The sequence below is a fragment of the Lithobates pipiens genome, unplaced genomic scaffold (assembly GCF_037356315.1).
Source record: "Lithobates pipiens isolate NorthernLeopardFrog02 unplaced genomic scaffold, aLitPip1_a1.2 Scaffold_1, whole genome shotgun sequence".
NCBI classification, from domain to species: Eukaryota; Metazoa; Chordata; class Amphibia; order Anura; family Ranidae; genus Lithobates; species Lithobates pipiens.
This window is the reverse complement of record NW_027507685.1, coordinates 230073167-230217345: the sequence shown is the minus strand read 5'-3', so window position 1 is coordinate 230217345 and position 144179 is coordinate 230073167. Positions and strand designations below refer to the sequence as shown.

Below are 144179 nucleotides of genomic sequence, written 5' to 3'. Positions count from 1 at the left end.
GAAGGCCCATTTTTTTCTCCTGATCTAATAGTGCTGCTAGCGCCTCTTTTTTTATCTTTAGATCTTGCTTCTCTGGGATGTTTTGGGTCTCGTCTGTTGTTCTAGCGCCTGTACCTCCCTGAAAAGGGTGTTCATCCTCTCCCTCTTTTCTTTTTTCCTTTGTGCTCCAATACCTTTTAATATACCCCTTGTATGAGCCTTATACAATTCCCATAAGATAGGCTGTGAATTTTCAGGCGTTTCATTAATGGAGAAAAACCTTCAGCTTCTGCTCTCTTGATTAACCTAGGATCATGGATGAGAGAGTCATTTGATTAGTAGAGAACGGTTTTGGGGCGGGGAGATGATGTAGGGACGTTCTGCTAGGAGGGAGGGGTTCCGAGGAGGCTGTCGGAGAGGTTGTTCGGAAGTGAAAAGCGGGTCAGCCGGAAGGTGAGAGGCTTCGGCAAACCCGCTGAACTGCAGCATGTACTATTGAAATCACCGCTCGAGACCTCTCCGGCACCCATCTGCCAACCGGCCAAGTGAACAGGTATCGCCGGCGAAGGCTCTCTGTCCCTCGCTCTTCCCCCTCCGCTCTTCCCCCCTGCCGCTATACCTCCTCCGCACAGGATTCTCAGTGAATGCTGGAGAGATACCGTTACAAGCACGGAACACAGAGGCAGAAAAGAGACCAGCACGCAGAGGAACAATGCTCACACTCAGATAAGTCCAGCTGATATCTTGCATCCCGCTTTGGTTTACTTGCTTATGAACTTTGTTTGACTGTCAGACTGTGATTTACTAATTTAGTGCCGTTCAATAGTAAAGGAAGGAGACGGTTCGAAGCCATAATAACCTGGAACATCACCAAAAAGGCTATATAGATGGATTTTTAAATGCGATTGTTTATAAGTAGTCACCTGGCTGGTGAGATTAGTAATCGCAGAGGGATATCTCGCTTGGAAGTGGTTTTGTACTATCCTAACTGTCTGCAAAGTAGTACACGTTACTGATGGTTAATAATATCTAGTGGTTGCAGGCTAAGGAAAGTGGGTATGTGAAACTAGCTGTGAAACCCTCCTAGTTGCTGTGAAACTCTCCCTAGTTGCTTGTAAATAGATGACTATGGAGATGATTAAAAAGAGGCTACTAGGCTGAGGTTATTATGAAATACTGAGGAACAGTATGTGAAACAGACATGTGTGGTAGCGACCCTGCAGTCCTCATTAGCTGACATAAGAACTATTACTACATGAATTATAATTATACACAAATTATTTAATGGTCTGTTAACACTACAGTAACAGAAAAAGAACTATGTGAACGACAGAATAGCATGTAAATTTTACTAGCTGTTTCTCAGTAGTATGCAATAGATCATCTTCAGCGATCACTAGCACACATGCACCTGCCATCTGATTTCAGAAGAAGCATGACAAATTGCATAATAGTTATGATCGGCTGGAAACAATAGGTATGGTGCAACAGCTGGAAAAATTCCTATCGCTTATAATTTAGAGTATTATAAAATTTGTAAACGTAGTATATCTAACTGATTGACTAGACTGAGGAAGTAACTGGCTGTGAACATTACATTTGATATAATCGCCTAGAAACTCCTCCGAGCGACTTTGTTGCAGGTCATTACGATAGATCTATACAAGAGACCACCTGGCCGATTAGTTCCCCGGAACGAGAGGAACAACGCCTAGATTAGATAAATCTAACATAGCGGATGTTTATTGAAGTTAACAGGCTGGACAGTATCAGGAAACGCAGTGCGGTAACGCAGGAATAGCCGCGTCCGGTTTCTGCTTTGAATGCTCTATCTGTCTAGGCATGAACTATATTAAATCATTGGATGGTTAACATAACAGTAAAAGGCAGGGAACAGTACGAATAGTATAACAACCTGGGAAACTCCCTGGTAGTTGGTAATTGGACCTTCATAGTTGAAGCGCACAGGTGGTCATTAAATACTGGACCCCGCCTCATAAAATAAGTCGCGAAGATATAACAAGACAAAGGGGTTATAAGAAGACTATCAAACTGGGGAGACGACCACGGGTGATAAAAAAAAACATCATGAGTAGAACCTCAAAACAAACCGTTAAGGGAGGCGGCCCTAAGACCCCAAAAAATAAATCTACTGAAAGCACTATAAAACAATATATGACCCAAGGAGCTAGCCCGAAGGGCGGAGGGAAGGAAAAGCAGACCTCTAACCCTGAGAAGAGCAGGGGGATGGATAAAAAAACAGAGGGAACTTCAGATCAATCTAGAGATGAATTGACAACAGAGAGTGAACCAGAATTAAGTAAATGTGAAGATCAAAGACCGGATGATTACGGGTTAACAAAAGAGGTGATGAGGGAGATGCTCCTAAAATTGGAGAATGCCATAAAATCAGAGATAAGTATGCTAAGAAGCGACTTGGGACATCTATTAATAAGAGTCAAGGCAGTAGAAGAAAGAATCAATACACAAGCCCAGGCGCTTGATAAAGCGCAGGAACAAGTCAAAGTTACATGTCGGAATCAGAGGAGAATTCTCTACCGACTCGAAGATCAAGAGAATAGAAATAGAAGACAAAATCTGAGAGTAAGATCTGTCCCAGAAAATAAGAAAGAAGAGCTAAGGGAGATCATGGAAGACATATTCCGGCCAATAATAGACAGAGGAGAAGAGGCATTCCCCAAGATTGAGAGGGTGCACCGGGTTGGGAAGAAAAAGTCAGACGAGACAGGAAGGCCGCGGGACATTATTGTTAGATTTGAACACTATGAAGATAAGGCGGACATCTGGAGAAAATTAAGGGGGAAAACCCCATTAAAATATGCTGAAACAGAAATACAAATTTTCCCAGACCTAGCGCCTGAGACTTTGGCTAGGAAGCGCCTTTTAAAACCCCTGCTGGAACAGCTGAGAGCACAGAACATCAGATACAGCTGGGGGTTCCCGGCATGTCTGTTAGCATTTAAAGATGGAAGAACTACTAAGCTGAGTTTCCCGGAAGAGTTAGGGGATTTTTGCGAAAAATTAGAAATTCAAATTCCAACCCTGCCAGGTTGGCTGGATGGGATGGATGAAACACTATGAGAGTACCGTCGCAAAATATAAGGAGGGATGGTGGGGGCGTGGGGGAGTGGGGAGGTGGTGGGGGGAAGATCGTCTGAGTATAATGGCTGGATGGGAGATGGGCCCAATACCCCCCCTCTTTCCTTAGGGATACATCTAAAGAGGGCGGATATGGAGGCCAATGGTAGATCCCCACCTTAGAACACCAAAGACTTGGAAATGGCCAAAGAATGTAGGCCTATTGACAAGTCAAGGGCCGATCAGTGGCTAAAAGAAGGGGGGTGGGTGGGTTGGGGTGGGAGGGGGCGGGGAGGGGGGTAGGGAGGGATTAGGGGTGATGAGGGGGGGAAGGGGACATGTCAGTGGTAAAACCCTCCAGGAAAAAGAAAGCAAAGTGGTTAAAAAGATAAGATATGGATAACAAAAAAAATGATTTAAATTTTCTGTCCTATAATGTCAAGGGGCTCAGTACCACAAAAAAGAGGCACAAAATTCTGGCAGAATTGATACAGTATCAGGCAGATGTGATTTTCTTACAAGAGACGCACATCCCACATACGTCTAAGATTAGGCTCCATTCTAAAGACTATCCAAGCTGGTATTATGGGGATACAATCACTAATAGAGCAAGAGGAGTTGCAATAGGATTTGGGAAAAATACCCGTTTCATGGTAGAGGGAAGAGAAACAGACCCAGAAGGAAGATATCTATTTCTAAAAGGTAAACTAGGTAGTATAATGTATACACTAGTTAATATCTATTCCCCGAATAAAAACCCCATAACATTTTAGCTAAACAAGAATTTTAGCTAAACTACAGGAATTTAAATGTGGATATGTGGTTTTGATGGGAGATCTGAACTTCTGTTTGAATCCCGAATCGGATAGTAAGTCCAGTGCACGGGGAGGGAGCAAGGCCCAATTGAAAAAGATTATTCAAGATCTGAATAAGAATCAACTAGTCGATGTTTGGAGAGTACAACATCCTAAAAAACTGGATTACACGTTCTTTTCTCCTGTGCACGGGACATAATCCAGGATCGATTACATTCTGGTGGAACACAGAGCCCTTGAAACAGTATTGGAAACAAGCATAGAAATAATAACACAATCTGACCACGCTCCAATAAAAATTAAAATACAGATCCCTGGGTATAGCAAACCAGCCACTAAGTGGCGGTTAAATGATGAATTAATCCGAGATAAAGAGGGGGGTGATGTAGTAGGAAGAGAATTAGAAAAGTATTTCTCAATAAATGATACTGAGGGCATCTCTGGGCAAGCCCTCTGGGATGCCCATAAGGCATAAATCCGTGGGATCCTGATAGCTAGAGGTACACAAAAAAAAAAGAACAGGCCGAAAGGATTAACATACTCAGTGAGGAAATCCGTAAGATAGAACAACAACATAAATTGGGGATCACAGATAAGAAGATATACCAAAATTTACTAATTAAAAGGGAAGAACTACATGGGCTAAGAGAACAAGAAACAAAAAAATACCTTAATCAATTAAGGAAAATAAGTTACCAAGATGGGAATAAACCCACTAAATATCTGGCTAATAGATTTCAAAAGAAAAAAAGCTATCAACTACATAGAGAAAATACAAACAGAACACGGGGACTTGGTGTATACGTCAAAGGAGGTTGCAGAAACATTCAAAACATACTACGAGAGATTATATGCTATAAAAAATAAGAAGTTGGAAAAAGGGGGGGACATAAATGAAATAGATAGATACCTTAACAACGCGAGACTTCCTCAGATAGGGGAAATAGATTTAGAAAGCCCCATAACAGTAGCAGAAATAAACAAGGTATTGGCAGATTCAGCTTCGGGGAAGAGCCCAGGACCTGACGGATTAACAATCTACTATTATAAAAGGTTTAAGGAAATTCTGGCACCGGAACTCTGCAGGTACATGAACGGAATTGGAGAAAAATATGATATAAGTAAAGAGGCATTGTCTGCCTCTATTACTGTCATATTAAAGGAAGGGAAAGATGAAACCAAGTGTGCCAGTTTTAGACCAATTTCACTTTTAAATGTAGATACCAAACTATTTGCAAAGGTATTGGCGAATAGAATGAAGACAGTAATGAATTTCCTGGTACATCCGGACCAGGTGGGGTTTGTGCCTGGTCGAGAGGGAAAAGATAATGGGGTTAGAACCCTATTATTGCTATCTCAAAAAGAGGAGACGGAACCCCCAGGCTTTACTACTATCAACAGATGCCCAAAAAGCCTTTGATAGGGTTGATTGGGGATTTATGTTTCAGACAATAGAAAAAATGGGTATTGGCCCAAGGATGGTCAAGTGGATCAAAACATTGTATCAACATCCCACTGCGACTGTAAACATTAATGGGTTACCCTCCCCTCCCTTTGAGATGGAAAATGGGACTAGACAGGGCTGTCCACTCTCGCCCCTCCTCTTCGTGCTCTCATTGGAACCTTTACTCTCGACGATTAGAAATAACCCAGAAATAAAGGGAATTATGGCGGGACAGGAGGAGCACAAACTTGCTGCATATGCAGATGATGTGCTATTTTATATCAGCAACCCCAAAAGTTCATTATTAAAAGTAATAGAGGCCCTTGACGAATACGGGAAAATATCGAATTTTAAGATTAATCAAATAAAATCGGAAATCCTTAACATAAACGTTAGCAAACAGGAAGAACAATTAATTCAGGGAAAATGTAAATTTAAGTGGGCAAAAGAACTGAAATACTTGGGAATAAAATTAGCACGTACGTTGGATAAGATGTTCCACTTAAACTATATCCCATTATTAAATGAAATCAAAGCGGAACTTAGGAAGGTAGCTAACGGATCTATATCTTGGCTGGGCCGAATAAATGTATTTAAAATGTTCATCCTTCCCAAAATATTATATAAATTTCAGATGTTGCCGATTAATATACCCTCCAGCTATTTTTTAAAATTAAATTCATTAATGAGTAAATATATATGGAATAATAAAAAACCTAGGATCTCCCACAGGGTATTAAAACAGGAGAAAAGGAAAGGGGGGCTGGCAGTTCCTGATCTGTACTATTATTACCAAGCAGCCTTATTGTCTAGAATAGTCGAATGGGTAAGGGGAAAAAGGAATGAAAAAAGGTGGGTGAATCTTGAATGTATATATAGTAAGGTACAACTTATAACTAATACAGGGCACTGGATATAAACACAAATGAGTTGACACGGATGGCACTTAAGATGTGGGATGGGGTATATAAAAGATTAAATGGACACTATAACTCAACGATGATAGCTTTAATAGAGAATGAATACTTCCCCCCCGGTAAAAGAGAGATAGCGGGGAACTGGATTAAAAAAGAAGGGTCACAATTAAATGATATAATTAAAAACGGGAAACTTATTTCACTTGAAGAATTAGTACGCACTGGATTTATAGTGAATGATAGATGGCGATATCTCCAACTGGTACATTTTATACAAAGACTGCCTCAGCCACTTAGAGTTGAAAATTAATTCACGGGGCTAGAGCAACTCTGCAAGGCAGACCGAATTAAAGGTACAATATCAAGGCTATATGAACTGTTGATATTGGCCAACCAGAGGGAGATACCGCCATATATAAAAAAATGGGAACAGGAATTAGGGTCACAAAAAGATCAAGAGACGATAAATAAAATATTGAAAATAACACATAGCTCGGCAATAGATAATAAGACAGCCGAGATGAATTACAAACTCATCTCGCGGTGGTATAATACACCAGATAAAATGGTTAAATACCAAAAAGGAACAACGGCTGAGTGTTGGCGTGGGTGTAAAGCTACAGGAACAATGACACACCTATGGTGGGGATGTGCAAAAATTAAGATATATTGGGATGAGATCCTTCAAAGGATAAAGGAAATAACTCAAACAACCATAAAACCGGACCCCTGGATAGTCGTTTTTTTACGGGACTGAGGGGGGAGTTAAACAATACCAAGATACAATTATTCCACATCTTTTAAACGCCGCAAAAAAATTGATTCCCAGGAAGTGGCATGAGGCTGAATGCCCAACGATATGGGAATGGTTAGACGCGGTAGAGGGAATATTTAATTGCGAAAGTTTATGTATGAATGATGACGATGAAAGAGTAGCATTTGAAAAAAAATGGAAAGGATGGAAAGAGTTTAAACAGAATTGGAGCTATGTAGCACAGCTGAGACCAAAAAGATATGTATTAGAGGAAGATATTTAGAAGAGGAACACTACTGACATGGTGGGGTCGGGGGGGGGGGGGGGGGAGTTGGGCAGAGGGTAAATAATTACAATAGGATGGATGATGAAATAACGTTATACTTTTTATGATAAAGAAATAAAGTTATATACGAAATCTATTTTAAAAAGGAAAGGTAGAGTAGAGAACGGTTTTAATGCCTCTGCGTGGGCACAACCTTTTTGTATGTTATAATACCTTTTGTAATAAAAAAATATTTTTAGATTATCTATATGTTTTCATCCATATAAGTACCATTAAAGTCCATGCAGCCTCCAAATCCAGCTTTTCTATGTAATGTCTTTAGGACGAAGGTACGCATAGGATATTACCCGTTGGCACAGTATTAATGTATACTAGGCACTAATTCTATTGATAAATGCATAGAGAACAATGGTGGAACAGGTTGTATCTACTTAGAAAAGAAAGCCTTTTTCCTCTTGTAGTTTTTGTAATATTCCAATTAATATGGAGATTCAAACATGCTGGTTGTTGAAGGCATTAGCGTTGGCATCTGAAGCTGTAAAATAGTGAAGCTGTTAAATCTTTGTGAAGATCATTGTGGAATTATTACTATGCAATGATTTTAATATATACAGCACACAAGAAAACAGACTACACATACCCACACAGTGATTTTCCCCATAGAAATGTGTCTGTGCAGAGAGCAAATATTGGGGACACCTTGGGTATTTCTGTTGGTACAATATACAATAAAGGGTGATATAGATGTCTATCTTAAAGTGGAAGTCTAGGCTAATAATATCTAATGTTCTAAGTCCTATATTAACTAAGCAGTAGAGGAAAAAGGTTTATACTTACCAATTCTAAGCATGCTCTGGTCCAGTCACATGATCAGTTCCCAGCTCAGGGCAGAGCAGAGCCAGCAATGGCTGTCCCATAGTAAGCCTATGAGTGATGTCCCTGCTCAGGTATTGCAGCCATCTTTGGTGATCTCTCATCTCCCTTGAAGTTGGCAACTGGGGAGATCATGTGACCTGACCAGAGCACCCATAGCCCTTGTACACACGGTCGGAGAATCCGTCGGAATGCGTCTTATCGGACCGTGTCGTCGGATAATCCGACTGTGTGTGGTATGCATCCGACTGATTCCGTCCGACCCAATTTTCCAACATGTTGGAAATATTTCCCGACCAACTGGGCCGATGGGACATACTCCGATCATGTGTAGAGAATTTTGATCGGACCAAGTGCCACACATGCTTAGATCAAATTCCTACATCAAAGCTATTGGCTACTAGCCTGAATGTAGTCCCATCGAAATTACGTCATCACGTTCTGAAAGATCGGATTTTTCGCCAACTTTGTCTGACCGTGTGTATGCAACAGTTTCCGACAAGATCCGATGGACAAAATCCGACGGGCAAAATCCGACGGATTTGGTTGTGGAAATCTCCGACCGTGTGTACAGGGGCTAAGCCCTTGTACACACGGTCGGAGAATCCATCGGAATGTGTCCAATCGGACCGTGTTGTCGGATAATCCGACTGTGTGTGGTATGCATCGGACTGATTCCGTCGGAATATCCTTTGGACCCAATTTTCCAACTTGTTGGAAACATTTCCTGACCAACTGGTTCGATCGGACATACTCCGATCATATGTAGCGAATTTTGATCGGACCAAGTGCCATGCATACTCAGATCAAATTCCTACATCAAAGCTATTGGCTACTAGCCTGAATGTAGTCCCATCGTAACGAAATTACGTCATCATGTTCTGAAAGATCGGATTTTTCGACAACTTAGTCCGACCGTGTGTATGCAACAGTTTCGGACAAGATCCGACGGACAAAATCCGACGGACAAAATCTGACGGATTTGGTTGTCGAAATCTCCGACCGTGTGTACAGGGTCTTAGAAATGGGAAAGTATACACATCTTTCCCCTACAGAGTAGTTAGTATAGGACTTAGAATGGGGAGGTAGCAGGTTTAAGATTCCTTTTAGCCCGAACTTCCACTTTAAAAACCCTTTCATGCCTAAACTTATTTGTGACATTTGTTGCTTACAAATTAAAATCTGTAATCTTGTAATCTCCATAGGCAATATTTTAAAAAAATGTAACGGTTATCAGGTAAGAGTTACAGAGGAGATTTTTTGCTAGAATTATTGCTTTCGCTCTAACGATCTCGGCGATACCTCACAGGTGTGATTTGAACACCGTTTACATATGCAGGCGCGACTTACGCATGTATTTTCTTTTTTCTTTTTTTTTTTTACATTGTCACTTTAAAAAAAAAATTCTGATCACTTTTATTGCTGTCACAAGGAATGTAAACATCCCTTGTGACAGTAATAGGTGGTGATGGGTATTCTTTATGGAGGGATTGGGGGTCCAAAAGACCCCCAATCCCTCTTTTGCACTTAAAGTATTCAGAATCGCCGTTTCTGTCATTTTTTTAAATTGGTGCCATTGGCAGCTGAGTAAACCAGAAGTGACGTTATAACGTTGCTTCTGTGTTTTTACATAGGAGACTGGAAGACCCGGGAAGAGCGGTGGAAGGGGGAAACGTTCCCTACTGCTCCTTTAAGATAACAGCCGGTTGTTATCCCTAAAGAGCCGACCGCCGACTCTAAAAAACGGTACCGAGGTGATGCCTACAGACATCATCCCAGTATAACCCCTTCAAGCCAAGGCCACATATGTGCGTGCAGTTGGTGCTAAGGGGTTAAGATTGACATCTATATCACCCTCTATTGTATATTGCAGAAATAGGCCCCTTTCACACGGGGTGGATCAGTAATGATCCGCCCCATGATGATCCGCTTACTCAGCGGGGATCGCTCCGTTGTCCCCGATGAGCCGGCGGTGGACAGGGTGGTCTCCGCACACTGTGCAGGGACCGCCCTGTCAGCTCTCCGCTCTCCTCTATGGGGATCGGATGAGCACGGACCGTCTGTCCGTGTTCATCCGATCCGCTCTGCAGATAGATAGAAAAATAGGATTTTCCTCCGTCTGCAGAATCGGACAATTGCGGAGGCGGACAATAGCGGGTGTCTGCGGATGTCCGCTATCCCATAGGGATGTATGTATGTCCGTATTTCATCCGCAAACGGATGGATGAAATACGGACATACTGTCCGCATGTGTGAAAGGGGCCATAACCCAAGGTGTCCCCAGACTTTTATTTTGCATGAAAAAATATTTCCTTTGTTGAAATTCCATTTTCATTCAATCAAGGCCTTTGGGGTAACATATTGCAGGTTGAGGTTGATTTTCCAGCAAAGTTCAAACAAATCAATGACAAATAAAATAAGTATAATCAATGTGCCCTAATATAGCCACTTATGAGACTTGCAAAGTTAGCTTCACATATCAGAAATATACTTCAATTTTTAATTAAAAAACGCAAATTGCTCTGATTTTCTTGAAAAAAATATTAGCTTGGGTCAACTCTATTTTCTAAAGTTTTGTAAGGCCTGGTTCACACCTAAGCAGTTTGCTTTTGATTTGTTTTGGTGGGCGTTTTCCATTTTTGCACACACAATTTTACAGCGATTTTGCCATGATTTACGTTTTACATTTTGTATGCTTTTTTGAGGGGGATATTTTGTTGTTGGGCAGAATAAAAAGACGCAAAACACAAATTGCAGCAAAATTGTGCAGAAATCGCAGCACATCGCAACGCGTGATGCTGTCGCCCAAAAGAAGCTCCTGCTACTCTTTGGGCAACAAGCTTCGAGCTACAACCGCGGCAAAAACGCACCGCGATTGGGGTGCCATTAAGAAGTAATGGCATATCAAATGCGTCCAGCATTTTTCTACAATTCTGGAATTGTGGGCAGAATCAGAAAAATACTGAAAATATAAATATTAGCTGGGGATCCAAGTAACAAAATATTTTATCCTAATATTTAATCTAACACAAGTTTGCAGGTAATATAAAAAAATGGCAGATAGGAAATTGTTACTTCACAGTGGCAACATTTTTTAGGGTAATTCGTTTTTTTTTTACACCAGTCCATAAAAAAACTCCCTTTTTAAATTAACGTATATGTGAACTTTCACCTTATCCCTTTCATGCCTAAGCCTATTTCTGGCATTTGTTGCTTACAAGTTAAAATCTGTATTTTTAGCTAGAAAATTATTTAGAACCCCCAAACATCAATTATAATTTTTTAGCAGAGACCCTAGAGAATAAAATGGTGATCGTTGCAATATTTTATATCACGCAATTTTTGGGGAAAAAATAAATTTTCATGAATAAAAAAAATAACGTAAAGTTAGCCCAATTCTTTTGTATAATGTAAAAGATGATGTTACGCTGAGTAAATAGATGCATAACATGTCATGCTTTGAATTTGTGCACACCCATGGATTGGTGACAAACTTCAGTACCTAAAGATCTCTATAGGCGACACTTTAAAAAAAGTAACGGTTTAAAATATAAATCAAAACATTTGCGCATAGATACAAAAACTTTATAAATACCCTTTTTCCCCTTTTTCTTATCAGTGATCACATCCTCTGTCCTCAACAGCATAAGGATCTTAGAGAGCTGGGGGAGGAGAAACAGCAGCACCTTGGTTCTCCCAGTGAATGGCTGTGCATGTGTGCATGTCAGCACAAGTCTGATCATTAGAGGAAAACAGGCACTCAGCACAGCTAGAAAAACTGACCACTTTGTGCTCTTATGCCTAGTGTAATCAGTCTTTATAGGAAAGCAGAGGGACCGGCAGGATCCCCAGGTTTCACACAAAAGAAGCAATACAAAGAGAAAAGGATACTTTTTTCATGCACGTATATGGTACAGCAGGCACATATCAGGAATATGAAATTTTGGGTTGACATATTCTTTAATGAATACTATGACGAACATAATTAACAGCAAAAAAAAATGCCAGTATTAATGATAGTTGGCCAGTTGTATTAAATTTGCCATGGCTGCAATGCAAAGCATCATGTAAACTGCCTCCATTTGCTGAGTTCAGCAGCTGGGGGGCAGTAAGACAGTGGCAAGGCGACACGTTTTTTCCACCCCTTTGGCTGCCCAGTAAAAGAGGATTAAAGCCCCATACACACTATCAGATTTTCTGCCGATTTTTTTTCCTTCAGATTTACCAAAACCATATAATATGAGGTCAAACCTTAGGTGTTTCAATTTGTATGCAATCAGGCAGGCCCTTGCACTACAGGGTTTTGGTAAATCTGAAGGAAAAAATCAGCAGAAAATCTGATAGTGTGTATGGGGCTTTAGAGGCACTTTTCTTTTGTTCATTGTGAAATGTCTAAAATGGTAGTTCCCTACACTTTTCTAGAGATGTCCACTCACTTCCTGCTGCATCTCTAAGACAGGAAGTAAGGGGAAATCTTCCCAATAGGACATAAAGTGAAAAAAATAAAAAGACTGTTTAACTCTTCCTTACTCTACCCAAAACAAAAAAAAGTTTTGGCTATACATAGACTTTACACAATGTTGTAAGATTAGCACATAGTCAAGAAACACCCCATACTATTAAGATACAAAGGAAAAGGTCATAATGAAATACTTACCACTGGTTCTCCCTCAGCTACTTCTCTGCAACAAATAAAAGAGGATATTAGAGACAAAAAAACTAAATTCAAAATCTTAACATTTTTTTGAAAAGATCCAGACTTCTACAACATTCTGGCCGTGATCGTCGATAAAGATAATTAGAGGGGTTTTAAAAGAGCTGTATGGCCAAAGTTTTTTGAGCCATGCTTCTCTTCTGGGTCCACTTGTGCTCTCCTGTGACCCAGAATCAGCCAACAGTGGGTTAAAGTCCTCTGTCAGCTGATATCACTCCAGACTCTGGAAGGATACCGACCAAATTGTCGGAATCCACCCAGCTGCCTGACTGATAGCTGGCTCCACCTCTCAGTGGGAGGCTGAGAGTTGGAGCAGCTGTGCGTGCCCCCTTATCAGCCTGACACTCTATTGAGTGCTGGAGAAGCAGAGCGGAAAGTAGTGACTGACAGCCCCCAATCAGCGCCCTTTCTTGGGCTTAGAGCCAGCAGGGGAAAGCTGCTAGACATGTGCAATTTGTTTTTCGGTCCGAATGTTAATTTGAAAGAATTTAGGGTTATTCAGCGATTCAGATGTATCCAAATCTCCGAATTAAATAGTAACGAGTTTTGTTTCATAACATTTTGTTTCATTTATTTATTTCTAACAAATTCCACATTTTGAGGACAATTTGAATTTGGATCTATCGAACAATTATCGACCAATTTGAATTCTGTGTGAAGAATAGCTGGTTATTAAGGAGCAGGCAGGGAAGTCGGCCGCCACGTCCTTAGTAACTGATTACTCATCAGCCCTCAGCAGGCTTCCCCACTGAGAGCTGAAATGTAAACTAAAAAAATGTCAGCAATAGAAACGTAAAAAAAATGGCGTGGGGTCCCACTACAGGGGAATGCTGGGTCGATGACATCACAAGGGGGTGAGGTCGCTCGCTGATGTCATTGGGTGACTCCTACCCTTCGCTTTTTAAGAAAGGTCAGTTGGCAGAGCAGACAGTCGGCGGGAGCATTCAACGAGGCTGAAGGTTTTTTTTTCAGATCCAGCAGTGCAGCAGGTGTCGTGACTGATGATGGTTCTACACCAGGGGACATTAAAAAATAAAAAATAAATGTAATAAAGGAATTGTCAAAAACTCAAGTAGTGTCTTTATTCACTTTTTGCACTTTTTAGGTGAATGGATAAGGGTCATTCACGTGGGGGGGGGGGGGCTGGAATTTGGGGGCCTCCCCTTGTAAAAGGGACACTTCCAGATTCCGATAAGCCCCCTGCTTGCAGACACCCACAACCACTGGCCAGGGTACAGGGGGACAAGGTGCTTTGGGGCCCCCCCATGTTGGGGGGGATGTGGCCTGGTATGGTTCAGGAGGGGGGGCACCCTTTCCTGACCTGCCGGGCTGCATACTTGGATAAGGGTCTGGTATGGATTTTGGGGCGTTTTTAATTTTAATTCTGGTGTGGGGAACTCCACACTATTATTATTATTCAGGATTTATATAGCGCCAGCAATTTACGCAGCGCTTTACAATATAAAAAGGAGACAATACAGTTACAATACAGAAATGGTGTTGCGCTCCAGCTAAATAAATCTAATTAAACTAAAATAAACTAACATGTACTCAAGTACCAACCAAACAAAAATAAAATAAAGTAAAATGTGGAACTGTATATTTAACTAAGCTCAGACAATGTGCATAAATTCCAAAGTGCAATACTACAAGTCAGATTGTGCACTTAACATAAAAAACTTGACATAAAAAACTTGGTAAAAAAAAAAAAAAAAAAAAAAAAGAACTTGGTATAAAAGATCTTCTATTGATGATAGTGAGATAGTGTTGAGTGCACACATATATAAATGATATGGTACGGAAAACAAAACAGAAAAAAAAAAAAAAAAAAAAAAAAATGTGTCGTTATACAAGTGTAATACAAATCAAAAATTGCACAAAATGCTAATAGTCCATGTGCAGTGTACCATGTGTATGAACAAAATACTAATAGTCCATAAACAGTGAAATGTGTTTTTGAACAAAAGCTCCAAAAAAATATATAAGGTGAACGCAATGCGCAGTAGGGACTCAGCCATGAAGCCGAAAGGCTACACTTCCAGGTTCCTTTACAAGCAATGGCGGCTGCAGCACCTGACAGCTGATGAAAACATCAGCTGCGGTGCGGACATCGCTGGACTCCAGAACAAGTAAATGTCCTAATGTTAAAAGTCAGCAGCTACAGTATGTGTAGCTGCTGACTTCTAATGTTTAAAGGGGCGTGCGGACCTCCGTTTTAACAATCAGCTATTCTTCACGCAGAACTTTAATCGATCAATCATTTTTTGACCGATCCGAAATCAAATTGTTCCTGAAAATTTGGAATTTGTTAGAAAATAAATAAACAAAAGGAAATTTATTGAACATAGACTAAACAAATTCTGAAACAAATCAACAAATTTAAATTAGTAGCATAACGAATCTATCAGGAAAAAATAAAAATAAAATGAAAAATCATACCAAAGCTGCAACATAGAGGTGAGTGTAATATATGTTTGTTTTCATTTTTTTTAAACTCAAACTTCTTCAGATAATAGAATGTTTCTAAAACAGTCAATGTTCCAATATAACTGGTTCGGCATATAATGCTTTTGTTAGTGCAGCTATAGTCCTTATATTAGTCCTTATATTATTCAAAACTACTGTTTGCAGATGATACAATGTAAAAATGTTATACAACTTAAGCTGCGTACACACGAGCGGACTGTATGGCCAACTAAGTCCGTCAGACAATCTGACGGACAGTCCGTCCTACTTTCGAATGAACGGACTTGACCACACACGATGAACAGACAGTCCGTTGAAAGCTTGCGCGATGACGTGTACAGCACGTACGACGGGACTAGAAATAGGACGTCCAATACACAGCAATGCAACCTTTCGCCGTGTAAATCCTTTCTGAGCATGCGCCATACTTAGTCCGTCCAACTTGCCTACTCACGAGCGGACCGTCCGCTGAAACCAAAGTTGGACGGACAATATTACGGAAATTCCGAAAGACTTAGTCCGCCAGACTGTCCGCTGAAAAAGTCAGCTGAAGCCCACACACGAGCGGACTGTCCGCTGAAATGTGTTTCAGCAGACTAAGTTGGACAGACAGTCCGCCCGTGTCTTTGTACAGGCCATTGGATTTTAATTAGACTATTCCATAAAATAAAATCATGGACATGTGATACTTACTCTATTTTTATAAAAATAGACCACTGCCCCAATACAAACAGCAAGTCCGATGACAACACCAGGAATAACTCCATGGATTCGGTAGTGTTCTGAGAGAGAAACAAAAGATAAAACATAAAATAGTGCTTATATTTGAAATCCACACCAAAAAGCTTTATAGGTGTACAATTATTAAATAATATGTAAACTCAACATTTCATATGCTTGATCTGTGCCTGCTCTACCATGTACTTGTATGCAAACGTATTCGGTTCTTTTTATATTTTTCTGTGTGATATCCCTGTTCCCGCCAGTCCCTCTGCTTCAATACTGGGCCTATTCTGGCACTCCTCTCCTACATGCAAAAAACATAATTTTTTTTGCTAGAAAATTACTCAGAACCCCCAAACATCATATATGTTTTTTTAGCAGACACCCTAAGGGAATAAAATGGCGGTCATTGCAACTTTTTATCTCGCACAGTATTTGCGCAATAATTTTTCAAACTCCTTTCTTTGAAAAAAAAAAATGATTTATGAATAAAAAAATGACAAAACAGTAAAGTTAGCTAAATTTTTTGTATAATATGAAAGATAATGTTATGCCGAATAACTAGATACCAAACATGTTGCGCTTTAAAATTGCGCACACTCATGGAATGGCGCCAAACTTCAGTACTTAAAAATCTCCATAGGCGTGTCTTACATTTTTTCTACAGGTTACTAGTTTAGAGTTCTAGTGCTAGAATTGTTGCTCTTGCTCTTGTTGCTCTTGCTCTAACGCACACAGTGATACCTCACATGTGTGGTTTGAACGGCATTTACATATATGGGCGGGACTTACGTGTGTGTTCGTTTCTGCACGTGAACTACCGGAGACAGGCGCATTTAAAAATATATATTTTACTTTATTTTTTTATTTATACACTTTTTTTTTACATTTAATTTTTTTCTAACATTTTTATTCCTATTACAAGGAATATAAACATGCCTTGTAGTAGGAATCTATCGTGACAGGTCCTCTTTATGGAGAGATGCGGGGTCAATAAAATCTCTCCTCCAGGCTGCAAAGCATAAGATTGGAAGAAAAAATTGACAATCTCATACTGACAGCCACGACTGCGGCTTTGTTTACATGCGGTGTCTGGGTGTCACGTCATAACATCACGCCCGGGCCTCTAACGGTCATATTGATGACTGGTGACCATCTGGTCACCGGAAATCTCTATGGTCATCATCCGGCGGCATTCGATTCTTTCTCCGGGCCCCCGATGGCACGGGAGTGCCCGGAGAAGCACTGTATGGCGGCGGGAGGGGGGATGTCCCTTCCTGTCGCATATAAGAACGATCAAGCAGTGGAGCTGCCACTATGATCATTCTTATCGTATACAGAAGTGCCGCCTGCAAATAATGATATCTGAATGATGCCTGTAGCTGCAGGCATCATTCAGCTATCCCCCCGCACAAAGTCAAGGACGTCATATGACGGCATGCAGTATTGAAGTGGTTAAAAACTAACGACACTAGGAATGAGAGCGCAGTGTGGTCAGTTCTCTAGCTGTGCTGGGAACTAATAAAACAATCAGGCTTGTGCTGACATGCCCCATCCCCCCCCCTGGATTTTTTCCGACAGATTTTGATCGAAACTTGTGTTGCATACACACGGTCACACAAAGTTGTCGGGAAATCTGATCATTTGGAACGAGGTGACGTGCAAAACATACAACGGGGGGTCAATAGCCAATAGCTTTGGTCTCCAAATTTTTTCTGCGCATGCGTGGCACTTTGTGCATCGGAATTCTCTACACGCGATCGAAAAAAGTCCGATTGGATTTTGTTGTCGGAAAATTTTAGATCCAGCTCTCAAACTTTTTCCGTCGGAAATTAGATCGGATTTTCCAACAACATATTTTTTTTTTTTAAATCTTTATTTATGGATTGCAGGTAATACAGAAGCAAACTGTAAAAGAAACAATAGACACCCAGTCGTCTCATTATATCAAATAATACATTCAGCACATGGTAGGGAGCATTTGATAGTTTATCACAGTACAACTGTATCAGGCCTAGAGTAGCCAAGGCCCTAACCCTTACTGGGTTTATGAGTCTCCCGATCGGTACTCCCTATTATAGTAATGCGACACAGGGGGTGTTCCCTCCTAGGCCGACCCCGAGGGGTCTTTGTGAATGGCTTGGGGTCACTCTCTGAATGGGTAGCCCAGCCGGGGCCACTCCCACGGCCAGCAGTCATTAGAAAGAAAACTGGGTAAATAACTTGATAAAGCCCTCGCAATCACTAGTTATTTTTATCGGGATTGTGGGGAGTGTAAGAGTGAATGGAAAGGGGGGTGGGGGCTGGGAGGCTAGAGAACAGGAAGAAAAGAAGAGGGGTTAAGTTGGGTTAAAAGGTAAAAAGGGAATAAGGGGGGGGTGGTGCGGACCAGAACAGTCCTCAGGTGGAGATACAGACTGTGGCAATCCCGGTGGTGAGCCCATACCGGAACTGCCATTCTATTCTCATGCCAAGTATCACAAGTAAGTTCTGTATGCATCAGAATACCTAAACATGCTCCAAGGCATCCATCGAGCGGTGTGTTCCTCCTCTCTATCATGCAGGGACGCTGTAAGCTGTTCCATTCAATAGATGTCGCAAACTCTCGCAAACCATTGAGACACCGTCGGGGCGGCCTGCTGCTTCCACATACTAGGTATGCATGCCCTGGCTGCGTTCAGAAGGTGTTTTAAAAGTGACTTACGAAATCTCTTACCAGAAAGTGGAGTCAGGTTCAGAAAGATTGCCGCTGGATCATTCCTAAGATCAATAGCTGTGAGATCAAGTATAATCTTGAGAACTTGCCCCCAGAAATGGGACAGTTGCGGGCATTCCCAAAATATATGGAGCAGTGTACCTGCATGTGCACTGCATCTCCAACACCCAGGGCTATGTCCCGGGAACATGACTGCTAAGACTGTGGGAGTCCTGTACCAGCGGGTCAAGATCTTATATGTGATTTCCTGATATTTGCTGCACAAGGATGACTTGTGTGCAAACAGAAGCACTCGAGCCTTTTGTTCCGTCGAGAACCTGACATCAAGGTCCCTCTCCCACTTTCCTATAAACGTTGGGTCTCCCCGAGATAGAAGGTCCATTAAGATCCCATACGATTGGGAAAGAGACCCACGGATCGGCCCCTCACCCAAGCACAGGTCTTCGAACGGAGTTAACGGTCTACGAAAGTTTTCACTGTTGGGCAAAGACTTCAAAAAGTGGAAGAGTTGGGCCAGTTTCCACCTGCCCAGGCAACAACATATTTTGATCTGATTTTTTCCATCAGAATTTCCGACCGTTTGTATGGGGCATTGGGCAGCTTAGGGCAGAGGGTATGTGATCACCTATAAAAAGGTATTTATAATTTTTTATATGTATACACAAATATTTTACTTTTCACTTCTTTTTTATACTGAATATATTCTTTTATAAGATGAGGGTTTAAATATACTTTAAAGCTGAACTCTAGACAGATTTAAAAGACTGCACAGATGGTTACTGGAGCAATATATAAATAGTCTGAGGGGCAGAACAGCATTGTCTTCATGATAGGGATTCCACCTGTTCAGATAGGAGGTTGTGACCCCTCACCTCAAGCCATTGTTCATCAAGGTCCCAGCTAGTGGAGTTACTTAGATCTCTCCTCAGTCATCCCATTTTCTGTCAATGGAGCACAATTAGGCAGAGGACTCTTTCCTATCTCTGGATAGTAGCAATACATTCATTCACGCCTAGCTGAGGAACATGGACATTTCTGAGCACATAGGCTGAACTAGCCTAGATTCTTGCAGTTGGGGACCACAAGATAAACTAAGGCACCTAGAGGCGATTCATTTCGCATTGTGCGCTATACAAGTATTTCATTCATTCAAGATAAACTAAGGCACAGAAGGTCTTGACCTACTCACAGATCATGACAATAACTATTCCGGAGATGCAGCCTCCAGCAGAATAATCCAACATCTAATCCAAGAAGGGAGGATCCAGGGACCTTCACTTCAGCATGTAGATTAATCTCCAAAGAGGGAGTAAGGCCGCGTACACACGCGCGGACTGTTCGCCCAACTTTGTCCGTCCAACAGTTTCGGCAAACAGTCCGCTCAAACTTAGCATGGACGGACATGGCCACACACGACGGACGAACAGTTTGCTGAAACCGTGCGCGATGACGTGAACGGCACGTACGACGGGACGAAAAATACGACGTCCTATACACTGCAATGCAACCTTCCGACGTGGAAATCCTTTCTGAGCATGCGCGAGACTTAGTTGGCCGAACAAGCCTACACACGAGCGAACAGTCCGCTGAAACCTTGTTTCAGCGGACAGTTTTTCGGAATTTCCGTAAGACCTTGTTCGTCCAACTGTCCGCTGAAACTGTCCGCTGAAGCCCCACACACGAGCGGACTGTCCGCCCAAACACTGTTCAGCGGACAAGGTTGGGCGAACAGTCCGCGCGTGTGTACGCGGCCAAAGACAATCTATTCAGTGCTCCAGCCTATTTAACAGAAACCCAACAATTACCTGGGCACACCTCCCCAGAAACTGACAAGGCCTTGCTGAATATTCAAGCTAGATGCATAAATTCCCCTGCCCTAAACTCTAGAAGCTCCTCCCAGGGGCAAGGATAAGCAATCAAGCTCTCAGCCTGTGGAGCTCTGAACAGACCATACTAAGCAATAACTGCTCCTGTAATTACAGCAGGAGCCAAAAATAAAATGTATCCTAGCAGCATAATGAGGAATGTGCTATATCTGTTTTAGCAACAGAGTCAATTTAATGACAGGTGTAGATGGCCAGTTATGAGGGCACATGAGCCCCGCTTACATTGAGATAAACGCAATTTAGTTGAGTTTGTTGAACCCAATGAGCTATGATCTTACTGGAATGACTGAGTATATGTGAAAACATGCTTTGACAAAATTGTGGCCCTTTTAGTGTTCTCTGTTTCACTCACCCCATTTCACAATAAGAATTTCCTCTAGGCTGCTGTGGTTCACATGACAGGAATACGTTTCTCCTAATCTTATTGCCACTTTCACACTGACTCTGGTCCGATAGGTGCCATCAGGATGGGGGAGAATTTGTGTCCTTTCATCTGAAGGAAGTTGGTCCTTCCCATTCCTCACCCACTTCACATCCACAGGTCGGGGGTGAAACCCGTACACCAGGCACTGAAGTCTGGTCACATCATCCGACTGACGATGACCCCACACCTTCACCTCTGGACGCACTGTGGAATATATAGAAGCAGCAAGAGATTAAATTGCTAGTGGTAAAGATCTATAAGAGGGTCATGTGTGAGAAGCTTGTTAATTTTATATTATTATTTTTATTAAAGAATATTTTTTTCTTATACTATGTTCTTTAACTTATGATCTATTAGCTTGTAAGCTCTTCTGAGCAGGGCCTCTTAATCCTATTTTATTGTATTGTAACTGCATTGTCTCCCTTTATATTGTAAAGCATTGCGTAAATTGTTGGCGCTATATAAATCCTGTATAATAATAATAATTGCGATTAAGGGCCCATTTACACTGTGCATTTTGGTGCACTGCAGTGCATCGTGCTAGACTGTGCAATGTGTTGGGGATCCATTCACATTGAATAGTACCACATATTGAGCTGGTGTTTTGCCATCAGTCATGGAAATGCAAGTTAACTTGCTATTATGTGTGTTTAGTGTGCATTGCCTCAATGCACAATTGTGAATGGGCCCCACCTGATTGCTTTAGAGACTTGTCAGTTGATTGCAGTCGCAAATTATGTAGTGTCAGTTTAAAAAATGTTCATTGTTCTTCTATTTTGTATATTTCATGTAGGAGCTCATTGAATGTTACATGGCCAACAATACTCTGAACTGCCTGATGTTTGTTGATAATGAATTATATATAATATTCAGGGTCTTCAGAGAGGTGATACAATATAGTTGGATAACATTTAAAAAAAAATGATAATTGTTTCCTTTACTCTTTTAAAGTGGTTGTAAACCCTTACAACACACTTTGACCTACAGGTAAGCCTAGATTAAGGCTTACCTGTAGGTCCAAGAAATATCTCCTAAACCTACACGCATTAGGAGATATTTGCCGAAAGACAGGCACCACTGTCTATGGTGCATGCGCCGTAGACAGCGGCGAGCAGGCGCACTGAGCACGGCACCGTCAACAACGAAGATGCCGCGCGTGGCGGCTCCCCTGCGCATGCGTGGGAGTGACGTCATTGCGGCTTCGCCGAATGACAGCGGCGGAGCAGCAAGACCCACTGAGAAGATGGATGCGCCGGACTACAGGGGACAGCTGTGACTTCGCTGGCTCCTGTGTCAGGTAAGTGACACATAATGGACTACTATGTGATGCATAGTAGTCCATTATGCTTTGCCTTTGCAGGGAATTAAAGAGGAAGTAAACCCATCAGGGTTTACTTCCTCTTTAAGGACAATGGCATATTTTACAAAACAAGTGAAGCCCTATTCATTTTAATAAATAGCCAAAACACGTGTCAGGGGGATCAGAAGTTGGACACAGAAGGGGGGGAATACAAAATAAAATGTGCCTGAGACGTGTTCTATCTTAATTGGTGAAGTTGTTAATGGAGACTAATTAGCTTTTATCTTTCAATGTTTCCACACAGGTTAGGAAACAACAATTTAAAAGCTGATTGTCTGCTTTAGGCAACTGCTCCAGTTGAGACAAAGTTAAGATAAAGTTTGTCTAAAGCCTCATACACACGATCGGACTTTGTACAAACTTTCCCGTGGACTTTTGTACAAAGGCCGTTGGCCGTAAATTTGTATTGCATACACACGATCGGACTTTCTAGGCAACAAACGCGACTGTAGTGACGGTTTAACGTACTGACGACACTTCAAAAGAGGACGTTCAATTACTCCGGCGCCACCCTTTGGTCAACTTCTGTATTGTTGTCTGATCTTTTGCATTGGTTTTGAGCATGCGTGTTTGTATTCTGTACAAAACTCCGATGGTTTTGTGTACACACAATCTGACTTTGCTCCATCGGACTTATGTGGTCAAAAAATTTGTCCATTTGCACAGCCAACAAAAGTCAGATGAAAACCGAAAAAGTTATGGATAAAGGGGGGTAAGCACCATACAAAAATTGGAGAGTGTAGATAAAAGGGGGAAGGAACAGATAGAAGAAGCAGAACGGAAGGATTAATGGAAAGACTGGAACAAGTTTAAAAGAACATGGAGATATGTAGTAGAGATTACTCAATAAAATTCGAGAAGAGGATAGGGTGGAAAATGGATGAAAATGAATAGGATAGAAAAGGGAAAAATAAGAAAAAAAGGAAAAGGAAAAGAAAACTACCTTTAGAGAAAGGAGCAAGGTGGGGCGGGGGGGATTTGATCAATATAATGAATCAGTATATGTATGTATCTTTATTGCTCCTTTATAAAATAAAATAAAGAATGAAAAAAAAACGAAAAAGTTTGTCCAATGGAGCGTACACACATTTGGATGTTGCCTTAAAACAGCTAATTTGCATGTTTGTTGTCAAAAAGTCAGATTGTGTGTACAGGCCTCAAGAAAGTTTTTATAATTGCCCCACAAGTGTTCTCTGTAGTGCATTCTTTCTAAATCAAGGTTCTGTGGAACTCTAATGCCACGTCTTGCATATACACGGTCACACAAATGTTGGGCCAAAATTCAGAGCGTGAGAATGCGGTGATGTACAACACTTAAGACTTGCCAAGAAAAAGGAAGTTCAATAGCCAGTGTGGCTCCTTATACTTGATTCCGAGCATGTGTGAACTTTTGTGCAACGGACATGTGTAAACACGATCGGACTTTCCGACCACAAAGTAAAGTTGGCCGAAAATTTGAGAACCTGCTCTCAAACATTTGTGTGCAGAAATTCCGACAGCAAATGTTCGATGGAGCATACACATGGTCGGACTTTCCGACAGCAAGCTCACATCGAACATTTCCCAACGGAAAGTCCGACCATGTGTATGCGGCATAAGGTTCCTTCAGCGTATACCAGGGGTTCCATTAAGCAATGGGCAATGCCTGCCTCTCAGAATAGTTATCTGTAAGGGGGGTATTACAAATGGCCACAAATGTATAGAGCATTCTTCCCAGTGACCATCACACTAATGTACTGTGAGCTGTAGATATATATAAATTTTTGGTAGGGGTTCCCTGAGCCTGTAAAGTTATTTCAAGGGTTCCTCCATGTTATAAAGGTTGCGAAAGGTCACTGTACTGTCATGCACCACATTTCTGCCTATATTTTATAAATTACTCCAACAATCAGTGCATTGTGGATAGTGGTGTGAGCTATTCATTTAAAAAAAAAAATATCCAAAAAAGTGTGTACCACAGTGCCCCTTTACTTGTTATTCCCAGCAGTGGATGCAGGGCCATTTAACTCAATTACCTCCAATCCCTGGAGCTTCTACAATACCCTTGGCTCTCCTTATTCCTTGGATTCCTGGACATGCTCAGGGGATATTAATTGCAGCTTCTCCTGCTTTCCTATGCTCAGTAGGAATATGCCTTAAGGAGCAGCCACTAATGGCCTAGTGACCATTTACCTGCCCCCCTTTCTCAGAACCAGTGTGTGGACATTCATCAGTCGCAGTCGCGGCACGATCGACTTATGCCTCTGTCATAACACATTTTTCATTAATTTGACCGTCATATACCGTGCCCCGATTCGAGTCAGTCGCATCCGTGAGGCACCGATTTGTTCCGGTGTGCTCCAATTGTTTTGTTCCGAATTGGCTCGGTCGCATTCGTTACATGCTCCACAGTTCATCTCATCACTTTTCGTCTGAAACGTCGGTTATCGCAATCAGCCTATGTCACAGCAAACATTTCACTCATTCACTGCACACTCTTGTCACTTGAGTCTAATCCACTCATACCAACAATACATTGGTTCGCACCCGTCATGTCAGCATTACAGGTATCGTTCGCATGTTGCCTGTCATTCCTCCAAGTCCGACACTCACTATAGATCGATACTTCGTGCTTCGAATTTCAGCCAAGGGTCTCGATTCGTTCGTTAAAACCTTCACCTCACTACTACTCCCCCTGATAGTCACACAATCCAATGCATCTTGGTTTCCTTTCATACATCTTACGATCGGTTCCTATCAGGATTTGTTACATATAGTTACAAAGATTCGTGTCAGTTTCATTTTCATACACGCTACAACCCGTTTCAATTCCAGTCGCCCCAGCGGCAAATTGATTCGCACCGGGTTCATCCCGTACTCTCCACAGTCTCTTATATATTAGATTAAATTCATACACTCTAAAACGGGTTTTGTCAGATTACTTTCATGCGACCGGCTCATATAAGATTCGGTTTGTTCGACCGATTCATATCGGATTCATTCCATACACATCCAAGAAACAACTTTTTGCAAATCACTGCTAGCACGCACCCAAGCATACGCTCCCTGCAATCATTGCAAACATGTTTCCAGGCACAGACTTCTTGTAGTCGTTGCAAGCACGCGTTCAAGCATGGACGTCTTGCAATCGTTGCAAACACGCATCCAAGCATAGACTTCTTGCAATCGTTGCAAGTACGCATCCAAGCATAGACTTCTTGCAATCGTTGCAAGCACGCATCCAAGCATAGACTTCTTGCAATCGTTGCAAGCACGCATCCAAGCATAGACTTCTTGCAATCGTTGCAAGCATGCATCCAAGTATAGACTTCTTGCAATCATTGCAAGCACGCATCCAAGCATAGACTTCTTGCAATCGTTGCAAGCACGCATCCAAGCATAGACTTCTTGCAATCGTTGCAAGCACGCATACAAGCATAGACTTCTTGCAATCGTTGCAAACACGCATTCGAGCATAGACTTCTTGCAATCGTTGCAAGCACGCATTCGAGCATAGACCTCTTGCAATCATGGCAAACACGCATTCAAGCATGGACCTCTTGCAATCATTGTAAACACTCATTCAAGCATAGAACTCTTGCAATCATTGCAAGCAGATGTCCAGGCACAAGCTTATTGCAATCATTGCTAGCAGGCAGTTCTGGCTAGCTCAATAGATTGCTTTAGGAAAGCCTGGATACTTTCCTAAATGTACATTATGTAACGGGGTACTTATGTTCATAGGTAAAGTTGATCCAGGGAAAAATCCGATTGCCTCTCGAGGGATCAGGAAGGAATTTTTTCCCCTGCTGTAGCAAATTGGACTATGCTCTGCTGGGGTTTTTTGCCTTCCTCTGGATCAGCTGTGGGTGTAGAATTGGGTATGTTGGGTTGTGCGATACTTTGTTTATTTGATTTGTGGTTGGACTGGATGGACTTCTGTCTTTTTCGACCTGGCTACCCATGTATCCTACCATAACTCCTTGCTATCGTTGCAAGCACGCATCCTGGCATAACTTCTTACAATCGTTGCAGGCTCGCATCCTGGCATAACTCTTTGCAATCGTTGCAAGCACCTATCCTGGCATGACTCCTTACAACTATGGCAAGCACGCATCCTGGGGAACTCCTTGCAAATCGTTGCAGGCACGCATCCTAGCATAACATCTTGCAATCGTTGCAAGCACGCATCTTGGCATAACAGCTAAGCAATCATTGCAGGCACGCATCCTGGCATAACTTCTTACAATCATGGCAAGCACGTATCCTGGTGTAACTCCTTGCAATCGTGGCAGGCACGCGTCCTAGCATAACATCTTGCAATCCTTGCAAGCACGCATCTTGGCATTACATCTTGCAATCGTTGCAAGCACGCATCCAAACACACGTTCGAGCACAACTCCTGCAGTCTTCGCAAAGCACATGCGGTAACACGAATTTCTCAGAGTCACTACGAACACATCTCCAGTGACAAACTCCCGTGCCATTGTCGCAAGCACATGTTTAAACACAACTTTGGCAATCGTGCCAAGGCTCGCGACTTAGCATAACTTCTTGCAATCATTCTTCTGCTAGCACATTCTCAGTGGCCCACAAACTGGCTACACGTTGTTTTCAGCAGCACTTAATTGGCCACTTGTCTTCTGTGGCTTTTCTTACAAGCCATTCACCGTTCCCTGTCTGTCATCTCTCCCTTAAGACAGTTGAGTTCAACTTCCGTCCTGCACCGGGATCGTGTTGACACACGCAACTGGCTTCTTCTTGTTACACAGTCAGGCTATACCTAGCCAGCGTTCAGCATTTCTTATCCTTACAGGACCCGGAGAGCCATCTGTCTTTACGGCCCATACAGTAAGATCCCCACTACGAGGCATCTAGAGGCATCAGCCCATAGCCAACGGCATACACTCGCCCATCACATCTGCCATCTTTAGGGACACATAAAATCCTCGCACATTCCCCAGTCTAGTCATCCAAGCGGCCATCTACCGGGCCCTTTGTGGTTTTCACGGCCTACTCAGTTTATCGTTAGTAGCACTGGCAGCCAAGTTCTACACAGACACCACCTGACGAATGGTCAAAATCTACAATACGGGCCATCCCCCAGGGTCAATCTTTATGTCACGCCTCCTGGTCTCCCTCTCACGGACGCAGGACCCCTCTTAGATCCTTAATTTAGATGCCGTAGCATTAGCAGTCCTATCTATGTCGGAAGGTTTCTTACTGCGTGGATTGGTATAGCGATGTTTATACCATCTACGATGCCCCGTCACCCCTGGTAGTGACGGATGCCGCAGCCTCCACAGGCTTCGCTGCAATTTTTGGCCACTACTGGCTTACAGAACCATGGCATCAGGGATACTCCTAAACCCCGGGTTTACCTGGACTTCCTCCCTCTTCAAGCTATACCCGGTCATGACAGCCTCTCGACTCTGGGGTCATGTCAAGACAGGTCATGCCATGGCTTTCACCACCGACAACTGGGCCGAGGTTGATCTTGTTGATGAAGCTAGGTCAGGACCGCTCTCGGTTAGGTCCTTCTACGCAGCCTACACCTCGACCCCGGTCCATATCGTGGTCACTCTTTAGTATTTGAGCACCCTTGGCAGCATGTTGGCCTGGGTCCCAAGTCACGTCATTTAGAGACTAAGCAGTTGGAACCCTGCCTACCTCGCAAAGTACATCCCCAATCCTCGTGTGGAAATGGCACAAGCATTCACCAAACTCGCTCATCTAATTAAGCTAAAACGAATAAAACTACACCCCTACCTGAATGTTTTGCCCCCTTATTTTGGTATACCGACCATCAGACCAGGGCACACTTCAGGTCCATTTCATGTTGTTAATCTTATGGTAAAGTCTATTGGTTCATATCCGTATCGGCCATAGGGCTTCGACCATATATATATATATATATATATATATATATATATATATATATATATATATATATATATAAAATCGGCCTAACATATAGGCCCAAAAAAATCGGCATCATATATCGGCCGTCGGCCACCATGATTTCTAAATATCGGCATCGGCCAGAGAAAAACCCATATCAGTCGACCTATCTCATATATATATATATATATACACACACACACACACACACACACACACACACACACACACACACAGTGCAACAGTGCAGTTACCTCTTTTCTCCAGATCTTCTCTCCCATGCTTAAGAAACTTTTTCAACCAATGTATACAGTCATTGTCCAGATATCTGCTCTGTTTATTCGCCAATCTTTTCCCAGGACTGTTCCATTCCTGTGTGGTGAGCTCAGCTACATACATGGTGGGTATCCAGATCTCCCTTTGTTTGTCCAGATAGATGAAATCTCTCCCATCATATCGAATATACGTAGTCCCTGAAGTGCTGTTATCATCTCTCAGCTCGCATTTCGATATCCATTGGCAATAGTGAATCTCTGTACAATGAACAGAAAAATATTCCATGGGAACAGATGCCATGGGTGCGTCACAAGTAAAATACTGTTTATGTATAGTATGATAAGTGTAATGTAATATTGCCATGAGTATTGACACACCTGCCTTTACACGCACATAAACTTTGGCATCCCAGTCTTAGTCTGTCGGGTTCAATATTGAGTTGGCCCACCCTTTGCAGCTATAACAACTTCAACTCTTCTGGAAAGGCTGTCCACAAGGTTTAGGAGTGTGTCTATGGGGATGTTTGACCATTCTTCCAGAAGAATGGTTAGCACATTTATGAGGCCAGGCACTGTTCTATCGGGTTGAGGTAAAGACTCTGTGCAGGCCAGTGAAGTTCCTTCACCCTGAACTCCCCCATCCATGTCTTTATAGACCTTGCTTTGTGCACTGGTGTGCTGTCATGTTGGAATAGGAAGGGCCAACCCCAAACTGTTCCCACAATGTCTTGATGATTGCGAGCTAAGCCTTCTAGTCCCACATCAGTGCCTAAACTCACAAATGCGTTTCTAGACAAATGGTCAAACATTCCCATAGACACACTCCTAAGCCTTGTGGGCAGATTTCCCAGAAGAGTTGACGCTGTTATAGCTGCAAAGGGTGGGCCAACTCAATATTGAACCCTACGGACTAAGAATGGGATGCCATTAAAAATGATGTGCGTGGAAAGGCAGGCGTACTTTTGATAATATAGTGTAGAACAGATATTGAGTTTTCACTGCATATTTCTACAAGCATCTAAACTAGGTATGAGGCAGGTTCAAAGTACATGACCAAGGTTCAGGTGCTGAATATTAACCTCATTGCAGTCAATAGGATTACAAAAAATGTAATTTGGGGGAAACAGTGATTTTAATAATGCTTTAAAGGAAACATTAAAAATGCAAAAATGTTTTATATACTCTGACAAGATAGTAATTAATTGGCCCTTAATCTGCCTGTAAATTGGCGCATCCGTATGATGAGTACAACCTACTACAGCAAAAGTGACATTTACCACAAAAAATAAAAATACTGAAAGAGCCGCTGCTTCACTTTTATTTGTAAAAAAAAGGAAGCTGGAGATACCCTTCATCGATACCAGACTCTTATCGTAGGTAAGGATCTGGTAAAGATGTTAATGGGGAACTCTTCAAAAACTCAATTTGGATTGACCCTAAAAATACATGTCAGACCCTTATGTTTGATGAGGGTCTAGTGTGAATTTTAAGGGAGAACTCCATTCAAAAAAATCAGGGAAAAAATATGTGGGATCAATCCCAAAAATCAATACCAGGCCTTAATCGAAGCATGTAGCCTGGCAGGGCAAGAAGAGGGGATACAAGTATGCACTTTCCCCTCCTAAACCATACCAGGCCACATGTCCTTAACATGGGGGGTACCTTGCCTCATAACCCTGGCCCAGTGGTCATAGGAGTCTATGGATGGGGGCTTATCTGAATCTTGAACCCCCCTATACACTGTTAGAGTCTATAGGACACAAACATGAAAACTCAAAAGTGCTCATTTTAAAGGCTTGTATGCAAGTTATTGCCATAAAAAGTGTTTGGGGACCCGGGTCCTGCTCCAGGGGACATGTATCAATGCAAAAAAATTTTTTTAAAACGGCAGTTTTTCAGTAGCAGTGATTTTAATGATGCTAAGTGAAACAATAAAAATGAAATATTCCTTTAAATATCGTGCCTGGGGGTGTCCTTATGCCACGTACACATGAGTGGAATGTCCGACAGAAAAAGTCAGATGGAAGCTTTTCATCGTATATTCTGATCATGTGTATGCCTCATCGGACTTTTTTTATGAAAATTCTGACGAACCCAGAAATAGAACATGATTTAAATATTTCCGAAGGAACCAACTCCTATCGGGAAAACCACTCCTCTGTATGCTGTTCCGACAGACCAAAAACGACGTATGCTCTGAAGCAAGTACGAGACGGAGGCTATTGGCTACTGGCTATTGAACTTCCTTTTTCTAGTCCTGTCGTATGTGTTGTACGTCACCTCATTCTTAACGATCAGACTTTGGTGTGATCGTGTGTACGCAAGACAATTTCAGCAGAACTCCGTCGGAACTCCCTCGGAAAAACCTTCAGAGTTTATTTCGATGAGAAAACCAGTCATGTGTGCGTGGCATTAGTGTGCCTGTAAAGTAGCGCATCTTTCCTATGTTTAGAACAGTACCACAGCAAAATTACTTTTCTAAAGGAAAAAATCTCATTTAAAACTGCTAGCGGCTGTAATGAATTGTCAGATCCCGGCAGTATAGATAAAAATCATTGAAAAAAACGGCATGGGGACCCTGGGTCCTGCCCCAGGGAACATGTATCGATGCAAAAAAGTGATTTTAATAATGCTTAAAGTGAAGACAATAGAAATTAAATATTCCTTTAAATATTGTGCCTGGGGGTCTTCTTAGTATGCCTGTAAAGTAGCACATTTGTCTTGTGTTTATAAAAATATCACAGCAAAATGACATTTCTAAAAGGAAAAAAAGTAATTTAAAACTGCAGTAATGAATTGCCGGATCCCAGCAATATAGATAAAAATCTTTGAAAAAAATTGCAATTTTTTTTTTAAAAATGCGTGGGGGTCCCCCCAAAATCCATACCAGGCCTTTCAGGTGTGGTATGGATATTAAGGGGAACCCTGTGCCAATTTTTTTTCTTTAAAATTGGAGTAGGGGTCCCCCCAAAATCCATACCAACCCTTATCCGAGCATGCAAACTGGTAGGGAGCGAGAGAGCGCCCCCTTCTGCCATCAACATGGGGAGGGTGCCCCCAAAGCACCATGTCCCTATGTTGATGGGCACAAGGGCCTCATCTCACAACCCTTGCCTGGTGGTTGTGGGGGTCTTCAGGCAGGGGGCTTATCAGAATCTGGCAGCCCCCTATAACAAGGGGACACCCAGATCCCGCCCCCCCCCATGTGAATGGGTATCGGGTACATTGAACCCTTACACATTTACCAATGTCAAAATGGTACAAATAACAGTAGACTACTTGGGACAAGTCCTTTATTTAAAAAAAATAAAAAACTGTCCAGCAGTGTCCAATTATCCTCGATCACAACGTCCAATGACCCGAGGGAAAAAAAACACAACAACTCCACCTCCATGGGAGGCTCTCACTGACTGAATGGGGAGGACCCCAAAGCACCCTCCCCATCAGTAGTGTATTTTGTGCTGTAGTGTAGTGTATTTTGTATTTTGTGCTGGTCTAGGCCTGACTAAACTTGTGCACCCCCTAATTTAAATATGACCCACCCCTTCCTGTCAAGGCCCCACCCGTTGCTGTTTAAGACCCGCCCTGAAATTTTTGAGTGAGGACACTAGTTCTGAGGGCCTGGGGGGGACAATGGATTCCCTTAATTTGCATAGATTTCCTCTCACTTCCTGTTTGGCTATGGGGCAGGAAGTGAAGGGAAATCTCTGCAATGGGACAGGGATGGTAAAAAATAAACTGACAGGGGCTATAACCCTCCCTTACTCTTTCCAAAATGAAAAAAAAGTGTCTCCTATAGTTCTACTTTAAGCACAAATTTCTGATCATTTTATGGAGAGGACTAAGAAGATATAACCATGCCAATGGTGCAGCAGAAAACAGAGCACAGTGAGGAAGGTTTGTGGTCCAGGATGATAGGACAGTCAAAATTAGAAGTGGCACCTCCCTCCCCACAGTTGCAGAATGCCGGCTGCCCACATATCGGAAGCAGTGCGGCTGCTTTATGAGGGACGCTAGACTTATTCACCTCTCAGCCTAGTCCGCCCCATAGGACTGCCGCTAGACTAACAGTGCAAGCCGGCGGGGACTCTTTCCGTGATGCCCCCCTGCAAAGTGCTTCCCTAGGCCAGGAAACAGCTTTGCTCCCCATGTTGAGGGCATGTGGCCTGGTATGGTTCAGGAAGGGGGCGCTCTCTCGTCCCCCCTTTTCCTGCGACTTGACAGGTTGCATGCTCGGATAAGGGTCTGGTATGGATTTTGACGCCATTTTTTTTTTCATTTTGGTGCAGGGTTCCCCTTAATATTCATACCAGACCCAAAGGGCCTGGTAATGGACTGGGGGGACCCATGCTGTTTTTTTCAAAGATCTTTATATATATTGTTGGGATCTCACAATTCATTACAGCCGCAAACTGTTTTAAATTACCTTTTTTCCTTTAGAAATGTAATTTTGAGCTAATTTACAGGCATACTAAGGACAGCCCCCAGGCATGATATTCAAAGGAATATTTCATTTTTATTGTTTCACTTTAAGTATTATTTAAATCACTGCTCCTTTTTTTTGCATTGGTACATGTCCCTTGGGGAAGGATCCGGGTCCCTAAACACTTTTTATGACAATAACTTGCATATAAGCCTTTAAAATTATCACTTTTGGTTTTTCATAGTGTCCCAAAGACTTTAACTGTGTTCTGCAGATTTCGAATTTGCCTCAAACACCGAATAATGTTTGCTGTTCGGTGAACAGGCAAACACCCGATGTTTGACTCGAACATTGGGCTCATCCCTACTGCACTCCTGTGATCCCCAGAAGTATAGCCAAAGCAGCTTTGGCTATACTTCTTTAAGAGCTACTAGTCCTTCATCAGAATAAAAACACCCAAAATAGAATACATTTTACAGTGCTGCAAAGCAGAAGTGCTAACCACTAATCCACTGTGCTTTTCTTCATCAAATCCTTCTCTGTCTCCTCTTTCTTCACCCCTGGCCCATGATCAGCTGCAGAATCCTAATTTTGCTCAGGGAAGTAGAGCACTTACAGTGCCTTGGAAAAGTATTCATGCCGCTTGAATTTTTTATTTTTTTGTCAAAAACTTAAATGTATATATATATTTTTTTTTTATTATTCAGTTTATTACGTTTTTGTAACAACAATGACAAAGAAAACAGAAATAATAGGCTGAAACTAGGCCACAGACAACAACATAACAAATGTAAATGTATTTTACTGGGATTTTACGTGATAGACCAACACAAAGCGGCACATAATTGTGCAGTGGAAGGAAAATAATGAATTGTTTTCAAAATCTTTTAACAAATACATATCTGAAAAGTGTTTTGTGCATTTGTGTTTAGCCCCCTTTACTCTGATACCCCTATCTAAAATCTAGTGAAACCATCTTCAGAAGTCACCTAATTAGTAAATAGAGTCCACCTGTGTGTAATGTAATCTCAGTATAAATACAGCTGTTCTGTGAAGCCCTCAGAGGTTTGTTAGAAAACCCTAGTGAACAAACAGCATCATGAAGGCCAAGGAACACACCAGACATGTCAAGTATAAAGTTGTGGAGAAGTTAAAAGGAGGGTTAGGGTATAAAAAAATATCCCAAGTTTTGAAACTCTCATGGAGCACTGTTCAATCCATCATCCGAAAATGGAAAGAGTATTGCACCGCAAACCTACCAAGACATGGCCGTCTACCAAGGATGGGCAAACATTTCCCTCTCTAGATGTGCAAAGCTGGTAGAGACATACCCCAAAAAGACTTGCAGCTGTAATTGCAGCGAAAGGTGGTTCTACATCAAATATAATATAAAATTTACTTTTTAGATATTTATTTGTAAAAAAAACATCATTTACCTTCTACTTCACAATTATGTGCCACTTTGTGTTGGTCTATCATATTAAATCCCAATAAAATACATTTACATTTTTGGCTGTAACATGAGAAAATGTGGAAAATGTCAAGAGGTAAGAATACATTTTCAAAGCACTGCATATTGTATCCTAATCAGATATCAGTATTTGTTTAGTGATTGTGTACAGCCAGAGCACTGAGACTTTGCCAGTTACTATGATCTCAGGTCTGAATGGAATGGAAAGTGGGATTTCTATATAATGCCGGCTATGTGTCACTGACTGTGGGCACCTCTCTGATTGATGTCAGAATGGTGTAGCAAAGTCCCCATGCCCCCCCGATCAGTGTTTCCCTCTGTACAATTTATTATGTGTCTCACCTTTAGTCTGATTGAAGCGTTTTATTGTTTTTACCACCATCCTTTTCAATATATATTCCAATTGTTTAGAAATCAGTGTCTCTTGGTCCCAGTAGTTCTGCCTTTCTTTCTTCATCCAGTTAGCCACCGGATGATCTCGGCCAACGTCACTCATATACCGCATAATCTGCACATCATCTATGAATCCAACTATCGAAAAGTCTGGCTGACCAAATTCTGAGGCTGAGACCGCTGTGCAATAATACTGCAATATGTGACTGTCTGAGAGAGAGAGAGACATACAGACTGTTATATATCACCGCACTGAGTGACTGTCTGAGAGAGACATACAGACAGCATGGCTTCCATCCTTGATGGGACTGGGGACTACCGTCCCAAGCTGTCTATCCTCTTGCACCATGCCATTATCATGCCCTGTAACTCCTCATCAACTGGGATGAGTATGAGCAGCACTCACATCATCCTAACACCACTCCAGCCACTGCCTCCTATTTCTACTGTGTCAGAAAAGTTCCACCACCCCCATCCCCATCACTACCATCGGTTCTCTGGCAATGCCAGAGGCAAGTTCACCCTGGATCCCCCCATGAACAACATGTACAGCCCTTACAGGGACATGACTGAAGTGGGGCAGAGCTTGTCCCCCTTGACAGCTACCTCTGTAGGCAATGGCTTGGGCTCCATCCACAACAGCCAACAGAGCCTGCACAACTCTGGACCACCTGGGCACAACAAGAAGCTCAGCCCACACTGCCATGCTGCAAAGAGGCTATTAGCACCTCTCCAGGGGGCTGGCTACCCCACCATCTGCCATGATGTCTCACCTCAATGGGATGCACCACCCTGGCCACCTGGCCCTTGCTCAATCTTACAGGCCCGTGTTGACATCCAGCCAAGATAGGCCGCTCTCCTCTAGGTCCCAGCTGAGCAACTTTGGACAGTTGGAAGAGATCAACACCAAAGAAGTGGTGCAGAGAATCACACCTGAAATCAAAAGGTACAGAATCTGCCAGCTATCTTTGCTCAGAGGGTTCCTATGCTGGTCACAGGGAACACTCTCAAGCTTGCATGTGAGTGGGGTTTTGGGTGCGCACAATGACTGTGCCCAAAACTACCCTGCCCACTGGAGGTGACACCATCTTTTACGGCACCAGGTGACACCAACCATAGTGATGCCACTGGCATGATCCCAATGATTTAAATGGGCATGTTTAACAGGCATTGCCGCCTGTCAAATTAGGTACATTTCTCAGTGACCATGGCATGGCTATGATCCCTTCTGGCTGCATATTATGTTGTAGGTGAATAGCTGACGAGTACAGCAAAACCCCCTCTGGCCGCCAAGCATATGCAGATGTGCGTACTTGGCTTCCGGGGGTTATACCGGGATGATGCCCGCACCTGTAGGCATCATCCCAGCTAAAAGCCGCTCGGCTGTTATGCCGGAGGAGCGGGAGGGGACGTCCCCCCTCCCTCCGCTCTTACCGGGGCTCCCGTTCAATCGGGAGCACGATGGCGAATCCGATTACTCCGGCGGCTGGGGAGAAACTGGAATGAAGCTGTAAGCGGCTTCATTCCAGTCTCCTAATAGTAAACACGGAAGCGACGTCATGACGTCACTTCCCGTTTACTCGGCTGCCAATGGCGCCGGATTTAAAAATATATACAGTATTCAGAATCGCTGAAAACGGCGATATGAATACTTTGAAGTGTAAAGGAGGGATCGGGGGTCTTTTAGACCCCCGATCCATCCATAAAGAGTATCTGTTACCACCTATTACTGTCACAAGGGATGTTTACATTCCTTGTGACAGCAATAAAAGTGATCAAAAATGTTTAAAAAAAAACAATTTATTAATTTTAAAATAAATAAGAATTTTTTTTTTTTTTTAAAGCGCCCACCATTCCCGCGAGCTCACGAAGCAAAGAAAACGCATATGGAAGTCGCGCCCGCATATGTAAACAGTGTTCAATTCACACATGTGAGGTATCGCCGCAATCGTCAGAGCGAGAGCAATAATTCTAGCACTAGACCTCCTCTGCAACTCTAACTTGGTAACCGGAATTTTTTTTTTAAAGCGCAGCCTATTGAGATTTTTAGGTACCGTAGTTTGTCGTCATTCCACGAGTGCGTGCAATTACAAAGTGTGACATGTTTGGTATCTATCTACATTATCTTTCACATTATGCAAAAAAATTGGGCTAATTTTACTGTCTTGTTTTTTTAAATTCATGACAGTGTCCCTTTTCCTAAAAAGTTGTGTTTAAAACACTGCTGCGCAAATACCGTGTGACATAAAATATTGCAACAATCGCCGTTTTATTCTCTAGAGTCTCTGCTAAAAAAATATATATATATAATGTTTGGGGGTTCCAAGTAATTTTCTAGCAAAAAATATGGATTTTAACTTGTAAACACCAAATGTCAAAAACAGGCTTAGTCATGAAAGGGTTAACCAAATGTTTTTAGTGACCCCTTGTTGTCCATGTAAACAAGTTCTGAAAACAGACACACAAACTGAGCATGTCAGCACTTTATGCATATGTCATTTAGCCAATAGTGTTTCCATTTTTTATAAGATATATGTGTAGCAGCGACACTTTTGACAAGGTGTTCGCTATGTACAAATTTAGTTTTTTTCCTCAGAACAGTAAAGGAGTTCTGAGGGTTAATTGTGTAGGTTTAACTTTGGCCTCAGTTTGGCTGGGCTGTGTTGGGCTTCTGCCTGGTCACGTGTACAGTTAGGTGCACATGACAGGATCAGAACCAGGCCTGGTTGGACGCTTTGAGTATCAGCATTCCTCGGAGCCAATCAGTGGGTGCGTCTGGCCCCACTGAGGAGTCTGGGGAAGGGTACTTAAGAGGCTGAAGTCATGGGTTTGGGGTTCGTTCGTTAGGCCAGAGCTGCCTGTTCCTGAATCTGGACCGGGGTAGCCCCACGAGGGGTCCCGGTCACAGGAGCGTGTGCTGCTCCGCAACATGGTCAGTTTGACTGGCCCCATTAGACCCGCATGGTCTGGGGCAAGGATCCATCTGTTCCTGAGTCTCGGAACTGACTGGTCCGAGGCGCAGTAACGGAGGGAGGATTCAATGCGTCCGGGTGTGCTCTCAACTTGGAGGGGCACCGCAGCTGGTGTAAGCGACCGGGGGAGGACTCTTCGGAGGAGGGCCAACAAGCTAGCATCCCAAGAAGTGTCTGGTTGCTGGGTTGTCAAGGACACTAATGAATCCACGCTTTTCCAGTGCTGCCAAGGAGACAGAGAACGTTCCAGGTACTGAGGAAAGGTTCCTGTTCACTTTCGGTTGCAAATTTATTCAAGGCTAGAGACTTTGCAAGTTCCGGATTAAGGTGCTGCCTGCCATAATCTCTGGCTAGATATTTGTTCAGCTTTGAAGCACCCAGCTGCGAGTGGCTACTCTCTGGGTTGCATTGGAGACTTTCTAATGATTAGCAGTTCAAGGTGCCTGGGTTTCTTCACCCTTGTCCTCTGTTCCCATACGAGACTGTGTTTGTTGGATGTTACCTCTGCAAATAAAAACCTTTTTAAAGGACTTTTATGGTGTCAGTGTCCAAAGTCGTTGGGTACTAACCCTGGGAACCCCTAGACATGGAAGAACAAGCCAAGCAGAAGTAACCGGTAAGAACAAAAAAAAAAGGCCGCCCCATCGAGGGTTATGGCCGCTACATACAGTATGATATTAGCAATTATTTATCAATTGATAATGAAAAGCATTTTGCCTCTTGTCCATGGCTAGCTTTGGCAGAATGTTTATGTAAAATAAGGTATTTTTGGATTATTCTATGTTATAGTATGAAGATAAGTGCAGAGTTTGCCTGTGTAGAAGGTGGAAGCACATTTGCACACTGCTCACCAAATTTGAAAACAACACAAATTTCATCAATTCACACACTTACCTGTTTGCACACCTGATACCCTTAAAATAAGCAGAAGAAGGAGGGGTGTCATTTTCATCCTGGAGAAGTAGGGGACACCAGGAAAAATAGAAATATTTTATATTGCAGCCCTCCCGATAATCACGGTAGGTCTTATATTCGGGGAAGGACTTATTTTTGGGGAAACATGGTATATATCCATATGCTTGAGAAATGCTTGACTAAACAGGTCCCCTTAGCTGTGTACAAAAATGTTCTTTCCATGACTGATATCATGTGTGGCACCAAATATTGATTCGTACAAAAATGTTCTTTCCATGACTTTGATATCATGTGTGGCACCAAATATTGATTCGTACAAAAATGTTCTTTCCATGACTTTGATATCATGTGTGGCACCAAATATTGATACATGATGTCCTTATGTTTTGAAAAATATTTTTTTGAAAAAAAGTTTATGAAAGTAAAGAACTTACAAAAAAAACAGATCCCCTGAGGCGTACAAAGTGGGCTTCCCGGCTAGGGTGTTTCATTAGCGATGCAGAGCTCAAGGATGAACTTATCCACATGCAGGCTGGCAGAGAGGTCCTTCCTCAAACCAGGTAGTTTCAATAAATTACAGAACCAACCCTGAATGGACTGTGCCTGTGGGTCCCTATCCAGTGAGTTTCCGTCTCTATCTCACACGCCACACACCTCAGGCTCACCAGAATGACCCAGCAGAGGCTATGTATATTGCTTCTCTGGGTTCAATATGGCTGCCCAAATCACAGGGAGCTCTGTGTCCAATCAGACACAGGTTACCCCAAAATAGCCAGTGGAGCAGACAAGTAAATCCTCTGAAGGCTTCCCCTAGGGTAGGGGTGCTCAACCTTTTGAAAAGAGAGGGCCACTTAAGTGATTTTGTAACCGGTCATGGGTCACAATGAAATTAAATGGTTCAAATTTTTTTTTTTATTATTGTTTCAAAATAGCATAATTAACATTTTCCTTCTGCAGCCACTGAATGCCTGTGGGAGGGAAAAAAGGAGAAACTGTCTTTCAGCAGTTGCAGGAAAGAAATGGAGAGGATCTTTTCCTGTAAGTCGCCCCCGCCTCCTATCTTGTCCAAGAGTAAAACAGAATGTGACGGTGAGCCCACATGTGCCCCCTGGAGAATGGGGCAGGGTCGCCATTATGACACCTGACACTGCACTAGTGGTTAAGAGGGTATGTTAAAAACACATCTCAGCTATGGGGTTTTATGAGCCCTTACTGTCCTGAGCCCCTATAGGGCTGCTGTCACACTGATGTGCTGCTGTTTACCTACAGCCTGGGTGCAGTGCACCTGCGGGTTAGCTGAGCTGTTCTGTAGACTTCTATTATATCTTGTGGGTGTGTTGCACTTTCTGAAACGCACCAAAACTCCTGCATTCAAGAGTTTTAGTGTGCTTTCAGAAAGCGCACCAAACATGCAGGACATGAAAGAAGTGCAGTGCATGTGTTGTTTAATATACTGACCTTCTTTTCTTCCTCTGGCTTCTGCTGGCATCACTCTCCATCTCCAGGCTGCTAGAAAGATCCCAGTCCATTTGGCATCGCTCCCTCTGCAACCACCTGCTTTCTCCACTGCTGGTGACAGCCAGTGTTACCAACTGGTCCCTGAGCTACTTACTATGTCAAAAATAAAATAAGAAATATGTTTTTTGCCTTATTATCTACCTTAAATCATATTGCTAATTGCATATTGTAATTGTTTGTAGCCTAAATACTCTAGTTTGCACTTACAACTGTCATTTTGTAACTTTTGGAAATTACAGTAAAAACGGGGTTTTGCCAGCTGGTGACCACTAGGGATGAGCTTCGTGTTCGAGTCGAACATACGTTCGACTCGAACATCGGCTGTTCGCCCGTTCGGTGAATTCCGAACGTTATGGGCCGTTCGCGCCAAATTCGTGTGGCGCTCACGGCCCACAATGCACTGCGTCATCGCAGTGTATTGCTGGCTCATGATTGGCCAAGCATGCACTGTGACCCCGCATGCTTGGCCAATCACAGCGCCAGCAGCGAGGAGAGCCATGATTGGCCACAGGCAGGATGCCTGTGGCCAATCATAGCTCAGGCTGTGTAGTACACGCCCCACACTCTATAAGGCCGCCAGCGCGGCGGCCTTGTGTAGTGTGTTGGCGTCTCAAGCAGTTAGTGTGTGTTCTGTGTACCTTCAACACAGTATACACCGATCGTTATCGGCCGATTTTCGATCTTGCTCTTCTGTAGTGGTTGTTGTCTGTGTGCTCTGACCTCAGTATACACCGCTATATTCACCTCACCTATATAGCTAGTGATCTATCTTTTATAATAGAGCTTGCAGTCAGTAGTGTTAGGAGCTTGTGCGTGCTGTCTGCATGCTCTGTACCCTGTACACACCGCTATATCCACCTACATAGCTCTTCTCTATTTGAGCCCACTTGCCATCTGCAGAAGTTATTGGAAGTTGTGTGTGCCTCCAGCACAGCACAGTATACATCTGTATATACCCCTTTATCTCTGGTGTTCTATAAAAAAGGCATCTGCAGGAGTTAGTGGGTGTTTTGTGCCTCCAGCACAATATACACCTGTATCTACCCTTTATTGCTGTTCTCTAATAGAGCCATCTGCAGGGCTTAGTGGGTGTTGTGTGACTCCATTACAGTATACCCCTTTATCTCTGGTGCTCTATAATAAAGGCATCTGCAGGGCTTAGTGGGTGTTGTGTGACTCCATTACAGTATACCCCTTTATCTCTGGTGTTCTATAATAAAGACATCTGCAGGAGTTAGTGGGTGTTGTGTGCCTCCAGCACAATATACACTACCCAACTGCTGTTTTACCCAACTCCCTTCAGGCCATTACCATGTCTGGAAGGCCAGCAAGGAGAGGCAGACAGGCACGAGCCGATAAAAGAGGGCAAGCAGGCTCTGTGTCTAGAGACAACAGTGCTGGTCGTGGACGTGGTGCATTGTCATCAGCACGTGGCCATGGGACACGCTTGTCCTTCTTTTCGGCAGCTGGACATGTTGAACCGCAACATGCCAATAACTTGGTAGAGTGGATGACCAAGCCCTCTTCATCCTCCTCATCCTCTCTCACCCAGTCTCAGGGTACTAGCAAAGCAGCTGCCAACACATCGTCTTCCCTCGTCTCAATGTCATCATCAGTGACTCCTTCCCTAGACCCACCACATCCTCCTGAGGAGTCTCCTGAACTCTTTGAGCACAGTGTTGGGTACATGCTCCAGGAGGATGCCCAGTGTTTTGTAGCCTCTGATGATGACACTCAGCTAGAGGAAGGCAGTAGCGTGAATGCAGAGAGAGGGGATGCTCAAGAAGGACAGCAATCTGGCAGTCATGTTCCACAAGCTGCAGCATATTGCCAGGTTTGCTACAGCGATGAAGAGGGAGGGGATGATGAGGGCACTGACTCCACATGGGTGCCTGGTAGGAGAGAGGAGGCACATGTCCAACGAGGCAGGATGTCCTCCGGGGGCCAGCTTAGGGGCAGCACACCGACTGAATCACACCGCAGAGCTCCGCCTGTGCAGGGCGCTGCCTCTGCGCGTTATTCTAAAAGTTCTTTGGTGTGGGCCTTTTTTGAGACGAGTGCATCAGATCGCACCGCTGCTATTTGCAACATATGTCTCAAGCGTATCTCGCGTGGCCAAAACATCAGCCGCTTGGGCACCACATGCCTGACCAGACATATGTTGACCTGCCATGCAGCTCGTTGGCAAGCGTACCTCAAAGACCCACACCAAAGAACAAAACGGACCTCTCCTTGCTCCTCATCAGCTGGCATCTCCAACCCCACTAGACCTTCAGTCCTCTCTGAAACCTGCTCTGAGAGGAATGAAGGTGTAGAATTAGGTGTGTCACAGCCAAGTGCTTCCGGGCACTCTGCTAGCAGTACACCCATGTCCGATTATAGCAGGCAAATGTCCCTGCCCCAGCTGCTGGACTGGCGAAAGAAGTTCACTCCCAGCCATCCACATGCCCAGCGGTTGAATGCTAGCTTGGCTAAATTGCTAGCACTTCAACTGCTGCCTTTTCAGTTGGTAGACTCGGCCCCCTTCCGTGAGTTTGTACAATGTGCGGTTCCTCAGTGGCAGGTCCCCAAACGCCACTTTTTCTCACGGAAGGCGATTCCGACTCTCTACCGGCATGTGGAAGACAATGTCCTTGCCTCGCTGGACAGGGCGGTCAGCGGTAAGGTGCATATTACCGCTGACTCATGGTCAAGCAAGCATGGACAGGGACGTTACCTGTCTTTCACGGCCCATTGGGTCACTCTTCTGGCAGCTGGGAAGGATGCAGGACAAGGTGCAGTAGTGTTGGAGGTTGTTCCGCCACCATGCCTCCAAAATGCTACTATTGGTTGTGACACACCTCTCTCCTCCACCCCCTCCTCTTCTTCTTCCTCCATGTCCTCTTCGAGTGCTCTGTCCTCAGAACCAGCGGTGCTCCGTAGGCATTCCAGGGGCTACGCAAGTACGCAGGCAAAACGATGCCATGCCGTGCTTGCGCTGGTTTGTTTGGGGGACAGGAGCCACACTGGGGCGGATGTTTTGTCAGCTCTGCAGGGGCAGGCCGAGAGGTGGTTGACGCCACGCCAGCTTAAGCCAGGAATGGTGGTTTGTGACAATGGCACCAACCTCCTCTCCACCCTCCGACAGGGACAACTGACCCATGTGCCCTGTGTAGCTCACGTCCTTAACCTGGTGGTGCAGCGGTTCTTGGGCAGGTACCCTGGCTTACAGGATGTCCTGAAGCAGGCCAGGAAAGTCTGTGTGCATTTCCGACGATCATTTAATGCCTGTGCTCGGCTGGCTGAGCTCCAAAAGGAGTTGAACCTGCCCAAGAACCGCCTTATATGTGACATGCCCACCAGGTGGAACTCAACGTTGGCCATGCTGCAGCGGCTGCACACGCAGCAGAGGGCCATCAATGAGTACCTGTGCGACTACGGCACCAGGACAGGGTCAGGGGAGCTCGGTTTTTTCTCACCACGCCAGTGGGGCATGATCAGGGATGCATGCACTGTCCTGTCACCGTTTGAGGAGGCCACAAGGATGGTGAGCAGTGACAGTGCATTCATCAGTGACACTGTACCTCTTGTCCACCTCTTGGAGCATACGCTGCGTGGAATAATGGACAGGGCACTTGAGGCAGAACAGAGGCAGGAAGAGGAGGACTTCCTTGCCTTTCAAGGCCCCCTTTATCCAGACAGTGTTCCTGCTGTGCCACCCATCACACAGGAAGAGGATGAGGAGGAGGATAATTGTGTCAGCATGGAGGTGGAGGCTGGCACTCAGCATCAGCAGCAGCAGCAGTCTTGTAGGGATGATTTACAGTCCCACGAAACACGTGGACTTGTACGTGGCTGGGAGGAGGTAGCTGCGGATCATGTTGTCCTTAGTGACCCAAAGGACTCCGGACCGAATGAATCAGCTAACCTACGCTGCATGACCTCCCTGATCCTGCAAAGCCTGCGGAAGGATCCTCGTATTCTTCGGATCGAGGAGAGGGACCATTACTGGCTGGCCACTCGCCTTGATCCACGGTACAAGGGTAAGGTTGCCGACCTTATCTTGCCATCGCAGAGGATGAGACATCTCTGGGAGGCCTTGCAGAATGGTCTGTGCAACGCGTTCCCAGAGACTGGGAGGTTACAAACTCCTGGTCCTGGACAACGTGTTGCTGAGGCATCGGTCAGAAGGAGCGGTGGAGAAGGTGGCCATCTGACTGATGCTTTCAGACAATTTTTTAGTCCGCAGCCCCAAGGTATGATCGGTTCCAGCAACCATCGCCAGCGTCTGATTTACATGGTGCAGGAATACCTAGGGGCAAGGTCAGACTTGGACACCTTTCCCACCGAAAATCCTCTGGCTTACTGGGTCTTGAGGATGGATCACAGGCCAGAGCTTGCACAGTATGCAATTGAGCTACTGGCCTGTCCTGCATCCAGCGTTCTTTCAGAACGCACCTTCAGTGCTGCTGGTGGCTTTGTTACCAATCACAGGGTGCGCCTGTCCACCGAATCAGTTGATCGACTGACCTTCATTAAGATGAATCAGTCTTGGATCACCCACAGCTACCAAGCACCTGAAGCTGATGTAACCGAATAATTTTTTTTGAAATATCACATCCATTCAAGACTGCCTATGCTGATGCTGAGTGACTGTCCTGTTATGTTGATTGTCTATCCTCTTCCTCCTCCGCTGATATGTTAGAAGAACCTTTCTGGCTCTGGGTGATGCCATCAGCCCAATTTTTCTGCCCCCGTTTAACAGGGGCATTTAATTACAATTTTTGATGCAATGCTTTGCAGCAGGGCTAATTCCTGCAATAAAACTAGAGTATATGGGAGAGGTTGCAGTGTGGTGGCACCAGCACCAGTGCCTAAGGCCCAATTTTTCTGCCCAACAGGGGCGTTTAATTACAATTTTTGATGCAATGCTTTGCAGCAGGGCTAATTCCTGCAATAAAACTAGAGTAAATGGGAGAGGTTGCAGTGTGGTGGCACCAGCACCAGTGCCTAAGGCCCAATTTTTCTGCCCAACAGGGGCGTTTAATTACAATTTTTGATGCAGTGCTTTGCAGCAGGGCTAATTCCTGCAATAAAACTAGAGTATATGGGAGAGGTTGCAGTGTGGTGGCACCAGCACCAGTGCCCAAGGCCCAATTTTTCTGCCCAACAGGGGCATTTAATTACAATTTTTGATGCAATGCTTTGCAGCAGGGCTAATTCCTGCAATAAAACTAGAGTATATGGGAGAGGTTGCAGTGTGGTGGCACCAGCACCAGTGCCTAAGGCCCAATTTTTCTGCCCCTGTTTAACAGAGGCGTTTAATTACAATTTTTGATGCAATGCTTTGCAGCAGGGCTAATTCCTGCAATAAAACAAGAGTATATGGGAGAGGTTGCAGTGTCGTGGCACCAGCACCAGTGCCTAAGGCCCAATTTTTCTGCCCCGTTTAACAGGGACATGTAATTACAATTCTTGATATAATATTTCACAGGAGGGCCCGTTCCTGTGCCCACCCAGAGTAACTGTGAGGACTTATAGTGTTGTGGCACCAGCACCACAACCACCAAAGGTCAATTTTTCTACCACTGTTCAACAATGGCATGTAATTACAATTCTTGATATAATCAAGAGTCACTTTGACGGCTTACAATGTTGTGGCAAAACCAACACCTTGTTCCGCCATTTCTGCAGAGCATATAGGGCAGGCCCCTACTTTCAAACATCCAACTTACAAACATCTCCTACTTGCAAACGGAAGGAGACAACAGCAAGTGAGATGAAAAAAGATGGACGACAAAACAAATTATACAGGGGTGGTAACCCTTCCCTATGTTTTCCAAAAAGTTTAAAAATAGTTTTTTTGACTGGAGCTACACTTTAAAAATGTACCAGTTAAAAATTACAAACAGATTCAACTTAACACAACAAACCTACACAGTCCCTGTCTTGTTTGCACCGCCTGTATACTGCTGTTCTGAGTATATAGGGCCTGGGGGCCACACGCATTTCCTTTTTTTAATATGGGTACTGGTTTCCCCTTAATTTGCATACAAGACCCAAAGGGGCTTGTAATGGGCAGGGAGGGCTACCCATGTCATTTTTCTCAATGATTTTCAACCATATTGCAGGAACCAGATATAACATTAAAAGCAAGCAGTTTTAAATGGTGTTATTTCCGTTTAATGTCATTTTGTGCAGGGACTGTTCTAAACACGGGAAACACGTGGCACTTCACAGGCATACTACAGACACCCCCCAGGCACCATATTTAAAGGAATATTTCACTTTTTTTTTTCACTTTAATCGTCATTAAAATCAGTGCTCCCGCCAAAACGGCCATTTTTAAAAACATTTTAGGCATTGACCCATGTCCCCTGGGGCAGGAGCAAGGTCCCCAAACCCTTTTTAGGACAGTATCTTGCATATTAGCCGTTAAAATTTGCACTTTTAATTTCGAACGTTCGAGTCCCATAGACTTCAATGGGGTTCTAAAGTTTGTACGAATTTGGGGTCTGTTCGAAAGTTCTGGTGCGAACCGAACTGGGGGGTGTTCGGCTCATCCCTAGTGACCACTCGATGAACTCTCGGATGGTGGGCGAGGTTGGCAAGCCCAGATAGCAATCAACAGGTTGCTAACCCCAGGCATGCTCTTCCCTTGTTTGAGGTTGCAGGCCACATCGGAGAGCTCCATGGGTTGAGCCATAGAGCCAGAAGTAAGCAGCAATCCTGCAATTACTGTGTTTACTTATGAATCATCACCTCACCTTTCATTCAGAAGCTCAGCATGGCAGTAACTGCCAGCAACATCCTCTTACATGTACAGTGCCTTGAAAACGTATTCACACTCCTTGAAATTTTCCACATTTTGTCATGTTACAACCAAAAAGGTAAATGTATTTTATTGTATTTTATTGGAATTTTATGTGATAGACCAAGACAAAGTGGCAGATAATTGTGAAGTGGAAGGAAAATGATGAATGGTTTCCAAATCTTTTTACAAATAAATAGCTGAAAAGTGTGACCTGCATTTGTATTCAGCCCCCTTTACTCTGCTACCCCTGACTAAAATCTAGTGGAACTAATTGTCTTCAGAAGTTACTTAATTAGCAAATAGAATCCACCTGTGTGTAATTTAATCTCAGTATAAATACAGCTGTTCTGTGATGCCCTCAGAGGTTTGTTAGAGAACCTTAGTGAACAAACAGCATCGTAAAGGCCAAGAAACACACCAGACATGTTGGGTATAAAGTTGTGGAAAAGTTAAAAGGAGAGTTAGGTTATAAAAAAATATCCCAAGCTTTGAACATCTCACGGAGCACTGTTCAATCCATCATCCGAAAATAGAAAGAGTATGGCACAACTGCAAACATACCAAGTCATGGCCGTCCACCTAAACTGACAGGCCGGGCAAGGAGAGCATTAATCAGAGAAGAAGCCAAGAGGCTCATGGTAACTCTGGGGGAGCTGCAGAGATCCACAGCTCAGGTGGGAGAATCTGTCCACAGGACAACTATTAGTTGTGCTCTCCACAAATCTGACCTTTATGGAGAGTGACAAGAAGAAAGACATTGTTAAAAGAAAGCCATAAGAAGTCCTGTTTGCAGTTTGTGAGAAGCCATATGTGGAACACAGCAAACATGTGGAAGAAGCTGCTCTGGTCAGATGAGACCAAAATTTAACTTTTTTCCCTAACGGCAAACCGCTATGTGTGGCAGAAAACTAACACTGCACATCACCCTGAACACACCATCCCTGCCGTGAAACTTGGTGATGGCAGCATTATGTTGTGGGGATGCTTTTCTTCAGCAGGGACAGGGAAGCTGGTCAGGATTGATGGGAAGATGGATGGAGCCAAATACAGGGCAATCTAAAAACAAAACCTGTTAGAGTCTGCAAAAGACTTGAGACTGGGGTGGAGATTCACCTTCCAGCAGGACAACGACCCTAAACATACAGCCAGAGCTACAATGGAATGGTTTAGTTCAAAGCATATTCATGTGTTAGCGTGGCCCAGTCAAAGTCCAGACCAAAATCCAATTGAGAATCTGTGGCAAGACTTAAAAATTGCTGTTCACAGACACTCTCCATCCACTCTGACAAAGTTTGAGCTATTCTTCAAAGAAGAATAGGCAAAATATGCACTCTCTATATGTGCAAAGCTGGTAGAGACATCCCCAAAAAGACTGTAATAGCAGCGAAAGGTGGTTCTACAAAGTATTGACTCAGGGGGTGAATACGAATGCATGCCACACTTTTCACATATTTATTTCTAAAAAATGTTGAAAACAATTTATCATTTGCCTTCCACTTCACAATTATGTGCCACTTTGTGTTGGTCTTTTATCCCTTTTCAGGTCAAAACCAAGCTTAAAATTTTGTGCAGCTTAAAAATAAGCTTATATAAGATGACTGTATTTTAATTTCTCATGGAAATAATTGTGCCACCAAAATCTATACAAGGAAAACATACTTCTTTGGATCTGCTGCCTGTATGAAAAGGCCTACATAGACTAATGGTAAAGCTGGGCCCCCCTTCTCCACTGCCCTAAGCAGGAAAAACTGTGCAACTGAAGTGTTCTGTCAGTAATGTATATGGTCAGCTATTGGATGGTGATACATTTCTTGTCAGTTTTTAATTTCTCTCTTTGTCTCCACTATTTGTGCTGATGACCAGTATCATCAGGAGAGAAGGAGATGGGAAATCAATAATGTTATGGTTACCACCACAACAAGATATAAGGGGACTTTAATTGGGGACATGCTCAGGTGACAACAAAGAAGAAATTTCCTCTTGCTTTTGGAGACATTTACTTTCGCTTTCTGTTTAATACTCAGGACACTCTACGACAGAACATATACCAAAAAACAGAGGCATGGGGTTTTTAAGCAACTCTGTGGCCAAAAAAAGTGAAAAACACCCAGAAAAAACAGTATTAATACTGTCTTGCACAGCTACTGGCCAAAAGTAAAAATGTTCTCCAGAACCTACTTCTCTATCATGAACACTCGGGGGTCTAGCTGTGAGTTTATTTGCTGATTACTTCAACTGTTTGGCTTCTAGTTGGGCTTCTAATCTGTGTTACAAGCAGCTGTAACAGAAATGAGTACATGACTGAAACAATAGAAAACCCATCTCTTTTGAAGTCAGTATTTATCACAGAGATTCAGGTTCTGGGCTGACTCAGATATGTCCTACACCTCCTGATAAACATGAGCTACAGAACTCTTATCATAAGCGAGCAGCTGCTGCTAAAATGCAGTCTAAGCCAGGGGAAAAAAAAAGATCTGGGGCTAGAGCCCAGAGCAGTGAAGTAAAGAAAGTCATACGCTTGGGCGGTCATACACATGTACATAATATACATGTGTGTGTGTGTGTGTGTGTATGTATTTATAATATATACCATGTTTCCCCGAAAATAAGCCCTACCCCGAATATAAGACCTAGCGTGATTATTGGGGAGGGCTGTAATATAAGCCCATACCCCGAAAACAAGCCCTAGTAAAGTACATGAAAAACAGTGGTCCGTTTTGTAGGATGATTATGGTATGGAGTGCAGTGTGTCCCCCTTGTGACTGTATTAGAGAATTCTTTATTAGCAGCCACCGCTCACCCCCTTCTCTTCTCCTCCCGGCTGACATCTGTGGCCCCTCCCTCTTCAGTGTACAGAAAGGGCTGACGTCAGCAGGGATCTCAGAACAGAGAATAGCAGATCAAGTGAGCGACCAGGGGAGCTGTAAAAAGGTATTCTCCAAAAAGCAAGCTAGGCAGATGGCTGCACCGGCGGTGGTCGTCCCAGATGCTGGGGCTGGGACTTCCAGGCCAGGTTCTCCTGATCAGGTGGATGCCCAGGACACGATCACCTGACTGATCCTGGAGGCAATCGCAGGAAGCAAGGCTGCATTAATGCTGAGCATTGATCATTTAACTACAGAATGCACATTAATCAGGCATGACTTAGACAAGATCAGGGGTCGGCTTACGGTGGCAGAGGACAGAATATCTGAAGTGGAGGATATGTCACTTATGCAGGGGAACCAGCTAACTGAATTGCATGCTATGCTGAAAATGCTACAAAATCGCACCGATGATGCTGAAGACAGGCAGAGGAGAAATAATGTGCACGTGGTTGGCCTGCCTGAAGGTTCTGAAGGTTCCCAAAAGAACACCTTTGCTGAAAACTTTTTCAAGCAGCTGCTGACTTTGGGGGATCTACCGTCAACTTATGTAGTAGAGCGGGCGGACAGGGTCCCCACAGGTAAAAGACCCCCCTGGTGACTACACCTGTCCATTTCTAGTGCGGTTCTTGAACTACAGGGACCGAAATATGATCCTTGCTGCGTCCAGGAAGACTCAAGAATTAAAGTTTGAAAATGCCAAAGTGATGCTTTTTCCTGATTTCTCTGCAGAGACTCAAGAAAACTGAGATCTTTTAACGATATTAGGAGAAGACTGCAGGAAAAGAACTTCCAGTATAGTATACTGTACCCCAGTAAGTTGCGAGTTCAACATCAGAGTGCAGTGAAGTTCTTTGAGAATCCATCAGACGCCTGTGACTGGCTGGACAGAAATCCTTGAAGAGGCTACAAATTTTGGCTAACTCTTTGCTTTTACAGTTGCACCTGTTGTGCCTTATTCTGGCAGTTACTAGCTCCTTTGTCTTGGTTGCTGGGAAAAACTACCACACTGCATCCTGTAACAGACCAGCTTTAATGCCTTTCACAAGCTTTATTAAACTGGAGTTTTATTATTGCTTCCACATCAAGTACTTATTGAACACTTCATTTTTACATCACTAGATGGCAGCATTTCACTGTTCACTCATTTGCTTTCTGATTCAGTGCTAATAAGCTTTGCTGGGGGTTGGTTATTGTTTTTTCTATAATTAGGTTCTAATTTGCTCAGTTCCCGGTCCCCAAACAGTGCAGGTTCAGAGGGGCTCAGTTATCCTTGGTCACAGTGTATATGGGTGTCTGGGCTACGCTCTTATTTTGGTTCTTCAGATTATGGCTAATCCAATCAAACTGGTTTCTTGGAATGTGAGAGGCCTGAATAGTAAATTTAAGGGGGCCTCCATGTTCCAATATTTAAAGGTGTTAAAGCCGCATGTCGTCCTTCTACAGGAGACTCACCTGGATCGCAGTAGAATTTTGGCCTTACATAGGCCCTGGATTCAAAGGGCCTTCCATGCCACCTTTTCAACTTTCGGTGGGGAAAAGTCCATTCATTTCAAAAGTACGGCGGACTGGCACGCACACGGCCGTATTGGCCGAAATACGAGTCTGGCGGACAGATTGGAGTGCAAAAATACTTTCTTAGTCCGCCGGACTTTTGGGCAAAAAAAGTCCGCCGGAGCCTACACACGGGCGGATTGTCCGGCGGACTTGAGTCCTCCGGACTTTTCCACCAGATTGTTTGATTGTGTGTACGAGGCATTAGAAGCCACAATCACCAATAAAGAGGTGACATCAGCAGTCTTTGCGTTTCAGCCTAGCAAAGCGCCTGGCCCTGATGGGTTTCCGGCTGATTTTTATAAGTCATATGCGGATCACCTAGCCCCAAGACTTACGACACTACTGGACTGCTAACCTACATCAAAAGAAGCTCCCAGACTCCATGTTAGATGCTTATATGATTTTACTTCTAAAGCCTGGTAAGGACCCCTTAGACTGTTCCTCATATTGACCCATTGCTTTGTTAAATATGGACCTGAAAATTTTAACTAAGGTACTGGCCAGGAGACTCGCCATGGTGATTTCCACCTTGGTGGATGTGGATCAGACAGGTTTTATGCCAGGCAAATCGACTGACACTAACCTGAGAAGACTGTTCACCCATCTGCAGCTACCCAATTGCGACTCATCCTATAGACTCATTGTCTCAATTGATTTTAGATTGTAAGCTCTAACGAGCAGGGCCCTCTGATTCCTCTTGTACCAAATTGTAATGTAACTGTAATGTCTGCCCTCATGTTGTAAAGCGCTGAGCAAACTGTTGGCGCTATATAAAACCTGTATTATAATAATAATAATATCGAGAAAGCTTTTGATTCAATTGATTGGCAATTTATGCATGCAGTGCTTGACCGCATGGGGTTTGGCCCCAGTTTTCGCCAATAGATATCTCTCCTATATAGTGCACCAAGGACGGCTATTCGCATGGGGACTCATACCTCTGATTATTTTTCGTGGGCAGGGGCACTCAGCAAGGGTGCCCATTATCGCCTTTACTTTTTGCACTCATGATGGAACCGCTGGCGATAGCACTAAGGGCATCATCAGATGTTAAAGCTATCAGGGTGGGTAACATAGATGAGGGATTGGCGCTGTATGCTGACAATCTCTTGCTGTTTTTACAGGACCCTGGAGAGTCATTGGTAGCGGCCTTGGATATCACAAACACATTTACTACCTATTCAGGGCTAAAGGTCAATTGGAACAAGTCGTTCATTTTACCTCTAGATGAAGGGGCCAAGGCTAAGGCTAATCAGAATTTACCTCTAAAATGGGTTTCTGAGATCACTTATCTTGGAGTCAAGGTAATGGGGGATGTATCAAATTATATATCGCTGAATTTGATGCCTCTTGTCACCTTCTTTAAGCAAAAAACCCAGCTCTGGCAAAAACTTCCGTTATCACTGTTAGGCAGGGTCAATCTTGTAAAGATGAAAATTCTCCCGGTAATTTTGTATTTCTTGAGGAATGCTCCGGTTTGGATTCCGAAGTCATTCTTTAGGAAATTGGATGGGATCACTAGCTCATTTCTGTGGGCGCCCAAAATGCCTAGAATAGGATTAAAAGTTTTGCAGGAACCATGGGGGCATGGAGGATTAGCGCTGCCCGATTGGCGTAAATATTACTTGGCCCACCAAATGGTCTTTGTACACAGATGGCTGGTCTTGGATTCTGGGGACTCGGCTACGGTTCTGGAAGCAGCCTAATTGGGCTCTTATGAATCCCTCTGACTGGCCATCCATAGGGGCACTAAGAGGGATCTCCCGCTTACAGAATCAATGAAAGCCACTATCAAGGCCTGGGAGGAGGCAGTTAAATTGGCTTGTCCTAGTTACAGAGAGCTCTCCCCCTTGACCCCCCTTTGGATGAACCCGAAATTAAAACAATTTTACGTATTGGAGGATCCCTCTGGATGGGCGATTAAAGGGGTTAAACTTCTCAAAGATATTACACGGGATGGAGAACTTTTGACATTTGACGCCCTAAAAACTAGACATGACCTTCCAAACTCTCAGTACTTTCGGTATCTCCAACTGAGACATGCATTCCAGATGCAGTTTAGGGAGGGGGTGTTGAATCCTTTGAGGAACTACTTAAGACAGAGGAGTTGCCCAAGACTCTTTCGGTGACATACAAAGATCTGTTTAAAGTTAGCTTCAAGGCGTTACTTAAGTGTAGAGAACACTGGGAGGTTCAGGTGCCGGACATACAAGGGGAAGACTGAGACGACACGTGGGAACACCACTGTCATCATTTAGTAGCAGCAAGGGATAGGCTTATTCAGTTAATATTTCTACACAGAATTTATTATACCCCAGCTAGATTGGCCTTGATATACCCATCTGTCTCCTCGGACTGCTAGTGATGCTTATTTGCTCCAGCTGATGCACATCATGTGTTTTGGGGTTGCCCCTTGATCCAGATGTTCTGGTCTGGGGTCACTTCATGTATAGCTGAGGTGTTGCAGGTGCCGGTACCGATGATCATTAATGTGTGTCTCCTGGGCTTGGTTGAAGAGGTGGCCTTGTGTAGTGTGTTGCGGCATGCAGGGAGAGAGCAGGATAGGCAGGGACAGTGTGTTCTTTTCTTGTGAACCTAGCGCTGTTAAAGTGGGTGTTGTGTGCCTCCAGCACAGTATACACCTGAAGCTACCCTTTATAGCTGGTGTTCTCTAATACAGGCATCTGCAGGAGTTAAAGTGGGTGTTGTGTGCCTCCAGCACAGTACACACCTGAAGATACCCCTTATTGCTCTTGTTCCGTAATACAGGCATCTGCAGGAGTTAAAGTGGGTGTCTTGTGCCTTCAGCACAGTATACACCTGAAGATACCCTTTATTACTGGTGTTCTGTAATACAGGCATCTGTAGCATTTACAGTGGGTGTTGTGTGCCTCTAGCACAATATACACCTGAAGCTACCCTTTATTACTGGTGTTCTGTAATACAGGCATCTGCAGCATTTACAGTGGGTGTTGTGTGCCTCCAGCACAATATACACCTGAAGCTACCCTTTATTACTGGTGTTCTGTAATACAGGCATCTGCAGTAGGGATGAGCTTCGTGTTCGAGTCAAACGTACGTTCGACTCGAACATTGGCTGTTCGGCCGTTCGGCGAATTCCGAACGTTTGGGCCATTCGCGTCAAAATTCGAGTGGCGCGCGCGGACCACAATGCACTGCGGTGGCGCAGTGCATTGCTGCCCCATGATTGGCCAAGCATGCACTGTGACCCCGCATGCTTGGCCAATCGCAGCGCCAGCAGCGAGGAGAGCCATGGTTGGCCACAGGCATCCTGCCTGTGGCCAATCATAGCTCAGGCTGTGTAGTGCACGCCCCACACTATATAAGGCCGCCTTTGAGGCGGCCTCGTGTAGTGTGTTAGCATCTGAAGCAGTGGGTGTTCTATGTACCTTCAACACAGTTACACACCAATCGTTTTTGACTGATTTCCTATCTTGCTGCTGTGTAGTGGTTGTTGTCTGTGCCCTGACTGCAGTATACACCACTATATTCACCTCACCTATATAGCTAATGATCTAGCTTTAACCACTTAACAACCGCCCATTGCCGATTAACGGCTTCAGGGCGGTTGTTTAACTCTGAGAGGCCGTTAATTAACGGCCTCCCAGAATTCTGCTCTCGCGCGCCCCCTGGGGCGCGCACTCGAGAGCATCATGGATCACGGTAAACGGCCGCTCATAGCGGCCGTTTACCACGTGATCGCTCCGTCAAATGACGGAGTGATCACTTGTAAACAAACCGGCGTCATAACCGATCGGTACAGCGGAGGGGAAAGAGATCGGTGTCAACAGCGATGTGGGCTGCATCTGCAGTGCCCACATCGCTGCTCACCGAATTTAACCCCTCAATTCCCTGCCAATACTCTGCAATACCAGTGCATACTCTGCAGTACCCTGCCATTACTCTGCAGTACCCCGCCATTACTCTGCAGTACCCCGCCATTTCTCTGCAGTGCAGTACCCTGCCATTACTCTGCAGTACCCCCCATTACTCTGCAGTAACCCCCATTACTCTGCAGTACCCTGCCATTACTCTGCAGTACCCCCCAATACTCTGCAGTACCCGCCATTACTCTGCAGTACCCCGCCATTACTCTGCAGTGCAGTACCCTGCCATTACTCTGGAGTACCCCCAATACTCTGCAGTACCCTGCTATTACTCTGTAGTACCCCGCCAATACCCCGCCAATACTCTGTAATACCCTGCCATAAATTGCCATACCCAGCCATACTCGGAGATACCCAGCCATACTCGGTGATACCCTGAAATACCCAGCCATAGACGCCCCCCACCCCTCACCGCCCTCCGGTGCTTCTACCAACTCGCCAGTACGATCAAAGCCAGAATCTTTTTTTTATTTTTTTATTTCAGGCTTCCCAGCCTAGAGGTGAGATGTGGGGTCATATTGACCCCCCAGATTTCACTGTAAAGAGGACCTGTCATCCCATATTCCTATTACAAGGGATGTTTACATTTCTTGTAATAGGAATAAAAGTGATCAAAAATATATTTTTGGGGAAAAAAATGTCAAACTAAAATAAATAAAGTAAAATGAACAATAAAAAAATAAAATAAAAATTAAAGCGCCCATGTCCCCATGTGCTCGCATGTGCCACACATGTGAGGTATCGCCGAGAACGTTAGAGCGAGAGCAATAATTCTAGTCCTAGACCTGCTCTGCAACTCAAAACATGTAACCAGTAAAAAAAAATTTAAAGCGTCGCCTATGGGGATTTTTTAAGTAGCGACGTTTGGCGCCATTCCACGGGCATGTGCAATTTTGAAGAGTGACATGTTTGATATCTATTTACTCAGCATAACTTCATCTTTCATGTTATGCAAACATTGGGCTAACTTTACTGTTTTTTTTGTTTGTTTTTTAAGCACAAAACTGTTTTTTCCCCCAAAAAAACGCGTTTGAAAAATTGCTGTGCAAATACCGTGTGAGATAAAAATTTGCAACGACCACCATTGTATTCTCCAGGGTCTTTGCTAAAAAAAAAAATATATATATAATGTTTTGGGGTTCTCTGTAATTTTCTAGCAAATAAATGATGATTTTTACATGTAGGAGAGAAATGTCAGAATTGGCCTGGGTGCTCCAGAACGCCTGATGGCGCTCCCTGCATGTTGGGTCTCTGTATGTGGCCACGCTGTGTAAAAGTCTCACACATGTGGTATCGCCGTACTCGAGAGTAATAGCAGAATATGTTTTGGGGTGTAATTTGTGGTATGCATATGCTGTGTGTGTGAAATAACCTGATAATATGACAATTTTGTGGAAAAAAAAAAAGGAAATAGGCCGTCAGTACTTCAGGTGTGATCAATTTTCAGATATTGGCACCATAGCTTATGGACTCTATAACTTTCACAAAGACCAAATAATATCCACCAATTTGTACTTATTTTTACCAAAGATATGTAGTAGTATGAATTTTGGCCAAAATTTATGAAGAAAAAATTACTAATCTGCTAAATTTTATAACAGAAACGAAGAAAAATTCATTTTTTCGCAGAATTTTCGGTCTTTTTTCTTTTATAGCACAAAAAATAAAAAACTGAGAGGTGATTAAATACCACCAAAAGAAAGCTCTATATGTGTGAAAAAAAGGACAAACATTTCTTATAGGTCCAGTGTTGCATGACTGAGTAATTGTCATTCAAAATGTGAGGGCACCGAAAGCTGAAAATTGGTCTGGTTATTAAGGGTGTTTAAGTGCCCAGTGGTCAAGTGGTTAATAATAGAGCTTGCAGTCAGTAGTGTTAGGAGATAGTGCGTGCTGTCTGCGTGCTCTGTACCCAGTACATACCGCTATAATATAGGGCAGGCCCCTACTTTCAAACATCCAACTTACAAACATCTCCTACTTGCAAACGCAAGGAGACAGCAGCAAGTGAGATGAAAAAAGATGGACGACAAAACAAATTATACAGGGGTGATAACCCTTCCCTATGTTTTCCAAAAAGCTTAAAAATAGTTTTTTTGACTGGAGCTACACTTTAAAAATGTACCGGTTGAAAATTACAAACAGATTCAACTTAACACAACAAACCTGCACAGTCCCTGTCTTGTTTGCACCGCCTGTATACTGCTGTTCTGAGTATATAGGACCTGGGGGCCACACGCATTTCCTTTTTTTAATATGGGTACGAGGTTCCCCTTAATATGCGTACAAGACCCAAATAGGCTGGTAATGGGCAGGGAGGGCTACCCATGCCATTTTTCTGAATGATTTTCAACCATATTGCAGGAACCAGATATAACATTAAAACCGCAAGCAGTTTTAAATGGTGTTATTTCCGTTTAATGTCATTTTGTGCAGGGACTGTTCTAAACACGGGAAACACGTGGCACTTCACAGGCATACTACAGACACCCCCCAGGCACCATATTTAAAGGAATATTTCACCTTTTTTTTCACTTTAATCGTCATTAAAATCAGTGCTCCCGCCAAAACTGCAGTTTTTAAAACTTTTTTTTGCAGTGACCCATGTCCCCTGAGGCAGGAGGCAGGTCCCCAAACCCTTTTTAGGACACTATCTTGCATATTAGCCGTTAAAATTAGCACTTTCCATTTCGAATGTTCGAGTCCCATAGACTTCAATGGGGTTCTAACGTTCGTAACGAACGCGGGGGTCGTTCGCAAGTTCTGGTGCGAACCGAACCGGGGGGTGTTCGGCTCATCCCTAATCTGCAGCAGGATTGGGTGTTGTGTGCTTCCAGCACAATATACACCTAAAGCTACCCTTTATTACTGGTGTTCTGTAATACAGGCATCTGCAGGAGTTAAAGTGGTGTTGTGTGCCTCCAACACAATATACACCTGAAGCTACCCTTTATTACTGGCGTTCTGTAATATAGGCATCTGCAGGAGTTAAAGTGGGTGTTGTAAGCCTCCAGCACAATATACACCCGAAGCTACCCTTTATTGCTGGTGTTCTGTAATACAGGCATCTGCAGTAGTTAAATTTGGTGTTGTGTGCCTCCAGCACAATATACACCTGAAGCTACCCTTTATTACTGGTCTTCTGTATTACAGGCATCTGCAGCATTTACAGCGGGTGTTGTGTGCCTCCTGCACAGTATACACCTGAAGCTATCCCTTATTGCTGGTGTTGTTCTGTTTCTGTAACATAGGCAGGCAGCTGCAGTAATTACAGTCACTAATTACTGTGTCATCTGCTCAGTGTGCACCTAAAGCTACCCAATTGCTGGTTTTCCCATCTCCCCGTAGGTAGGCCATTACTATGTCTGGAAGGCCAATAAGGAGAGGCAGACATTCACGGGCCAATAAAAGAAGGCAAGCAGGCTCTGTGTCTAGAGACAACAGTGCTGGTCGTGGACGTGGTGCATCGTCATCCGCACGTGGCCATGGGACACGCTTGTCCTTATTTTCGGCAGCTGGACGTGTTGAGCCGCATCATGCTGAAGACTTGATAGAGTGGATGACCAAGCCCTCCTCATCCTCCTCATCCTCTCTCACCTGGGCTCAGGGTAATAGCAAAGCAGCTGCCAACGCGTCCTCTTCCCTCGTTTCAATGTCATCAGTCACTCCTTCTCTAGACACACCATGTCCTCCTGAGGAGTCCACCGAACTGTTTGGGCACAGTGTTGGGTACATGCTCCAGGAGGATGCCCAGCATTTTGAAGGCTCTGATGATGATACCCAGCTAGAGGAAGGCAGTAGTGTGAGCGCAGAGAGAGGGGATGCTCAAGAAAGACAGCAATCTGGCAGTCATGTTCCACCAGCTGCAGCATACTGCCAGGTTTGACCCAGTGATGAAGAGGGAGGGGATGATGAGGTCACTGACTCCACATGGGTACCTGATAGGAGAGAGGAGGCACATCTCCAATGAGGCAGGATGCCCTCCGGGGGCTAGCTTAAGGCCAGCACACCGACTGATTCACACACTGCAGAGCTCCGCCTGTGCAAGGCGCTGCCTCTGCGCGTTATTCCAAAAGTTCTTTGGTGTGGGCCTTTTTTGAGACGAGTGCATCAGATCGCACCACTGCTATCTGCAACATATGTCTCAAGAGTATCTTGTGTGGCCAAAACATCAGCCGCTTGGGTACCACATGCTTGACCAGACATACGTTGACCTGCCATGCAGCTCGTTGGCAAGCATACCTTAAAGACCCACATCAAAGAACAAAGTGGAACTCTCCTTGCTCCTCATCAGCTGGGTTCTCCAACCCCACTAGACTTTTAGACCCCTCTGAAACCTGCACTGAGAGGAATGAAGATGTAGAAATAGGTGTATCACAGCCAAGTACTTGCGGGCACTCTGCTAGCAGTACACCCACGTCCGATTGTAGCAGGCAAATTTCCCTGCCCCAGCTGCTGTACCGTCGAAAGAAGTTCACTCCCAGCCATCCACATGCCCAGTGGTTGAATGCTAGCTTGGCTAAATTGCTAGCACTTCAACTGCTACCTTTTCAGTTGGTAGACTCGGCCCCCTTCCGTGAGTTTGTGCAATGTGCGGTTTCTCAGTGGCAGGTCCCCAAACGCCACTTTTTCTCACAGAAGGCGATTCTGGCTCTCTACCAGCATGCTGAGGGCAATGTCCATGCCTCACTGGACAGGGCGGTCAGCGGTAAGGTGCATATTACCGCTGACTCATGGTCCAGCAGGCATGGACAGGGACGTTGGCTATCTTTAATGGCCCATTGGGTCAATCTTCTGGCAGCTGGGAAGGATGCAGGACAAGGTGCAATAGTGTTGGAGGTTGTTCCGCCACCACGCCTCCAAAATGCTACTACTGGTTGTGACATACCTCTCTCCCCCCCTCCCCTTCTTCTTCCTCCATGGCCTCTACCAGTGCTTTGTCTTCAGAACCAGCGGTGCTCCGTAGGCGTTCAAGGTGCTACGGAAGTACGCAGGCAAAAATATGCCATGCCGCGCTTGTGCTGGTTTGTTTGGGGGACAGGAGCCACACTGGGGCAGATATTTTGTCAGCTCTGCAGGGGAAGGCCGAGAGGTGGTTGATACCACGCCAGCTTAAGCCAGGAGTGGTGGGTTGGTGACAATGGCACCAACCTCCTCTCCGCCCTCCAACCGGGAAAACTGACCCATGTGCCCTGTGTGCCTCACGTCCTTAACCTGGTGGTGCAGCAGTTCTTGGGCAGGTACCCGGGCTTACAGGATGTCCTGAGGCAGGCCAGGAAAGTCTGTGTGCATTTCCGCCGATCATTTAATGCCAGTGCTCGGCTGGCTGAGCTCCAAAAGGAGTTGAACCTGCACAAGAACCGCCTTATATGTGACATGCCCACCAGGTGGAACTCAACATTGGCCATGCTGCTGTGGCTGCACATGCAGCAGAGGGCCATCAATGAGTACCTGTGCGACTATGGCACCGGACATGGTCAGGGGAGCTCGGTTTTTTCTCACCACGCCAGTGGGGCATGATCAGGGATGCATGCACTGTCCTGTCATCGTTTGAGGAGGCCACAAGGATGGTGAGCAGTGACAGTGCATTCATCAGTGACACTGTACCTCTTGTCCACCTTTTGGAGCATACGCTGCGTGGAATAATGGACAGGACACTTGAGGTAGAACAGAGGCAGGAAGAGGAGGACTTCCTTGCCTCTCAAGGCCCCCTTTATCCAGACAGTGTTCCTGCTGTGCCACCCATCACACAGGAAGAGGATGAGGAGGAGGAGGAGGAGGAGGATGATTGTGTCAGCATGGAGGTGGAGGCTGGCACTCAGCATCAGCAGCAGCAGCAGTCTTGTAGGGATGATTTAAAGTCCCAAGAAACCCGTGGACTTGTACGTGGCTGGGAGGAGGTAGCCGCGGATCATGTTGGTATTAGTGACCCAGAGGACTCAGGACCGAATGCCTCAGATAACCTACGCTGCATGGCCTCCCTGATCCTGCAAAGCCTGCGGAAGGATCCTCGTATTCTTCAGATCAAGGAGAGGGACCATTACTGGCTGGCACCTCTCCTTGATCCACGGTAAAAGGGTAAGGTTGCCGACCTTATCTTGCCGTCGCAGAGGGAGCAGGGGATGAGACCTCTCCGGGAGGCCTTGCAGAAAGGTCTGTGCAACGCGTTCCCAGAGACTGGGAGGTTACAAACTCCTGGTCCTGGACAACGTGTTGCTGAGGCATCGGTCAGAAAGAGCGGTGGAGAAAGTGGCCATCTGACCGATGCATTCAGACAATTTTTTAGTCCACAGCCCCAAGGTATGATCGGTTCCAGCAACCATTGCCAGCGTCTGATTTACATGGTGCAGGAATACCTAGGGGCAAGGTCAGACTTGGACACCTTTCCCACCGAAAATCCTCTGGCTTACTGGGTTTTGAGGATGGATCACTGGCCAGAGCTTGCACAGTATGCAATTGAGCTACTGGCCTGTCCTGCATCCAGCGTTCTTTCGGAACGCACCTTCAGTGCTTCTGGTGGCTTTGTTACCGATCACAGGGTGCGCCTGTCCACCGACTCAGTTGATCGACTGACCTTCATCAAGATGAATCAGTCTTGGATCACCCACAGCTACCAAGCACCTGAAGCTGATTTAACCGAATAATTTTTTTTTAAATATCACATCCCTTCAAGACTGCCTATGCTGATGCTGAGTGACTGTCCTGTTATGTTGATTGTCTATCCTCTACCTCCTCCGCTGATATTTTGGAATAACATTTTTGGTTCTGAGTGATGCCACCAGCCCAATTTTTCAGCCCCTGTTTAACAGGGGCGTTTAATTCCAATTTTTGATGCAATGCTTTGCAGCAGGGCTCATTCCTGCACCTTAAGTAGAGTATATGGGAGAGGTTGCAGTGTCGTGGCACCAACACCAGTGCCTAAGGCCCAATTTTTCAGCCCCTGTTTAACAGGGGCGTTTAATTACAATTTTTGATGCAATGCTTTGCAGCAGGGCTTATTCCTGCACCTTAAGTAGAGTATATGGGAGAGGTTGCAGTGTCGTGGCACCAGCACCAGTGCCTAAGGCCCAATTTTTCTGCCCCTGTTTAACAGGGGCGTTTAATTAAAATTTTTGATGCAATGCTTTGCAGCAGGGCTCATTCCTGCACCTTAAGTAGAGTATATGGGAGAGGTTGCAGTGTCGTAGCACCAGTGCCAGCAGCCCAATTTTTCTGCCCCAGTTTAACAGGGGCGTTTAATTAAAATTTTTGATGCAATGCTTTGCAGCAGGGCTCATTCCTGCACCACAACTAGAGTATATGGGAGAGGTTGCAGTGTCGTGACACCAGCACCAGTGCCTAAGGCCCAATTTTTCAGCCCCTGTTTAACAGGGGCATGTAATTGCAATTCTTGATATAATATTTCACAGGAGGGCCCGTTCCTGTGCCCACCCAGAGTAACTGTGAGGACTTATAGTGTTGTGGCACCAGCACCACAACCACCAAGGTAAATTTTTCTACCACTGTTCAACAATGGCATGTAATTACAATTCTTTATATAATCGTTCACAGCAGGGCGCTCCAGCGCCCACCAAGAGTCACTTTGAGGGCTTACAATGTTGTGGCAACACCAACACCTTGTTCCACCATTTCTGCAGAGAATATAGGGCAGGCCCCTACTTTCAAACATCCAACTTACAAACGTCTCCTACTTGCACACGGAAGCAGACAACAGGAAGTGAGATGAAAAAAGACGGACGGCAAAACAAATTATACAGGGGTGATAACCCTTCCCTATGTTTTCCAAAAAGCTTAAAAATAGATTTTTTGACTGGAGCTACACTTTAAAAATGTACCAGTTCAAAATTACAAACAGATTCTACTTAACACAACAAACCTTGTTTGCACCGCCTGTATACTGCTGTTCTGAGTATATAAGGCCTGGGTACGGGGGTTCCCCTTAATATCCGTACAAGACCCAAAGGGGCTGGTAATGGGCAGGGGGGGCTACCCATGCCATTTTTCTCAGTGATTTTCATCCATATTGCCGGAACCAGATATAACATTAAAACCGCAAGCAGTTTTAAATGATGTTATTTCCGTTAAATGTCATTTTGTGCAGGGACTGTTCTAAACACAAGAAACACGTGACACTTCACAGGCATACTATAGACACCCCCAGGCATGATATTTAAAGGAATATTTCACTTTTTTTTCCTTCACTTTAATCGTCATTAAAATCACTGCTCCTGCCAAAACGGCCATTTTAAAAAACATTTTAGGCATTGACCCATGTCCCCTGGGGCAGGAGCCAGGTCCCCAAACCCTTTTTAGGACAGTATCTTGCATATTAGCCATTACAATTAGCACTTTTTATTTCGAACGTTCGAGTCCCATAGACTACAATGGGGTTCTAACGTTCGTACGAATTTGCGGTCCGTTCGAAAGTTCTGATGTGAACCGGGGGGTGTTCGGCTCATCCCTATGTGGGAGTCACAACCCGTCATAACTCTGTAGCATTGGAACGATGGGTGACCGATTGCTGTAATGTACATACCTACTCAATGTATCACTTCTGGGAGGCTGCGTCCTCCTTTATTGGAAGCTAATGTTTCTATAACTGGACCTTGTTCATTCCTGCAAAATGTAATTAAAAACTATATTTGCAAAAAAAAATCCCTGCCAAGTTGTTTTTTCCTATGTAACGGGGAAATTTGCTTACTTTCTGTTCCGAAGATGCCTCAGGAAGTTAGAGAAACATTTCCTATGCAAGGGTAAGCCCTGTCTCCACAGGTGTTACAATTGGAAGATGTCCCCTTATCTCTTGCATTGGGACAACGCTAAACTTCTGGATTTCCCCTGACTTTCTTCTCAGTAACAATGGTCACCAGCACAAATAGAGAGGGCGAATTTTCCCCTGACTCCTTGACTCTTTATCCAAAACTAAAACAAAAGTAGAGATGCAGTTTAATTCCCATCCCAGACACTTTATCTGTTGTTTCTGCATCTTTAGCCTGGATCCTCGGTGATTAGAAATAAATTGGCAACAGACACTTTGCCTAACTTTATTTATTGTAAAGCATAGGCTATGCAAAATATATGTAGCCAAGGTTTACTACTATGTTTATGATTAAGGGACAGTTTTATTGTTTTTTTTTATGGGTTTGGCTTTCTCTAGTGCATGCTGGACTCAGCAGCAATGCATCATGGAACATGTAGTCCGGGATGAGGACGTGACACTGTTAGCCGGACCAATCTGGACCACAGGTAACAGAATTCTGTGCACACAGAGCAGCCCGCTGGGAGAGGAGCTGTGTCCACCGGGAGCTTCAGCGTGGCGCCACCATTTCCACAGGACAAAGACACAGAGAATTCCAGCTTGTACCTTCTATTCATCTGACGTTCGTAGTAGTGAGCGGTCACACCCATTGAAGGCTGTGCGGGGTCCCTGGTGGCTGTGCAGGGCCTCCGTGCGGGGTCCCACCCCTTCCTTCTCAAGTGGCTATTCAGGGCCCCTGGAGGCTGTGCAGGGTCCCTGGTGGCTGTGTGGCCTTTGAAGGCTGTGCGGGGTCCCTGGTGGCTGTGTGGGGTCCTTGGTTAATGTACGGGCCTCTGGTGGCTGTACGGGGCCTCTGGCGGTTGTGCGGGGTCCCTGGTGGCTGTGTGGGGCCTTTTTTGTGTAGGGGCGGCCTTTTTGCCGCCCCCCCCATGCAAAGTGCCGCCCTAGGCCTAGGCTTGCGCCCTGAGCTCCCCCTTTTTTAAAGCCTATTAGAGCCTCTGGCTCTATTATGTGCTTGATAAAAAACACCCCCCATTGGAATCCATGCATCCGGTGCTCAGCATCTAGATTAGGGGGTTGGACGCATGAATAGGGGTGCATCGCCCATGAACCCCTAATGGACAGGCCACCACTGATATCATACTACTGAAAGAGTCGGAGATTGTAAATTCAAACTAAAATCTGTCTGGTAAGCGTTATATTTATCAAAGACACCATACATTAATTTACCGAACAAACCAGGATATTGATACACTCAAATTAGTGGTGAAATGAAAATTAGCAAACAAAATGTAACACAATTCTATGTAAGTATAACTACATTTTTTTGTAGTTTGAATTGATAAGAGATGGATTAGAACACGTCTGTTTGTATTGATGTCTTTGCCCCCATTAGAGAGATTCATCCTCTATATTTGTCCTGTTTACCATTATCATTGAAAGTGAAATTAAAAGAAAATCCCACATTTTAGGTTGTTCCCAGAAAGGTAATAGAGGGAAAATCTTCCAACGGGGACACTAGTTCTGGTAATCTCCAAGGAATTTGCTGCTCAATTCCCCTCACTTCCTGTTTGGCTATGCGTCAGGAAGTGAAGGTAAATCTCTGCAATGGGAGACAGAAGGCGAAAAAAATATCTGACAGGTGTTATAATCCTCCCTTACATATGAAAAAAAGTTTTGACTATAGTTCTACTTTAACAGATTAGATTATAAAGTGTAGCCCAATTTTATTATATCTATATATTACAAACTGATTCTACAATCTCTCTGTAATCTCCAAAGATATCACGATTAAATGTACCATATTTAACAATTTTTGGCCATGACTATCTACATTCGGTAGACTGGACAATCAGATTATAAAACATGTGCCCAGTTCAATTTGGCCTCAAACTATCAGTAAACTCGGACTTTTTAACCTAAAACGGGGGTCTCCAAATTTTTCTAAAGAAAGGGCTAATTTGCTGTCATCCAGTCTTTAGGGGGTTGGACAATGGGAGTAGAAATTGTCCTGGTGTCAGTGGGAACAAAACAATGCATCTTTGGTATTAAGGGGAGGACTAGTGCCCCATGATTGATGTCAGTGAGATTAATGTTGCCCCATCATTGGTGTCAGTTTTAAGAACAGTGCCCCATCGTTGGCATCAGTGGGAGAAATAGTGTCCTATTGTTAATGTCAGTTGCAGAAATGTTGGCCCGTTGTTGGTGTCAGTGCGAGGAATAGTGTCTTGTATCAGTGGAAGAAAAAGTACCCCAAGGGCCGGATAAAGGCAAGCAAGGGGCTGCAGTTTGGGCACCACTGATCTAAAGTATCTTCTAAATCCAAATTACTACAATAACATCAATGGAACAATGCTGAAAAACTCATATACAAGGCTGTGACTTGATAAGTAGTTCTGTGTTCCTTATGTGCTTAAATAGGGTGCCCCCTAGTAGATGTGCACTCACCCTTGGGATTGGACCAACTATTGCTAGTTAGGTCAAATGCGTGTGTGGGGTGACCCCTGTAGATATCCTCTGGACCGTAGGTTAACTGTGATGAATGTTCCTCATATAGATGGATACAATAGAAAAAAACCTCATTGCGCAGTGCCATTTAATAATAACTTTTATTCCAAAAAAAATAAAAGATATTCAACTCAACTATTCATGAGTGCCTGATATCCTGGCACCTGGAGTGAACAGCAGGTAAAAATATCATCCGTGAAATCTGCCTGATCAGTTCATGCAGTGAAGGGCTCGATTTCCGGGTATGGGCGGAAGTTGTCGCGATCACGTGACTCAACCTCTATGCATTTCGGCCTATCAGATTGGCCGTCTTCAGGAAGTTACGGAAGGTAAAAGTTGTTTTTAAATGGTCCCCGCGCAATGAGGTTTTCTCTATTGTATCCATCTATATGAGGAACATTCATCACAGTTAACCTACGGTCCAGAGGATATCGACAGGGGTGTCGCCCCACACACACATTTGACCTAACTAGCAATAGTTGGTCCAATCCCAAGGGTGACACATCTACTAGGGGGCACCCTATTTAAGCACATAAGGAGCACGGAACTACTTATCAAGTCACACCGCTGTATATGAGTTTTTCATCATTGTTCCACAAGGACCAGCACTTTTCACTGGGACTGGTTTATTTATTGATTGTTTTCAGTATTTTATATTTATTTTTTCTGTATGTAGCAATATATTGCACAAAGCATTTAGCGTGGTATATTTATTTTCTATAATCAATTGTTTACACCAATTTCACACTGCAGCTGCTCAAATCATGTAGTAATTTTTACTTTTATTTTTATCCATGAAATTAATACATACATGAGGTGATTTATATTGGTAGTAATCCTTTTTGCGCTATATATATATATATATATATATGTATGTATATATATTTATTTATTTATTTTTTCAATCGCTTTAATATTACTTCAGAGAGTAGAATATATATATATATAGAAAGGCCAGTATGGTGGCCTGAAATTATGGGAGGAGCCCAGGTGGAGTATATAACCAGCCCGTTCGCCTATCTTCCTCGTCGGTTCCGGTGCGCGATATCTGATACGTCAGACATCAAGGGCCGACTATCCAGACCAGATGCAGTGAGCCTGTTCGTGAGTTCCCGCGTTATTCGTTCCCGTCTTGACAACTCGTCTTCCCGTACATCAGCGTCCGTGGGTTTCGCCGTCGGAGTGTCGTCGTACCCATCGAATTTGTCGTTTCACGTTGGGCCGGCTGTCGCAGGTTTGGCTTCGGCATCCCCTTTTCAATTATGTTTTTCGATGTACCATCAACATTCCCTGTACTCTCGACCCGCTCGCTTCTTTTAAATCGAATGTTTTACTGTGGCCCTCGTACGCATGTCACTATTTTCTATTTTCGATGTAGTCGTTGTCACTTTTCGACACGTTCGATTACGCCACGTCAGGCGATTCATTCGCAGGTACGGCATTCGAAACCATTCGTCTGCCCGAGCATTTCTATTAGTATCGGTCGAATCATTCGACTCACAGCCGACTGCTTGTTACGACAAGGCAAGCAGTCCACACGTTTCGCTTTGTCTGCTCCAGTTCGAATATATGTCTCTTCATTCATGCAGTTATGTTATGTATCTTATTTTATCTCATGTCAAATCATTTCACTCCCAGTCATTTCTACCGTTTCAAATCATTTCTGTCACTAGTCGCGCTCCGGCGCGAATCTTGTCGCACCTCTGGTGCACCGATTCGCTTTGAAGTGCCCCAGGGTTCGGCCTCATTTCTGTACATGCTCCAGAGACTGAATCACTCGCAGGTTCACGCACGGTCCCTGATTCTCGTCTCTGTCATGGCATACCATTTCTGTCACTTATTACGCTCCAATTCGAATCCTGTTGCATTCCTCTATGCACCGATTCGTCCTGGTGTGCCCAGCGGCTACGCCTCATTTCGGTACATGCTCCAGAGATGGATTCTTTGTAACCTACAGTCCAGTCGTTGAATCCTGTCTCTGTCATGGGACATCATTTCTGTCACTTATTACACTCCAATTCAAATCCTGTCGCATTTTTTATGCACCGATTCGTTCTGGTGTGCCCAGCTGCTACGCCTCATTTCAGTACATGCTCCAGAGACGGGTTCTTTATTGCTACCATCAGTCCAGTCGTTGAATCTTGTCTCTGTCATGGGATATCATTTCTGTCACTTATTACGCTCCGATTCGAATCCTGTTGCGTTTATTTATGCTCCGATTCGTCCCGGTGTGCCCAGCTGCTACGCCTCATTTCAGTACATGCTCCAGAGACGGATTCTTTGTTGTAACCATCAGTCCAGTCGTTGAATCTTGTCTCTGTCATGGCATATCATTTCTGTCACTTATTACGCACCAATTCGAATCCTGTCGCATTCCTTATGCACCGATTCGTTCTGGTGTGCCCAGCTGCTACGCCTCATTTCAGTACATGCTCCAAAGACAGGATTCATCTGTTTGGTTCAAGGGCTCGTCCTCTGATTCTTGTCTTTGTCATGGGTTTTTCATTTCATTTCACCTATCACGTTCCGGTACGAATAGTCACATCGGTGTACCAAATTCGTCTCGGCGTGCCCCAGGAATGGCCTCATTTCAGTACATGCTCCAGAATCCGTTTCGTGCTCGGTCGCAAGTTGTGGCATGGCGATCCGGATCTCTGTCATGGCAGGTTCTCTCATTTCACTGTCACATACCGCTTCCCGGTTTGGGTCCAGTTGATTCTTCAATGTTTGGATGCCTGCCGGGGGGCCTTGCTCCTCGGCCTCATTTCATTATAGATTGCCTTCAAAAGGGAAACACAGCTTCGTTTAGGCGTGTCTCGCTGTTTTCTCCACATACAAGCGCAGACTTCTTGCAATCGTTGCAAACACACATCCAAGCGTAGACTTCTTGCAATCGTTGCAAGCACGCATCCAGACATAGACTTCTCGCAATCGTTACAAGCACGCATTCGAGCATAGATCTCTTGCACTTATTACTAGCACGCATTCGAGCATAGACCTCTTGCAATCGTTGCAAGCACGCATTCGGGCATAGACCTCTTGCAATCGCTGCAAGCACGCATTCGAGCATAGACCTCTCGCGGTCATTACAAGCACGCATTCGAGCATAGACCTCTTGCAATCGTTGCAAGCACGCAGTCGAGCATAGACCTTTTGCATTCATTACAAGCACGCATTCGGGCATAGACCTCTTGCAATCGCTGCAAGCACGCATTCGAGCATAGACCTCTCGCGGTCATTACAAGCACGCATTCGAGCATAGACCTCTTGCAATCGTTGCAAGCACGCATTCGAGCATAGACCTTTTTGCATTCATTACAAGCACGCATTCGGGCATAGACCTCTTGCAATCGCTGCAAGCACGCATTCGAGCATAGACCTCTCGCGGTCATTACAATTACGCATTCGAGCTTAGACCTCTTACACTCATTACAAGCATGCATTCAAGCATAGACCTCTTGCAATCGTTGCATGCAGGCATTTGAGCATAGACCTCTGGCGATCATTGCAAGCACGCATTCGAGCATAGACCTCTTGCACTCATTACAAGCACGCATTCGAGCATAGTTCTCTTGCAATCATGGCAAGCACGCATTTGAGCATAGACCTCTTGCAATCGTTGCAAGCAGGTGTCCAGGCACAACTTGTTGCAATCATTGCTGGCAGGCACTTCTGGCTTGCTCAATAGATTGCTTTAGGGAAGACCTGGATACCTTCCTAAATGTACGTTGTATTACGGGGTACTTATATTTATAGGTGTAATTGATCCAGGGAAAAATCCGATTGCCTCTCGAGGGGTCAGGAAGGAATTTTTCCCCAGCTGTAGCAAATTGGCCTATGCTCTGTTGGGGGTTTTTGCCTTCCTCTGGATCAGCTGCGGGCGTAGAATTGGGTGTCGGGTTGTGTGATACCTTATTTATTTTGATTTGGTTGGACCGGATGGACTTCTGTCTTTTCCGGCCTGGCTACCCATGAAGCCTACCATAATTCCTTGCAGTCGTTGCAGGCACGAGTCCTGGCACAACTCCTTGCATTAGTTGCAGGCACGCATCCTAGCATAACATCTTGCAGTCATGGCAAGCACGCATCCTGGGTTACATCTTGCAATCATCGCAAGCACGCATCCAAACATGCATTCAAGCACAACTCCTGTAGTCTTCGCAGTGCACATGCGGTAACACGAATGGCTCACAGTCACTACGTATACATCTCCAGTGACAAACTCCCGGGCAATTGTCGCAAGCACATGTTTAAACACAACTTTAGTCACGCCAAGGCTCATGACTTAGCATAACTTCTTGCAATCATTCATTGGCAAGCACGTTCTCAGTGGCACACAAACTGGCTACACATCATTTTCAGCAGCACTTAATTGGCCTCTCGTCTCCCGTGGCTTTCTTACAAACCATTCACTGTTGTCTGTCTATCCGTCTCTTCCTTAGGACAGTTGAGTTCAGCTTCCGTCCCGCACCAGGATCATGTAGTCACACGCAACTGGCTTCTTCCTGTAGCACGCCCAGGCTATTTCTAGCCAGCGTTCAACATTTCTTATCCTTACAGTGCACGGAGAGCCATCTGTCGTTACGGCCCATACAGCAAGATCCCCACCTCGGGGCATCCAGAGGCATCAGCCCATAGCCAACGGCAAACGCTCGCCATCACAACTGCCATCTTTAGGGGCATATTATATCCTCGCATATTCTCCAGTCTAGTCGTCCAAAAGACACCTACAGTCCCTACACGGCATGTTGAGTTCGCTATGCGCATCATCCCTCAGGGTCGCGCCTTTGTGTCACACTTATTGGTTTTACTGTCCCTCTCACAGGATCCAGAGCAAGTCCTCAGCCGGGTTCCCGCGGCAATAGCAGTCCTGGCTATGCGGGAGGAATTCCTATCGTCTGGGAATGACGTCTCCCTGTTCATTCCCTCCGTGTCTTCCCTTTCTCCCAGGTGATGACCAACGCAGCGGCCTCCACGGGCTTGCGGCTGTTTTTTGGCCACCTCTGGCTCGCAGCTCCCTGGCCTCCCCAGTTACTGGCAATTCCTGGCTGCGCCAAGGCGTCCTCTCTGTTGGTTATGTCCTTCCTACGTCGACTGGTCCAGCTCTTGTTGTTGTTTCAGTTCAACATCCATTCTTCCTTTATCCCCGGTAAATTCAATCAGGCAGCGGACGCCCTCTCCCGCTTTTTAACCTTGTCTCGTTTTCGTTCAGGTACCCGGAGCCGGACCAACATCAGCAGCTATCCCGGACTGGTCTCAACTGACCCTGGATTAGCCCCTCACCTCCTAGCGGCTACCCAACTCATTTGATCACTCCCTTTCCCGCAATACCCTCAAGGCCTATCAATCAGCCTGGAGGGCCTTTAACCAACTTCATCACGTATCACGGTACAGAGACGTCCCGTGTCAAGCAAGTCATAGCCTTCATTTCCTGCTGCCACTCGCAGTTGGCGTTATCCTTTAATACGATCCGGCTATACCTGACCGGTGTACAACATTTCACGTCCCTCCAGGACCCTACCGTACCCTTCCTATTTTCTTACCACGCCGTTCGGGCTGTTATGCGCGGTATCCAGAAGCGCCAGCCGATGGCCGGCACCAAAACGACTGCCTATCACAGGGGACGTTTAGAAATATGTCAGATATCCTGGCCACTTCACCTTTTCGGTCTCCACATTAGTGTCATTTACAAGCAGCCATACACCTGGCCTTTTACGGCTTCTTACGGCCAAGCGAGTTTACTTGTTGTAGCCTCACAGCACGCGTGCTGTGCGAGCACTACCTGGTCCGATACGAAGACCATTTCGTCTTACACTTAGCAGTCTCCAAGACGCAGCAGCTTGGCTCGGGTTCGGACATACACTTCTATAAGTCCAACAACCGCTGGTACCCGGTCGCCATTCTCACGCGCCTGTTGACCCTTTTGGCTGATCAACCAGGAATTAGTCCTCTTCTGCCATTTCTCACTAAACCTCTGAACGCTGCCCGGTGGAACGTGTCAGGATACTCCCGGGTATCCTTCACCTCTGTCCTACTCACATTATCAAGAAGTTGGGCAGATGGAGGTCCACCTGTTTCGCCCGCTACATACCCAATCCGCAAGCGGAGATGACCCAGGCCTTTGTCGAGCTCACCCAGTAACAAACTTGGATCAATAAAATGCAACCCCTACCTGAGTGTTTTTGCCCCCTTATTTTGGTATACCGTACGTCAGACCAGGGCACACTTTCAGGTCCATTTCAAGTAAGCGAGTTTATGTTAACCTTGTTTGTCATCCTTATCCGTATCGGTCAGAGGGCTCCACACCATAAATAGAAAGGCCAGTATGGTGGCCTGAAATTATGGGAGGAGCCCGGTGGAGTATATAACCAGCCCGTTCGCCTATCTTCCTCGTCGGTTCCGGTGCGCGATACCCACCCACCCATCCCCTTTTTCAGGGCATTTCTCAAGCATCATACTCCTCATGAGAGTACTCATTTCACTCCATTCATATTCATTTCATTTATCACCCACTTTCTATCTAAGGTATGCCCCCTTATTTTGGTATACCGTACGTCAGACCAGGGCACACTTTCAGGTCCATTTCAAGTAAGCGAGTTTATGTTAACCTTGTTTGTCATCCTTATCCGTATCGGTCAGAGGGCTCCACACCATAAATATATATATATATATATATATATATATATATATATATATATATATATATATATATATATATATATATTTTTTTTTTTTTTTTTTTTTTTTCAATCGCTTTAATATTACTTCAGAGAGTAGAAAAACATTTGCTATTAAATTACAAGGCAATAAATTTGAATGAATTCATTAATTTTTATGGTCTGTGATGATGGAAATTGTGGACACTCTTGTAGATTTTAGGTTTTTCACATATTCTTCCATGGTGTGCAGTCAGGCTTTATGGATGGTGGAGAACTGTGATTCTGTCTCAGAGGCTGAAAAAGTTGAAGCTAATTAGTGTACAGGAACATAAAGCTACTAATAATGATTATTAAACAATTAACCCACTATATACAGCACAGAGATCGCCCCCTTCACACTCTTTTCTATATACAAAGAGGTGTTATCAAGAGGTTATAGTCGGGATAGGGGGGACACCTGCCATCAGGCAGCAACCCATTGATACACTGGAGGGTGCAGCATTGAGGACTCAAGCATGAGTGTCACCAGGCAGGGGTACTGGAACAAGTTTTCTGGGTCACTTCCTTGGATCAAGAGCAGCGCAGAGCCAAGAAGAGCTCTTCCAGGCTTCTTCTTGGCTTTTGCGAGTCACTTGAAGCAGCCAAGGGGAATCTTAGGCTGGATTCCCACCTATGCAGTTTTAGTGCTTTTTGCATTTTGCAGATTAGCACTACAGTCCATTTAACATTGTTTCCTATGGAACACTTTTTGAAGTTCAAATCTGCAAAATGCAAAAAGTACTAAAACTGCATTGGTGTGAATCCAGCCTTACAAGGACTTTCACTCATTCCCCTGCAGGCATTTCTGCATCTGAAGTCTGGTGAGTTTTCTGGGCAATACACATGGGTCCAATTTCACTGTGCTGAAACCAGTATTGATAGCAGCTGTGTCAGAGCCCACCATGCTGCCAGCAATATGAGATGAAACTCTCAGGCCCCTTTCACACTTGTGCGACTTGTCCTGTGACTTGGGACTGCAAAGTCACATGACAAGTCGGACGCCATGATTTTCAATGAGTACCATTCATATCTGTGTATCTTCAAGTCGCAGCGACTTCAAAGTAGTCACTGCACTACTTTGGCCTGACTTTGATGTGACTTGGGGTCCATAGACCTCAAGATTACACAGGCATTGCTTCAAGTCACATCAAAATTGCGGCAAAATTGTGTAACTTTCAGGTCACACAAGTGTGGAAGGAACCTTAGCCGCACCCTGCGCAAAGATTTTCCAACTCACAGGACCACAATCTAAGGCCCCTTTCACACGGGCGCCTCCATTTGCTCAGCGGGGGATCGCTCCACTGAGCAGGCGGATGACAGGTCTGTCTCCATTTACTGAGCAGAGCAAAGACAGACAGATGTCAGCGCTCACATCAGGCACTCCATAGGGGTGACTGGAGGGTCCGATCAGGCCTGCCTGAAAAACTGACAGGCAGACCTGATTGGACAGCATGTGTGAAAGGGCCCTTAGTGTGTTGCCAACAGACTGAGAGTGATAAGCAATGGGATTGGGCAACTATGCAGTTACCTGGTGACACACCAAATAGCTGCCACTATGTCTTTTAATGGAAACACAAATCTTTCACAATATCTGCATTAACAGTTCTGACTTAAGAAATGTATGTAATATACACAATTCGCAACAAACAGGGACATTTCTGAGATTTGCAATACAGTAGCGCTCTTCAAAGAGATAATAATTCTTTAAGTTCTAGCTTAGGCCTTGTTCACATGGGACACATGAATCCGTACCCTGTGTGAAGCCATGTTTACCCACACAGGTATTTTGTGCATCCCTATGCAGGCAGTCCTATTGCTTTAAGTTGGGATGCAGCAGCTGCATAGACACAGAAGCTACTCCCAATGTGACATCCATGCGAGTGCACCACATGGGGGCCATGCGCCCACACGGATGTCATATTGGCAGCAGCAGAGGAGGAGGAAAAAGAAGCAGAAGCCAGGACTCCGGGGCATTGGGAACGTGAAATGTGACCATAAAAGTGGGTTGCTGTTTTGGAGAGCTGCCTGCTGTAGTGTTTGCCATGGTGTCAGAAAAAGAGAGAATCCAGGCTGTCACATCCCCGCAGAGGTCACAGCTGTCAGAAGGTAATTGGTTCCATGAGAGATCTCCATTGCTGGGTCCTGAGTCACTGCTGCTATCACTGGTTCTCTGAGCAATCACTGTTGCTTGCTCCTAAATCATTGCCAACATCACCAGTTCTGGATGGAAGAGTGCTGCTTGGTAGTAAGAGGCTGCTTGCCGCAAGTTCTTTACCCACTTCCTAAAGGGACGGGGTTGATTTACTAAAGGCAAATAGACTGTGCACTCTGCAAGTGCAGTTTCTCAAGAGCTTAATAAATGAGGTAAACCTTCACTTTGAAAAGCATACCCAAACACGTGCAAGGAAAATGAAAGATAAATGCATTTTTGCTTGTACATGATTGGATGATGGAAAGCAGCAGAGATTCTGTTCACTTACTAAACTCTGGAGCAACTGCACTTGCAGAGTGCACAGTCTATTTGCCTTGTAAATCAACCTCACCATGTCACCTCTAATTTGTAATATAATTTGGGTAATGACATCCTGTACTGTGGGATACACTTCAGCCTGAGCACTTCCCAAATAAATCCACCTTATTTGTTATTCCGCATCCTTGTGAATTTATACAGAGCAATGGTATTCTGATGCTCCTGCTTCAGTTTTGGGGGTGCCCAGACCTTACTATTGTCACATGCTGCAGGAGGGAAGGAGTTTTTTTGCTACCAATCAGGACAATAGTGCTGAAGGAAGGGGGGCTTAAGGAGGAAGACTTGCTGGGAAAGGGTTAGCTAAGGAGGAAGACTTGTGAACTCCAGACAAAAAATAAATAAATAAATACATAGCTCAATAAAAAATTAAAAAAACAGTTTCTGCTACAATACCCGCTTTCACTCCAGAGCTGTCCACCACAGTAATTTATTGCCATTACTAGATGTCCTCAGTTTTCCTCAGGTGAAACGATGGCCACCACCGGAAATCAGAAAATCCGACAACACACATTTGTTGGCAGAAAATTTGAGAGACATGCTAGCCAACATTTGTTGGTGCAAAGTCCGACAACAAATGTCCAATGGAGCATACACATGGTCAGATTTTCCACCAACAAGCTCACTTTCAACTTTTTCCCATCGGAAAATCTGATCGTGTGTACGGGGCATAACTCAGATTACGTAGCGCCCAGCATAATTCAATGCACCTCGTCTGGGCACTTTGTCTGCCATGGACTGCCCCTTGGGGTGCTTTATCACACAGCCTGGGCTCAGGGAACTACTGTAGGGAACAACACTTACACATCATTACATGGACAATGTTCAGGGCATCTGTAAGGAGTGCTCCTTGTCACTGCCAGAGGAGAAGAGGAAGTAACCCTAGCAGTCCCAAACTGCTGGTTGGAAGCTAAACAGTGGGGGACCTTGAGTGGAAAGTGAACAAGTCTTGCTTTTTACTGCTGATGATTGCTGGTTTGCATTTTTAGGTTCTTTTTGGGGCTTTTCCTTGTAGCTTTTTAACACCTTTTTTCTTACACCTTTCAAAGGGGAGTGGTAATTGGTCACAGGTATTTGAGGCCTATATAACCTTTTGTCAAACTCATTGTGAGCCTGCTCATCTTTGAGTTTGCTGGAACTCTGTCCAAGTGGAACTGGTCTAAGTGGTGAGTTAAAACCAGGAGTTGAAACAAGGAGGTTATTACAGGGGTCATAGTACCTGTGTAGTGTGAGTACCTGAGTGTTGTCTGAGTAGTGTGTGGATTGTTAGTACTTGTGTATTGTGGGTGCACGCTAGTCTGCCAGTACCTGTGTATTGTCTATTTGAGTACCTGTGTACTGTTTTGTTGAGTATTATTGTCAGGAAGCTAGTTGTTAGGTAATTTGGACTGGGTATAATCTCTAATTCTCATTAAATTAATAGGTACGATGCCCGGCGGGTATGGAGAGGTGACTCGTTGTACATCCTGCGGCATGTATGCATTCCTTGATCATCTGATCGAGGGCGAATACTGCTGTGCAAAATGTAAGCACATTGTTTCCCTGGAAGCCCAGCTTCTGCATTTGAGAAAGCAACTGTCAGCACTGAGAAGACTCTCCACACGAAAGGAGAGCCAGGAACGTACACGGCAGGTGCCGTCAGGGGCCAGCACAGAGGTGGGTGGAGACAAAGAGGTGCAGGCACTAGAAAATAGTAGATGGGTGACAGTCAGGCGGGGTAGAGGGGGAAGTGCCAGGGAGGTTGATCCAGGGCTGGAGCATCTGAATAAGTATGCTCCATTGAGTGTCCCTGGTGAAACCAGTCAGGGACCAGCACTGCTGGAGCTGAGGGACTCTCCTAGTTGCCGGAAGAAGAACTCCTCCAGTGAGAGTGGGGGGAGCGAAGGGAAAGGAAAGACAGATTCTGGTGGTAGGGGACGCAATTCTTAGAAGGACAGAGAGGGCAATCTGTAACAAAGACCTGAAGCGCCGAACTGTATGTTGTCTATCGGGCACTCAGGTAGGGCCTGGGGAAGACCCAGCTGTCATGGTGCACAATTGGCACCAATGACAAAGTCAGAGGCAGAGGGAGTGTCCTAAAGGACGATTTAAGGGACTTGGGAGCTAAATTGAGGAAAAGGACCTTCCAAGGTAGTATTCTCAGGAATACTACCGGTACATCGAGCCACACCAGAAAGGCAGAGGGAGATTAGGGAAGTAAACAAGTGGCTGAAGAGCTGGTGTAGTAAGAAGAGGTTTGGGTTTCTGGAGGACTGGGACGACGTCTCAGTCGATAACTGGTACTATAGAAGGGACGGACTGCATCTAAATGAGGAGGGTGCAGATCAGCTGGGAATAAGGATGGCCAAAAAGCTAGAGGCGTTTTTAAACTAGGCGATAGGGGGGAGGGTCCAGAGATAGAGATAGTCAGGGTGGAACATATTCCAGAGGGTAATATTAGGGACATTAGTGGTAGGGTAACCAAAGCACATAAACCCAAGGTAAGTATAGTAGCAAGTCCTAGCTGCAATCTTGGAACACCCAAGAGGATAGTATGTGACCGGTCAAAATATATTAATGCATTAAAGCGTTTGTTCACCAATGCCAGAAGTCTGCCAAGAAAAATAGGTGAGCTGGAAGCTCTGGTGCATCAGGAGAGCTATGATGTAATCGGTATTGCTGAAACGTGGCTTCATTCCTCACATGACTGGGCTATTAATATTCCTGGCTATGCACTCTTTTGGAAAGACAGAGTAAAAAGGAAAGGTGGAGGGGTCTGTCTGTATGTGAGAAGTGATCTCAAAGGGAGTGTGAAAGAGGGCCTGGTGGATGGAGAGTGTGATGAGTCTGAAGCATTATGGGTGGAACTGCATACAGATGTGCGTAGTTCAAAGTTAATCATTGGAGTTTGTTACAGACCACCCAATGTTCATGAGGAGGTGGAGACTCAGCTCCTTGCACAGATGAAAAGGGCTGCAGGGGCTGGGACAGTGATAATAATAGGGGATTTTAACTACCCAGAAATTGACTGGAGTAATGGTACTGCTGGGACAGTTAAAGGGCAAAAATGTATAAACCTATTAGAGGACAATTTTATGGTCCAGTTTATTGAGGCCCCAACTAGGAATGATGCTCTGTTGGACCTGGTAATCTCAAACCATGCAGTGCGTATTACTAATGTTCAGATAAAGGAACGCCTGGGTAGCAGTGACCATAACATGATTTCATTTGATATTAGCTGTAAGCAAAAATCACATACGGGAAAGATAAAAACACTTAATTTCAAGAGAGCAAATTTTCCAAGGATGAGGGCTGCTCTCAAGCACTTAGACTGGGAGAGATTATTGGCATCAATGGGCACAGAACAGAAATGGGAATACTTCAAAAAGACTGTTTGTGAACTCACTGCAAAGTATATTCCCATGGGCAATAAGTTTAAAAGGCTAAAAATAAAACCCATGTGGCTCACGGCCAAAGTTAAAAAAGCTATAAACTATAAGAAAAGAGCCTTTAAAAAATATAAAAATGAAGGAACACTAGTGTAATTTAAATGTTACAAAGAATATAACAGAATATGTAAAAAGGAAATCAAGGATGCAAAAATTCAAAACAAAAGACAGATTGCAAAAGATAGTAGGACAACCCCCAAAAAATTCTTCAAATGTATTAATAGTAAAAGGGTCAAGTCTGAGCATGTAGGCCCTTTACAAAATAATCCATAGTGGGTGACTGGGGACAAAGAGAAGGCTAATTTATTATATACTTTCTTCAGCTCTGTGTATACAAAGGGGCATGGGGGAGCTCATGTGCATAATGGGGGTGGTAGTGACACAGCCCCAAATCCACAATGGCTCAAAAGTGATATGGTCCAGAAATATTTAGACAAAATAAAGGTGGATAAAGCACCGGAACCTGATGGTATCCACCCACAGATCCTGAAAGAATTGAGCTCTGTAATTTCAAAGCCATTGTATCTAATTTTTATGGACTCATTAATGACAGGAATAGTACCACTGGATTGGCAAGGGGCCAATTGGGTGCTTATATTTAAAAAGGGAACAAAGTCTTTACCAGGTAACTATAGACCTGTCTATAGTTGGGAAGATACTGGAGAGATTAATAAAAGACCACATAGAGGAGTTCTTGTAGGAAAAAAATATTTTAAGCAACAGAAAGCACGGATTCATGAAAGACAGAATTTGTCAGACAAATCTGATTTCTTTTTATGAGGAGGTAAGTAAAGCCTTGGACAGAGGGGTGGCGGTGGACATGGTATACTTGGATTTTGTAAAAGCGGTCGATATAGTTCCGCAAACACGGCTCATGTGTAAGGTAAAGTCTACAAGTTTGGAAATATCAGTTTGTAAATGGATAGAAAAAACTGTAGTGGTTAATGATTCTTACTCTGAATGGTCTAAAGTTATCAGTGGTGTACCCCAAGGTTCAGTGTTGGGACCCTTACTTTTTAATATCTTTATAAATGATATTGGGTCTGGGATCAAAAGTAACATTTCCGTCTTTGCAGATGACACCAAGCTATGCAGTGGATTAACGTCCTTACAGGATGTCTCCAATTTACAAGCCGACCTCAATGCTCTGTCTAATTGGGTAACTATGTGGCAGATGAGGTTTAATGTTGATAAACGTAAAGTTATGGATGTGGGGGCTAAGAATATGCATGCATTATACATTCTAGGGGGAGTGCAACTGGGGGAATCCATAGTGGAGAAGGATCTGGGGTTTTGGTAGATCATAAGCTCAATAATAGCATGCAATGCCAAGATGCGGTTTCCAAAGCGAGCAAAGTCCTTTCTTGTATTAAGAGAGGTATGAACTCCAGAGAGAGATATATCATTTTGCCCCTGTTCAAATCATTAGTAAGACCTCATCTGGAATATGCAGTTCGATTTTGGGCACCAGTTCTCAATAAGGATATCGGGGAACTGGAGAAAGTGCAGAGAAGGGCAACCAAACTGATAAGAGTCATGGAGGAGCTCAGATATGAGGTAAGATTAGAGGAGCTGCATTTAATCACTCTTGATAAGAGGAGAATAAGGGGGGATATGATCAACATGTACAAATATATAAGGGGTCCATATAGTGAACTTGGTGTTGAGTTATTCACTTTACAGTCAACAAAGAGGACAAGGGGGCACTCTTTATGTCTAGAGGAAAAGAGATTTCATCTCCAAATACGGAAGGGTTTCTTCACAGTAAAGCTGTGAAAATGTGGAATAGACTCCCTGCAGAGGTGGTTCTGGCCAGTTCAGTAGATTACCTTAAGAAAGGCCTGGATTATTTCCTAAGTGTACATAATATAACTGGGTACTGACATTTATAGGGAAACTTGATCCAGGGAAAATTGCCTCCTGGGGGAATCAGGAAGGATTTTTTCCCCTGCTTTAGCAAATTGGATCATGCTCTGCTGGGGTTTTCGCCTTCCTCTGGATCAACTGTGGGTGTAGAATTGGGTATATGGGATTGTATGATATTATTATTATTATTATTTTTTTGTGGTTCAACTGGATGGACTCGTGTCTTATTTCAAGCTAACTATGTAACTATGTCCCTTTGCAAAATGGTTTGTATATATATATATATATATATATATATATATATATATATATATATATATACATACACACACACACACTTTATATATGTGCAGTATATATAATTTTTTTTAAATGTGCAGGGAGCATCTGGGTAGTAAGTCTAGGGGGATTAAATAAACTTGACTTCTGTTTTAAATTCTATGGTTCATAATCTTATAGGAAAGTCACATTTTCAATTCCTTACTTCTTCAGCCACCGCATACTATAATGACACAACGGAATACTTACTGTTAGTGCTCTTGTAGCCACGACCTCTCTCTAAAATAAAAAAGATACAGTTGGAAAACACTAAATACAAGATTCTCACAAACTGCTATAGAAAATTCTATTAGATCCTAATGCAGCATACAAACGATCGTAATTCTCGTCGGAAAAAGCTCTGATGGTTTTCCAGACGGAATTCCGACGGAATTCAGCTCAAGCTGTCTTGCCTACACACGGTCACATCAAATTCGGATCGTTTATAATGTGGTGACGTACAACACGTACGACGTGACTAGAAAAAGGAAGTTCAATAGCCAGTAGCCAATAGCTTCTGTCTCGTAGTTGAATCTGAGCATGCGTGATTTTTGGCGTTTCGGAATTGCATACACACGATCAGAATTACCGACAGAAAGTTTTTCCGTCTGGAAAATTGAGAACATGCAATCGATTTTTGGCTGCCGGAAATTCAGACAGCTAAATTCCGATGGAGCATACACACGCTCGCATTTTCCAATGAAAAGCTCTCATTGGTCTTTTTCTGGCCGGAATTCCGATCGTGTATACGCGGCATAACAGGTGTACAAAGTCTAATCTGCTCTGAAAATTACCATCAACACAAATGTTTATTTGGACAGTGCAACTGTATTTTTATTTTTTGAAAGAATTTTGGAGGTAACACTCCAAAAAGGAAACATTATGAGGCAGCCATATGCCGCATACACACGAGCGGATTTTCCATCAGAAAAATCTTGGATGGTTTTCCCGACGGAATTCTGCTCAAGCTTGGCTTGCATACACACGGCCACACAAAAGTTCACTAAACTTTCGACCGTCAAGAATGTGGTGACGTACAACACTACGACAAGCTGAGAAAATGAAGTTCAATGCTTCCGAGCATGAGTCAAATTGTTCCCGAGCATGCGTAGGAATTTTGCACGTCTGAATTGCTACAGACTATCGGAATTTCCGATCTGAACTTTTTCCGACCGAAAAATTGAGAACATGCTCTCAATCTCAAAAGTCCGATGGAGCATACACATGATCGCATTTTCTGACAAAAAGCTCTCATCGGTCTTTTGCTGGTAGAAATTCCGATCGCGTGTACGGGGCATTAGATACTGTATGTACTGTACATGGGCTGCACTGAGGCTGGAGTGTCCATAGTGCTGACACACCATCCTCTGTGCATGTTCTGCCCATTGATAGCAAGAACAATGTTAACCGTACAGCTGAAAGTATCATGGGAACGGAAGACTCAGCTTATCTATAAACTGGTGGTAATTCTTTTAGCCATAATGACAGATTCTAAAAGTGGTAGTATTAAAAACTATGTGAATCTGGTGCTTATTATTATTAAACACTGGTACTGGTACTAAAACTGGAACACAGTGTTGATGAATTTGGCACAGGTAATGTTAAAGAGACCATACTGCCAGAAATGTGACCTTATTACTTTATTGAATCCCCACATTAAATCCTCCAGCACTGACACTTACTTTTATACAGAGAGATTCCAATGATAACTGCAACTGCAACAACAAGACAGGCGATGGTAACACCAGCAATCAGGGTAATTGGAAGACCATTGTTGGGTTCTGAGAGAGAAACGTACAGGAAAACATGAGACGGAGGTAACATTCCAAAGCAAAAAGACAAAAGAGCATGAGAATTCAAATTTACAAATAAAATAAAGAGGGGACAGATCCTCTTTACTTAAAGCGGAGTTCCACCTGAGAAAAAATTAATAAAACTCAGCAGCTACAAATATTGTAGCTGCTGACTTTAAAAATAAGGACACTTACCTGTCCAGGGAGCCCACGATATCCTCACCCAAAGCCGACCCATACCTCGGCCCTGGGTGGAGGCCCCGGCATCTTATGTAAGGTAATCAGAAAGTGAAGCCTTGCGGCTTCACAGCCTGGTTCCTTACTGCACATGCGTGAGTCGCTCTGCGCATTTTGAGTGGTCCCTGCTGTCATCTGGGACCCGTGTGTCTCTCAGAAGACAGCAGGGGGGGACAGAGGAGGGGCCGCACATGGCGTAGATTGCCAGGGATACTGCGGTGCTCTTTCGCTGGAAGTGGGAGCAAATACCTGGATTAGAGACAGGTATCTGCTACCCCCTGAAAGGTGACACCAGAGGGGGGGAGGAATCCGGACAGTGGAAGTTCCATTTCTGGGTGGAACTTCCGCTTTAAAGTGAAACTTCACTTCATATTGGACAGGCCGCTATTCCTTACCCTCCCCTCTGCTACTAATGCAAATTTTTTTTTTTGGGAGCAGGTATCTAGTTTTGACAGGTACCCACTGCCACTTCTGCTTCAATTGCCCCCCCACCCCTCACCACTCACAGCCTCCATTCACAGGGTGTAAAGCAGCTTGCTCATGTGCAGTGGGGAACTAGCTCTGAAGCAACAAGGGTTCAAAGCTGGCTTCCCACAGTCAAGATGGTGCACTGGGGAGCTGAAGACTGGTGAAGAACCAGCCCTATTGAGGAAGTGCTGGCTCCCTGGACTGGTAAGCGTCTGTTTATTAACCACTTAAGGACCAAGTCTCTTTCTGAGATTTGATGTTTACAGGGTAAAAAACTGTTTTTCTTGTTAGAAAAGTACTTAGAACCCCCAAACATATATATATATATATATATATATATATATATATATATATATTTTTTTTTTAACACCCTAGAGAATAAAATGGAGGTCATTGCAATACCACCTTTTGTCACACCGTATTTGCGCAGTGGTCTTACAAGCACACTTTTTTTTTGGAAAAAATACACTTTTTTGAATAAACAATAACACAACATTAAAGTTAGCCCAACTTTTTTATATTGTGAAAGATAATGTTACGCTGAGTAAATTGATACCCAACATGTCACACTTCAAAATTGCGCCCGCTCGTGGAATGGCGACAAACTTTTACCCTTAAAAATATCCATAGACAACGTTTAAAAAAATTATACAGGTTGCATATTTTGTGTTACAGAGGAGTTCTAGGGCTAGAATTATTGCTCTCACTCTACTGATCACGGTTATACCTCACATGTGTAGTTTGAACACCGTTTTCATATGCGGGCACTACTCACGTATACATTCGCTTCTGCATGTGAGCTTGGCGGGATGGGGCACATTTAAACATTTTTTTTTTACTATTTATTTTACCTTTTATTTTTTTACACTATTCTTTTTTTTAAATAAATGGCGTCACTTTTATTCTTATTACAGGGAATGTAAACATCCCTTGTAGTAGAAAAAAGCATGACATCTCTTAAATATGAGATCTGGGGTCAAAAAGACCTCAGATCTCATATTTACACTAAAATGCAATAAAAAAAAATTAATTTGAAAAAATTTAAAAATGTCCCTTTAAGAGCTATGGGCGGAAGTGACGTTTTGACGCCGCTTCCACCCCGCAGTGTATGGAGACGGGTGGAGGCCATCTTCCCCTCACTTGTTTCCATGCCAAGCCAGAGACAGGACCCAATCACCTCCGCTGCTACCGATGGCTCCGGTAAGCAGCGGAGGGCATCTGGAAAGTGGCAGGAGGGGGGCCCTCTCCTGCCGCCAATAAAAGTTGTCTTGCAGCGAATCCACCACACAGACCACTTTTATCTTGAAGCGGGCCGCCTGCTGAAGAAGAAGATACTGGGTTTATGGCAGCTAGCTACTGCCATAAAAACAGTATTCCTCTTCAAAGTAGCGACGTAAAACAATGGCGGGAGCGGTCCGGAAGTGGTTAAAAGTCCGTAGCTACAGACTTTGTACCTGCTGGATTTTATTTATTTATTTTAACCACTTCGCGCCCAGGCCAATTCTGACATTTCTCTCCTACATGTAAAATTCCTAATTTTTTTGCTAGAAAATTACATAGAACCCCCAAACATTATATATATTTTTTAGCAAAGACCCTAGAGAATACAATGGCGGTCATTGCAACTTTTTATCTTGCACGGTATTTGAGCAGCAATTTTTCGAACTAGTTTTTTTCAGAAAAAAACAGTTTCATGCTTTAAAAAAAAAAAAACAGTAAAGTTAGCCCAATTTTTTTGCAAAATGTGAAAGAGGAGGATACGCCGAGTAAATAGATACCCAACATGTCACGCTTCAAAATTGCACGCGCTCGTGCAATGGCGCCAAACTTTGGTATTTAAAAATCCCCATAGGCGACGCTTTAAATTTTTTTTACTGGTTACATGTTTTGGGTTACAGAGGAGGTCTAGAGCTAGAATTATTGCTCTCGCTCGACCGTTCGCGGTGATACCTCACATGTGTGGTTTAAACATCGTTTTTATATGTGGGCAGGACTTGCGTATGCATTCGCTTCTGTGTGCGAGCTCACGGGGACAGGGGTGCTTTACATTTTTTTTTTTTTTTATTGTTAGTTTTATTTTTATTTTTTTAATTTGACACTTAAAAAAAAATAAAAATGTATGACTTTTATTCCTATTACAAGGAATGTAAACATCCCTTGTAATAGGAATATGGCACGATCGGACATTTACAGTGAGATATGGGGTCAATAAGACCCCATATCTCACCTCTAGTCTGGGAAGAACAAAATAAAAAAAAAAAAAAAAAAAACGATCCTGGCTTCCCTGCCAAATCAGCGCCGTTAATTTGAATACCAAGGCCTCCGAACAATCATAGAGACTCCGGGGACGCCCACAATCTGCCTCAACAACGGTGCTGCACCCCAGTGCCACATATCCGTGCCCATCAGTGTCATCTACCAGTGCCGCCCATCAGAGCCACCTATCAGAGCCACCTATCAGTGCCACCTATCAGTGCCCATCAGTCCCATCTATCAGTGATACCTATCAGTTCCCCTTAGTGCCACCCATCCGTGCCACCCATCCGTGCCACCCATCCGTGCCACCTAATCTGTGCCCATCTTTGCCCATCAGTGCCGCCTTATCTGTGCCCATCAGTACTGCCTTATCTGTGCCTATCGGTGCCACCTTATCTGTGCCTATTAGTGCCGCCTTAACTATGCCTATCAGTGCCCACCAGTGCAGCCTGTCAGTGCCCACCAGTGCAGCCTATCAGTGCCGCCTCATCAGCGCACTTCAATGAAGGAGAAAAATGACCTGTTTGCAAAATTTTATAACAAACTATTAAACATGATTTTATTTTTTTTTGCATCTTTTTTGGTTTGCTTAGCAAAAAATAAAACTCCCAGCTGTAATTAAATACCACCAAAAGAAAGCTCTATTTGTGGGAAAAAAATGTTAAAAATTTCATTTGGGTACAGTGTTGTATGCCCGCGCAATTGTCATTCAAAGTGCATCAGCGCTGAAAGCTGAAAATTGGTCTGGGACTGAGGGGGGTTTAAGTGCCCAGTAAGCAAGTGGTTAACCAACATTGTGCAAATTAGGGATGCACGGATACCATTTTTTTTCATAACGAGTACGAGTAACAATACTTTTTTTTGGTACTCACTGATACCAATTATCGATACCTACCACAACTGTTTTGTTTTAACTTCAGCTGTCAGCAATGGTACAAAGCATTGAAAAGTTATTTACAAATGAAATAAACAGATTTTTGTTTTTAATTTTGTGCTTTTTCAATGTGAAATGTGTAAATATATGTTACTATATATGTGTAAAAATATTCACTAACAAAGCAAACAAATAAAAAGATTTAATTGTTAATCGTATATAAAATAGACATGAACAAAAAAAAAGCAGGGAAATAATACAGGACCGGCGGTGCGCTCCCGACCCACGGCTGGTCACTTAAAGAATCACGTACAGCTATGTGAGCCCAGCCGTGCCATTCTGCCTTAAGTGGTTAAAGCGTTAAGGGGTTAAAGTGGTTGTAAACCCTTATATGGTTAAGGAGCTATTTGCAAGAAAGACGGCACTGATGTCTATGCCGCATGTGCACCGTAGACAACGGCGTAGGCACACTGAGTGTGCCGCTTTATGAATGGGATTGTGACGGCTCCTGCGTCATGTGCTTGTGTGATGTCATTGTGGCTCCAGCCAGTCACAGCACCGGAGCCGCGATACACGGAAGTCCCTTCGGGTATCATGCCGGCGACGGAGGAGTTGGCCGAGGACCGCTGCGGGGGCTTCGATCTCAGGTAAGTAATACTAGCTCATTATGTCTTTGTCTTGCAGGATGTTTTTTTTTTTTTTTTAGAGAGGGTTTACTTCCTCTTTAAACAGAGGAACATTTGTTCATCCCTTTGATCTGCAGATGAAGAAACAGAGAGATACAAAAAGAAACAATGTTTCTTTTTATTTTAGCATTTCAGTGGCTAAGCAATGTTGTTAATAAACATTGCCAGCTGCCAGTGGCGGAATTATAGGGGTCGCCAAGATTGCCATGGCGACCGGGCCCCTTGCTGCAGGGGGCCCGAGGGCCCCCTGTACTTTTGCGATAGGAGGGAAGGCTGAGAGGAGCTCACAATCATCAGCTGAACTGAAATCGGCACTGTGCGGCAGCTCCTCACATTAGGCTTAGTGAAAGCAGTGTGTGCTCTTTGTCTCCCCCTAGAGTGCAGTACCCGCCAGGAAGAGGTAAATGTCTGCTGTTTTTTTTAATAAGCCTATCTACTGTATTTGTGTTTGTATGTGTGTGAGCATGCTTGTATGAGTGAACATGCTTGTATGAGTGAACATGCTTGTATGTGTGTGTGTGAGCATGCTTGTATGAGTGAACATGCATACTTGTAAGCATGCTTGTATGAGTGAACATGCTTGTGTGTGTGTGTGTGTGTGTGTGTGTGAACATGCTTGTGTGTGTGTGTGAACATGCTTGTGTGTGTGTGTGTGAACATGCTTGTGTGTGTGTGTGTGTGTGTGAACATGCTTGTGTGTGTGTGAACATGCTTGTGTGTGTGTGTGTGTGAACATGCTTGTATGTATGTGTGTGAACATGCTTGTATGTATGTGTGTGAGCATGCTTGTATGTATGTGTGTGAGCATGCTTGTATGTGCGCATGCTTGTATGTGTGTGAGCATGCATGTATGTTGTGTGAGCATGCATGTATGTGTGTGTGTGCGAGCATGCTTGTATGTGTGTGTGTGTGCGTGTGTGCATGCTTGTATGTGTGTGAGAGCATGCATGTATGTGTGTGTGTGTGTGTGTGTGTGTGTGTGTGAGAGCATGCATGTATGTATGTGTGTTCATATATGTATGTGTATGTATGCATGTGTGTGTGCATGTGTTTATCAGTGGCGGTGCATCCAAAAGGGTGCACAGGTTCCACCCCCTCTATGACCAATGGATAGATTCATGCATAGCATAGCATGAATCTATCCGCGGCCACCGCTGCCACCCCCATATTTAGGTGTCTGGTTCCTTTTGGGGTGCCGGGTGCCTGAATTACAGCGGCGGGGGGTGTTTTTGCAGAGCCTGATTAGAGCCATGGGCTATAATAGGCTTCAAAATAGGTGAACTGCGAGCGCCATGCTTGACGCTCACAGTCTACCCAGCCAGGTGTGTTAGAAAAGTGAATTAATATTCACTTTCCTAACACTGAACCGCCTCTCCACCAATCAGGTGTGCGGGTCTTTTACCCATCACCTGATTGGCTGAAACGATAGACACAGCTATTGGACGCCCATCAGGAGGAGAGGACGGGAGATGAGGATAGCAGTAGCTGCATGGAGGACCCCACTCATGGCCGTTACCCGCTGCCCCACCAAGACACGGTAAGTGGCGGGCAGACAGTGAGCGGGCAGTGGGGATTCACAGTGGCAGCATTTGATGGGCACAGTAGCAGCATTTGATGGGCACAGTAGCAGCATTTGATGAGCACAGTGGTAGCATTTGATAGGCACGGTGGCAGAGTTTGATGAGCACAGTAGTGACATTTGATGGTACAGTGGTGGCGTTTGATGGGCACAGTGGCTGTAATTGATGTTTTTTAAATCGGTTCCTTTATATGCAGCCACCCACTTGGGACTAGGCCCTGGTGTTCCACCATCGGGCTTGGAGAAAAGAGCCCTGTCCGGAGGTCGGGGGGGGGGGGGGGGGAGGGGGCCCGCCATGGTTTCCTGCATCAGGGCCCTGAAGGTTCTAGTTACGCCACTGCCAGCTGCTTTTTTTTTTTTCAAAGCTCCAATTACCAGACTTCTTTAAAGGGGTTGTAAAGGTTCATTTTTTATTTTCTAAATAGGTTCCTATAAGCTAGTGCATTGTTGGTTCACTTACCTTTTCCTTCGATTTCCCTTTATAAATGTTTTTTTTCTTTGTTTTCTTTGTCTGAATTTCTCACTTCCTGTTCCTCCTCAGTAAGCTGTTCAGTAAGCTGTTCTGGCTGACTAACCACCAGCTCGGATGATGGTGAGAAGTTTACTGAGGAGAAACAGGAAGTGAGATATTCAGACAAAGAAAAAAAACATTTAGAAGGGAAATCGAAGGAAACGGTAAGTGAACCAACAATGCACTAGCTTAGAGGAGCCTATGTAGAAAATAAAAAACAAACCTTTACAACCCCTTTAACACTTTAGCTGTCAACAGGGGAGATCCACTGACAGCTCAAAGAACCGATATCAGTTTCAGGTATCATGTAGTACTCTATAAAACACTCTCAGGAGTGGAAGCATATGTTTCAGGTCAATTTTGAAGGAAAATGTAATCTGTTTGCTTACACAAAGCATATTTATTGTTTTCTATTGTTCAACTCACCCCAATTCACAATAAGAATATCCTCCAGACTGCTGTGGTCCACATGACAGGAGTAAGTGTCGGCTTCCTGGGTTGGCACTTCCACACTGACTCTGATCTGATAGGTGCCATCAGGATGGGGGAGAGTTGGACTCATTTCATCTGAAGGAAGATGGTCCTTCCCATTCCTCATCCACTTCACATCCACAGGTCGGGGGTGAAACCCGTACACCAGGCACTGAAGTCTGGTCACATCATCTGACTGACGATGACCCCACACCTTCACCTCTGGGGGCACTGAGAGATAGAAATATGTAAAACCAGAAAGCGGTTATGAAGTACAACAGAGTTGCAGGAACCCCTCTACCTACCTCATTTTTGCTTCTCTCATTTAACTATCACCCTCCTATGAGGGACACTGAAACCCAAGATGCAATCTCTCTACCTGTTATTTGCTTACTTAACCACTTCAGCCCTGGGAGGATTTACCCCCTACCTGACCAGGCCATTTTTTGTGATACGGCACTGTGTTTTTTTAACTGACAATTTTGTGAGTGTGTGACGCTGTACCGAAATAAAAAGTGCTATGAAAATGCACTAATTAGGCCCCTTTCACACTACCGTTCCGTTCAGGCCCATCTGTCAGTTTTTCAGGCGGACCTGAACGGATGCTCCATAGAGGTCTATGGAGCGTCGGATGTCAGCGGTGACATATCCGCTGACATCCGACCCGCTCCGATCCGAAAAAGTGTGACGGAGGAAAAAGCTATTTTTCCATCCATCATCGAATAAGATCGGGTGACGACGGACACTGCGGTCCGTCGTCATCCAATCTCCCATAGGGGAGAGCGGCGCTGTGACAAGTCCGTCCCTGCGCAGTGTGCAGAGACGGACCTGTCATCTTCCTGCTCAGCGGGGATCGGCGGAGCGATCCCCGCTGAGCAAGCGGATATCACTCACACTCACCACTGATCCGCCCCGTGTAAAAGGACCCTTACTGTATTAATTACACTGGCATGGAAGGGGTTAACATCAGGGGCGATCAAAGGGTTTAAAGTGTTCCCTGGGAGTGCCTACTAACTATGTGGGGAAAGTACTGACAGGAAGAACACAGAGATCGACTTTTCTGATTACTAGGAACAGACAATATCCATGCTCACCCCTGACAGAATGGGGATCTGCTTTGTTTACATAGACAAATCCCCGTTCTGCCTCTCTGTGAAGAGATCACGGGTGGTCGGCGGACATCTGGTCCGCCGGACACGTGCATCAGCTCGTCTGAGCAGCGCGCATGCCCACACTATCTATTGCATAAAACAAAGTACATGTACGTTGTTTCACGCAATAGAGCCACCCTGCCGCAGTATATATGTGGTGGGCAGTCCTTAAGTGGTTATTAGCCACTGAAACTTCAGAAACGGAAACCCTAGGTTTAGGGAAAATCCTGGTATGTACCAATAGTCATCTAAAATAGTTTCAGCAAAAGACAACTTTTGACAAGATTACTTGAATTTATTGTTATTTTATGATTTATTTTATTGTTGGATTTTATTTATGTTATTGTCTTGTACTTCGCTGGCTCCAGGTCCAGCTGTTCTGGTAAGTACATTTGGCTTTGTGGTGGAGGGTTTTGTCACCCATTTATCACCAGTGGATTGGACCTCACCTTCCTTCACAAGGGATCTCGTCTTCCATTCTGGGACTTGTAGTTCCTCATTACTGTTGGATGGACTTTTTCTCTCAATTTTTATTTGTGCTTCACTAATTATTTTATCTGCCTCCGTGTATGCCTAAAATCTCTAATCAAAATGATATTGAAAATTAAGGAAATACATATGCCTCTTGTATTCAGACAATATCAGTTCATCCCATGGATGCTATAGTTAGGGCTCAGTCAATCAGGTGACCAAAGAAGTGATAAAAGCAGGCAGTTGGACCATGGTTTTACCATCCCAACCATCCACCTAAAGAAGGGCATGCAGCCACTCAGGGCATTACACGATCTGTGGCCACTATTCTTTGCTTCGTGGTTGAGGCAAAAAAGTAAACTGCATGCTGCATTTGACAAGCAATACTGCCATGGAATGCAACCTATTTATTATGGAACTTCACTTAATAGGGGAAGTTTCACTTTATGTCCTCCTCGCCCACTCCTCTTTAACATTTGGCACATTTTTTTTTTGGGGGGGGGGTGGGTACCTGGTTTTGCCTTGGCAATCCATGTGGAAACCATCCCTCCCCGCAGTCTTCTGGGACATGTCACAGATCCCAGAATACAGCAGGACCATTCACAACGTGGCTTATGTATGTGCAGCCAGCTGTGACGCTGCAAGCTGTCACAGCCAGTTCCCAGAGTTAAAGGGGTTGTAAAGGTTCGTTTTTTATTTTCTAAATACGTTTCTTTAAGCTAGTGCATTGTTGGTTCACTTATCTTTTCCTTAGATTTCCCTTCTAAATATTTTTTTTTCTTTGTTTTCTTTCTCTGAATTTCTCACTTCCTGTTCCTCCTCAGTAAGCTGTTCAGTAAGCTGTTTTGGCTGACTAACCACCACTCAGATGATGGTGTGAAGTTTACTGAGGAGAAACAGGAAGTGAGATATTCAGACAAAGAAAAAAAACATTTAGAAGCGAAATCGAAGGAAAAGGTAAGTGAACCAACAATGCAATAGCTTAAAGGAACCTATTTAGAAAATAAAAAATTAACCTTTACAACCCCTTTAAGATGCTGGCCGCCGGGAACCACAAACCAGTGGAAAAAAAAGGTTTGGGTGAGCACAGAGCTGGATCCTGGAACAGGTGTGTGTGTTCATTAAAAGTTAGCAGCTACACTTTTTGTAGCTGCTGACTTTTAATTTTCAGAAATATGACTGGAGCTCCTCTTTAAGTGTATGGGGCCACACTGCAAGCATCCTCTAACTACATTCAATGCTCATCGCTGTGATACAGTGGGTCAGCATTTTGAGAGATTAAACAGGCGGTGAGGAGATGACATAAAAACCCTCTGAAAAGAAGGTGCAGATTGCTTTTCAGAGAGGAGGCAATGATAGCCACATATTTAAACAGAGCCTTTAGAGTCGTGTTGGGTTAATATTAGTGACTGTGTTTTCTCCCTATTATTAGTAATTGTGTAATCTTCCCAATAGAGGCACTGATCAAAAGAATGTGCTGTTTATAAAGATATCATTTACAGGTAATGCCACAGAAATGACCTATAGAAGTTGTATGATAGTGTATGACTGTTTATGATGACAGTGCAGATAGTGCACTTACCTCTCTTCTCTAGAACTTCTCTTCCATATTCACTTAACTTCTTCAATTGTTCAATACATTCATTCTCCAGGTAATCCTTCTGTTTCTTCCCCCATCTCACCTCTGGACTGTTCCATTCCTGTGCACTGAGAAGAGCCTCATTTATGATTGGGATATAGAGTCCTCTGTCTTTGTCCAGGAAGATGACATCTCTCCCATCATATCCCAACTGTGTAAACCCATCAGTGCTTCCGTCATCTCTCAGCTCACACCCAAACATCCACTGGGCAGTATGGAAGCCTGCACACAGCACAGGGACATATTACAGGGGAGCATGTGCAGTAATATACACAATATGGTTTGTGAACACCTGAATATCACACATTCACTATATGACCAAAGGTTTGTGGTCACCTCTCCAAATGATTAACTTCAGATGTTCCCAGTGAAGGGTTCATTGAATGCTACAACATACAATCAAATTTTAGACAATTGTGTTTTCCCCATCTTGTGACATGTTTGGAGAAGACCTTTTTCTTTTTCAACATGACTGTGCCTCAGTCTACCAAGCCAGCTTCTTAACCACTTCAATACTGGGCACCCCCCCCCCCCCCTTTCCTGCCCAGGCCAATTTTCAGCTTTCAGCACTGTCGCTGTTTAAATGACAATTGCGCAGTCATGCAACACTGTCAGGGCCATCTTAATAGCATCACGGGCCCCTGGGCAAAGTAATGCTACGGGCCCCTACAAGCTTGTCCTACACTCAAGAGTGAAAGTACAATATTTCTACTTTATAGCGTGTCACTTGCCACCAGTCTTTGTCACCAGATTCAGCATGTCACTTGCTACCTGTCCGTTGTCACTAGTTTCAGTAATGCTACGGGCCCCTACAAGCTTGTCCTACTCTCAAGAGTGAAAGTACAATATTTCTACTTTACAGCGTGTCACTTGCCACCAGTCTCTTGTCACCAGATTAAATGTGTCACTTGCCACCGGTCCCTTGTCACCAGATTCAGTGTGTCAATTGCCACCTGTCCCTTGTCACCAGATTCAGCATGTCACTTGCTACCTGGTCCGTTGTCACTAGTTTCAGCATGTCAATTGCCACTGGTCCCTTGTCACCAGATTCAGCATGTCACTTGCCACCCATGCCCTGCCACCAGATTCAGCGTGTCACTTGCCACCCATCCCGTCACCAGATTCAGTGTGTCACTTGCCACCAGATTCAGCATGTCGCTTGCCACCTGTCCCCTGCCACCAGATTCAGCGCGTCACTTGCCATCTTCACCTGTCACCAAATTCAGCATGTCCCTTGCCACTCGTTCCCTATCACCAGATTCAACGTGTCACTTGCCACCCATCCCATCACTAGATTCAGCGTGTCATTTGCCACCCATCCCATCACCAGATTTAGCGTGTCACTTGCCACCCATCCCATCACCAGATTTAGCGTGTCACTTGCCAGTTGCCACCAGCTCCTCTCCAGAGACACAGCCGATCCCCCCCACTGCTGACAGAAGGAGGGGGATAGGCAATAAATAGAGCCCTCTTCTGACAGGTGGGGTCATTCCTTGCTTGGCCACAGCCCCTCACGAGTCCCGACCATTGACAATGAAGGAGGCGGGCCCGCTCCTCGTCATCAATCAGAGCCCCGAGTCGCCAAACAGCTCTGCAGCTGGGGGAGCCAGAGGAGGGATGTGTCAGTGTACTGCATGCAATAGTTCCCTCCCCGCGCCCCTGCACGATCCTCAGCAGCAGACATTCCCTCTCCACCTCTGGTACACACTATTGCAGGTAGCGGTGCACCAGCTATAGAAGGGGCCCCAGGTGAACATGGGGCCCATGGGCTGGGGCCCCCCAGGCTGATATTCAGCACAGATAGACACTGAAAGGCTGCACTGATAGGTACTTATGGGTGGCACTGATAGGCGGCACTGATGGACATGGGTGGGCACTGATAGGTGGCACTGATGGACATTGATGAGTGGCACTGATTCACATTGATAGATGGCACTGATTGGCATCACGGATTAAGAGGCACTGGCAGGTATTGCTGGTGGGCACTGATTGGCATCATCACATTGCCACCCATGACCACCAGGGATGCCATACCTGGTGGTCATCAGTGGTGACCATCCCTAGTGGTCTTGGGTGGGCATCCGTGGGGGGGGCTGCGCTGATAATCAGCACAGACCCTCCTTGTCAGGGAGCAGCCGATCAGCTCTTCTCTACTTGTGTCTGTTAGACACAAATGAGGAAAAGCCAATCAACGGCTCTTCCTATTTACATCATGATCAGCTGTGATTGGACACAGCTGATCACGTGGTAAAGAGTCTCTGTCAGAAACTCTTTACCTCTTTATCAGCTCAATTGGCAGCAAGTGGTTAAAGACATGCAGGGCCGCTGATAGGGCAGTACAACCAGCCCTGTTGTACTGGGCTCGCCCCATCAGCTACACAGTGGGGCACGGGCATCTTACATTTCTGCATTTAAAAAAAAGTTTTCTAAATTCCTCTCCCGCTCCTACTTGCTTACAGAGGGGGGGTTATATCATTTTCCAGGAGGGGAGTGCAGGCGCAGCAGAGGGACTATTTCTTTATTTTTGCGCACATGTACATCATGTCGCCCCACTATTCTATTAGTCCCGGCTGGCGGAGTGATACAATGATCCTCCGTTCGTCTCTCGGCTGCAGTCCTCAGGAGATGTATAGAAGTTGACTGGCTGACAGCAGAGAGCAGGAGGACAGCGTGGCTGCACTGGACACAATGAGTGGGGAATAGAGGTTAGAATACTCACTGTGTCCTATCAAGTATCTCACAGCACAGCAGATTATCGGCATTACAATTATCACAGGTAGCACAATAAGCAGGTGCTCTGTCATGGCTCTATCATGGCTCTAGATCACATTGCTTTTGGGTGCTGACTGTGTTATGGCTGTGCTTTGTTACAGTCTGTTACATACAGTACAGCCATAAGTTAACAAAGTCAGCACCCAAAAGCAATGTGACAGAGAGCCTTGATAGAGCCATGACAGAGCACCTGCTTATTGTGCTACCTGTGTGAGAATTGTAATGCTGATGATCATAAGAAACAATGAGATGCTACTTTACACTTCATTTGGGGGAGCAGTAAACATGCAGCAGAGCTACATTTTTACGGCTCCCCAAACCAATCCCCTTTAAAGAGGAAGTAAACCCCTACAAACCACTTTGACCTACAGGTAAGCCTAGATTAAGGCTTACCTGTAGGTCCAAGAAATATCTCCTAAACCTATATGGTTTAGGAGATATTTGCCCGAAAACGGGCACCGCTGTCGACGGCGCATGCGCCGTCGACAGCGGCGCGCAGGCGCACTAAAGGCGGCAGTTCCAAGAATGGAGCTGCCACATTTGTCGACTCCCGTGCGCATGCGCGGGAGTGACGTCATCGCGGCTTTGCCGAATGACAGCAGCAAAGCTGCGAGACGCCGCTCCCGTGCGCATGCTTCGCTGGCTCCTGTGTCAGGTAAGTGACACATAATGGGCTACTATGCGATGCATAGTAGTCCATTATGCTTTACCTTTGCAGGGAAAAAAAGAGGAAGTAAACTCATCAGGGTTTACTTCCTCTTTAACTGCTTCCCATCCAGCAACGTACCAGTAAATCGCTGGGATAGAAGGATGTTATCTTGGTCATCACTACAGCAATGATCAAGATATAATTTTTTTAGTCCCAAAAAATTCTGCACAAAGTAAAGTAATGCTAATGGCTAAGAAGCCACTGGATTACTTTTACAGGCAGCGGAAGGGGGTCCCATCACCACCTTTACTGCTTTTAAGATGTGACCAGTAGCATCCGGTTCCGGGGAAACAGTGAGAGGGATAGATATTGTTCTTCCCACTGTGTGACGTCAGAAACCGGAAGTGACAAGGATGTTGTCACTGCCGGTTATGTAAAGAAGCCATCACTGGCTTGAACAAGCATCTAATCAAACTGATCTTAGTTTGATCAGATGCTTTGGAGGCCAGAGGACAGATATGGGGTCTAAAAGACCTCATATCTCTCCATAAAGAGGACCTGTCATGGCCCATGCTATCACAAGTAATGTAAAGATACAGTTTAAGATTTTTTTTTGTAATAAAATACAATTTTAAATAATTTTAAACTGCCCCCCCCCCCCCTCCTTCGTGCTTAATAATTGCAAACACATGCATTGGCTCCACACGCATATGTAAATGGCAACAAACCTGCATTTTGTTTCAAGCTGGGGTCAGTGGCAGGGCCAGGGGTGGTTGAAGGGGGCCCCATGATTTCTAACAGCTGCCCTGAAGACATGGTTTGATGAGTTTGATATGGAGAAACTTGAGTGTTCTCCTTTAGAGCCCTGACTTCAACCCTACTGAACACCTTTAGGATGAAATAGAATACTAATTGTGATACAGATATTACCATCCAACATCAGTACCTGACCTCACAAATACTGTTTTGGCTGAATGGGCACACATTCCTCCAACATTTTGTGGAAGAGTAAAGGCACAAAGAAGGGCCCAACATCCATATTAATGACCATGGTTTTAAAAAAGGATGTCCAATGAGCTTACAGAGGTGTAATGGTCAGGTGTATACAGACTTTTGGCCATATAATGCATATCACTTTTAATGTACCCATTCGTTTTTTAAAGGGAGGAGAGACAGTTCAAAGCATAAAAGCATGTTCATTTTGAAACCCCAATCATGTGCAAAGTAAAGAAAAAAAAACATGATTTTTTCTTGCATGTGATTAGAAGTGTAACTTCTCTTTATTATTACTAAGCTAATTACTAAACAAAGTGAACATTCATTTGCAAAGTGAACAGTCTCTTTTCCTTTAGCAAATAAAGCCCTATGTATGACATGAAATATATAATGTTAAAGAGCTCAGCTGTGAGAACCTCAATGTCTCGTATTGTATAGCCGCACATTGGTCCATTAAATTCTATTTTGCATTTATTATTATTCACTCTTTTTGATTGACCTAAATATCTGCATGCTGATCTGTATGATTATTGGGAATGGTCCAAGTCATAAATCCAGGCCATCATGATTTGGGATCTTCATGTATATACACTTGTAGCCAGGGTCAGCTATTATGCTTATAATTTAGAGACATTTTCTGTGTTAATGTGGGGTTGGCTCCCTGTAGTGTTTGCTGGGTTCTATGTGTTAATTTCCTTTTTCCTGTGTGAGGATGTAGAGCAAAGTGCCATGGGACGTGTAGTTCAGAATGCTGAAGTGACTGTGCCAGGAGTAGGGATGGCCGAACGGTTCGCCCGGCGGTCCATTCGCGGCGAATTTCGGCTGTTCGCGGTCCGCCCGATCGGCGGACTATTGGCGCCGTTCGCCCGGCGGACTTCCGTGTTTTTACTGTGTAAAAGAACTTTGACCTATGATGACACATCCATCATGGGGTATAGGACAGCCAATTGAGACATTACAGCACATGGACACTTGGACATTCCCCCTAACTTATAAATAGACCCGATCTGGCGGCCATTTTACATTCTTTCTTCTGTCACTATAGGGAGAGGTTGCTGTGTGGAGCAGGGAGAGATTGCAGTGACCCAAATCGCTAGCTATTTGGTACACAAAAGTTCTTTTCAGGACTGGTATAGGTGTTAGGTGTAGTTCAGGATATAGGTTTGCTGTGCTACTGATTGTTGCAGCAGCCTGAGTGTCTTTTGTCAGTTTAGAGAAAGGTACAGGACGGTGTGTCTGCTGCAGGGACAGTCAGTTTAGTCATCATCATTAGCTGTTACTATCAGGTCCACAAAAGTGCTATTCCAGTTATTGTTCCAGTAGCATCTGTTTTGTCAGTTTATATAGGGACAGGCAGGAAGCTGTGTGTGAGGCAGTGAGGGTCAGTTTAATCAGTAGCTGTTACTATATTAGGTCCACAAAGGTTCTTTTCAGGACTGGTATCAGTGGTATGGTAATAGGCTTGTACACGTATAATATTCTTTCTTCCAAATATACAGTGGTGTGAAAAAGTGTTTGCCCCCCTTCCTCATTTCCTGTTCCTTTGCATGTTTGTCACACTTAAGTGTTTCGGAACATCAAACCAATTTAAACAATAGTCAAGGACAACACAAGTAAACACAAAATGCAATTTGTAAATGAAGGTGTTTATTATTAAAGGTGAAAATAAATCCAAACCATCATGGCCCTGTGTGAAAAAGTGATTGCCCCCTAAACCTAATAACTGGTTGGGCCACCCTTAGCAGCAACAACTGCAACCAAGCGTTTGCGATAACGTGCAATGAGGCTTTTACAGCGTCCTGGAGGAATTTTGGCCCACTCATCTTTGCAGAATTGTCCTAATTCAGTTACATTAGAGGGTTTTCGAGCATGAACGGCCTTTTTAAGGTCATACCACAACATCTCAATAGGATTCAGGTCAAGACTTTGGCTAGGCCACTCCAAAGTCTTCATTTTGTTTTTCTTCAGCCATTTGGTGGTGGACTTGCTGGTGTGTTTAGGATCATTGTCCTGCTGCAGAACCCAAGTTCGTTTCAGCTTGAGTACACGAACAGATGGTTGGACATTCTCCTTCAGGATCTCTTGGTAGACAGCAGAATTCATAGTTCCTTTTATCACGGCAAGTCTTCCAGGTCCTGAAGCAGCAAAACAGCCCCAGACCATCACACTACCACCACCATATTTTACGGTTGGTATAATGTTCTTTTTCTGAAATGCAGTGTTCCTTCTACGCCAGATATACTTGGACACACACCTTCCAAAGAGTTCCACTTTTGTCTCATCGGTCCACAGAATGTTGTCCCAAAAGTCTTGGGGATCATCAAGATGTGTTGTGGAGAAATTGAGACGAGCTTTGATGTTCTTTTTGCTCAGCAGTGGTTTTCTCCTTGGAACTCTGCCATGCAGGCCATTTTTGCCCAGTCTTTTCCTGATGGTGGAGGCATGAACGCTGACCTTAACTGAGGCAAGTGAGGCCTGCAGTTCCTTGGACGTTGTTGTGGGGTCTTTTGTGACCTCTTGGATGAGTCGTCGCTGCGCTCTTGGGGTAATTTTGGGCGGCCGGCCACTCTTGGGAAGGTTCACCACTGTTCCATGTCTTCGCCATTTGTGGATAATGGCTCTCACTGTGGTTCACTGGATTCCCAAAGCTTTGGAAATGGCTTTATAACCCTTTCCAGACTGATAGATCTCAATTACTTTCTTTCTCAATTGTTCCTGAATTTCTTTGGGTCTCGGCATGATGTGTAGCTTTTAAGGATCTTCTGGTGGACCTTACTGTGTCAAGCAGCTCCTATTTAAGTGATGCCTTGATTGTGAACAGGTGTGGCAATAATCAGGCCTGGGTGTGGCTAGAGAAATTGAACTCAGGTGTGGACAACCACAGTTATAGTATGTTTTAACAAGGGGGGCAATCACTTTTTCACACAGGGCCATGATGGTTTGGATTTTTTTTCACCTTTAATAATAAACACCTTCATTTACAAATTGCATTTTGTGTTTACTTGTGTTGTCCTTGACTATTGTTTAAATTGGTTTGATGTCCCGAAACACTTAAGTGTGACAAACATGCAAAGGAACAGGAAATGAGGAAGGGGGCAAACACTTTTTCACACCACTGTAGAAAGAATATTATACTTGACTGCAGCCCTTCTGCTGCAGTCTGCTAATCAGTCACACACAACCTACTTGTTCCACAAAGGTCCTTATAAGGACTGGTAATAACCTGGTGTAGGGTGCTATAGTACATAGGGTTGAGTGAGGTACAGTCTGCCATTCTATAAGGACTGGTATAGGTCCACAATACATAGGGTTGAGGTGCACTACTGCTGACCGCTGCCCTATACTGCAGCAGTCCTTCATCGGTATAGGGACTGACGTACAGTCTGCTAATCAGTCACACACAACCTACTTGTTCCACAAAGGTCCTTATAAGGACTGGTAATAACCTGGTGTAGGGTGCGATAGTACATAGGGTTGAGTGAGGTACAGTCTGCTATTCTATAAGGACTGGTATAGGTCCACAATACATAGGGTTGAGGTGCACTACTGCTGACCGCTGCCCTATACTGCAGCAGTCCTTCATCGGTATAGGAACTGAGAGTTTTGTCACAGGGTCATTTAAAAAATGACAGGCAGAGGAAGAGGCATGCCCTTCCGCAGGGGTGGTAGGGGTAGGGCAGGAGCAACAGGCTTGAGCCAAAGTGGGAAGTTGTAGAAGGTGCGTTCAGTTACTTTAAAGCACGCACCAGACTTGGTTGAGTGGCTCACTCAGCCTTACTCTTCTGCACTCTACTCATCCTCTCAATCTGCACCCTCTTCTTCACTCTCTGCTATGTGCACCCCCAAAGACACTACCACCAACAACACCACCACCACCACCACCACATACCTTCCGCTTGAGTCACAGGAATTATTTTCCGATCCATATCAAGACATTTCTGATGCGCAGCCACTCTTGGTATTGGATCAGGAAGAGGAGGTAGCAACAACGGCTACTCAGCAGTCTGACGACAGTACCCAGATCAGCCCAAGGAGGAGGTTGGTCCCCGGTGTTGCTGCCTACTCCGAGATCTCTACTTATAGCGGTGGGGAAGGTGACGTTGATGATGACGTGTCTAGTGATGTCACGTGGGTGCCCACAAGAGAGGAAGAGGAGGGGAGTTCAGAGGGAGATATGGACCAGCAGATAGGGAGGAAAAGCAGGAATAACTTACATTGCACAGGGGGGACAAAGCAGACTGCAAATGTATCAGGAGCGAGTCATCGACCATGTACGGTCACATCTGGCACTCCCAGGACACCGGTACATGGCTCCGCAGTGTGGGCTTTTTTTAACGTGTCCACTGCTGACAATAGCGTTGCCATCTGCAATCTTTGCAGTCAACGCATTAGTCGTGGTAAGCCCAACACTCACCTAGGGACGACCGCCTTAAGAAGGCACATGAGCAGCCATCACTGAGCCGAGTGGGAGCAATGGAACACACAAAGCCACACTCCAGGCTCTCACCATCCAGCCTCGTCTTCTACTTCTCCTTCTCCTCTCTCCTCACAATTGTCCTCCACTCCACCTTCCATTACGCCAAGCTCACGTTTTTCTGCAAAAAGGCAGGCTTCTGTGGGCCTAATGTTCGAGCGTAAAAAAATGATGACGCTGGATAACCCTCTTGCCCAACGGTTGACGGCTGGCTTGTCAGAACTCATAGCCCGCCAGCTACTGCCATATAAACTGGTGGACTCGGAGGCCTTTCGCAAATTTGTGGCCATTGGAACACTACAATGGAAGGTCCCAGGAAGGAAGTATTTCTCACAGAAGGGCATCCCAGAGCTATATGGCCATGTTCAGCGGCAAGTGAATGTATCTCTGGCACACAGTGTCGGTGACAAGATACATCTGACCACAGACACGTGGTCTAGCAAACACGGGCAGGGAAGGTATATCACTTTTACTGCCCACTGGCTGAACCTTCTGACGGCCGTCAAGCATGTAACCCGTGGCACCCGTGTAGATTTGGTTTTACTGCCACGGATTGCATGCAGGCCTGACTCTTCTTCTCCTCCTCCTCCTACTCCATCCTCCTCCCTCTCCTCCTCGGCTGACTCCTCCTTTTCCGCTGCTAGCGTCTCTTCCGCTGCGCCGCCCAAGCTCCCCAGAACCTATTCGACATGCCAGGTGTGACGTTGCCATGCCGTTCTGCGTCTGTTGTGCCTGGAAGCCAAGAGCCACACTGGCCCGGCACTCCTTTCAGCTTTGCGTTCACAGGCAGATCAGTGGCTAACACCGCTCAATTTGACAGTTGGTAAAGTGGTGTGTGACAACAGTGCCAATCTGCTTAGCGCATTGAAACAGGGCAAAATTACGCACGTGCCATGCATGGCACACGTCTTAAACTTGGTCGTGCAGCGATTCGTTGTCAAATACCCTGGGGTCCAGGACATCTTGCGGCAGGCAAGGAAAATCTCGGCCCATTTCAGAAGATCTTACACGGCCATGGCTCGCCTTGCTGACACAATCTGCCGGTCAGACGTCTTATTTGCGATTGCCCGGCGCGATGGAACTCAACCTTCTATATGCTTGATAGGCTGCTCCAGCAGAAACGAGCAGTTAATGTCTACCTGTATGAACTCTGTGGCAGAACAGGTTCTGGGGAGCTGGGGTTTTTTTCACTGCGCCAGTGGCTGCTCATGTGCGACGCATGCAGACTTCTGCGGCCATTTGAGGAGATCACCAAACTGGTCAGTCGCAGCCATGGCACCATCAGTGACATGGTACGTTATGCCTTCTTTATGGAGCGTGCATTGGGTTGTGTCATTGATCAAGCTGTGGAGGAGCAGGAGCGGGAAGATGAGGAAGTCGCAATGCTGGATGAATTCCCAGGGGGGGCTACTCTATCTGAGACAAGTCAACAACAGGAGTCTGAAGAGGAGTCAGAGGAGGATGGTGCCGGGGCAGATGAGAAGGAGCAAGAAGAGCATGCTTTAAACCTTTCTGGGATCCCTGTTGTGCGTGGATGGGGAGAGGAGAATGAAGAGGACGACATTATCCTGGATGATGAGCAGGAGCCAGGCCACCACACCGCTTCCAGTTTAGTGCAAATGGGGGCCTTCATGCTCCAGTGTTTTAATAGGGACCCCCGTATAAAAAGCATAAGGGTCATGGACCCGTACTGGGTGGCAACGTACTTAGACCCCGGCACAAACACAAAATGGCGGAAATGTTACTGCCGTCACAGAGGGCTGGCAGAATGGAGCACTTCCAGGCCTTGCTTCAAGAAATGCTGCATTCTGCCTTTGCGTGCGCTGGCAGAGGAGCAATTCCCACTCCCAGAGAAGGAGTTGCGGGTACCAATCCAACAGCGCCTGCAAGAAGAGGCCGATTTGAAGATGTGTTGGTGACTTCGGACATGAGGTCATTCTTTCAGCCGACCCATCGACAGGTGTCATCCGGATCCAGCATCAGGGAATGCCTAGACCGTCAGGTGTCCGACTACATCGGGTTAACGGCCGATGTGGATGCTCTGAGGAGTGATGAACCCCTGGACTACTGGGTGGGCAGGCTTGACCTCTGGCCAGAGCTTGCCCAATTTGCAATCGAACTGTTGGCTTGCCCCTCATCCAGTGTCCTGTCCGAAAGGACGTTCAGCGCAACAGGGGGGATCGTGACCGATAAGCGTACTCGCCTAGCTCACGACAGTGTTAACTACCTCACATTTCTAAAAATGAATGAGGCATGGATCTCGGATGAGAATTCAACACATGTGACCAGTAGACCATTTATATGTCTATAAACAATTTTTTTAATCGAGCACAGAGACCTTCTTTCTTCATTTGGCTCACTTCCTTGTCCAAAAAAAGCACACCGTACTATATGCCCGTACCCTCCTCTTTGAAGAGGTTGAGCGGTGTCATATTTCTACTGGGGCTGCTTATTATGAGGGGCTCCCACCATCCCTGTGTTGTGCTGACATCCTCCTGGTGCTGTACCTCTGCTGTGCATATTATGAGGGGCTCCCAACATCCCTGTGCTGTGCTGACTTCCTCCTGGGCCTGCTTATTATGAGGGGCTCCCACCATCCCTGTGCTGTGCTGACTTCTTCCTGGGGCTGTACCTCTGCTGTGCATATTATGAGGGGCTCCCACCATCCCTGTGCTATGCTTATTATGAGGGGCTCCCACCATCCCTGTGCTGTGCTGACTTCCTCCTGGGGCTGCTTATTATGAGGGGCTCCCACCATCCCTGTGCTATGCTGACATCCTCCTGGGGCTGCTTATTATGAGGGGCTCCCACCATCCCTGTGCTATGCTCATTATGAGGGGCTCCCACCATCCCTGTGCTATGCTGACTTCCTCCTGGGGCTGCTTACGGTGCAGGTGTCAGTGCTGCATATCACGGTGCTGATGTCAGTACTCTCTATCACGGTGCAGGTGTCAGTGCTGTATATCACGGTGCTGATGTCAGTACTCTCTATCACGGTGCTGCTGTCAGTGCTGTATATCACAGTGCTGGTGTTAGTGCTTTATGTCACGCTGTTGATGTCAGTGCTCTCTATCACGGTGCTGTTGTCAGATGACTCTATCACGGTGCAGGTGTCATTGCTGTATGTCACGCTGCTGATGTCAGTGCTCTCTATCACGGTGCTGCTGTCAGTGCTGTATATCACGGTGCTGGTGTTAGTGCTTTATGTCACGCTGCTGATGTCAGTGCTCTCTATCACGGTGCTGGTGTCAGATGACTCTATCACGGTGCATGTGTCATTGCTGTATGTCACGCTGCTGGTGATCATCTCCTGCACCCTCTTCTTTGCCTACCCTGACCTTCCCTCTCCTCTATTGCCTTCATGTGCTCCACAGTCCTGAATTGTCACAACAATTTCCCATATAAAAAAAGAATGCTTGTAGTTGTCGATCCCAGATTCACCTCATACATGTGTTATGTCATTGGCCATGTGGTGGGACTATGTTTGCACAGCTATTAATTATTTTGTGGCTGCAAATTTGACCTGTAGGTTTGCAAAGTTCGCCTCCCATTGAAGTCAATGGGGCCCGCCGGGAACGTTACGGTTCGCGAACTATCGGCCGTGTTCGCGGTCCGCGTTCGCGAAACATCCCGTCGGAAGTTCGTCCATCACTAGCCAGGAGGACTGATCTGAACTACAAGGAACAGAATGCTGAGTGAATAGAACAGACTGCTGGGAGAGGATATAAAAGGGGCTGGCGTGGCCTAGATCAGCCTCTCTGAACACCGTTTTGACTCTGCCAGCAGGATGTCGGTGTGACAGGGAGTTTGCTGATGATTCATGGCCTACACAGCAGGGGAGCCGGACAGCTATATCTAGAGGAATATCTGCGGTCAGCATCGCTTCTTCAGTGCAGTAGACCGGTTGTTCCAGGTCATCCAGAGGCGCCTGCAATTCAGATTCCAGTGTGCTGCAGCATGGCACGGCGGATGCCATTATCCAGGGTCAAGATACAGAGAGAGTTCCGGCTGGAGTCTTCTCATCATCTGCACCGTTATCTAATACATCTGAGTTCCAGAGTGGTGAGCGGGCACAGCCCATGTTATAGTTAAGGACACTGCTGTTAAACATCACCCATACAGTTTAGCTTTTGGTACTTGTAGTCCCACAGAAGTTAAATCCTATTCTATAATGGACACAGCAAGTAGATGCCTGTGCTCAATACACATTATGGATTTCAGTAGCTACATCAGATGACATCAGGATCATAAAAGAAGGAAGTTATACAAGGATAAGTCACAGCTTTTCTAACTTTGCTACACTTTGCCATTTTGGATTACTTTATCTACAACATAAAGAGGCTACCTGAAGATATCTGGATTTCAAAGAATACCCTTTTTCACCTTTTTGTTATCTTCACTCCTCATCGATTCTAATTGCATTGAACTGCTAAAGGGAGCCATCTCATTGAATATAAGATTGTTTATACTGCTTCTCCACATTGTGACGGTTTTTCTGGTCTGTGAGTTGAGGAGGCAGAAGGGAGAGATCTGACACATAAGATATAATGCCATGTGTCTACTCTCCCGTTAACCTGTTCATATAGGTTTCTTTGATTGAGTTAATATTTGTGTTCATCCACAGCTTAAGGGACTTTACACCAATATATTGTGTTTGATACGTTTGAGATAAAGGGCGGTGTATTTTGGAGTGTTTTCATTACTGACAAAGTTGATATATGTATATGTGTCTTGTGTTTTGATAATACAGTAAACACATTTTAACTTTTTCCTTAATACTGTGTGAGTAGTGATGGACGAACTTCCGACGGGACGTTTCGTGAATGCAAATCGCGAACGCGGCCAAAAGTTTTTTAACTGCAAAGTTTGTGGCGGACCCCATTGACTTTAATGGCAGGCGAACCTTAAAAACCTACAGGTCATATTTTCAGCCACAAAATACTTACTAGCTGTGCATACATAGTCCCACAACATGGACACTGACATAACAAAAGTATTAAGTGAATCTGGGATGGACAACGACAAGCATTCTTTTTTTATCCGTGAAATTTTGACAATTCAGGAGCGCATGAAGGCCATGGAGGAGGCAAGGTCTGGCCAGGCTATGAAGGGGATGCAGGAGATGATCAGTGCCACAGTCAGGGCAGCACAGTCCTGTGCCAGTGTCCCAGTGTGCCAACCTGTGCTTGAGCCCCTCCCTCTGCCCGGCCCTTACCCCACCTATGCAGGGCTCCACTGCAGTGGTCCGGTGGTGCCAGTCCAGTGCTGATCCTCAGCCATGGTGCTGGCACTGTCTGCTGATTGGCTTCTCCGCTGCTATCTCCCTCACTGTCTGAAACCAGCACCTTCGAAAGAGACTGAGCACTGACACCAGCACCGAGATAGAGAGCACTGATACCAGCACCGAAATAGAGAGCACTGACACCAGCACCCAGATAGAGAGCACTGACACCAGCACCGAGATAGAGAGCACTGACACCAGCACCGAGATAGAGAGCACTGACACCAGCACCGAGATAGAGAGCACTGACACCAGCACCGTGATAGAGAGCACTGACACCAGCACTGAGATAGAGAGCACTGACACCAGCATCGAGATAGAGAGAGAGCACTGACACCAGCATCGAGATAGAGAGAGAGCACTGACACCAGCACCGTGATAGAGAGCACTGACACCAGCACCGTGATAGAGAGCACTGACACCAGCACTGAGATAGAGAGCACTGACACCAGCACTGAGATAGAGAGAGAGCACTGACTCCAGCACCGAGATAGAGAGAGAGCACTGACACCAGCATCGAGATAGAGAGAGAGCACTGACACCAGCATCGAGATAGAGAGAGAGCACTGACACCAGCACCGAGATAGAGAGAGAGCACTGAGACCACACCAGCACCGAGATAGAGAGCACTGAGACCACACCAGAACCGAGATAGAGAGCACTGACACCACACCAGCACCGAGATAGAGAGAGAGCACTGACAGCAGCACTGATACCAGCAACTCACTGTGGGACCCAAAAATATGACACCGCTGAAACCTCTTCAAACAGGAGGGTACGGGCATATAGTGTGTTTTTTTTTGTACAAGGAAGTGAGCCAAAGGTAGAAAAATGGTCCATGTGCTCGATTGAATAAATCGTTTATAGAGTAATGCATATACATGGTCTACTGGCCACATGTGTTGAATTCCTCCGAGATCCATGCCACATTCATTTTTATAAATGTGAGGTAGTCAACACTGTCGTGAGCTAGGTGAGTGCGCTTATCGGTCACGATCCCCCCTGCTGCGCTGAATGTCCTTTCGGACAGGACACTGGACGAGGGGCAAGCCAACAGTTCCATTGCAAATTGGGCAAGCTCTGGCCAGAGGTCAAGCCTGCCCACCCAGTAGTCCAGGGGTTCATCACTCCTCAGAGCGTCCACATTGGCCATTATCTCGATGTAGACGGACACCTGACGGTCAAGGCATTCCCTGATGCTGGATCCGGATGAGACCTGTCGATGGGTCGGCTGAAAGATTGACCTCATATCAGAAGTCACCAACATATCTTCAAACCGCCCTCTTCTTGCAGGTGCTATTGAATTGGTACCCACAACTCTTTCTCTGGGAGTGGGAATTTCATCTCTGCCAGCGCACGCAAAAGCAGAATGCAGCATTTCTCGAAGCAAGGCCTGGAAGTGCTCCATTCTGACACCCCTCTGTGACGGCGGTAACATTTCTGCCATTTTGTGTTTGTACCGGGGGTCTAAGTACGTTGCCACCCAGTACTGGTCCTTGACCTTTATGCTTTTTATACGGGGGTCCCTGCTAAAACACTGGAGCATGAAGGCCCCCATTTGCACTAAACTGGAAGCGGTGTGGTGGCCTGGCTCCTGCTCATCATGCAGGATAATGTTATCCTCCTCATTCTCCTCTCCCCATCCACGCAGAACAGGGATTCCATAAAGATTTAAAGCATGCTCTTCTTGCTCCTCCTCATCCGCCCTGCACCATCCTCCTCTGACTCCTCTTCAGACTCCTGTTGTTGACTTGTCTCAGATAGAGTAGCCCCCCCTGGGAATTCATCCAGCATTGCGACTTCCTCATCTTCCCGCTCCTGCTCCTCCACGACTTGATCAATGGACGCTCCATAAAGAAGGCATAAGGTACCATGTCACTGATGGCGCCATGGCTGTGACTGACCAGTTTGGTGATCTCATCAAATGGCCGCAGAAGTCTGAATGTGTCGCGCATGAGCAGCCACTGGCGTGGTGAAAAAAATCAAGTTCCCAGAACCTGTTCTGCTGCAGAGTTCATACAGGTAGTCGTTAACTGCACGATTCTGCTGGAGCAGCCTATCAAGCATATAGACGGTTGAGTTCCATCATGCCGAGCAATCGCAAATAAGATGTCTGATAAGCGTCAGATTGTGTCACCACTGAATGTCAGCAAGGCGAGCCATGGCCGTGTAAGATCTTCTGAAATGGGCCGAGATTTTCCTTGCCTGCCGCAAGATGTCCTGGACCCCAGGGTATTGGACAACGAATCGCTGCACGACCAAGTTTAAGACGTGTGCCATGCATGGCATGTGTGTAATCTTGCCCTGTTTCAATGCGCTAAACAGATTGCCACCGTTGTCGCACACCACTTTACCAACTGTCAAATTGAGCGGTGTTAGCCACTGATCTGCCTGTGAATGCAAAGCTGAAAGGAGTGCAGGGCCATTGTGGCTCTTGGCTTCCAAGCACAACAGACGCAGCACAGCATGGCAACGTCTCACCTGGCATGTCGAATAGGTTCTGGGGATCTTGGGCCGCGCAGCAGAAGAGACGCTAGCAGCGGAAAAGGAGGAGTCAGCCGAGGAGGAGAGGGAGGAGGATGGAGTAGGAGGAGGAGAAGAAGAGCCAGGCCTGCATGAAATCCGTGGCGGTAAAACCAAATCTACACGGGTGCCACGGGTTACATGCTTGACGGCCATCAGAAGGTTCACCCAGTGGGCAGTAAAAGTTATATACCTTCCCTGCCCGTGTTTGCTAGACCACGTGTTTGTGGTCAGATGTATCTTGGCACCAACACTGTGTGCCAGAGATACATTCACTTACCGCTGAACATGGCCATATAGCTCTGGGATGCCCTTCTGTGAGAAATACTTCCTTGCTGGGACCTTCCATTGTGGTGTTCCAATGACCACAAATTTTTGAAAGGCCTCCAAGTCCACCAGTTTATATGGCAGTAGTTGGCATGCTATCAGTTCTGACAAGCCAGCCGTCAACCGTTGGGCAAGAGGGTTATCCGCGTCATCATTTTTTTTTTACGCTCAAACATTTGGCCCACGGAAGCCTGCCTTTTTGCAGAAAAACGCAAGGACGTCATGATGGAAGGTGGAGTGGAGGACAATTGTGAGTAGAAGGAGAAGTAGAAGACAAGGCTGGATGGTGAGAGCCTGGAGTGTGGCTTTGTGGGTTCCGTTGCTCCCACTAGGCTCGGTGATGGCAGCTCCTGTGCCTTCTTAAGGAGGTCGTCCCTAGGTTAGTGTTGGGCTTACCGCAACTTATGCGTTGACTGCAAAGATTGCAGATAGCAACACTATTGTCAGCAGCGGATGTGTTAAAAAAAGCCCACACCGCGGAGCCATGTTCCGGCGTCCTGGGAGCGCCAGATGTGACCGTACATGGTTGATGCCTTGCTCCTGATACATTAGCAGTCTGCTTTGTTCCTCCTGTGCAATCTAAGTTCCGCCTGCTTCTCCTCCCTATCTGCTGGTCCATATCTTCCTCTGAACTCCCCTCCTCTTCCTCTCTTGTGGGCACCCACGTGACATCACTAGACACGTAATAATTGATGTCACCTTCCCCACCACTATAATTAGATCTTGGAGAAGGCAACAACAGCGGGGACCAACCTCCTTGGGCTGATCTGGGTACTGTTGTCAGACTGCTGAGTGGCGGTTGTTGCTACCTCCTCTTCCTGATCCAATGCCAAGAATGGCTGCGCATTGGAAACGTCTTGTGATGGATTGGAAAATAATTCCTGTGACCCAAGCGGAAGGTATATGGTTGTGTTGGTGGTAGTGTCTTTGGGGGTGCACACAGCAGAGAGTGAAGAGGGTGCAGATCGAGAGGATGAGGGTGCAGAAGAGTAAGGCTGAATGAGCCACTCAACCAAGTCTGGTGTGTCCTTTGACGTAATTGCACACATATTCTGCAATTTGCCACTTTGGCTCAAGTCTGTTGCTCCTGCCCTACCCCTACCACTCCTGCGGAAGGGCCTGCCTCTTCCCCTGCCTGTCATTTTTTAAATGACCCTGTGACAAAAGTCTCTAGAGAAGTGCAGTATGTATGTGGAAGAAGGTATATAACAATCAATCTGTCATTTGTGGGGGCCACTGGTCTATCACACCAGTTATAATACTTTTTTTTAAATTGTGTTTGTCACTCTTTTTGTAGTATCGCTGCAGAACCGCTCAGCAGTCACAATGCTGCAAAGTGGAAATGCACTATACTATTCCTTCTATATGTGCAAGTATTTTATACGTGTATTACACCCCTATATACTGTACACCAAATAGTACACCTATACCAGTCCTTAAAAGGACCTTTGTGGACCTAGTAGCTAGTGATTTGCAGACTGTCCCTACACTGATAAAAGACAGCTGCAGTATCGGTCAGCACTCAGCTCAGCAGTCAAGTATAATAGGCTTTCTATATTTGAAAGAAAGTATATTATACGTGTACAACCCTATATACTGTACACCTATACCAGTCCTTAAAAGGACCTTTGTGGACCTAATAGTAATAGCTAGTGATTAAACTGACTGCCCCTGCTCCACATAAGCATTTTTGCGTTAAAAAAATGTTTTATTTTTCACATTTTTTTTGTATTTGCTTTGCAGGTATGGTATGTCTTTCTGTTTTATACTGTAATTTTACCTTGTTTTATTGTTAACCATCATTTGCTTAGCGGGTACGCCATTCAGCTACTGCACGGATTTATTTATCTTGACAGCAACAGCGTTTGCTCCCATGATACGTAAATCAGTGACTCCAGCACTGTAGGAGGTGATTTCACCACCACAGTTAAAAACAAAATGGTGCATGTATGCCCATAATTAGAAGTAGGTGAATGAAGGGCGGTATTCTAATGGTGGGCATACCCACCGATCAATCTTTTTTTCGTACAGCCCACAGGCTGCATGAAAAAAAAGATTACAATATATGCCCAACAAGGACCAGCAACGTACTGGTATGTTGCTGGACTTTGGAGTGATTATACTCGAATTATGCCAGCGGGTTTAGGTATCATCTTGATATCATTCTTTGCCACCAGCGGTCAGCTATCATATAAATTAGCCTCTAGAGTTCTTTTACAAGCAGTGGGAGGGAACGTTCCCTCCTCCCCCACTGTATTCCATGGTTTTCTCTGGCTCTCCTGTCCCAACCGCGAACCTGAGAATGCAGCCGGTGGTTCTGAAAGCTGACCACAGCTAGGGAATCAAGAAACAAACGGAACTTTGACTTAAAAGTTGTACACAATTTGCAACCCAGAGATCGTGTGTTGAAGATCTTGGGGGTACCAGGGAAACATAAGCTGGCTGATCGATGGCGACCGCAACCTTATATTATTTGTAAACAGCTTCCTGGAGTACCAGTCTACCGAATCAGACCTGAAGGAGAAAATAGGCCTCTGAAGATGTGGCATCGAAACCATCTGCTTCCATTGTCTGATGTGGTTAGAGTGCCTCAAGTACCTTTTTCATCTCCTCCAAAGCCAATTTCATCTAGGACTCATTCACAGAAACACATTTCTATTCCTTCTGTTTTGTCAGAAGAGGATGAATATGAGGAAGATTATTGACCACCGCAGTTCCTAGCCCTGCTGTCTCATCAGGAAAAAGGAGAGATGATGAAGAAGAGGAAGAAGTTGTAGTGATTGTGCTCTTTTGGCTGTGGCCTGCAGAAAATCGAACCTGATAGCGGGACTATGAATGAGAAGGGAGGAAAAATGCCAACTATAGTGTCGACTGAGGTTCGAGATGCTTGTATGAGTGTGTAGAATGGAGAATGTCAGATACCTCTTTCTGCTCTCTTTGAGGAGATTGATATTTCCTGTCCACTACCAAGTTCTGAATATGCAGTTATGGATCTTCCTTTAGAGCCTTGCAGTCCTGATCATACCAGGGGATCAACCGAGAATCCTGTTGAACCTACTGAGAAGTATTCCCCAGTTCAGCTGAGGCAAGGTGTACATCCTCCCAAGAGACTCAATTACGATACTCTAGGAGAGAACTCTGATGAACTGATTCATATTATTCGCAGGCAAGCTCCCATGCCTAAACCCCCTACTGTTAATTGGGTAGGTGCAACTCTGCTCTGACCTCTGATACCACTACCACTGAGTTTGAATTATCTGAGAGTGTATATGAATGGTTGCAGCAAAATCCAGTTGAATTTAGACTATGGTTGATGTTATTATAAATTTGTTAGTAACCATTTCTTCTCAGCAATTATTAGAATGGATTCTCCATGTCTTTGGGGACCAAAGAGTTCAAGTGGGGGGAGAATGTAGCCAGGGTCGGCTATTATGCTTATAATTTAGAAACATTTTCTGTGTTGTTAATGTTGGGTTGGCTCCCTCTAGTGTTTGCTTGGCTCTGTATGTGTTAATTTCCTTTTTCTTGTGTGAGGATGTAGATCAAAGCATCATGAGCGAGTTTGGGGTGGAGAAACTTGACTGGCCTGCACAGAGTCCTGACCTCAACCTGACAGAACACCTTTGGGATGAATTAGAGTGGAGACAGCGAACTGGGCCTTCTCATCCAACATCAGTGCCTAACCTCACAAAAAATGCTTCAGAAAGAATGGTCAAACATTCCCATAGACACATGTCTAAACCTTGTGGACAGCCTTGCCAGAGTTAAAGAAAATTTCCATTTATCTTTTGGTGCCCTATGCTCACCCGCTTCTCAATGAAGCATACATAATTACTAGCATATTTATCTGGTAAGCAGGTATGAACATACCCCATTTTAGCCCCTCCTACTCTACCTTTCTCTCTTTCATTTCACTTTTGTCTATACTTACAAACTGACCATGCATACACAGGGGCCACCTTGATTTTCTACAGAGGGGAGTGTTTGGGTGGAGCATTCCCACGGGCTCCCCAGGCTCAATGTCCCCTTTGGACCATTGCTCTATCAATACAATTTACAGGTAAGCCAATTCTATAACATTGCAATGCATACACAATAAATAAATAGATTGCAAAATTCAGATACCGTGTGAGGCCCATATGCTACTTATCTGTTTGTTCTCTATCCTCCCTCCCACCTTACACTCATGTGTGGAACACCGCTACGCATGCAGAAAAATATATATGTAACTAAACTGCCTTTTTCAAGTGGTTTATAGTGTTATGTTTTAAATTTAATTATATCTATTTGAAACATCATGATTTTGAAGTAAATATGCATGAACAAAGTTATTGGTATGTTTAGACTTTTTATCATTGCGGTTGCTTTTCCTTTCTTTGCAATCATGTAAAGTACCTCAAAGCTCATGTGTTACTGTTTTTCATACTATGTATATGTTATTATATGATATTCCTCTGTGCCATCTCTTTAAGGCCCTGACGAAGCGGGATGGCCCTTGAAACGCGTAGGCCATACCTATTGATACCTTCAGGATCTGCACACCCTGAATTTAAGAAATAGTAAACTGTATCCTGTCTTTAATTTATATGAATTTTAAGGTGGTACTGCCTATGGTAGGCAAATAAAACTTTTCTATTTTGTTTATAATTACAGTATTGTATTTATTTGTATTTATTTTGCTCATACTCTACAGAGACACAATTAAAGTCCCACCCTTTTCTATGTTTTTTGAAACATACAGTTAGGGCCATAAATATTTGGACAGTGACACAATTTTCGCAAGTTGGGCTCTGCATGCCACCGCATTGGATTTGAAATGAAACCTCTACAACAGAATTCAAGTGCAGATTGTAACGTTTAATTTGAAGGGTTGAACAAAAATACCTGATAGAAAATGTAGGAATTGTACACATTTCTTTACAAACACTCCACATTTTAGGAGCTCAAAAGTAATTGGACAAATAAACATAACCCAAACAAAATATTTATTTATTCAATATTTTGTTGCAAATCCTTTGGAGGCAATCACTGCCTTAAGTCTGGAACCCATGGACATCACCAAACGCTGGGTTTCCTCCTTCTTAATGCTTTGCCAGGCCTTTCCAGCCGCAGCCTTCAGGTCTTGCTTGTTTGTGGGTCTTTCCGTCTTAAGTCTGGATTTGAGCAAGTGAAATGCATGCTCAATTGGGTTAAGATCTGGTGATTGACTTGGCCATTGCAGAATGTTCCACTTTTTTGCACTCATGAACTCCTGGGTAGCTTTGGCTGTATGCTTGGGGTCATTGTCCATCTGTACTATGAAGCGCCGTCCGATCAACTTTGCACCATTTGGCTGAATCTGGGCTGAAAGTATATCCCGGTACACTTCAGAATTCATCCGGCTACTCTTGTCTGCTGTTATGTCATCAATAAACACAAGTGACCCAGTGCCATTGAAAGCCATGCATGCCCATGCCATCACGTTGCCTCCACCATGTTTTACAGAGGATGTGGTGTGCCTTGGATCATGTGCCGTTCCCTTTCTTCTCCAAACTTTTTTCTTCCCATCATTCTGGTACAGGTTGATCTTTGTCTCATCTGTCCATAGAATACTTTTCCAGAACTGAGCTGGCTTCTTGAGGTGTTTTTGGGCAAATTTAACTCTGGCCTGTCTATTTTTGGAATTGATGAATGGTTTGCATCTACATGTGAACCCTTTGTATTTACTTTCATGGAGTCTTCTCTTTACTGTTGACTTAGAGACAGATACACCTACTTCCCTGAGAGTGTTCTGGACTTCAGTTGATGTTGTGAACGGGTTCTTCTTCAGCAAAGAAAGTATGCGGCGATCATCCACCACTGTTGTCTTCCGTGGACGCCCAGCCCTTTTTGAGTTCCCAAGCTCACCAGTCAATTCCTTTTTTCTCAGAATGTACCCGACTGTTGATTTTGCTACTCCAAGCATGTCTGCTATCTCTCTGATGGATTTTTTCTTTTTTTCAGCCTCAGGATGTTCTGCTTCACCTCAATTGAGAGTTCCTTTGACCGCATGTTGTCTGGTCACAGCAACAGCTTCCAAATGCAAAACCACACACCTGGAATCAACCCCAGACCTTTTAACTACTTCATTGATTACAGGTTAACGAGGGAGACGCCTTCAGAGTTAATTGCAGCCCTTAGAGTCCATTGTCCAATTACTTTTGGTCCCTTGAAAAAGAGGAGGCTATGCATTACAGAGCTATGATTCCTAAACCCTTTCTCCGATTTGGATGTGGAAACTCTCATATTGCAGCTGGGAGTGTGCACTTTCAGCCCATATTATATATATAATTGTATTTCTGAACATGTTTTTGTAAACAGCTAAAATAACAAAACTTGTGTCACTGTCCAAATATTTATGGCCCTAACTGTACTTGCCTATCTATTAGGGATGGTGCCTCTGTCTGAGTCCTTTATTCCACGTACACCCTAAACCCTACACATATCAAAATATTGAAACCATTGAATTTCTTTCATAGCGATGTCTTGATATACAAGTAGCGTCATGTCACAACTGAGTATAAAAGGAAAGAGAAGAGCCTCTAAATGTAGTTACATTTAATGAAGGTACAACTTTTAGCAACATATTGCAACACTTAGAGGCGCCTCTCTTCTCTTTTATACTCTGGAGCTCCTGCTGGATTTTGCTTCTAATCCCCTTGTGGAGACTTCCATTTGTGGATGGATATTTTATGGTTACACAACCTTTCACATTGCTATAATCTTTTTATATGGACTATAAACTGAAGAACCTATGAATAAATGGTTGTGGAACAAATCATTTGATTTTCCATTATTTCTTGTGGGGAAATTTTCTTTGATATACAAGTGCTTTGGATTACAAGCATGATTCTGGAACAAATTATGCTCGCAATCCAAGATTTTACTGTATTTGATATGTACAGTACATTTTAATTTATGTTTTTATATCACATATGTATTATTTATTTTTTCATATGCATATACAAATAATTTTTATTTCTCATATTTATACCTATAGACATATAGGTAGCATTCTAAGTATTTAGTGTCTCATTGTACACTTATTATATAGATACAGACACATATTTTCCTTTATACACAAATGCACTTTATATATCTTTTATGATGTACTTATTGAATGTATATGAATAAGTAACACTATACCATAATAATCAAATTTTTTTGATAGCACTATACATGCACATTCATCCAGCACTTTAGTTATATAAAATGAATTATTAAATTTTTCAGGTTCACTTTAAATTAAATCACCTGGATACACATATGTGGCCCTACACTCAACCACACATGTTTTCTATTAACCAAATTTCATTTAAAGCGGTTCTACACCTTAAAAAAAAATATTAAAAGCCAGCAGCTACAAATATTGCAGCTGCTGACTTTTAATAAATGGACACTTACCTGTCCCAGGGTCCAGCGATGTCGGCGGCAGATCACGAGTGATCGCTCATCTCTGTGCTGCCCCTGCCGCCATCCTCTGTCAGGGAATCGGGAAGTGAAGCGTTGCGGCTTCACTGCCCGGTTCCCTACTGCGCGAATGCGCGAGTCGCGCTGCGCATCTCTGCTGGTCCCCGCTGTGTCCTGGGAACTGTGTGTTTCCCAGAACACAACGGGGGGGGGGGCATCTGCGGTGATCTGTCCCGGAAGTGGGTGCAGATACCTGGATTATCCAGGTAACTGCACCCCCCTCCCCCCTAAAAGGTGCCGATTGTGGCACCAGATGGGGGAGGGATGAGATGAGCGGAACTTCTACTTTAGGGTGGAGAACCGCTTTAACCACTTAAGCCCCGGGCCATTTGGCTGGCCACAGACCAGAGCACATTTTGAGATTCAGCACTGCATGGGTTTGACTGACAATTGTGCGGTCATACGATGTGGCTCCCAAATAAAATTGACGTCCTTTTTTTTTCCACAAATAGAGCTTTCTTTTGGTGGTATTTGATCACCTCTGCGGTTTTCATTTTTTGCGCTATAAGCAAAAATAGAGCGACACTTTTGGAAAAAAAAAAAACACCTTTTTTTTTAACTTTTTGCTATAATAAATATTCCCCAAAAAGATTTAAAAAAAACTATTTTTTTCCTCAGTTTAGGCCGATACATATTTTACATATTTTTGGGGAAAAAAATCGGAATAGGCAATTGATTAGTTTGCGCAAAAGTTATAACATCTACAAAATAGGGGTTCGTTTTATGGCTTTTACTAGTAGTGGCGGCGATCTGTGATTTTTATCATGACTGCGACACTATGACGGGCACATAGGACAGTTTTGACACATTTTTGGGACCATTGTCATCTTTACAGCGATCAGTGCTATAAAATTGCACTGATTGCTTTAAAAATGACACTGGCAGTTAAGGGGTTAACCACTAGCTGGCTAGGAAGGGGTTAAGTGTGTCCTAGGGAGTGATTCTAACTATTAGGGGCCGTGGCTACATGTGACACATCACTAATCATAGCTTCCAATTACAGGGAGCTATGATCAGTGCCAGTGTCACTAGGCAGAACGGGGCGATGCTTGTTTACATCAGCATCTCCCCATTCTTCCTCTCCGTGAGACAATCACGGGTATCCCTGCAGATATCGAGTCCGCTGGACCCGTGATCCTACTCATGGAGCTCGTGGCAGGGATGTACCTGTATGCCCATTTGCCCAGCCATGCCATTCTGCTGACATAAATGTACATGGGGCGGTCTGCACGTGGTTAAATAATTGATTGTTTTTTAATTAATTACACAATTGATCACATGTTTAATATGCACTATTATATATTTGTAGCAAAGTGTTGTGGTTGCATAGCTACGACTAAGCACTATTCAGAGTGTGAAATGTGTCCGCCTTTTTATCCTGTACCCTGCTGTGGTTTGTACGTTTGTTATTTTGCGCAATAAAGGCATTTTTATTGGAGTGGGGCTGTCCAGACTTCCCTCTTCTAATAAAATTGAAGGTATAATGTCTTAGAAAATAAAGCAATGATGCAATTTCCTGACAGTTGCTTAATGTTTTTTGGGTGGATGTCAAGAGCAGTTCTCTTTTAACCACTTAAAAACAGCAGGTGTGCTTTAAACCCATTTTAAGTAACAGTGTATGGTATACACTGTATATACATATCTGAAGTAATGAGTAAGTCGCAAGTCTGTTTCTGGTATGCATGGCACAAAATATCTCTTGAATTCCTAACAGTAGTGGTAATTTGGTACATCAATGAATGAGGCTTAATACAATTGGAGATTTTATATAAAGAAGCTAAGCAGGACTAAAGTACCGCACCTGGGCTTCATGGGCATTGGCCATAAATACATCATACATGGCTCATATGTCCAGCAGCTAGTGTTTTAGGCATCTAAAAATCTCTACTTTAGGGCCGGTTCACACTAGTGCATTGTGCGATATCGCATGTGATTAACACCACTGCAGTGCAAATCAAATCACATGCGATGTCCAAGCAATGCGATTTCAGCCATACAGATAGTATTTCTGAAATCACATCACATTCGGACTAAACTTGCACAGGACCCTTTTTTTTGTCCTCACTAGAGTTGGATCACATGGGTGTTCACACCTATGCGATCCGATTCATGTCCGAACTGACAGTTTGCAGTGCAATATGCGAGTTGAAATGGGAGCGTCATTAACAATGTATTGACACCCCCCAGCAGTTCGCATATGGCAGTGTGAACTGCCGTGCAATGCGTGTTCCTGCATCGCACAAGTGTGAACCCAGCCTTAAGCACAGTGTAACCCCTATTTCATATGTCTATGTCCATGAGGCCAAATAATGCAAAAGTCCATAATGATCAGTAAAAACATGAGTCAGCAACAGTGGCACTAAACCAACAAAGAGTCTCAGGAGAACGTGGCTTACCACCTTCTGCATAATTCATCCATGTGGACTGTTATTTCTTTCCTCGTGGCCTCCACAGCTCTTTCTGCCTGCTGTAAGTTCCACTGATCATCTGCCAGATCCCACACTGTCCTCTAAGCCCTTGTACACACGGTCGGACATTCTGACAACCAAATCCGTCAGATTTTGTCCGAAACTGTTGCATACACACGGTCGGACAAAGTTGTCAGAAAATCAGATCGTACTTTACGTGATGACGTTATTTCGTTAGGACGAGACTACGTTCAGGCTAGTAGCTGATAGCTTTGGTCTAGGAATTTGATCTGAGCATGCATGGCACTTTGTCTGATCTGAATTCTCTACACATCCGATCGGATCATGTTGTCGGAAAATTTTATAGCCCAGCTGGAAAACTTGGTCCGACGGAAACAGTCCGATGGAGCCCACACACTGACGGATTATCCGACAACACGGTCCTATCGAACATTGTCCATTGGAATGTCCGACCGTGTGTACAAGAGCTAAATGTAATTCGCTGGTGGGTGGAGTCAAAGCTGGCAGCAAATCAAAGTTCATCTCTCCTTTCTCTACGGCAAAGTCCTGTCGGTGACTGAGGAACACAAGGCCTGGCAGTGCAACTCCAGTGCCTTAAAACAGCTGCCAGACAGGATGCTCTGGGGAGAGGTTTGGACCCCAATACCCCCCTTATCTACGCGCCTTCCTCACACCAAACAAGTCTAAAGCAAGAGCTCTCTGATAAAAAAAACAGAGTACAGTGAGAAGCACAGCAGATATTTATCATGTATTCTGTGCTGATTTGAAATAAAGGAAAGACTTTTTTTTATAGACATGTGGATGTGCATAGAGAGACTCTCACCTTCAGTCTGATTGAAGCGTCTCATTCCCACCCTCACATTGTTCCTGAATTCAGGCTGATAGTATTTTGCTTTACGTAGCTGTCTGTCCCAATACACTGTTTCCACTTTTTTCATCCAAGGAGGCACAGAATGGAACTGTCCAGTCTCACTGTTGTACCAGTGTATCTGCTTATCATCCATAATTGCAACAACGGAAAATTCCGGCAGACCTGAACCTGTTTCTGAGAACCCTGAATAATAATACCGCAGAATGTGGCCATCTGAAAAGAAATACAAAGTATTTCAGGGTTATCAAGGCACAGTGAGACTGGCTGCTTCTGGTAACAAGAACTGTATGAGGAACATCTGATTAATAAGATTCAATATTTCTTTATGTTTGAGGGCAGGTTGTCTACCAACCTATAGATATAAACAGTGCAGTATACTAGGGGTTAAATTAAGCTCCCAATTGTCGCTACAGTTGCACCTTTTTACAGCCAAAAAAGGACTTTCAGAGTCTTTTCTAGAGCCACCCGATCACTTTTATGGGTCTCTGAAGGTGTGCCCTTCCCCACCCAGAAATAAAGTTTAAATAAAGAAAACATTTTTAAAAGTGTAAAAAAAATAATTATATAACAATAAATAAAAATAATTAACCCCCCCCATACACACCCCCAAATTTAGCATAAGGTGCGTATGTATATGTAAACATAAATTGTGAAGTAATTTCCAGTAAAAAAAACAGATTTTAATATGGGTGCAAAAAGTAAAAAAAATTGCCCTGGTAGATAAGTGGTTAAGTCCACTTTTTACAAGAAATAATAAATGCATGTGTATTTCCAGGAAAAAAAATTTAATTTATAATTTTCTTTTTCAAATCCGCCTGTAGAGCATTGCGGCCAGTGGATGTTGGATGCAATCTCAGGCTCCTGCAGACTGTTCTTCCAGTTCTTGGTCTGTATTGAGATATGGGATTTCAGTTAAAAAGTTGGAGGACATGTGAATAGGCTAATGCTGTGTACACACGACCAGTCTTTCCGGCAGACTAGGTCTGGCGGTCTTCCCGATGGACTTTCTGAACGAACGGACTTGGCCACACACGAACAGACTAAGTCTGTTCGAAAGTCTGTTTGTTTTGAACGTGATAATTCAAACGTGACTAAACAAGGTAGTTCAATACCCAGTGGCCAATAGCTGCCCTTGTGTCGTATTTGGTCCGTCGGACCAGCACACAGACGAACGGTTTTCCCAATTTTTAGTCCGTCGGAATTGAGTCAGTTGGATAGATTTGAAACATGTTCAATTTCTAGGACAATCTGATATTTTTTTCCTAAAAATGATCGGACTAGCCCACATACGATTGGATTGTCCAACGGACTGATCCCGTTGGACCTAGTCTGCCGGAAAAGTACAGTCGTGTGTACAGGGCCGTCTTTAGCACAGGGCAAATGGGGCACCTGCCCTGGGCCCAATGTTTGTAGGGGGGCCCGCACTGCTATCTGCGAATTGTGGCCCCAATGAAAGTTTTGCAGAGTGCGCAGAGGACACGGGACGGGAGGCTGTATTCCCGTGCTAGCCAGCTGAGAGGGGGCGGCCCGGGCAGCTCCACTGATGCTCTGACCCCACCCCCGTGCAGCCTGTATGCTCAGAACAGAGCGGCTGTAGTGAGAGCAGTGATCAGAGTGGGAGCGTCAGTGGAGCTCCCGACCCCGCCCCCAGACCTCTGTATTCCCCAGCCAGTATAGAGGGGGCGGGGCCGGGAGCTCCACTGACGCTCCCACTCCGATCACTGCTCTCACTACAGCCGCTCTGTTCCCAGCATACAGGCTGAGTGCGTCAGTGGAGCTCCCGGCCCCGCCCCCTCTCAGCTGGCTAGCGTGGGAATACAGCCTCCCGTGTCCTCTGCGCACTCTGCAAAATCTTCATTGGGGCCCCAATTCACGGATAACGGGGCCCCCCTACAAAGCATCAGTGGAGCTCCCGGCTGTTGTAGTGAGATCAGAGAATGGAACTCCCGCCCACATACCTCTAAATGTATGTAGTGTGTTTGGCTGCTCAGGTATGTCCTTGCACCCATAAAATGCCTGACTGCTTAAACCTTGAGCTGTGTTATTCAACTGTCAAGCTGTGCGTTGCTGAAAGTTCTCTGACCGTCTCCTGTAGCATGTCCGTAGTCTCTGATTGTCTCCTGCAGTATGTCCGCAGTCTCTTATTGTCTCCTGCAGTATGTCTGCAGTCTCTGATTGTCTCCTGCAGTATGTCCGCAGTCTTTGATTGTCTCCTGTAGTATGTCCGCAGTCTCTTATTGTCTCCTGCAGTATGTCCGCAGTCTCGGATTGTCTCCTGCAGTATGTCCGCAGTCTCTGATTGTCTCCTGCAGTATGTCTGCAGTCTCTGATTGTCTCCTGCAGTATGTCCGCAGTCTCTGATTGTCTCCTGCAGTATGTCCGCAGTCTCTGATTGTCTCCTGCAGTATGTCTGCAGTCTCTGATTGTCTCCTGCAGTAGGTCTGCAGTCTCTGATTGTCTCCTGCAGTATGTCCGCAGTCTCTGATTGTCTCCTGCAGTATGTCCGCAGTCTCTGATTGTCTCCTGCAGTATGTCCGCAGTCTCTGATTGTCTCCTGCAGTATGTCCGCAGTCTCTGATTGTCTCCTGTAGTATGTCCAAAGTCTCTGATTGTCTCCTGCCGTATGTCCGCAGTCTCCGATTGTCTCCTGTAGTATGTCCGCAGTCTCCGATTGTCTCCTACAGTATGCCCGCAGTCTCTGATTGTCTCCTGCAGTATGTCCGCAGTCTCTGATTGTCTCCTGTAGTATGTCTGCAGTCTCTGAACCTCTCCTGTAGTATGTTTGCACTCTCTGACACTCTCCTGTAGTATGTGTATTAATGTGCCCCTTTACTTGCTCAGTTGTTTAGGATTGCTCCACTGCTCAGTGAGAGGTAATGATGTGTACTAGCCTGTAGCAACCAATCGGCAAGCAGAAATTATGTGTTGTAACCTCTAGCAACCAGCCAGTGAGCAGTAAGGATAGGCTGTAACCTCTGGCAAACAATTGCAATCACTGCGTGATCTTCTGCAGTAAACTGATTTTGAGTCTACCTGCTATTTTTTGTATGTCTCAGAATAGAGGGGGGGCCCCAAGAAAATGTTTGTCCAGGGCCCAATCAAAATTAAAGACGGCCCTGCGTGTGTACGTGGCATAAGAGTGTGGTGATCACCATGTTTGTGTTCCATAGAGAACTACAAGTCCTGTCTGTCATGGTGGCAGATGGGACTTGTAATTTATTAATTTACAGATCTCTGAGAATGAACAACACAACTGTGTGGGCAGAGCCCTGCATGCTGTCACAGTAGAGGGTAGTTTGGGCTTACAGGGGTTCCATTTGCACCATGTTACACCCTATTAGGGAGGAGCCGAACACCCCCCCCCTCGGTTCGGTTTGCGAACATGGGAACAGACAAAAAATTTGTGCAAACATGCAAACACCGTTAAAGTCCATGGGATATGAACATGAAAAAAGTGTTAATTTTAAAGGCTTATATGCAAGTTATTACCACAAAAAGTGTATGAAGACCCGGGTACTGCCCCAGGGGACATGTATCAGTGCAATAAAAAGTTTTAAAAATGACTGTTTTTTTTCAGGAACAGTGATTTTAATAATTCTTAAAGTGAAACAATAAAAATGAAATATTCCTTTAAATACCGTGCCTGGGGTCCCCTTAGTTTGCCTGCAATGTAGCGCCATTTGATGGGCATGAGTGGCTGCATATGATGGCACAATCGGCTGCATTTGATGGGCACAATTGGCTGCATATAATGGGCAAAAGTGGCTGCATTTTATGGGCACAAGTGGTGGGCAGTTGATGGGCACAAATGGCTGAATTTGATGGACACATGTGGCTGCATATGATGGGCACAAGTGGCTGCATTTTATGGGCACAAGTGGCGGGCAGTTGATGGGCACAAGTGACTGAATTTGATGGACACAAGTGGCTGCATATGATGGGCACACATGGCTGCATATGATGGCATAAGTGGCTGCATTTGATGGGCACACATGGCTGCATATCATGGCACAAGTGGCTGCACATGATGGGCACAAGTGGCTGCTCATGATGGGTACAAGTGGCTGCTTTTCATGGGCACAAGTGGCTACAATTGATGGGGACAAGTGACTGCATTTCTTTTTGTTTTGTTTTTGCATACTTTTCAATTTGTTTGAGCCCTCCCAAAAATTTGGCGCACCAGTCACCACTGAGCTAACCAGTAAATCTCCCCCTAAATGTTTCTAAACATCGCAGCTTTAGGCTGCATTCACATTTGGACAGAGTGGTTTTCATGTGTCCGTTTTTTTTTTTTTTGTGTTTGTCCCATAGAGTTGATTTCCCTTCAATTCCTGTCCCATAGACAAACAATAAGTTAGAGGAAACCCCACCAATGTTAGGAATTTCCTGGTTGTCACCAAAACTAGTGTCTCTGTTAAAAGATTTCTCCTCTATTTCTGCTCTGGTGACAACCCAAAATTTGGGATTCTCGTTCACTTCACCCTCAGTGATATTGATAATCAGGAAAAATAGAGAGGGTGAATTTTCCTAATGAGGGGCACAGACCACAATAAAAACTGACAACTGTTATAATCCCTCCCACTCTATATAAAACGAAAAAAAAAATTGTTTGCTTTTAGTTATACTTTAAGTCCTTCGAGTTCCCAGAATCTCAGATATCTAATACTTTATTGTCTCTGAATGCACCAAGACAGTGACCCTGTGTTGTGTGCGTAGCTTGTTTTATATGACTTGGAGGTAAAAAATATATTGAGACCACAGGTCAAAAAAACACACACACATTTTAATCATACTATACCATCTCCTACATGCCTGAATATATGCAGATTGACTGCATAGATTGGGTAGTTTTTCATACAGCGCAATTTATTTCTTTATAGTTATATAAGATCATTTTTATACATTTAAATTGATTGTAAGTAAGTGTTCTTAAGTCTGTGGGTTCCCTGACTCTGTGATCACCTTCTTTCTGGATCAGCAATCTATTGCAGGAGGATAAGGCACGTCTACAGACACATATATACACAGCAGATCTGTACTTTGCACTTTAGTACCACACCTTCAACTACCCTGGCATTAAATATAACTTACCAATCCTCATACTTACCACCGTGCACTTGTGACAAACCCACAATGAGCAGCATGAGGGGCATCATCTTCACCCTCCTGTTTGTGATATGTTGGGGGGATCAGACTTCTGCAGAGTGACACAGTTACAGAGTCAGCAACTCGGAGATCAGGACGGAGAATCTGAATGTGTTGACAAGAAGTTGTTGAGCAGAAAACATGTGGGTCAAAAAAGTAAAAGTGAAAGTAAAATACAGAGAGGGTGAATGTATCAACAATTACAGATTATATGGAAATGAGAAAACATTTGTTGAAAATGACTGGTAAAAGAAGACTAGATCTAGAATGTTACTATTGTATTAAAGTGGTTGTAAACCCTTACAAACCACTTTGACCTACAGGTAAGCCTAGATTAAGGCTTACCTGTAGGTCCAAGAAATATCTCCTAAACCTATACGGTTTAGGAGATATTTACCTGAAGACAGCCACCGCTGTCTATGACGCATGCGCCATAGACAGCGGCGTGCAGGCGCACTGGGTAAGCCGCAGATCGCGGTGATATGCGAATTGCAGCACGACCCACGGAGACCCACCAAGAGGATGCACGCTCGGAACTTGTCAGGAAATGTTCCATCCGCTGATAATATCTGTCTTTTGGCGTGCAGTACTGAGGTCCACCAGCAGGTGTCTCCTGTCAGTTTTGAGCTGTCAGGAGAGCTTTTCCCTGCTGATGCTAAATCATCTTTGGGCCGCAGTACTGGCGTCCACCAGCGGATGGATCCTGGCAGTATGGAGCAGGCAGCACCTCCTGCAATCAGGTGTCACTTGAGGCCAATCACAGGCCTATAAATAGCTGGCAAGCAGTCATATGTTTGCCTCGGTATTGTTCCTTGCGCCCTGACCTGCTGCTTGCGATCCTGATCCTGATCCTGATCCTGATCCTGATCCTGATCCTGATCCTGATCCTGATCCTGATCCTGATCCTGTTCCTGTTCCTGTTTCTGTACCCTGAACCTGTGACCCGTGGTTCTGATCCTGTTTCCCTGTCCTGGTCCCAACCCTGTCCCACCTGTTACCATTATTCCTGTCCTGAAGTCTGATCCATCCTTCCTCTCCCTGTCCTGTGTTCCTTACCCCATTTGCTGATCTCCCCGTGTATGACCTTGGCCTGGCTTGTGACTCTGATTCTGGACTGCCCTTGTTTATTTGCTGATCCTCTGTGTATGACCCTGGCCTGCCTATCGTTTACAGTACTTGCATTTCCCATTTATTGTACATATCTGTCTGTTGTTGTTTGGGGGTCTTTGTTGGTTGGTTTATTGCACTGTGTGGTTGTATTTATATTATTCACTTTCTTTAATAAATCATATTTCACTTATACACGTTTGGGTTTCCTCTGTTGCAGTCCACACAGTTCTGGTCTTATCTGATACGTGACAGAATACCGAGGCCATCCCTGACCAGAAGTGGCTACACAGAGGAACCATCTTGGTTCAGGTTGCTTACTGAAATGAATTTAGAGGTAATCCGTTATTATGCTTTGTTGGCGTCTGAGAGTGGTGACTATCTCCGCCAGACACTGAAAGATTGGACCAGTGATCAGCTGTTGGAAACCATTCGTTTAGCTCACTCCTGGGTTGATCAGGGCTGTATGTTGTTTGGGGATGTTCAGCCGTTAATTAAAATCTGCACAGAGCTGGCCCTGCCCTGCATCCCAGAAGGCCAGGATGATTTTTCTCCCCCTTTCAGTATTAATCAAGTCACATCACTGGTATGGCTTCTGGAAGATGATTCCCCTTACTTTTTTGAGCATTACACAGCCTGTTCCCAACAGATGATAATAGAATGTGTTGATTCCGTACAAACCCTTGTTAGACAGGCAGTCTGTAACCCGCAGTCTGTACAACCACTACTTTTAGCATGGTCTGGTATTTTGCAATCAGCCACAGCCAGCCCACAACTAATCCTCTCTGCTACCAAACACCTGCCTGCCCAAGAGTCTCTTCCTCCATCACCTATGGCAACCTCAGTTTCAGCCCAATATACTCTACCCCCCACCAAATATCAATACCCTGTTTCTTCCTGCTGCACATATCCTGCCTTTAATCCAACAGCCTCTTTACTGTGGCCCACTATCCCTCAAGAACTTCCCCCAGCCACTGTTACCTCTTCCCTGCCATATTCCAACCCTTCTCTCCAGTCTGCTTCATCCCCTACCTATAGATCTGCAGCTACCTACAGGCCTTCAGTAGCTAAATCTAAAAAGAGACGGAAGTTCTTTCCTACCCATTTGATCCTGCCAGTAACGCAACCTGCCTCCACACCAACCAACCTGCTCCAGTTTGCCTGCATGCCAGCTGAACCTGATCACCCACCTGATTCTGCCAATCATCTGCCTGCTATCCAGCCTGACGCCTTGCAGCCTGATGTCCCGGCCTTCCAGCCTGACGCCTTGCAGCCTGATGTCCCGGCCTTCCAGCCTGACGCCTTGCAGCCTGATGTCCCGGCCTTCCAGCCTGACGCCTTGCAGCCTGATGTCCCGGCCTTGCAGCCTGATGTCCCGGCCTTCCAGCCTGACGCCTTGCAGCCTGATGTCCCGGCCTTCCAGCCTGACGCCTTGCAGCCTGATGTCCCGGCCTTCCAGCCTGACGCCTTGCAGCCTGACGCCTTGCAGCCTGATGTCCCGGCCTTGCAGCCTGATGCCTTGCAGCCTGACGCCTTGCAGCCTGACGCCTTCCAGCCTGATGTCCCGGCCTTGCAGCCTGACGCCTTCCAGCCTGATGTCCCGGCCTTGCAGCCTGACGCCTTCCAGCCTGATGTCCCGGCCTTGCAGCCTGACGACTTCCAGCCTGATGTCCCGGCCTTGCAGCCTGACGACTTCCAGCCTGATGTCCCGGCCTTGCAGCCTGACGACTTCCAGCCTGATGTCCCGGCCTTGCAGCCTGACGACTTCCAGCCTGATGTCCCGGCCTTGCAGCCTGACGACTTCCAGCCTGATGTCCCGGCCTTGCAGCCTGACGACTTCCAGCCTGATGTCCCGGCCTTGCAGCCTGACGACTTCCAGCCTGATGTCCCGGCCTTGCAGCCTGACGACTTCCAGCCTGATGTCCCGGCCTTGCAGCCTGACGACTTCCAGCCTGATGTCCCGGCCTTGCAGCCTGACGACTTCCAGCCTGATGTCCCGGCCTTGCAGCCTGACGACTTCCAGCCTGATGTCCCGGCCTTGCAGCCTGACGACTTCCAGCCTGATGTCCCGGCCTTGCAGCCTGACGACTTCCAGCCTGATGTCCCGGCCTTGCAGCCTGACGACTTCCAGCCTGATGTCCCGGCCTTGCAGCCTGACGACTTCCAGCCTGATGTCCCGGCCTTCCAGCCTGACGACTTCCAGCCTGATGTCCCGGCCTTCCAGCCTGATGTCCCGGCCTTCCAGCCTGACGACTTCCAGCCTGATGCCTTCCAGTCTGATGCTTTGCAGTCTGATGTCCCGGCCTTCCAGTCTGATGTCTTGCAGTCTGATGTCCCGGCCTTCCAGTCCGATGTCTTGCAGTCTGATGTCCCGGCCTTCCAGTCCGATGTCTTGCAGTCTGATGTCCCGGCCTTCCAGTCCGATGTCTTGCAGTCTGATGTCCCGGCCTTCCAGTCCGATGTCTTGCAGTCTGATGTCCCGGCCTTCCAGTCCGATGCCTTCCAGCCTGATGTCCCGGCCTTCCAGTCTGATGCCTTCCAGTCTGATGCCTTCCAGTCTGATGTCCCGGCCTTCCAGTCTGATGCCTTCCAGCCTGATGTCCCGGCCTTCCAGTCTGATGCCTTCCAGTCTGATGCCTTCCAGTCTGATGTCTTGCAGTCTGATGTCCCGGCCTTCCAGTCTGATGCCTTCCAGTCCGATGCCTTCCAGTCTGATGTCCCGGCCTTCCAGTCTGATGTCCCGGCCTTCCAGTCTGATGTCCCGGCCTGCCAGTCTGATGCCTTCCAGTCTGATGTCCCGGCCTGCCAGTCTGATGCCTTCCAGTCTGATGTCCCGGCCTGCCAGTCTGATGCCTTCCAGTCTGATGTCCCGGCCTGCCAGTCTGATACCTTCCAGTCTGATGTCCCGGCCTGCCAGTCTGATGCCTTCCAGTCTGATGTCCCGGCCTGCCAGTCTGATGCCTTCCAGTCTGATGTCCCGGCCTGCCAGTCTGATGCCTTCCAGTCTGATGTCCCGGCCTGCCAGTCTGATGCCTTCCAGTCTGATGTCCCGGCCTGCCAGTCTGATGTCCCGGCCTGCCAGTCTGATGCCTTCCAGTCTGATGTCCCGGCCTGCCAGTCTGATGCCTTCCAGTCTGATGTCCCGGCCTGCTAGTCTGATGCCTTCCAGTCTGATGTCCCGGCCTGCCAGTCTGATGCCTTCCAGTCTGATGTCCCGGCCTGCCAGTCTGATGCCTTCCAGTCTGATGTCCCGGCCTGCCAGTCTGATGCCTTCCAGTCTGATGTCCCGGCCTGCCAGTCTGATGCCTTCCAGTCTGATGTCCCGGCCTGCCAGTCTGATGCCTTCCAGTCTGATGTCCCGGCCTGCCAGTCTGATGCCTTCCAGTCTGATGTCCCGGCCTGCCAGTCTGATGCCTTCCAGTCTGATGTCCCGGCCTGCCAGTCCGATGCCTTCCAGCCTGCCGTCCCGGTGCCTGCCCTGCAGCCTCCCGGTCTGATGTGCCTGCCTCCTGGCCTGAGGTGTTCATGCCCGCTGTCCAGCCTGAAGTGCCGGTGCCCGCTGTCCAGCCTGCGGTGCCCATTGCACCAGCTTGAAGTGCCTGTGCCCTCTGCCCAGCTTGATGTAACCGCTGCCTCGCTTGATGTGCCTGCTGCTAAACCTGTTATGACTCTGCCTGTTGCCCAGCTTGATGCCATGGACTTGTCCCAGCAGCAGCTAGTTGGAGCGTCCGGAGGCCGCTCCTTTGAGGGGGGGTACTGTCAGGAAATGTTCCATCCGCTGATAATATCTGTCTTTTGGCGTGCAGTACTGAGGTCCACCAGCAGGTGTCTCCTGTCAGGAGAGCTTTTCCCTGCTGATGCTAAATCATCTTTGGGCCGCAGTACTGGCGTCCACCAGCGGATGGATCCTGGCAGTATGGAGCAGGCAGCACCTCCTGCAATCAGGTGTCACTTGAGGCCAATCACAGGCCTATAAATAGCTGGCAAGCAGTCATATGTTTGCCTCGGTATTGTTCCTTGTGCCCTGACCTGCTGCTTGCGATCCTGATCCTGAACCTGTTCCTGTACCCTGAACCTGTGACCCATGGTTCTGATCCTGTTTCCCTGTCCTGGTCCCAACCCTGTCCCACCTGTTACCATTATTCCTGTCCTGAAGTCTGATCCATCCTTCCTCTCCCTGTCCTGTGTTCCTTACCCCATTTGCTGATCTCCCCGTGTATGACCTTGGCCTGGCTTATGACTCTGATTCTGGACTGCCCTTGTTTATTTGCTGATCCTCTGTGTATGACCCTGGCCTGCCTATCGTTTACGGTACTTGCATTTCCCATTTATTGTACATATCTGTCTGTTGTTGTTTGGGGGTCTTTGTTGGTTGGTTTATTGCACTGTGTGGTTGTATTTATATTATTCACTTTCTTTAATAAATCATATTTCACTTATACACGTTTGGGTTTCCTCTGTTGCAGTCCTCACAGTTCTGGTCTTATCTGATACGTGACAGAACTACAGGGGACAGCGATGCATAGTAGTCCATTATGCTTTACCTTTGCAGGGAATCAAACAGGAAGTAAACCCATCAGGGTTTACTTCCTCTTTAACCACTTCCCATCCAGGCCAATTCTGACATTTCTCTCTTACATGTAAAATTCATAATTTTTTTGCTTGAAAATTACATTGAACCTTTACGAACATCTTGCATGGTATTTGCGCAGCAATTTTTCATGTTTCAGGCTTTAAAAAAAACAAAAACATTAAAGTGAGCCTTTTTTTTGCATAATCTGAAAGATGAAGTTATGCAGAGTAAATAGATACCTAACATGTCACACTTCAAAATTGCACATGCTCGTGGAATGGCCCCAAAGTACGTAAAAAATCCCCATAGGTGATGCTTTCAATTTTTTTTACTGGTTACATGTTTTGAGTTATAAAGCAGCTCTAGGTCTAGAATTATTGCTCTCACTCTAACCTTCGTGGCGATACCTCACATCTCTGGTTTGAAAACCGGTTTCATATGTGGGCGGGACTTAAGTATGCATTCACTTCTGCATGTGAGCACACGGGGACAAGGGCGCTTTAATTTTTTTATTGTTATATTTTATTTTTATAGTTTGACACTTTAAAAAAATAGTTTTGGTCACTTTTATTCCTATTACAAGGAATGTAAACATCCCTTAGGAATATGCCATGAATGATCCTCCTTCCCGTGAGATCTGGGGGTCAATAAGACCCCACATCTCACCTCTAGGCTGGGAAGCCTGAAATCCAAAAAATAAATTAACAATCACGGCTTCCCAGCTGAGGTGCCGCCATTTGTTTGAATGCAGAGGCCATGCGTGACGTCATAACAACACGCCCGGCCTCCGAACGATCATAGAGATTCCGTCGACCATCTGGTCTGCCGGAAATCTCTATGATCACCATCTGGGGTCGGCATATCCTGTCTGGGATTGGTGAGTTAGTAGAAGCACTGGAGGGTGGCGAGAGGGGGGGTGTCCCCTCTCGCCGCCCGTAAGAATGATCAAGCAGCGGAACGGCTGCTATGATCATTCTTATGGTGTAGGGAATTGTCGGCACTAAAATATGATATTTGAATGATGTCTGTAGCAGCAGGCATCATTCAGATATATCCCCGCAAATTCAAGGATGTCCCTGGACATACCTTGGGTGGGAAGTGGTTAAAATAAATGTATACCTTAACTGAACGGTACAGGAAGTCCCTAAAGGGGAGGGCCAGCTGAATTTTTTTTTTTTTTTTTTTTTTTTTTTTTAAGTTGGCAGCTACAAACACTGTAGCTGCTGACTTTTAATAAGTGCACTTACCTGTCCAGGGTACCCGCGATGTCGGCCGCCCGAGGCTGACCCGTCCCTCGGCTCCCGGTGTCGCCATTCTATCTAAGGGAAACAGGCAGTGGAGCCTTGCGGCTTCACTGCCCATTTCCTAGCGCGTATGCGCAAGTCGCACATCGCTTTGTGAATGGGGCGCACTGTGTTCTGGGACACACACAGTTCCCAGAACACACTGCGCCTCATTCCCCAGAAGACAACGTGAGGAGGAGAGAAGACTGAAGATCACCGCGGAGTAGGAAGAGGCCGATTGAGACGATCTGCTTATCAACAGGCATTTCTGGTAAGTTTTAAAAAAAAATTTGTTATTTTTTTCATATTTTATGGAACATTTTAATGTAATTTTTGTTTTAGGGTGACCCTCCACTTTAATTGCAGGACAGGTAAATATCCTAATATTAAAAGTCAGCAGCTACAGTAGGTAGTGGGGGGAGGGGCAGGGGGGCTGGAAGACCACTTTAAGTTGAATTTGTATGTAAGTTGGAACAGGTAAAAAAAATTTTTAAGTGTAGCTCCAGCCAAAAAAAATATTTTTGGTATTTTTAGATAACATAGGGAAGGGTTAACCCTTGTAACATTTTGTTTTGCTATCTGTGCCCCTGTTCAGGAAATTTCATCTTTTTTTCTGTCCCTGTGACAATTGGATTTTGAAAATTTTGTATTGTTGTGGAAACAAGGATTGGTGATAAAGCATCAGTGGAGACACCTTTTTCCCATAATAACTCTTATGCCCCCCCGTACACACGATCGTAAATTTCCGACGGAAAAACCTTGGATGGTTTTTCCGACAGGATTCCGCTCAAGCTTTCCTTGCATACACACGGTCACGCAAAAGTTTTCTGAACTTTCGACCGTCAAGAGCGCGGTGATGTACAACCAGCAGAGAAAATGAAGTTCAATGCTTCCGAGCATGCGTTGAATTGTTTCCAAGCATGCGTAGGGATTTTGCGCGTCGTAATTGCTACAGATGGAGTTTCCAATAGGAACTTTTTCGAAAAAATAGAGAACCTGCTCTTAACCTGCCTGTAGCTATCCGGGCTGCTCTGTGCAAAACCATTACACAGAGCAGGTAAGTACAACATGTTTGTTATTTTTAAATTTTAAAAAATTAGACTTTAGTACTACTTTAGCTTTTGGTCTTCACAGTTACCAGTGTACTTGTCATCTTATGCCGCGTACACACAATCGGAATTCTCGTTGGAAAAAGCTATGATCCACTCAAGCTGTCTTGCCTACACACGGCCACACCAAATTCCAACCGCCAAGAATGCGGTGACTTCCACCACGTACGGTGGGACTAGAAAAGGGAAGTTCAGCACCATGTACGGCACCCTTTGGGCTCCTTCTGCTGATCTCGTGTTTATTGCGTTTAGTAGAAGTTTGGTTGGAGACGACTTGCGCTTTTCAGACTTGTGCTTCAGATCGTTCCTGCTCTACAGTTTGTGCTATCTGCCTATCAGGGCGTGTAGTCAGTTCGCATTTGTTTGTCATTGTGGACTATATCTTGGTATAGTATGCTTTGATTTTCAGTGCTTATTGTCTGCTATTTGCTGATTTGCATTTCGTTCTTTCAGGCCTTGCTGTTTATCAGTGCTTTTGAAGCCATGTTGCATGTACGTACTCGTCGTAGAGTTCGTGCTGTGTGGGGGCTTGGTGTTCCATGAACAGGGTGGGGAGGAGTTCATGGACCAAGAATTGGTTGCTCCAGCCTGACCAGTTCCCGCATGTGCCTTTGCTGCGTGAGATCCGGGAGAATAATCCTGAGGATTTCAGGAATTATCTCCAGATGACGGACCCCTTTTTACACCGTCTGCTGGCTTTGCTGTCCCCTTATATCAGCAGGCAAGATACCTGCATGCGGCAAGCCATCACTCCGGAGCAGAGGCTCATCGCCACTTTGCGGTACTTGGCGACTGGGAGAAGTCTGCAGGACCTCAAGTTCTCAACAGGCATCTCCCCCCAGGCTCTGGGGATCATTATTCCAGAGACCTGTTCTGCCATCATTCAGGTCCTGCAGAAGGACTATATGAGGGTACGTTTTATCGTTTAACATCACATTCTATGTATTTAATGTTTGCTAATGTATTGTATTCCTTTCATCCTTCTATAATTAACATAATTGTAATAAGCTGGGAATTTCCTCTTTGTCCTCATGCATGTTGAATTTTTGTATGCTCCTTTTTTGTCCTTCATGCATATTTGCCTTCACTAACCCCCCCAGCATGCTATCCGTGGCCCATATACTCCTATTCTAGTCACTTAACAATGTATTTTGTCAGCTCCATTGTAATGCTTTACCCTAAAGACCCCGTAAAATGTGTACACATGTTATGCCAGAGGAGCGGGCCGCTGTTACCGGTGCTCCCGCTCGATCGGGAGCACCGATTCCGTGTCTGCTGCCTACGGCTGCTTGGGAGGAACTGGAACGAAGCCGTAATCTCCTCATAGTAAACACAGAAGCGACGTCATGATGTCACTTCCCGTTTACTCGGCTGCCAATGGTGTCGGTTTTAAAAATATATCCGGTATTCAGAATCGCCGTTTTTGGCGATCTGAATACATTGAAGTGTAACGGAGGGGTGGGGGGGGGTCTTTTAGACTTCCGATCCCTCCATAAAGAGTACCTGTCACCACCTATTACTGTCACAATGGATGTTTACATTCCTTGTGACAGCAATAAAAGTGATCAATTTTTTTTTTTTTTTAAACAATTTAGTCATTTTAAAATAAAAAAAAATAAATTTTTTTTTTTTAAAGTGCCCGCCGCCCCCGCGAGCTAGCGAAGCAAAGAAAACGCATACGGAAGTTGCGCCTGCGTATGTAAACAGTGTTCAAATTACACATGTGAGGTATTGCCGTGATCGTCAGAGCGAGAGCAATAATTCTAGCACTAGACCTCCTCTGCAACGCTAACCTGGTTACCGTAAAAAAAAATTTAATCGTCGCCTATTGAGATTTTTAGGTACCGTACTTTGTCGTCAATCCACAAGTGCGTGCAATTATAAAGTGTGACATGTTTGGTATCTATTTACTTGGCGTAACATTATCTTTCACATTATGCAAAAAAATTGGGCTAATTTTACTGTTTTTTTTTTTTTTTTTAATTCATGAAAGTGGCCCTTATCCCAAAAAGTTGCGTTTAAAACACCGCTGCGCAAATACCGCGTGACATAAAATATTACAACAATCGCCATTTTATTCTCTAGTCTCTGCTAAAAAAATATATATAATGTTTGGGGGTTCCAAGTAATTTTCTAGCAAAAAATATGGATTTTAACTTGTAAACTCCAAATGCCAAAAATAGGCCACATCATCCCACCACCCCATTTGGGATCATACTATTTTAACTATAAGGGGTTTCATAGTATCGTGTTGATGGCGGTAGTGTCGGTGACATATGAGTTTATATATGTGGACTTTGGGAGGAATGGCTGGATGGAGGAGTATTTACCCGGACCAAGTTTTACCGATGTCTCAAGAGTGGTGGCTTGGGATTGCCACCCCTGGAGGAGAATGTCGAAGGACTGCCATTTGTCTTCGTAGCAGATGAGGCTTTCGGTCTGGGAAACCATGTCATGAGGCCATTCCCCCAGAGGACCCTCACCCCTGAGAAGAGGGTTTTTAATTACCCACTGGCCAGAGCCAGAAGAGTTGTGGAGAACTCGTTTCGTATTCTGGCCAGTCGGTTCCGCCTGTTTCAAATGGGCATTAATATGGCGGAATACAAACTTAATACCATTGTCTTATGTTGTTGCATCCTGCATAACTTTTTGAAAGGAAACAACCCAAATTATGTGGCCACAGTTGGGCCTGACGCCGGACTTCAACAAACAATGACGTCCCTGAAAGCTGCCCGTCCTGGCTTGCTCCCTAAAAGTGCCCGTGAAGTGCGACAAAATGATGTGTAATATTTTTCGGGGGAGGGGTGCCATTGCTTTGCCAGCACATGTTGAATAAATTTTACATTTAATCTGCAAAAATCTGGATTTTGAATTCCTGCTTGTGTTTCGTTTTTCTGTCTCCTAGTGCACTTGTAGTGCCAAGTGGTTTGTACATTATTATCTAAATCCATTGACAGTGTAAACACCAATTTAAAGCGGTTCTGCACTCATAATAAAACATTTGCCCATTCAGTTGCCTCTAGTTCATATATTTGATAATGCCACCTGTTTTTTTTTTTTTTTTTTTTGATTCACCTACCTTTTGTAATCCGATGTAGTTTATTTTCATCCCCTGCGGCGCTGGGCGGTCTCTTGCGGGGATCAGCATCATTTCCTGCTGAAGCCCGCACTGTCTCCTGGGATCTCGTTCAAGTAATCCCAGGAGACATTGCGGCTAATGCACCTGACATCTCGCGAGATTTCGGCTAATACAGCCGACATCTCGCGTGATTTCGGTTATTACAGCCGAGATCTCGCGAGATCTCGGCTGTAATAACCGAAATCACGTGAGATGTCGGCTGCATTAGCCGCAATGTCTCCTGGGATTACTTGAACGAGATCCCAGGAGACAGTGCGGGCTTCAGCAGGAAATGATGCTGATCCCCGCTAGAGACCGCCCATCGCCGCAGGGGATGAAAATAAACTACATCGGATTACAAAAGGTAGGTGAATCAAAAAAAAAAAAAAAAACAGGTGGCATTATCAAATATATGAACTAGAGGCAACTGAATGGGCAAATGTTTTATTATGAGTGCAGAACCGCTTTAAACACAAAAAATGGTATTGATCATTGAAAGAAGAAGCCACACATCGTTGAGTAAAAATCCTTTTACTCCGTACACATTCACATGTGCGTTGTAAAGCCATTTTTTGTAAAAAAAAAGTATAACATTTTGAGTTATCTACATATTTTTTTGTTTTAAGGTTACATAAACAGCCATGTTTCAAAACAGAACATACACAACTCTGGAACTTACAAAGCTCAACATTGAAAAACTTAAAAGGCAAGATCACACATTATATTGTCCAAAATGTGTGGATCTTGCCTTCAACAGATGGGGTGAAGTCACCCCTGTAAAAGCCTAATTTTGACACAAATTGGGAGTCAAACTGGGGATTTACATTCTGATCCCATGCCTAATGTCAACATGTGTCAATGGATGTGTTTTGGGGGTGCAACCCCTTCCTCTCACCTACTTGAGTTTTGAGGAAGGGGTTGCAGGCACAAAACGCTTACATTGATATCCCCTGATGGCAGATAGCACATGTTGACATACTGTGTGCATGTTCAAAATTAAGCTTTTTTAAAATGTCAAAATTTTTGCAAAAAACACCAAATAGTGCCAATTTTGGGGAAAATTAAATTCTTCCAAGGACATCAATCATGTTCTTAAGTTTTACTTCAATATCCATAGTTTTTTGTTTGGATTAGCCTTTGGGCACTGTCACTGGTGAAATGATCTGATTGTTCTTCCACAACCTGTACATCACCTAAACACTCACCTGTTGTGGTCTCAATCTCGACCACCTCTCCTTCCTCCACATCCTCTGGTTGAGACCTCTGTTCCCCTTGCTCGGGAGGTGAGGGGTCCCTGGTGACCTCATATTTCCCGATTCTTTTCTCCCCTATGAAAATGAAACAAAAGGTATACTTAGCACACAGATATTTGAGGCAACAAATATGAATGATAAACATTGCTTGGAAGTGGGGTACAATTGTCTGGGCAGAATTACAAGCTGGAGACATGATTTATGCCCTTACTAAAGCTGGAATACTTACCTTTTTTGGACCCCAAGTATCCAATGAAGTACCTGTGTTTGACACCCTAAAAAGTTTGTTCTTGTGTCCCACACTAGTGCACCTGAGTCCAGATGTGTAAACCGCTGCTGAGTGTCCTCTCCATACATTACACTGAATCTAGTTTGCTATTCCTTCTAGGTTCAAACACATATAAACAACAATGTCCTAAACCTCTTTTATTAAACTCAAAAATAACAAGAACAAATGTATTTAATCGGGTATCTGGTAAAACATTGTATTTATTTAGGAAACAAACAATGTTTACTACGACCGATTACTGTGTGTATGAACATGAAAGTAGCCATTTTTAAATGTACAACACCATAAAGAAAACACTTGGTGCAGGTTGCAATATTAATAATAATAATAGGAACAAAGGACAAATACTTATGCGGCGTACACACGATCAAACAATCCGGTGGAAAAGTCCGGCAAACTCAAGTCCGCCAAACAATCCCCCCCGTGTGTAGCCTCCGGCATACTTTTTTGACCCGAAAGTACGGCGGACTTAGAATTTCGGTTTGCACAACAATCTGCCCGCCGTACTCGCATTTCGGCGGACAATCCGGCCGTGTGTATGCCAGTCCGCCGTACTTTTGAAATGAGCGGACTTTTCCCGCCCAAAGAAAAGTCCGCTCATTTCGAGCGGGTCTCCAGGTAGGCGGGGCCCGCGAAGGAGACGTCGCTGGCCCCGCCGCCTGGTATGGACTTAAAGGGTCCCCCCCAAGTCCACAACAGACCCTTGTCCGAGCACGCTACCCGGCCGGCCAGGAAAGGGGGGCGAGCGAGCGCCCCCCCTTTGCTGTACCAAGCCGTCCGGCTTTCTTCCTCGCCGCCGGCCTCTTCTCCCGACTTTGGGGGTCTTGTCCCCCTCTTCGGTTCTTCTGCCGGGCCACCGCGCCTTCTTATAGCTCTTTTACAGGCGGTGGCCCGGTCTTCTGTCGCTGCTGCCGCCTTCCGTTCTTCTTCTTCTTCTCCTTCTTCTACTGGAGATGTTGACTCGACGCTCTCTCCGGCCACAATGCCAGGGACGTGCTGCGCGGCCACTTATATAGGGACAAGGGGCGGTGTCACATGGCTTTATGTCACATGGGTTGGTCACATGGGTTGATGTCACATGGGGACTGTGACATCGTAAGGGGGCAGGGTCACCATGTGACACCAACCCATGTGACATAAAGCCATGTGACACCACCCCTTGTCCCTATATAAGTGGCCGCGCAGCGCATCCCTGGCATTGTGGCCGGAGAGAGCGTCGAGTCAACATCTCCTGGAGAAGAAGGAGAAGAAGAAGAAGAAGAAGAAGAAGAAGAAGAACGGAAGGCGGCGGCGACAGAAGACCGGGCCACCGCCTGTAAAAGAGCTATAAGAAGGCGAGGTGGCCCGGCAGAAGAACCGAAGAGGGGGACAAGACCCCCGAAGTCGGGAGAAGAGGCCGGCGGCGAGGAAGAAAGCCGGACTCCTCCGCTAGCAAAAGAGCTACAAGAAGATAGCGGAGGAGTCCGGCGAGAAGACCCCGTAAGACGGAAGACCCCCGGAGCTGTGCAATAAAGTATTTTATCTCGTGTGTTGTGTTTTTTTTTGTACTTTTATTTTACAGGTGAATGGGTAGGGGTACATTGTACTCCATACTCATTCACATAGGGTGGGGGGCCGTTATTAAAGGGGGCTCCTGGATTCCGATAAGCCCCCCGTCCGCAGACCCCGACAACCAACGGCCAGGGTTGTCGGGAAGAGGCCCTTGTCCTCATCAACATGGGGACAAGGTGCTTTGGGGTGGGGGGCCGCGCGGCCCCCCTTCCCCAAGGCACCCCCCATGTTGAGGGCACGCGGCCTGGTACGGCTAAGGGGGGGCGCTCGCTCGCCCCCCTTTCCTGGCCGGCCGGGTAGCGTGCTCGGACAAGGGTCTGTTGTGGACTTTGGGGGGGACCCCCACGCCGATTTTTTTTCGGCGTTGGGGGTTCCCCTTTAAGTCCATACCAGGCGGCGGGGCCAGCGACGTCTCCTTCGCGGGCCCCGCCTACCTGGAGACGCGCTCGAAATGAGCGGACTTTCCTCCGCGCGTGTGGGCAAGTCCGTTCATTTCGAAAGTACGGCGGACTTAGTACGGCAGCCTTAGTACGCCGTATTAGTCTGCTGAAAAAGTGCCGTGTGTGGGCAAGTAGCCCGTTCGAAAATTCTGACGGACAGTTTGGCGGACGTCCGCCAGACTAAGTACGTCGGACAGACGGCTACGTGTGTACGCGGCTTTACTTTTTCAAAGAACTTCCTTGATCTTTCTATACTGATCCTGCTCCCTTAATTTGAGGTCTGACCAGCATTTCCTCAATTGATCCTTGGATCGTCGTACCCCAAAATTCCTGTACAGACTCTTCACAACTTTAGTCATGATCTTGGGCTTTCTCAGATTTGGGTTTGGGTATGGACCATAATTCCTGTCATAGTCGTTCCTCCTCAAGATGTGGACCATCTCAACATCTCAGCAAAGGACATATTTGTGGCCTCCGGGATCGGGACGTTCCTGGTTCCGGGCTTTCCTCCTCCTCGTTAATGCTATTACGCACCTGGTGTGTCTCCACCATGTTCCTCTCCTACTGCAACGAAAGAGACGGGGCAGGGAATATTCTAGAAAGAATGTCAGAGGCGGGCGACGTGTGCGGAGTTCGCGCATGCGCAGTGTATATAAAGCTTAAACACGTGTGTGTCGTAACTACATTCTGTGTGCAGAGGAAGGAGGAATGAAAGCGACGAACATTATAACGAAGGTAAGACTTTAACTTTGGTGACATGAGCAGACTATACTGAATCTAGATTGATGCCTATATTGGCTTTTAAGATTATCCTGAGATGAGTGTTTTTGTCTTTTGTTTGGTCTTGCAGAGAAAATGTATCCATTTAAAGACCAAGAATTCCTGGATAAATACCGTGATATGGGCAATTTATTGGAGGTGAAAAACCCGTTATATCACAATAAAGCAGCTAGGAAGGCAAAGCTGGAGAAGCTGCTTGAATTTGTAAAGACCCGGGCCCTCAGTGCAGACATGAGGTTGGAAACTAAAATTGGTAGCTTGAGAAGCACCTATAAAAAGGAGTATCAGAAGGTCCAGCAATCCCTGAGGTCAGGAGCAGCAGCAGATCAGGTGTATGTACCCAGTCTGTGGTACAATAACAGGATGCACATTCTTGATGGCCAGATTGAGGGCAGGGAATCACTTTCAACTCTTCCGGCACCCCTTCCCTCCAACCCAGCTGAGACTTCCGTGGACCAACCTGGGCCTTCCATCCAGGAGGAGATTGAGGAGCCCAGTTGGAGCCAGGTATAGGATTTTTATACATATTTTTTATGTGAAATTGATGGTTGTTAACTAGATGTTATTATTGGGAAGAAATGAATGATTTAACAAAGTGTTTCACATATCAATAGACAGTAGTGGCCAAAAATGATTGGGACAAGAATGAAAAACGCTGGGCTCAGAACGATAGTCTTTTCTATTTAGTAACATTAAATTTGCAACAGTCATGAGCTGAAAATTGTGTGTGTTTGATGAACAAAAAAATAAAACTATGTCCCTTTCTCATACACAGGAAGACATCAGCCAGGACGAGGCTCTGGCAAGTGGCACACAGGAGAAGGCGGGGGAAGGTGTCAGCCAGGAGGTGGCAGGGCCCAGTAACACTTAATCCCAGGTGCCTCCCCTCCTCCTTCCATACAAAAGGCCTAGGAAGGGGACTAAAACAGAGGAGGCAGCACTGGCCTTCATCAAGGAGGCTAATGGCGCCCTGAAATCCCCCCTCAATGCTGTAGAGGCCTATGGCATCTACATAGTTTCCAATTTACAGCAAATGGAGGAGGGCCAACGGCGCAAATGTGAAAAAATCAATTTTAGAACCATGCACAAGGGGTTGATTGGTGAACTAACTGACGACGACCCCCTGTGTGCGCTCCCCCATCCTCCTCCTCCTCCTGCCACGAGTCCCCCTCCAGGGAAGGCTGCAGGGAAGGCTGTACGGAAGACAAGAAAGTGATTGCCTGCCTTCAGTCTGGTCTGAAGAACACACAGCTTGTTGTAGTACCACAGCCTGGGTACATATGTCATCTGCTGCTGTTCCTGTTCTCTGGGATTCCTGGACCAGACTGACCTCCTTTCTATATGAACTTCTCAAGCTACCAAGTTTTTGAGCCACAAAGTTCATGTGTGCCTTGGGGGCCAAAGGCTTCGCAAATTCAAGTAATTTCTCCAGCGTTGCCTTCATCTTTATTTTGTTTTTATGATGTTAAATAAACTGTGATTTTTTTTTTTCAGAAAATACTTGCCTATGTGTTTTTCTTCAAATAGCAAATATAACATTTTTTATAGTGGGCAGGTACATTTCAAAAATACAATGTCAAAATTAACAAGGGACACCAACAACAAACAGGTTTACAAATACAACATAATAATGGAAATGTGACATAAAAAAATAAAAAGTACAGCACGAGAAAATAATACAATAATCCAAAATTTTATAATAATTAAAAAAAAGGACTACAAAAAAAAAACATATATATTATGTAGATCTGGCTTAAATTAAAATAAAGATTATTCAGGAGATACCTAGAAACATTAAAAAAATAAGTTTGTGATAACTCTGTGTGAATATGAGCAGCAAAACAACTTCATTCTTCTAGCATTATATAGAAGAGAATAATATTATATATATTATAATTATTATATATTATAATATAATATTATAAGAAGAGAATGCTCGGCATTGAACAATTAAAACATTTGCAGTGTGAAGAATCTGTGATCTCCATTACAAACGCTAGTTTTACCAGACCGAGGGTTCCATCTCATACTGGATTCTGAGCATGCGTGATTTTTTG

General features: G+C 45.0%; 2 protein-coding genes and 1 pseudogene across 2 annotated transcripts; 1 reads left to right on the top strand and 2 right to left on the bottom strand.

Moving 5' to 3' along the window:
• Positions 1–3379: 3379 nt before the first annotated feature.
• Positions 3380–38854, bottom strand: LOC143984149 (class I histocompatibility antigen, Gogo-B*0103 alpha chain-like). Its single transcript, XM_077484459.1, has 7 exons — positions 38765–38854; positions 34848–35108; positions 28591–28869; positions 21025–21300; positions 16041–16129; positions 12825–12849; positions 3380–7829 (listed from the first exon to the last, which is right to left on the bottom strand). Exons 1-6 carry the CDS (start codon positions 38820–38822, stop codon positions 12838–12840), a joined length of 975 nt encoding a protein of 324 aa, XP_077340585.1. The 5' UTR covers positions 38823–38854; the 3' UTR covers positions 3380–7829; positions 12825–12837.
• LOC143987048 (one cut domain family member 2 pseudogene) lies at positions 35185–35980 on the top strand (annotated as a pseudogene).
• Positions 38855–73502: 34648 nt separating the features above from the next.
• Positions 73503–126773, bottom strand: LOC143984125 (class I histocompatibility antigen, F10 alpha chain-like). The gene is made up of 7 exons (XM_077484438.1): positions 126582–126773; positions 121427–121687; positions 93608–93886; positions 90359–90634; positions 83211–83309; positions 81739–81768; positions 73503–73644 (listed from the first exon to the last, which is right to left on the bottom strand). Exons 1-7 carry the CDS (start codon positions 126628–126630, stop codon positions 73601–73603), a joined length of 1038 nt encoding a protein of 345 aa, XP_077340564.1. The 5' UTR covers positions 126631–126773; the 3' UTR covers positions 73503–73600.
• Positions 126774–144179: the final 17406 nt, after the last annotated feature.

Bases quoted from the DNA above. Each gene is read 5' to 3' on its own strand.
- LOC143984149 (XM_077484459.1), bottom strand. From the start codon at position 38,822: ATGAAAATGACACCCCTCCTTCTTCTGCTTATTTTAAGGGTATCAGGT. The intron at 28,870-34,847 runs GTGAGACACATA...TTCATTGTACAG, and splicing joins ACGCTTCAATCAGACTAAAG to AGATTCACTATTGCCAATGG. The intron at 21,301-28,590 runs GTAACTGCACTG...TATATTCCACAG, and splicing joins AGAAGATCTGGAGAAAAGAG to TGCGTCCAGAGGTGAAGGTG.
- LOC143984125 (XM_077484438.1), bottom strand. From the start codon at position 126,630: ATGATGCCCCTCATGCTGCTCATTGTGGGTTTGTCACAAGTGCACGGT. The intron at 93,887-121,426 runs GTGAGAGTCTCT...TGCTGTGTGCAG, and splicing joins ACGCTTCAATCAGACTGAAG to GCTTCCATACTGCCCAGTGG. The intron at 83,310-90,358 runs GTGAGTTGAACA...TTTCTCTCTCAG, and splicing joins TATTCTTATTGTGAATTGGG to AACCCAACAATGGTCTTCCA.